At 36.1% G+C, this 121896-nt stretch overlaps 1 protein-coding gene and 1 non-coding gene across 4 annotated transcripts; both read left to right on the top strand.

The window, feature by feature from the left end:
- Window positions 1–25019: 25019 nt before the first annotated feature.
- Window positions 25020–101426, top strand: Slc30a9 (solute carrier family 30 member 9). 3 transcript variants are annotated; one of them, XR_002396704.2, is made up of 19 exons: window positions 25020–25291; window positions 34244–34411; window positions 43221–43280; window positions 46586–46685; window positions 48529–48621; window positions 49100–49182; window positions 56300–56358; window positions 61495–61562; window positions 62958–63060; window positions 72301–72356; window positions 74214–74349; window positions 77102–77141; window positions 78220–78291; window positions 78749–78856; window positions 82106–82271; window positions 88801–88930; window positions 89284–89399; window positions 92169–92282; window positions 99897–101305. XR_002396704.2 is itself a non-coding variant. In XM_004849796.4 (18 exons), exons 1-18 carry the CDS (start codon window positions 25180–25182, stop codon window positions 99939–99941), a joined length of 1713 nt encoding a protein of 570 aa, XP_004849853.1. In that variant the 5' UTR covers window positions 25020–25179; the 3' UTR covers window positions 99942–101426. The 3 variants fall into 3 exon arrangements, 2 of the variants coding, with proteins under 2 accessions (XP_004849853.1, XP_012929446.1); XM_004849796.4 differs by lacking the exon at window positions 89284–89399 and having other exon boundaries at window positions 99897–101426; XM_013073992.3 differs by lacking the exons at window positions 43221–43280; window positions 89284–89399 and having other exon boundaries at window positions 99897–101426.
- Window positions 52491–52607, top strand: LOC147825125 (U11 spliceosomal RNA). Its single transcript, XR_015441417.1, has one exon. It is a non-coding gene; the product is annotated as a U11 spliceosomal RNA (small nuclear RNA).
- Window positions 101427–121896: the final 20470 nt, after the last annotated feature.

Consider the following 121896-nt stretch of genomic DNA (forward strand, 5'->3'; position numbering starts at 1 on the left):
CTTTCTAGGGTGAGATGGAATCTATGTTGTTTTCATCTGGGTCTCTCGAATTACCAGTGATGTTGAACATTTTTTCATATGTTTATTTGCTGCTTTTCTTTGTCTGAGAAATGTCTATTCATTTCAGATGCCCATTTTTTAATTGGGTCCTTATATTTGGGAGGTCTGATTTTGTGAGTTCTTTATATCTTCTAGATAGTAGACCTTTGTCTGAGGAACAGCTGCTGAATATTTTTTCCCACATTGTAGGTTGTCTTTTAGCTCTGTTGGTGGTTTCTCTTGCAGTGCAGTAGCTTTTTAATAGGATGAGGTCCCAGTTGTTGATTCTTTGGGCTAGTTCACATGCTACTGAGGTTTTGTTCATAAAGTCCTTCCCTATGCCAATGTCTTCAAGAGTTCTACCTAACTTATCTTCCAGCAAGTTTAGTGTTTATATTTTAATATTTATATCTTTAATTCACTTTGATTTTAGTTTAGTGCATGGTGAAAGATAGGGGTCTAGTTTTAATCTTTGGCAAGTTGAAATCCAGTTTTTCCAACACCGTTTATTAAAGAGGCTATCTTTCCTCCAGTGAGGGTGGTTGGCTCTTTTGTCAAAGATGAGGTAGCTGAGTATATCTGGAGTTGTTTCTGCATCTTCTAATCTATTCTACTGATCCTCGGGTCTATTTCTTTGCCAGTACCATACTGTTTTTATCACAGTGGCTTTATAATATAATTGCAAATTGGAAATTGTGATACCCCCTGCCATGACTCTGTTGCCTAGAATTGCTTTTGTTATTCTAGGTCTCTTCTGGTTCTAGATGAACTTTTGGATTGTTTTCTCTAGTTCTGTGAAATATGCTGTTGGGATTTCAATCGGGATTTTATTGAATCTGTATAGCAGTTTTGGAAGTATGGCCATTTTACTATATTGGTTCTTCCTACCCAGGAACAAGGGATGTCTTTCCATTTTCTAATATCCTCTTCGATCTCTTTTTTTCAGAGTGCTGTAGTTCTCAATGTAGAGGTCTTTTGTTTCCTTCGTTAGATTGATTCCTAAATATTTCATTTTTTGGATGCTATTGTGAAAGGGATTGTTTCCCTAATTTCTTTGTTAGTGAGTCTGTTATTTGTGTACAAGAAGGCTATTGATTTTTGAGTGTTGACCTTGTATCCTGCTACTCTACTGAGTCTGTCAATTAAGTCTAGAAGTCTCTTGGCAGAGTTTTTTGGGTCTTCTATGTAGAGTATTATATCATTAGCAAATAATGACACTTTAACTTCTTCTTTTCCTATCTTTATTCCTTTTATTTCTTTCTCTTGTCTAATTGCTATGGCTAATGTTTCCAAAACTATATTGAACAGGAGGGGTGATGATGGACATCCTTGTCTTGTTCCTGATTTTAGTGTGAAGGTTTTCAGTTTTTGACCATTTAGTATGATGTTGGTTGTTGGTTTTTCATAGATAGCTTTTATCAAGTTGAGATAAAGACATTCCCATCTTTTGCAGGGTTTTTATCATGAATGGGTGTTGAATTTTATAGAATGTTTTTTCTGCATCTATTGATATAATCGTATGGTTTTTGTCCTTTATTAATTTAGTGTATTACATTTATTGATTTATATATGTTGAACCATCCTTGCATCCCTGGGATAAATCTGACTTGATCAGGGTCTATGATCTTCTTGATGACCCTATGTATTCTGTTTGCCAGTATCTTATTGAGGATTTTTGCATTTATATTCATTAGGGAGATTGGCCTGTTGTTCTCTTTTTTGGCTGGGTCTTTCTCTGGTTTTGGAATCAAAGTAATACTTGCTTCCAGGAATGAATTTGGAAGTATTGCTTCCCTTTCAATTTCATTGAAGTGTTTAAAGAGTAGTGGCAATAGTTCTTCTCTAAATGTTTTGTACAATTCAGCAGTGAAGCCATCAGGACCTGGGCTTTTCTTTGTTGGTAGATTTTTAATTATGTTTTCAATTTCACTAATTGTAATTGGGCTGTTTAGAAATTTTATATCTTTTACATTCAACTTTGGTAATTGATATGTATCTAGAAATCTCCATTTCTTTTGTGTTTTCCATTTCATTAGAATACAGGTTCTCAAAGTAGGTATTGATGATCCTCTGAATTTCTCCTGGATCTGTTGTGACTTCACCTTTTTCATTCCTAATTGCATGAATTAGAGCCTTTTTTTTCCTTTTTTTTAATAAGGTTGGCTAAGGGCTTATTGATTTTATTTATTCTTTCAAAAAACCAACTCTGATTCATTGATTTTTTTGTATCGTTGTCTTAGTCTCCATTGCATTGATTTCTGCTCTGTTCTTTATAATTTCCTCCCTTGTGGGAGCTTTGAGTTTGTCTTGTTCTTCTTTTTCTAGAAGCTTACAATTCAGCATTAGGTTGTTTACTTGAGCTCGCTCTGTTTTCCTAGTGTGGGCATTCACTGCTATGAATTTTCCTCCTAGAATCGCTTTCACTGTGTCAAATAGATTCCTGTATGTTGTATTGGCATTATCATTTGTTTGTAGAAACTGTATAATTTCTTCTTTAATTTCCTCTGTGACCCATTGGTTGTTTAGGAGAGTTATTCAATTTCCATGTGTTTGTGAAGTTTTTGTGGTTTCTTATGCTATTGATCTCTAGTTTTATTTCACTGTGGTCCTATAATATACACAGGATAACTTCAGTTCCTTTGCATGTACATAAACATGTTCTATGAGTTGTATGTTGTCTATTTTGGAGAATGACCCATTTGCAGCTGTAAAGAATATATATTCTGGTTTTGTGAGGTGGAACACTCTGTACATGTCTATTAAGTCTATTTGTTCAAAAGCTTGGTTCAGTTTTAGTATTTTGTGGTTGATTTTTTGTCTAGATGATCTGTCTTATTTGTGACAGTGGGGTATTTAGGTCCCTTGTTACAATTGTATTAGTGCTTATTTGGTTTTTCATGTCCCCTAATACTTGTTTTGTATATTTAGGGGGATTTGTATTTGGTGCATATATATTTATGATTGTCATCTCTTCCTCTTGGAATGTTCCCTTCACAAAGATGTAGTGACCATCTTTGTCTCTCTTAATTAGTTTTGTTGAATTCTATTCTATCTGCAAATAAGATTGCTGGCCCTGATTTTTTCCAGGTTCTTGTCACATGGAGAACTGTTTTTCATCCTTTTACTTTCAGTCTATGAGTTTCTTTTTGGACTAGGTGCATTTCTTGTATACAGCATATTGTTGGATTTTGCTTCTGAATCCATTCTGCCAGTCTATTTCTTTTGATTGGTGAATTGAGGCCATTAACATTGATGGTTATAACTGATATGTACTGACGTAGCATTCTGGTTTTTTTGTTTTGTTGTTTTTTGGTACCGGGGATCGAACTCAGGTCCTTGTGCTTGCGCAGCAGGTGGCGAAACTACTGAGCTAAATCCCCGGCCCTAAGAATACAAACCCATATGGAACAACACTTTTTTTTTTTTTTGGTACCAGGGATTGAACTCGGTTTCCTGAGCTTTTGAGACAGGCGGCATAACCACTGAGCTAAATCCTGGGCCCTGTACTGATAGCATTGTCATGTTATTGTCCTGTTGTTGGTTCTTTTTTATTTTTCTCCCTCTTCCTTTAATTTCTTGCCTTGCCTGATGAATTTGCTCTGTTGGGCCTCATGGAGTTGTGACCTTCATTGTCTTTTTCTAGGATATTGTTTAGAATTGTTTGGAGTGCTGGTTTGGTATTCATGAAGTTTCTCAGGTGTTCTTTGTCGTGGAAGTATTGTATTTCCCCATCAATTTTGAAAGATAGTTTTGCAGGATACATCAGTCTAGGTTGGAAGTTGTCTTCTTTTAGGGCTTGAAATACCTCACTCCTGGCTCTCCTTGACTTGAGGGTTTGTGTTGAAAAGTCTGCTGTGATTCTGATGGGCTTTCCTTTCCATGTGATTTGTTTCTTTTCTCTAACTGCTTGTAGTATTTTGTTCTTCTGTTGGGTTTCTGGTATCTTGATTATTATGTGAAGGTGTAGATTTTTTTTGATCATGGCTAGTTGGAGTCAGTCCTATATGCGTCACTTATCTGTATGTCAAATTCTTTCGCTCTGTTTGGGAAGTTTTCTGTCATTAATTCTGTGAACTTTTTTTTATGTCATTTGTACTTTCTCCTGCTTTTTCTTGGACTCCTATCAGTCTTATATTATTCTTCTTTGTGTCATCTAGGAGCTGTTGGATTGATTTTTCATGGTCCCTTACTATTTTTAAGAGATCTCTCTTTTCATGGTCACTGACCGCCATCCTGTCTTCTATATCTGATATTCTGTCTTCAGACTGGCTTAGTCTGCTGTGTATGCTTTCAATGGTGTGTGTGTGTGTGTCTCTGTGTGTGTGTTTGGTACTGGGGATCGAACTTGGGAACTTGTGCTTGCGTGGCAAGCTGCAGAAACACTGAGCTGAATCTCCAGCCCTTCAATAGAATATTTAATCTCCTGGATATATGTTTGAATCTGCTTCATGGATTCCATTTCTTTCCTATGTTGGGCATTCATGGTTTCCATCATGGTCCTGAGCTCATCTATGTTTTTTAATCTGTTTCTGTTCTAGAGTCTCTAATCATGCCTTTCATTCTGCTCACCATTTCTGTAGTTATCTGGGAGATTATTTCTGTTTTGAATTTTTCTAGAGACTCATTCATCTGTTTTGTTACTTCCTGTGCTATCAGTTCAGGATGTCCAGGTGGTCGATTATCAGATTTTTCCACCTCATTTCCCCCAGAATTTGCCTTGGGTGGGCTGTAAGTCTGGGTTTGTGCCTTGCTTAAATGTCTTCTCTTTTCTATTTTTGTTGTTGGTACTGTCCTTGGTTTAATTCCTGGGTTGACATTTCAATATTGCTTATTGTACGTATCTTTGTTGTGTGTATTTAGAACCCTTATGGCATGATTGCTTCTCAGAAGTGTCTTCCAGGTATAGCTGGTCTTTAAGTTTTGAATCTCTAATGGCTCTGAAGCTATCTTATTTTCATTATACCAGGAAAGGCAACTGATTAGATCAATCATAACACCTTAGCCCAAGTGATACAATCAGCAACTCAAGAGGATAAAGCACAGCCTAGAAAATAAAAATTTGTGGTATTCATTAATCTATCACCTTTAACTGTGTGAATTAAATCAAGATCGAGGACCAGCACAAAATGTGTTTATAGTGAATAAACTCTTCAATATAGCAACTTTACCCTTCAGGATGGGGAGTTAGAAGGAGTTGGGGAGGGAGGGATAGATAGGTAGAAGTATAGGGAAAGGTCAATAGGCCAGAGGATGGAGGAAGTTCATGTAAACTCTAGGAAACTGTTGAAGACAAGAGGAAAAGACAGAATGAAAGAACAAAGATGATAATAGAACAACCTAACAGCAATAGGGAGGCTAGAAACTGTACTTACTTTCCTTTAAAACTAATGACAATCGAGAGAAGGAAAAAGAGAAGAAAAGAAAAAGAAGAAATCCAAATTCAGGCCAGAACAGGAACAAAAACGGAGATGAAGAATGTGGGAGAGCAAGAGAGCCAGAGAGAAAGAAAAAAAGAAAGAAAGAAAAAGAAGAAAGGAGGGGGGAGAAAAATTTTAAAAGAGTAGAAAGAAATTTAAAATAAGAGAAAAAAATAATTTTGAGAATAAATAAAGAATAAAAATGAAGGGTCTCCTTCAGGGTATATCTTTGCTGTCACAATAGACAATGTGGACAGCAGTGTATAGATATAAGTCAATTAGTCCCAGCAAGCCAGTAGTAGACTTGTGAGATTCAGACTGATTTCTGATTTCAAGTCCCAAGTTGAGCTCCCTACCCTCCTGCAGGGTTGAACTCTGCAAGGTTCTACTGCAGTTTCCAGCTGCCCTTCCCCTGAAGATAGTTCAGGTTCCGGTGGGAAGTGATGATTCCTCCAACTTTACCACCTATGGTGGTCTTGTGTGCTTTTATTGAAGAGATTCTCTTCACTTTTCCAGTGGGCTTCAATTTTCATCAAAGAGCCTGAGAGAGGCCCTCTTTCTGTTGTTCACTTCTGCTTTATCTTCTGGAGCTCAGGACAATGGCCTTTATGACCCCCTGTGCCTCTGCAGTGTGGAACCAGGTACCAACGCAGCTAGGAGGCCAGAGGCAGGTGGGTGGGTGGGGGCGCAGCAGCCCCAGCTCTGCACGACTGGAGTCCTCACCTGTCTGCTTGCTCCTGTAAGACTGTTTTTTTAAGTGTTGTTAAATTATGTATATAAATGGAAACCTCCAAATTTTAAAATTGGAAGCCATAATGTGGAAATGAGTGCAATGAGAATTGAATATATGTAATTGTTATATTAATGTAAATATGAAGAGATCAAGATATATTAACTTTTCACAAATCTGCCACTAGAGACTATGCTTTAAAGAAATGTGTCTGGTTATTAAGTTGACCAGGGGTGGATTGTGTTGGATTGATTAATGGACAACTTGTAATCCCCAGCTGAACTGAATCAGCATGGTCTCGGCATGGAGGATCCATCCACCTGAGGATTGTTACCAGTAGCCATAAAAAGAGAACTGGAGGGCCAGAGATTCAGCTCAGTGGTGCTGCCACCTGTCTTGCAAGCACAAGGCCCCAAGTTTGATCCCCAGTACAAAAAAAAAAGAGAGAGAGAGAGAGAGAGAACTGGAGAGAAAGATCTTGGCCTGTTGATTTTCTAGGAGAAGCTTGCTGCAGATGGTTTTCCTGATGAGAACTAAGCTGTTCTCAGAGGAGGAGCTCAGGGCCTCACTGTCACTGGGAATGGTTGCTGTTTTCATCAGGGGAGCTCTGATCTTGTGAGCATCACTTTCTGGCTTCAGTGTGGATCCCTCAGCTTGGTGGCACAAATCCTTCATCTCACAGGCATAGGTTTTTCTGACTTCCATCACTGACCTTTGGGCCTTCCAGGTGCAGATCCTCAATACAGCCAAGCATGAGACATTGCCATGAGCTCTAGGCTACTGGCTGGGCTCATGGAGGACACTGCCTTGAACGCTAAGCCTTTAGCTGGACTTGTGTGGGAAATTGCTGGGATCCAGGCCCTCAGCTGGATTCTTTGGGCCTCTAATGTGTGGTTAATCTCTCTTGCACTCCTTTGCATTTGACTTTTTGGGTAATTATCATAAAATAATCCTATAAATTATGTGTCCTTTAATGTATTCCCTTGCCAAATCCTGCTGACTTCAACACCACGTAGCACATAGCATCATATATTTATTTATTTTTATAATCTCTCCCCCACCAGAGTGTAAACTGTATTAGGATGAGGATCATTTTGTTTTGTTTGTTGCTAACAGCCAGTTCTGGAACACAGTAGATACTAAATACATGCTGAATGTTTGACACACACACACTCCAAACAGAAAAGGAATTTGTTACAGTTTAATATAACCCACCCCTGCCCAACAAAGTGTCACGTTCAGAAATGGGACTTCCACAAGGTGATTGTCTTGGGACACAATATCATCAGTGAAGTAATCCATTGATGAGTTCATAGCTGAATATGCTGTTAGGGGGTGGAGTCTGGTTGGAGGACATGTCACTGGGACATTACCTGGGAGGATGTGTTCTTGTCCCTGCCCCGCCACCGCCCCCCCCTCCCCCCACCGACACTCTCTTGGTCTTCTTCCTATCTCTGAAAACTGGATATATTTTGCCTAACATCTCTCCCTCCACCAGAATATAATCCATGAGATGCCTTGCTTTTCTAGTTACTTTCAAAGTGAAGCCTCTCACGGATGTTTTTATGGTTCATTGGAGCCTTTGTCACATACATGGGCCCCAGATATAAAGGAACCTGGGAAGCAAGTTCTACCCTTCTACCCTTGGGAAGATAGATTCACAATGTAGAAAATTCCCCAGATATTGAACATATCTTCAAAATAATGCTAGGCAGGTGGAAAATATGATACATATCCTTCATTGGCACTGACTTCTATCATTTTTAAAAATTCCAGCACAGGAGACCTGAATGTAAATACTTTTAACATTCAGAATTTGTTTTCAATCTGCTTTTCTTAATTTTCTTTTTCAATATTTTTTTGAGACAGGGTCATGCTATGTTGCCCATGTAGGCCTCCAACTCCTGGGGTCAAGTGATCTACCTCAGCCTCCCCTCTCCCCCTGAGACTTTTTCTTTTTCTTTTTGTTGGATTCTCCCCATTTACATTTAATTTCTTGTCATTCCTGATGGGTTCATTCTGCTGGGCTTTTTGGGGTTGTGATCCTCATTGTCTTTTCCTAGGATATTGTGTAAAATTTTTTGGAGTGTTGGTTTGGTATTCATGAAGTTCCTAAGGTTCTCTTTATCATGAAAGTATCTTATTTCTCCATCAAATTTGAAAGATAGTTTTGCAGGGTACATCAATCTGGGTTGGAAGCTGTTTTCCTTTAAGCCTTGAAATACATCACTCCAAGCTCTTCTTGCCTTTAGGGTTTGCGTTGAGAAGTCTGCTGTGATTCTGATGGGCTTTCCTTTGTATGTGATTTGTTTCTTTTCTCTCACTGCTTGTAGAATTTTGTACCTCTGTTGGGTTTCTGGAATCCTAACAATTATATGCCTATGTGTAGAATTTTTTTTATCAAGGCTAGTTGGAGTCCTATATGCCTCACTTATCTGTATGTCAAGTTCTTTTCCCCTCCTTGGGAAGTTTTCTGCCATCACTTCTGTGAATAGTTTTTTTATGTCATCTGCACTCTCTCCTGTTTCTTCATTGACTCCAATCAGTCTTATGTTATTCTTCTTTGCATCATCTAGCAGCTGCTGGGTTGCTTTCTTGTGGTCCCTTACAATTTTAAAGCAATTTTTCTTTTCCTGGTCAGTAATTACAATCTTATCTTCTATATCTGAAATTCTGTCCTCACATGCACTCATTCTACTGTGTAGACTTTCAATGGAGATTTTAATCTCCTGGAAATCTGTTTGCATCTGTTTTATGGATTCCATTTATTTCCTATGTTGGGATTCCATCATGTTCCTCAGATCCTCTATTTTTTTATCTGTGTCCTCTCTAGATTTATTAATCATGTCTTGCACTATGAGCACAATCTTTGCTGTTATTTGAGAAATTATTTCTGATTTCATTTTTTCCAGCTCCTCTTTTGTTGCCAGTTCAGAGAGTCCAGGTGGTTGAGTATCAGATTGTTCCATCTCTTTTCCCTTTGGGGTTGCTGTAGGTGATCTGGAAGTCTGTTTTTGAGGCTTGTTTATGTGTCTTCTCATTTCCTCGGTGGGGGGGGGGATGCTGCTTGCGCCCGCATGGCTCACCTCCTCTGCCCTAGGAGCAAGTGATGGAATGGTGGCAGGCAGCCTCCTCCTGGGTGCTGGGATTGGTTCACCTCCTCTGCCCTAGGAGTGAGCCGAGGAATCATGGCGGGGAGCCTCCTCCTGTTTGCTGAGATTGGCTCACCTCCTCTGCCCTAGGAGCGAGTGGTGGAATGGTGGTGGGGAACCTCCTCCTGGGCCGTAAAGTGGTTTGTCAAGAGGCCCAGAAGCTATCTTTTTACCTTCCTACCCCAACTTGTGCAGTAGTATCTCTGTCCTCTACCCACACAGTGCTGGTAGCATTCAGTAGTGACAACCAAAAGCATCTCCAGACATTCCCAAGAGTTGTGCCTGGTTGAGAATCATTGGACAAAGGCATTGGCAGGGGAAATACAAGGCTCCAAGCAGGGGCAAGAAGGCTGGGAAGGACTCAGGGGCAGAATTGTGAAGGTACCTATGGAGAAATGGAAGGAGATAGAAGATGAGGGAAAGTTAAGTGGAACATTGGGGATAGACAGAGCATGCAGACTCCCTAAGAGAAGGAAAGGATCTTAGAGTTTGAGAGTGTTTTAGGAATGTCGGTCAAAAGTCATCGGTATTTAAGGGGAAAGCCTTATTTTTCTTTATATGTTTATTGAGCAGGAGAAAGAGTTGATTAGAAAAAGAAGTAGAAGTGCATCAGAATTCTCTCAGGTGGAAATTGGATAGATGTCACAGAAATAACCTTAAACCCTTATCCCTCTCAATGAAGGAGTCTTAAAAAGAGAACTAAAATAGCTTCATAGTTCTTAATTTCATTCAATCAAGATCCTATGTCCCAAGCACTATAACATACATTAGATACTATGGATAAAAAGATGATGAAGAAATAATCCTGGTCTAAAGATGTTCACAATATATTAGGTAAAACAAAGATTAGTGATCAGCTTGAGAATTCCAAGCATTAGCATAAAAACCTCTTACTTTGTACATTTGGTACTTTTTAAAACTTCTGTAGACAGCAACTTTCCTAGGAAGTAGAACTTTCATTCTACATATTGAAATTTAGTTTTTCTCATTTAAAACAATCTCGTGTTTAGTTCATAAACGTACACCCTCCACGGCAAACTAGATCTGTGTCCTAACTCAGCACACACATCTCTCTCTTTCACATGCCCCCTCTTCTAAGGGTGGGCTCAGGAGGCTCAAAAGGAAAACAAGCGATACCTTTCAGTGCCTGACTGTGGTGAGGTTGGTGTCTTCTTTCTATGGGTCTTTGTGGCTTATAGAGCTCAATGTTTATTTTTTCAATTTTTATTTTTTATTAGTACATGTTTCTAATACAGAATGATGACATTCCTTGTGGGGAATTGGTACATGTACATGATAAATCTTAATTCTTTTAAAAATTCCTTCCCATCCCTTCTCCTCCCTTCATGTTTAATCCCCTTTCCATATCAGAAAGATCTATCTCCCTGTTTGGTATTATCTAACTTTTATTTTTCTATTTATTTATATTTTGGGTTTCTCATATAAGAGAAACCCTGTAATATTTAACCTTGTGTGGATGATTTATTTCACTTAATAAGGTGCATCCATTTTCCTACAAATGGCAGAAGTTTATCCTTCCTTATGGTAGAGTAGTACTCCATTATGTATAAATAACATTTTCTTTATTCATCTGTTGATGGACATATAGGACACTTCCAAGATTTAGCTATTATGAATTGTGCTGCTATAAACATGGGTATGTATGTATCATTGCAATATGAAACCTTTAACTCTTTCAGAAAGATACCTAGAAGGAGAATAGCTGGGTCAAATGGAATTTCTAGTTTTAGATTTTAGAGGACTCTCCATACTAATTTTCATAGTGGGTGTACTAGTTTACATTTCCACTAATAATGTAGAAGGGTTCCTTTCCCCCTGCAGCCTTGCAAACATTTGTTATTATTTGATTTCTTGATGACAGCCATTCTCTCTGGGATAAGATGAAATCTCGATGTTACCTTAATTTGCATTACTCTAATGGCATGATGTTTAACATTCTTCATGTATTTATTGGCTATCTGTACTTCCTCTGAGAAGTGTCTATTCATTTCACTTGCCCATTTTTTGATTGAGTCTTTAATTTGGAGGAGTCTAATTTTTTTTTAGTGCTTTATATATTCTAGATATTAGTCCTCTCTACAAGGAATAGCTGCCAAAAACTTTTCCCATTCTATAGGTTGTCTTTTCACTTTGTTGGTTGTCTATGCTGTGCAGAAACTTTAAAATTTGATATGATCCTATTTGTTGATTCTTGGTACTATTTCCTGTGCCACTGGGGATCTGTTCAGAAAGTCTTTACCTACATCTATGACTTTGTTTTACCTATTTTATGTTCTATCATGTTAAGTATTTCTGTTTTCACATTTAGATCCTTGTTCCATTTTGATTTTAGTTTCGTATATGGTGAGAGATATGGGTCTAGTGTCACCCTTCTGCATGTGAATAGCCAGATTTCCCAGCATAGATTATTAAAGAGCCTATCTTTCCTCCAGTGTATGTTTTTAGCTCCTTTGTCAAAGATCAGGTAACTGAACATGACTGAAGTTGTTTTTGCATCCTCTATTCTTTTTTTTTTTTTTTTTTGGTATCGGGGATCGAACTCGGGTCCTTCCACTTGCAAGGTAGGCGGTGGAACCACTGAGCTAAATCCCTGGCTGCATCCTCTATTCTTTCCATTGATCTTTGTGTCTATTTTTGTGCCACTACCATGCTGTTTTTAGTAACTGTAGCTTTGTAATATAACTTCAAGTCCAGGATTGTGATGCCTCCCACTTTGCTTTTGTTACCCAAGATTGATTTTGCTATTCTGCGTCTCTTCTGGTTCCATATGAATTTTAGGATTGTTTTCCCCTGGTCTGTGAAGAATGCTGTTGGTATTTCTTTTTTTTTTTTTTTTTTTTTTTTTGTACCAGGGATCCAACTCAGGACCTTGTGCTTGCGAGGCAGGCGTGGTGCCATTGAGCTAAATCCCTGGCAGTTTTGGAAGTATGGCCATTTTGACAATATTGGTTCTGCCTATCCAGGAATGCAGATATCTTTCCATTTTTTTGTTTCCTTTTTTGAGGGTACTAAAGTTTTTCATTGTAGAAGTCTTTCGTTTCCTTAGTTAGGTTAATTCCTAAGTATCTAATTTTTCTTGGTGTTGTTGTGAATGGTATTTTTTCCTAATTTCTTCTCAGTGGGTTCTTTATTAGTGTATAAGAATGCTATTTTTTTTTGTATTGATTTTGCATCCTGCTACCTTGCTGAATTTGGTTATTAATTCTAGGAGTCTTTTGGTGGAAATTTTGGGTCTTTTATGTAGAGGATCATGACATCTGAAAATAATGATAATTTGACTTCTTCCTTTCCTATACATATTCCTTGTGACAGTTAACTGATTCTGTCAACTTGAGTAAGAAAGGCCCAACTAAATTGGATCAGCATAGTTCTGAGTGTGGCTGAGGGGATTTTCTGACAACAGAAGACTCACTCTAGGGTGACTTGTCGCTGGAGTAGTATAAAGGGGAAACAAAGAAGGAAGCCTTGTTTCTGATTCTTCAGAGGAGCTCCAGTCTTCACTTTCACCTTGGATGTCATTTCCTGGCTTCCAGCGAAGACCTTGCAGCCTTCCATCACAGATCTTAGGCCTCCTGTTATAGACTCCCATGGACACTACACTGAGCTCAAATCCTTTGACTGGATCCTTTAGCTCCGTAGTGCACAGACAGACCTTTTGCACTTTTCCAGGCCTGATTCTGTGGGTGGCCATTGTAAGTCAATCTTGTAATTTAGTTGTGTGTCTTTCATTAAGTCTGCTTCTTTAGTAAGTACTGACTGATACATCCATTTTATTTATTTTTTTCTGGACTCATTGCTCTTGCTAATGTTTCAAGTACTATGTTTAACAGGAATGGTGATAGTAGATATCCTTATCTCATTTCTGATTTTAGAGGGAATGCTTTCAATTTTGCCACATTTAGTATGATGTTTGCTACAGGTTGTCACAAATGGCTTTTAACAGACTGAGATAAGTTTCCTCTGTACTTATTTTCTTCAATTTCTTTTATCATGAATGCATGCTGAATTTTGTCAAAGGCTTTTTATGCATCTACTAACATAAAATCATCCTGTGATTTTTGTCCTTTCTTCTGTTTATGTGATGTATTACATTTATTGATTTGCATATGCTGAATTATCTTGCAGCCCTAGGATAAATTCTATTTGGTCCTGATGTATGATCTTTTTTTTTTTTCATTAAGTTTATTGGTACATTTTAGGTACACAATATAACATTCATAATTGGGAATTTGCACCTTTACATGATATATCTTGGTTCTTGTATTTTTCCCCATTCCCCTGCCCTCCCATCAACCCTTCCACCCCTCCCTATTTACAAGGACTTTGTTTTCATTTCTCATATTTTTTTTCTTTCCCTTCTTTCCTTTCCCCTACTCCTCCCATTTCCTTCTCCCCTTTAGATCTTTTCTTCCTGTTTCACATTATCTGTTATACATTTTGATTCTTATTTACACTTTCAGTTTCTCACACCACAGCAACTTTTTGGTATTTACACGTGTGTCCTATTTATTTCACTTAAGAGGATGGCCTCCGGGCCAGGATTTAGCTCAGTGGCACTGCACGTGCCTCCCAAGTACAAAGTCCTGAGTTCAATCCCTGGTATAAAAAAAAAGTATAGCCTCAATGTGCATCCATTTAGCTAGAAATGACTCTAGTTTTTCATTCTTTATGGCTGAGTAGTACTCCATTTTATATTTTAAAAAACCTACATCTTCTTTATCCAGTCCCCAGTTGATGGGCAATTGGGCTGCTTCCAAATTTTGGCTATTACAAACTGCCACTATAAACATGGGTGAGCATATATCGCTGTGGTATGACTCTTTTAATTCTTTGGGGAAGATACCCAGCAGGGGAATAGCTGGGTCAAATGGGACCTCTAATCCTAGTTTTTTGAGGTATCTCCATATTGATTTCCACAGTGGTTGCACCAGTCTGCACTCCCACTGACAATGGAGAAGGGTTCCTCTTTCCCCACATCCCCGCCAGCATTTGTTATTGGTTGATTTCATGAGAGCAGCCATTCTTTTTGGAGTGAGATGAAATCTCAGTGTTGTTTTCATCTGCATCTCTCGAATGACTAGTGATGTTGAACATTTTTTCATGTGTTTATTTGCTGCTTTTACTTCTTTGTCTGATACATGTCTGTTCATTTCAGATGCCCATTTTTGGATTGGGTCTTTAAACTTGGAGAGTATGATTTTTTAAAGTTCTTTATATATTCTAGATAGCAGTCCTTTGAGGAATAGCTAGTAAAATTTTTTCCCACATTGTAGGTTGTCTCTTAATTCTGTTGGTGGTTTCTCTTGCAGTTCAGAAGGTTCTAATAGGATGAGATCCCAGTTGTTGATTCTCTGTGCTACTTCCTATGCTACTGAGGTTTTATTCATAAAGTCTTCTCCTATTCCAATGTCTTCAAGAGTTCTACCTAACTTATCTTCCAGCAATTTTAGTGTTTCTGTTTTAATATTTAGGTTTTTGATCCACCTCCTTTTTAGTTTAGTGCATGGTGAAAGACATGGGTCTAGTTTTTAACTTTGGCAGGTTGAAATCCAGTTTTTCCAGCACCATTTATTAAAGAGGCTATCTTTCCTCCAGTGAGGGTGGTTGGCTCCTTTGTCAAAGATGAGGTAGCTGAGTATGTCTGGAGTTGTTTCTGCATCTTCTAATCTATTCCACTGATCCTGGGGTCTATTTCTTTGCCAATACCATGCTGTTTTTATCACATGGCTTTGTAGTAGTTTCATGTTGTGGATTGTGATACCTCTTGTCTTGTCTTTATTGCCTAGAATTGCTTTTGCTATTCAAGGTCTCTTCTGGTTCCAAATGAATTTTTGGATTGTTTTCTCTAGTTCTGTGAAATATACTGTTGGGATTTCAATTGGGATTGCATTGAATCTACATAGCAGTATGTATGATCTTTTCAATCATTTGTTGCATTGTTTGTCAGTATCTTATTGAGGATTTGTGCACTTATGTTCACTGGAGCGATTGTCCTGTAGTTGCCTTTTTTGGTTGGGTCCTTGTCTGCTTTTGGAATCAGGGTAATGTAGCTTCTAGGACTGACTTCAGAAGTACTCTTTCACTTTCAATTTCTTTTTTTTGGTACCGGGATCGAACTCGGGTCCTTGCGCTTGTGCAGCAGGTGGCAAAACCACTGAGCTAAATCCCCAGCCCAAATTTTTTGTTTTGTTTTTTGGTACCGGGGATCAAACTCGGGTCTTTGTGCTTGCCAGGCAGTCCGCAGAACTACTGAGCTAAATCCCCGGACCCTCCCTTTCAGTTTCTAAAGAGCTTCAGGAATATTGCTGTTGAATCTTCCCTGAAATTCTTGTAGAATTCAGCAATGAATTTGTCTGGGTTTTTCCCTTTTGGTAGTTTTTGTTTTTTTTTTAATTACTCCTTCAATTTTATTGCCTGTTACTTGATTATTCAGGCGTCTTATATTGTCTTGGTTCAGTTTTGGTAATTTATATGACTCTAGAAATCTGTACCTTTCTTCTGAATTTACCAATTTATTGGCATCCAGATTTGCAGAGTAGTTGCTATAATAGTCTGAATTTTTACAATGTTCATTATGATTTAATCTTTTTCATTTCTAATTGCATTCATTTGGGTCTTTCCTTTTTTTTTCCTTAGGTAAGATTGGCTAAGGCTGTATCTACTTTGTTTATTCTTTTGAAGAACCACCTCTTCAATTCACCGATTCTTTGTATTGTTTTTTAGTCTCAATTTCATTTATTTCTGCTCTGATTTTTTTTTTTTTTTCGTAGTGGGGATCGAACTTAGGACCTTGAGCTTGCAAGGCAAGCGCAGTGCTGCTGAGCTAAATCCCCACCTCTGCTCTGATCTTTATAATTTCCTTCCATTGGGCCAGGGATTTAGCTTAGTGGTTCCAGCGCCTGCCTTGCAAGTGCAAGGTCCTGAGTTCGATCCCCAGTACCCGGCCCCCCCAAAAAGAAAAAGATATAATTTCCTTCCTTTTACTACCTTTGGAATTAGATTGTTCTTGCACTTACCATGTAAGAATTAGGTTATTTGGACTCAGTCTTTTTTTTAATATGGGCATTTATTTCCCTTGTAGGACTGCTTTTATTGTGTCCCATAAGTTCTAGTATGTTGTACTGGCATTATCATTTAATTCTAGGAATGATCATTTCTTCTTTAATTTCTTCTGTAACTACTGATTGATCAAGAGTTTGGTTCAATTTCCATGTGTTTGCACATTTTTTGTGGTTTCTTTTGCCATTAATTTCTAGTTTCATTGTGCAATAATTATCTAGGTCATTGTTAATAAGGATCCCAACAGGCTCCACTGAGGACAAACTCAACCTCAAATATCCCTTACACTTTATAGCCCTTGTAAGACTTGTATCTTGCCAGTTTACTCCAGCTGGAAAGAGTGAAATGCTATATTCTTCTGATACATACACACCTCTGGGTTTGTTTCATAGCGAGACTACAGGCCTCAATTTCATTTTTTCACTCTGATCCCAACTGACCTCTGCAGGATCATATTGCATGTATAATATATATAACCCAGGAATTCTGTATCCCATCTCTCCCCAGTGCTCAAAAAATTCATAGTGTAGGGGCAGACCAACAAGCTTAATGGCTAAGCAAGTATCTAAGTGTAGGATGGAGATATCAATCTTCTTTTCTTGAAGATATCCCCAAACTGTACTAGTGCCATATAACAGATAAAACTTGCCTAAACAGATCAGAAAAGATAATTAACACTAATAAAACAAACTAATAATTTAACATTAAGAACTTCTTTTCAGGGCTGGGGATTTAGCTCAGTGGTTTTGCCACCTGCTGCGCAAGTGCAAGGATCTGAGTTCGATCCCTGGTACCAAAAAAAAAAAAAAGAACTTCTTTTCATCAATACTATCCAAAGAAAGAGAAAATATTTCTAATCCATATGTCCAACAGTTCATACAAATAAACAAGAAAACATATAAAAGAGCAATAGACAAGAATCTTGAATAGGATATAAAGAGGTCTTTTTGAAAAGGTATCTAGTTTCATTTATTGTCAAGGAAATGTAAATTAAAAATCATAATGACCTACAACTCCATAATCACCATAATGATCAAAATAAAAAGTGTGGGCTGGGGATTTAGCTCAGTGGTTTTGCCGCCTGCTGTGCAAGCGGAAGGGCCTGAGTTTGATCCCTGGTACCAATAAATAAATAAATAAATAAAAAGTGTGTCAAATGATGATGCAATTGTGAACAAACAGAGCTTTCGAGCAGTGTTGCTAGAAGTGTGTATTGGTAGAAGCACTTTGGAAAACTGCCAATAACTACTGAAGTTGGAACTTTGCATACCTTGTAATTTCAGTCCTAGGGCTCTATCCATCAGAAATACATACATATGTCCAATATAATCTATTTATATTAATAAATACAAATAGTCCAAAAGTGGAAACCACCCAAATGTTTATCAACAGTAAAATGGATAAACTGTGGGATGTTCACATAGTAGAGTTCTATTTAGCAATAAGAACACAACCAATGTAGATGAATTTCACAAATGCAATGTTTTGTTCAATAAGCAACCAGAAGAGTACGTAGCATACAATCAAACATATAAATTTACCAGTCAAAATTAATCTATGTTATTAGAAGCAGGATGAAAGTGTGATAGCTGAAAGGGTGGCCAAAAGGGAGGGGCACACATATGTTCAAGCAAGCTTTATTGGGGTGGCAGTCTGCAGCCTGCCGGGACTGACTCACAAAATGGAGACCAGCCATCGCATGAGCTGAGCTGGAGGCTTATATGGGGTTTTTGCATGTGGGAGAGCACGTAGTCCTTTGATGGGGGTGGGTGATTGCGGTTAGGGCATATAGCAACAAATTCTGGTTGGGGGACAGAGAAAACAGGCCCCAGGAAGTCCCTATCTCATGGGAGTATCTGGTGGGATGGAATGACAAGTTCAAGGAAGTCCCTGTCTTAAGGGAACATTTGGTCAAAAAACCGGTGGGGCAGAAAAGCCCCTAACTCCATAGGAGGTCATTAACTAGGAGGGGTCAAGCCTTAGTTAGGTAGAAAGTCCCTGTTCTTTAGGGAGGAGGACAGGGAGAATGGGGAGGGAGCTTGTTCTGTGGGGGATTTGGAATACCTAACAATAGCCAACCTGACTTAACTTGTGTAAAGTCCAGTGATTCCTGGTGGTCACCTCCCCCTCCCCTCTTGGGAGTCCCCTCAGTTAATGCATGACAGACTGTCACATCCTACAGTCTGCAACTATGTTATCTTTATACCTTCCCATTACAACTTGTAAACAGGATACTCCACACCTGTGATATTTTAGTTCAACTAAACTGTGTGAAACTTTCCCTGACCCCTACTGACTTAGCAAAGTTCTGCTCCTGTGAAATTCCACTTGCGCTCCCCCTCTCCCTGAGCCCTCCCCAATTATAAGAGCTCCACAAGCAGCGTTTTTTTTTTGATACTGGGGACCTTGCACTTGCGAGGGAGGCACTGGAACCACTGAGCTAAATCCTGACCCCCAGCTTTTCTTGGTTGAGAGTTTTTCAAGTGCAAGCTTGCTCTTGACTGCCGCAAGCTGACAATAGAAAGGACTCAAAATTTGGCTCAGACTGTGGTGATTCTCTATAATCTCTCTTGATTAAATATAACAAAAGGAACATTTTCAGGATAGGAAAGCGTGATTAAAGAGAAGAGGCTTCAAGGAAGTTAATGCTGGGTACTGGTTTGAGTTTTGTTCACTAGTGAAGTTGAAATTGTGGCCTTAAAGAGTTTTGTTGTCTTCTGTGCATATTTCAACAAAAAACCAAATCTTAAAGAATTTCTCTTGATGTCTCCACCTGGGGCTCTGGGGAGGGAACTGATTTTACAAATGCCACACTTTCTAAAACTACCAGATCTCCATGTTGTATCCCCAGCTTGTTTCTCTTAAGGATAAATGTTACCTAACAGTTCAGTTTCTCTTGTTTCCAGTAGTGTTTAATAACTCCATTTTCCCAAAGTAATAAATGTAATACCAATGTCTCCCAATCTTATTCACTAAGCCCTGAAGGAAGTGTGTGTGTGTGTGTGTTTGTGCGTGTTAGGGAAAAATACGAATACTTGCATATAAAATATTCACCTTACTGGGTGAATTGCAGAAGGGTGGTGCAATGGTTTAGATATAAAATGTATCCTCAAAGTCTTATGTGTTTGAAAGATAATTGGATCATGGGGCACTGCATTCATCAGTGGATCCATCCATTGATGAGTTCAGTAGCTGAATGTGGTGTTAGGAAGTGGGGCCTGGCTAGAAGTGGGTTACTGGGAGGTAGCCTGGAAAAGTGTATTCTCCCTAGCGCCCCTCTTCTCTCTCTGCTTCATGGCTGTTATGCATCAAACACCTTTGTTCCACCAAGGCCTTTCACCATGCTATTTCTCTGTTGGAGTCAATCAACCATAGACTGAAACTGTAAGTCAAAATAAACCTCTCTTCCTTTAAGTTGTGGGTGCCATTAGTGGGAAAGCGACTAAGATAGGAAGGAAGTGCCTACAAAGTTGGGGCCCTGGAGAGTATAGGTGCTGCAAAGATTAGCATTAAAAAGAAGCCAAGTACTTTGCATCAGAACAATAGGAAAGATGGCTTGAAGGCATCTCAGAAATCACCAAGACCCCACCCTTCCATAGGCTCAAGGGGGCAAAACTGTAAAGGTTTCATTAGAGAACAGTCTCCGGGATCCTTGTTCAAAAGGGCTGCCTAGGGAATTGGTTCCCTGGGATTTGTTTCACAGTGTCCAGCCATCCAATCACTAGAGGTCTCTTCATCTGTGTTTCAAGGGAGCCTGGCTACTACTCAAGCTGGCAGCAGACTTTGATGTCATCTGTGCGGTGCTGGTTTTACAGGCATGCAGAATGCAAAAGTTATGGGGTCTTTGAGGCTTCCACCCAGATTTCAGAAGGCCTGCGAGGCCCAGGCAGTGCGCCCCTGAGACGGTACTGCATGAAGCTGTGAGAATGAAGCAAAAGGTGGAGACCCCAGGAAATTGGAGATTGCAGGAATGTGGATCATCTGCTGAGGAAAGCCATAGGCACTTGAACTGAGGAACCAGGAGAGATCATGAGGGCTGTGTAGGGACAGAGACCCCTCCCCTCAAGGAGTTCAGATAGCTGGCAGAACAGCCTTAACCACCCGTTAAAAGTCTGCAGTTGCACCTCCTCTTCACACTGTACCCTGCAAACCTTGGTTTGCTAAGATCAAGGAAAAAGAACCTTGGCCCTAAGATGTAAAAGGCCCCCCAAAAAGACCCTTCCATGTTGTCCCTAGTAATGAGCTAAGTTAATCATTAACCAATCAAGTAGGGGCTCCCTCAGCCCAGAGGCAAGATAGGCCCCAACTACTATAAAACCAGCATCTTGTGCCCTTCAACGGTGGCTCCATTTCGGGCACCCCTGCCTGTCTCTCTGAGAGAACGCAGCTGTACTCTTGCATGCTTGCTGACTAAAAGTACAGCTTTGCGTCTACACTTTCAATCTATTTGATTCTTCCACAACCTTCTGCGTCCTTGTGGGGAGAGTCAGGCCCAGGACTGCTGGGACTCTCCACTTGTCTCCGCCCACAGCAGCTGCAATCAGCAATACTGTAGGGGCAGAGCCACCCAACCCCTTTGGAGTTCATATCTTGCCACAACCTGCTGGACATGGAGCTACAAGATTTAATGTCTGGCCTCCTGGGTTTGTCTTGCTTTGGTCCCATTCCATTCTACCCTTGTATTTCTCCTTTTTGGAATGGGAGTGTTTATCCTGTGCCATTGTATGTTGGCAGTATTTCACTACGCCGTTTCTGCCTTGTAGCCAGCCAACCACGGACTAAAACTGAGAGCCAAAGTGAACTTTTCTTCCTTTAAGTTGTGGGTGTCAAGTATTTTGTCCCAGCAATGGGAAAGTGACTAAGTCAACTGGAATAGCTTAGAAGAGCTGAGTAAGAAAGCTAGAGCCCAGGAATATGGTCATTGTTGGAGAAATCATCCTGCTTTTATTTCTTGGATGAAAATGACAAAGAGTAAAATTTATTGATAGTGGAGTATTATTATATTGTTATTTCACATAATAGCATGACCAAGAAAACCCTCAAGCAACTTCATAGACTAATATTTGGGTGAAAACACCTAAGAATAACCTACCTTGTCTCTTTCTTTTAGAACACTCTCTTAAACATATATAGAAATTTGGAGTCAGAGCACCTGTGTCTGATTCCATGTTCTATCACATTTCAATAAAGGAAATGGGGGAAAAAAAATCTCAACTTTTCTGAAAAATGGTGAGGAATAGTAACCAGTCTGAAACCATAACAAATCCCCATTCCACTTCTTCTGCTTATGCAGGAGTTTGCCTGTATCTGCAAAACATGTCTGTGCACATCTTTACTTCTGACTTTGCTTGTACAACAGTGTAACAACCTTGGTTGTGACCAGATGACTCTCTTTTTATTTAAACCCATCTTTAAGCTATTTCTTTTTAAAGTGTTCAGGTGGGCAAGTTCTGTCCTTCCCTGATCCTGCAGACAAAAAGAACATCACAACAACAAATAAGTTCAAAAAATTTTTTAAACTAAATTACTTTTGGTTGTGGTACTGTGGGCAGTGTGTGTGTAGGGGGGAGGTAGGCTGAACCCACAGTGTTCACACTGAGCTACATCCCTAGCTCTTTTATAATTTTTTATTTTGAGACAGATGCCCAGGCTGGGCTCATACTTGCAGTCTTCTTGATTCAGATTATGGGTACATGTCCCCATGCTTCGTTTGTGTTCACAAACTTGTGTTCTTGGGAAGCTTCAGGACAGAGCCACTTGGTTTATTTCATATCTGAGTCAGTTTTCCAGATAATCTGCCAAATCTAATGCTTAGAATCATTTTCCCAAAGCTATACACAGTCAAGGAGTAGTTGGCTCAATTTTAGAAGGAAGTTTCTGAAAAGTGTTAGAATTTCAGAATTAATGGAAACCTGCAGGATTTATGATATATGGGACTCATCAAATGATGCCTCACTTCTCTCCTACTTCTATTTCTATCTGACTTCATATTTCCTATATTTAGGTATCTGCATCACAAATTCTCATGAAATTCAAACAATCTAAAATCATGTTGATCACACATAAAATGGTATAAAAATGTGGGGAAATGCTCACCCACATTCCAGAAAACAGTAAGAGACTACATTATCATTCAAATCTTTTGAAAAATTTACACCGCCCCAGAGTACCCATTGACTTAGAAAATAAATAGTGATGCATAAGAGCAAGATCTTCATGCCTTAGTTTTTTCATCTAGAACTCGTTACCGTGTTATGAATGACGCAATGCCCACAGAGGGCCATGCAATCAGTAAATGATCAATATTACTATTCCTACATGACATTATCTATGTTTATCTTTAAATTTCTGTTTCTTCCAACAGAAAAAAGCTCTATGATCTCTATGGCACTGAAATCTTATCTGTTTAGTACACAGACAGCTATTGAATATGTCTCTATGGGAGCACAAAAGTAAAATCTCTTAGAATGAGATTTCTCTCAAAAACCCTGAGCCAAAGGAAATTCATGTAACCAATTCCCAAATTTTCACCACTTCAGGAAATTTTGAAAACTATCCAACCAAGACAAGTGTATAATAACAAGTAGATGTAAACAAGACAACCACAAATGTATTTTAATTGAAGCCTGTTGAGACTTTATTATGTGATAAATATTGTAGAGGGTTAAATAAGGTAACATAGCATTTTATTCTTCAAACTTACTTGAAAAATAAAGGTTATTGGAAATTTTGAAAAATTAAGTGTCTAAATCAAGTTACATCCCAACTAGTCCAAGAAAAAAGAGGGTAGGAATTACTATGCACTAGCACTATGTTATTAAAATGACTGTTATTAAAATTAAGAACCCTGCACAAAATATATTTGAAAAAAATGTTTCTGACTACAAAAGATGTATATTTCTCTAGGATAAGAAAATAGATTAAAAAGATAGTTGAAACCAGAGCCACTTAAAGAATCCAAAGCATTAGGTTAGTTTTGTTTAGAAATAACTGTTCATAAAGATTAAAAGATAATACATACATTTACTAGAATACTAAGAGTTAAGCCTTTATGTATATCACAAAGATGCATTTGTTAAATCTGCTTACCATTTTTGTGATAATTTGTTCACTCATCTGATTATATTTATCTTAGTATAAAAGACTGTTGATTCTCTTAAAATAGAAACATACTGCATGGCATTGTGGTACACGCCTGTAATCTCAGGACTCAGGAGGCTGAGGCAGGAGGATCACTGCAAGTTTGAGGCCAGCCTGAGCTACACAGTGAGTTCAAAGCTAGCCTGGAATATACAGCAAGACCCTGTCTCAAAAACAAAGCAAAACAACAGGGGCTGGAGATTTAGCTCAGTGGTTCCGCTGTCTGCCTCACCAGCACAAGGACCTGAGTTTGATCCCCCGTGGCAAAAATTAAAACAAAAAAAGCAAAACAAACCACAAACATATTAATTAATTTCCCCCTGAAATAGCAATCTTGTAGTAATAGTTAACCACTTCTGATCAACTTTAAAACCACCATTCATTGCATTCAATTAATTCGTGTTAAGGCATTGTTTTAGCCCGCTGGATACAGCAATATAAAAATAGATTCCAACATCATGATGCTTATTTTCTACTATAGGAGACAATAAATAATAAATACATAATTTCAAATAATGGTAAGCGTTTTGAAAATAAGTACACATAGCAACGAGATAAGTAACAACCACACCAATTACAGTTAGGAGAGTCAAAAAAGGACTCTCCTGAGCAGAGACTTGAAAGAGCTTGTCACCTTGTGGTGAACACTATCCCGGTTTCTTTTTCCTTGGGACCAGACTATTTCAAAATCGCTACACCTCCATTTACCCTCAACGTACCACGAACATTAAAACATTTCTTTTTTTTTTAGATCACTTTTTTGTTTTATTTTTGGTGGTACTGAAGATTGAACTCAGAGTCCTGGCACTGGGCCATCTCCCCAGTCCTTTTTTTCTTTTAAAAGGAGGAAAGGTTTATTTAGCTCACAGTTTATAGAGGTTTCAGTCCATAATCTGCTGGATCCAAGGCTGGGTGGCACACGGCAGAGGGGCAACAGTTCACAGAGGTGGAAGAGAGGAAAAGCAACAAGAGCCATTAAAACATTTCTAATTTTAACATATTACAAACGAGAAGCTGAGATCCAGAATTCAGGCAATTAGGAGATTCCGAAGTGTGTCCCTGCCTCGATGGTACTGGCTTCACAATGGTATTAAAAGGAGAACGTGGGTTCGGAAAGTTTTGAGCCCATGTTAGCCTACGCTTGGGGTTGAGGAAACCGGCTAAGATCTGCGTTCTTCCCTTCCACCCTTCTTCCCATTTCCAGTACCGTAGCCCACGCTTTGAGTCTAGAAAAAAGAAAGTAGCAGACAAGCACCTCCAGCTCGCTTCTCCGAGGAATCTACTGGCTGCTAAGATCCAATCTGCAAAACAATTTCCAGGAAAGAGCAAAACTATAGTTGTGAAAGAACAGGACAGACACCAAGCTACATCAGAAGTCACGCCCTGCGACGCGGGCGGGGTTGGTTCAGGAAGGCTCAGGATTCGCGCTTATCTTTTACGTCACTTCCGCCACTCCAAGCTAGGCGTCTCTAAGTGACGTCGCAGTTTCAGGGTCGCTGAGGCCGCCGCTGGCGGCGCAAACCTCGGTGTTTTCTAGTGTCCAGTCTATGGAGTCAGTTGGTGCCGCCGGCGGTGCGGAGGCAGGTGGCGGTGTCCGAGTGGGGGCGTCTGCCTCGCAAGGATGTTACCGGGCTTGGCCGCCGCCTCTGCGGCCCACAGATGTAGCTGCTCTTTTCTGTGCCGGCTCCGTTTGAGCTGTAAGGCAGCGCCCCGCGGCTCCAGCGACCGCCAGGGTGAGTGTCTACGCCGGCCGCTGGTTCCCCGGAAGCCGAACGGCCCAGGTCGGGCTTGGCGCCGTTCATCAGCTTCCCTTTCCCAAGGCCACAGTCTTCCTTTACGTTCTCCGCTATTAAGGTCCGCCCACCCATCTCTCGAGGGTCTTGACTGGCACGTCTGATCTTGGCCCTGCCTGTAGCCGTAGCACAGCACCCCTGGGAATTTGTGGGCAGCTGGGGCCGGGGTTCCACCTCTGAAGCCGACCACTTTGTACCAGACAAAACGTTACGTGCGTGTCCTGGTGTCCGTGATGATCTTCGGAAATGGCGGATCCCGCAAAGTTTCAGGGTATTCTGAGCTCACTGACACACCTTCATTTAGCACTTTTGGCTGAGACATTCGTTTTCTGTTCATGTTTTCGTACTTTGGACTTTTTTTTTAAATTTCCTAAAAGAAAAGCGGGGGTTGTCGCACAACATAAAGGATTTTTTCTTAAGAAGTTGAGAGCATCTCACAGTCATTGAATGAACCCAATTTTGGACCGCAAAACAGTCCACTGAGCAGTCTTTTTTGGTGAAGAAGTGTCTCCTTGAACTGTAACCCAGAAAAGAGGTGATTGATGAGAAATTTGATCCCTCCTAAAACACTGTTTTCTGACAAGTTTAAATTGTTCGAAAGGTTCCCAAATAACATTGAACCTGAATATTCTAATTAGGTTTACCTTCATCTTGGCTGTAGCCCGGTACCGAGAATGGATAGGAACCTTGAAGGAGAAGACAACACTAACCCCTCAAATTCTTGGGAATGCAGAATTTATAGAAACATTCCTCCAAAATTCATGATTGAAAAACCTTTAGCATGTTTGTGACCCCCCAGTAGAAGTTGGAAGTTGCAGTTATTCAAGTTTTTACGTTCTTAACATTTCAAGTGGGTTTATTTTAACATCACTGTTCTTGGGGCTTTTGGGTAATGACAGAAAAGTGTAATTGAGTGTTCACGTATTGGTAGTATACCGGTTCTCTTACGAACAGAATGAATCACCTGCTTATCTGCTGGACTCCGAAATACCCAAGTACAGTTTCTAATATAATTGCTTCTATGAACCAAGCAATTTTGGCTTTTAACACTGAAAGTACATATAGTATCTGTTAAATTTAAATTGTCCTTTAAATGTGGGTAAAAGAAATTGAAGGTGTAATTTGTAATCTCTCTTCTGTGTAGCTGTCATTATTTCAAAATTATATGCTTTTTTTTTTTTTTTTTTCTCTTGAGCCAGGGTCCCTAGCTATTACTTTAGGCTGGTCTTGAACTCACTAGCCCAGGCTGGCCTCAAACTTACAGGAATCCTCCTGCCTCAGCCTCCTAAGTGTTAGGATTACAGGAATGCACCACCATGCCTGGCAGTTGTATGCTTTTTGTCTTGTCTCTCTGAAATACAGGTAGTAATTATTTGTCTCACCAGTCAGGATGACATTGCAAAGTTATTGGGAATGTTTATTACCACAAAAAATTAAAATGTGCTTTCCCATTTATAAGATTAAAAAATAATTTTGTGGAAATTTTATTTCAATAATACTGAAACATTTTTTGAAAGGCAACTATGATTTTGGTAAAATCTAAAAACTGGAGAAAGAGAAGTACTTCAATTGAATGCATGTGAAGAGAAAAGAACTGTTGGCGAAAACAAGTCCCAAAACACATTTTTCTTTGAAAAAAATAGAATTTTGTTTTTTACTCCTGAAATGCCTGTGTGGCTGGGAAAGGCTTCTATGGGAAACACTTGGCTTTAGTTGAATACTTAAAGATGAAAAACAGCTTTAAAGGCAAGAGCCTGGGTGTGCCCGGTGCACCTGTAATCCCAGGACTCTGGGAGGCTTAGCAGGAGAATTGCAAATTTGAGCAAGCCTGGGCAATTCAGAAACTTAGTGAGATCCTGTCTGTAGGATAGGGGGATAGGATAGAATAGGACAGGATAGGATAAGGTAAGCTAGAAAAATAGGTTGTGTGAAGTCTCTGGGTTCAATCCCCAGTACTGAACAAAGAAGGAAATAGTATGCAAGAATAGTGCTGTCCAAAAGAAATATGAGGAAAGTAAGTCACATATATAATTTTGAGTTGTCTGGCAGTCATTTTAAAAAGTAAAAATAGCAGGGCAGTGTGGCTCAGGCCTATAAGTCCAGCTGTGTGGGAGGTTGATGGCAGGAGCAACACATATTCAAGCCTACCCTGGACAGCTTAGTGAGAGACTGTCTCAAAAAAATAAAAAAGGGCTTGGGGTGTAGCTCAGGCCTTCACTGTGGTACCCAGGTTCAGTCTCCAGTATTGGAGGAAAGAAAGTAAAAGTAGATTAAATTAATTTGAATATGTTTTACCCAATATATTAAAAATATTTCAACATACAATCATTATAAAAATTGAGCTATTGTGCCTTCCATTTTTGTATTAAGCCTTCAAAATTCAAAATCCAGTATGTATTTTACACTTGTAGTATACTCAGTTTGGACTAACCACATTTCAAGTGCTCACTACATAATGACTAATATCCCTAATTTGTAAAGAAATTTTACAGGCCAGTGTGCATTCCAGTAGGAATATGGCAAAGGAAATTAAAAAGGAGTCTGTAAAGAAGTTCCAGTGGCCAATAGAAATGCAAAAAATGTGTACTCACAAAGAGTTTGGACATACACATTTAAAGGATTTTATTACTGCCCATCCTGTATTGGCTAAAGTTTTATAATGATGATACCCACATTGAGGGTGCAGGAAAACAGGAGCACTCTACTGATTGGGAACATATAGTTCAACAGTGTTTTGAGAAGTTAGTTTTTCTATAAAAAGAACTTTTTAAAGTTTATGTCCTTTGATCTAATAATTCCATTTCAAAGGATTTTAAATAATCAGATACATATTAAAATTGTACTTCAGTTCATTTATATAGTAATCTGGTAGCTTAGTTATAGTTAAGAGTTAGAAACTGAAATATTAGTGATTTATTAGCGGCTGGTAATATATGCAGTTTTTTAAAAAAATCATAAATTAGAGAATGACATGGGAAATTTTGCTCTATTATTATATAAAACTAGAAAATACAGTAAATACTGTGATATTAATGGTGAGTTTCTCTAACATATCTTTCATTTGCTGTATTTTTTGAGCAATCTACAAAGAACATGTATTTCTAAATATAAAAATATTAGTTTCCATAGTGAACATATCTTTTTAAAAAAATTTCTTCCACATTACATAAAGCACACATCTGTTTTTTCATGTATTTATCCTTTGCCTCATTTGACAAAAATTTGAAATGAGGTGTATGCCAGATTGACAGATAACATGGTTTTGCTTGAATCTGAATTTAGAAAAAGTGCGATTTTAAAATAAGAAATAGGAATTAAACCTTTTCATATTATTCTGATGTCTAATCTAGCATTTATTATCACAAGTAGAATGAGAATTTAACTTTTATCCCCAGCAGAGGTCACTTGTCCTCAATCTCTTTTAATAACTGAGAATATTTACAGTTATAAAAGCATTTTGACAGACTGATGACGTGATTCTATGTACACTAAGTTCATGATGCAATTTAACTATAGTATATGTCTGATAAGGATTTTGTGAGTGAGGATCGTTCAGCAAAGAGATCCCGGGCACTGTTGTGGTAGTGTAGTGCTGAGTGAGACAGAGTTTCCACCTTTATTACACAGGTACCCAGAATAAGAAAATATATCTAAAGTGCTATAAAAGAAAGAAGCAATGATGGGTTAGAAAGAAGCCGAGAAGGGTTATTTTATTAGATGGCCTGGCCTGGAACTTCAGCTTTTTGGGGATGAGTGTTAGATATGATGACTGTGTCAAGGCAAAGGAGATGCAAGTCAGGTGAAGAAGATGTAGGGGGAAGGAGCAATCCTGGCAGAGCAGAGGAAAGGACCCATGAATAGTGTTCTGGAGCAGAAAGGAATCTGCAGCGGTTGGGGTAAAGTGTAGAAGGATGGAATGAAGTTTGCGAGTTGTTAGAGCCAGAGGCTGTAGGTTTAAAAACAAAAGACAAGTTTTAAAAATCCACAGTGACTTGAAGGGAAAGGAATAAATATGAGAAAAGGAAAAAAAAAATCCACTGTGACTATTGTCTGGAGAATGGGTTTGAAGGTAGAGTGTGGATAAGGAGATCATAGGGGATTATTACAGTTATCGAGCCCAACACAGTTGTTTTAAGGCCATGATAGCAGTGGAGTTTGAGAAAAATAGATGGATTTGAGATATGTTTTGGAGTATAAGAACAACAGTATTTAAAAGCACAATGTCTGGTACTTGTTAAATCCTCATGTTTGATGTTTTCTTTGTTTTCCTTTTTCTAAGCCAGTGTTGAAAAAGAATTAAGCAAGACAGTAGAAATGTATGCCAGGATGCAGTGCAAGAAATTGTCAGTATCTCGTATTGTTCCCTATTCAAAGAAAGAGAATGACCTGTTCCTTACTCAGCTATAGTTTTCTAGGCTGAGTCACACTTTTGCTGGCTAGATGAGTAGGCTGGATTTCCTGCGATTTTGGCTGGCTGAAAGGGTGAAAGTAAACTACAGATAGCCAATGTGTTAATATCACATAGACTGTATCACCAATTATGATGAAGTTCTGGATAACTTAGCAATTTAGTTTCTTTTTCTTGTAGACATTTAAAAATATAGAAGAGTATAAGAAATAAAAGTTATATATAATCTAGATATTTCGTTAGTCATATAGTTGAATTCATTGCATTAGTCTTCTGCCCTCTCCACCCCCCATGTAGCTTTGTGAGTGTTCCATCTTCCTAGCTCCCCACCCACCCTCCTGCCTAGGGAGCAAACCTGTAGCCCATGAGCTATAACTGAGCTACATCCCCAGCCAATTTCCTTTTCATTAAAAGTTTAGTTTTTAATAAATACATAATGAAAATGCAGGACCCTTCAATAACTTAATCATTCTTCTCTTAGGGAATATTTGTTTCTGTTTTTTTCTGTGGTAAGTCATGCCATGAAGAATAGTTTTTGTGTTCTATATGATTTTGTATTTTAAAGTCACACTTTGTAAGTGTTTTAAAACCATGTACTGTATAGTGATTATTAGTTTTTATATGTCAGTGCTTTAGAAATTTGGGGACGGGCTTCCTGAAATAGTCTCTTGGGTGAGAAGACATCATCTGGAAGACAGGATGCAAGTTTGACTTTGGTCTTGAAATTAGCCAGAAATAAACTCAAACCACAAGGAATCTTTTTGTTTTTAGTTATTGTTGTTGCAGAAGCAACACATGTAATAGATTGAATTGTAAATTTGTATGGAATTTCTTTTTGTTGTTTTTTCTAGTCTCAATATGAATGCCAGATTTTCTTTGAAAACTAGAGTAAGTTGTAGATGACAAACCAGATTGGAGAGAGAGAATTAGTGATCAGTAGCAGTGGTTATTAGAAGATACAGAGGTGAAAGCAGTATAATAAAAGCAGAGACATGTTTTGACTACACTGATGATTGTTGTGACTAGACTGATACGAATAGCTCAGTGATCTTGATAAAAAATATCTTTGAAATATATAGCACAAGTCTTTGTCCAGTACAGTAGAATAGTAAGTGTCAAACTAAAGATTAATATTCTCTAGGCACCTTGTTTTATACATTACTTTGAAGAAAGGGTATTAATATTGAGTAATATATTTTCTATATTCTACCTACTAGAATTAATAAATTCAGTAATTCAGCCAATGGTTGTTTGTACTGCTATGTGGTATGAAGTGTGGTATTTGTTTTATTCAGTCAGATGTGGTCCTACATAGTTTTTAGGATGTAAGCAGTTTTCAGCTTTGTGTTAATGCCAGTATATTTTAAAGTTGCTAATAACTGAAATTCTACAAGTTAAAAATTAAGGACTTTTCAAAACAGCAAGGAGGCAATCCAAGATTGATAGGACAGAAAGATTTGAAGAGACCCCTACTGGTTAAACATGGGACAATTTAAGCATTACTTGGGATAATGACCAAAATGGATTGAAATACTATAGCAAATAATGTTTAAATCTATGAAATTGTGAGGATTTTTTCCCCCAATCCTGGGGATTCAATTTAGGACCTCGTGCATGCTCTGCCATTGAGCTATATCCCCAGCCCGAAATTGTAATGATATACACACAAACCAAAACTGTGTCACCAGTGTAGGATAGTAGGTAATGAATAAACTTTCTATTTTGAGAACTGATCAGTAAAGGGGAAGAATGAAAACATTTATTGTTATATAAGCCATACTGTTGGGTAGCTAAATAAGAGAGGAGTTGTCTCTTTGAAGAGATATTCTGACTAATAGATGAAGACATGACAAAATTAGGATGACACAGTTTTATATCCACCTAATGAATACATGGTTCTAGGCATTGAACAGCACTAGACACTCCATCATCACAAAGTAACAACCAGCATTTTTTTTTTCTTTTTGTGGTGTTAGTGATCAAACCCAGGGCCTGAAGAGTGCTAGTCAATTGCTCTGCCTCTGAACTACATTTCCAGCCCATATTGTGAGATTCTCATCACCACTTAAAAGGTGTTGTCCTCATAAACTTGAATTCAGAAGAAGCCTTTACACCCATCTACTTATAGAACATATAGAAAAATAGGTTGAGAGCCATGAAATTCTATCAGCAAAATTTAGTCTAGGACAAAAGTTCAGTGCAAACAACCTGGTTCATTCAACACTAAAAATGCAGTGGAAGGGGGGCTGGGGATTTAGCTCAGTGGTTTCGCCGCCTGTTGTGCAAGTGCAAGGACCCAAGTTCAATCCCCGGTACCAAAAAAAAAAAAATGCAGTGAAAAAAAAAAAAAAAGACATTCTGGGGAACAGTGGTAGGGTGCTTACCTAACATGTGTGAAGGAAGCCTTGGGTTTGATCCCCAGCAATGAAAAGGAAAAAAAAAAGACATTCTGTAGTTTAAAAGACATCTCAATCACAATTATGTGTACCATTTTGGATCTGTTCACATAAAACTCGAAAAGTTATAACATTTGTTACAACTGGAAATTTGAAATTGAATATATATGATGTTGAAGGACTTTTTAAAAAATTGTAATGGTGGTGTGATTTTTGTTAAAGTCTCTTGGACATACATATTGAAATATCTATGAATGAAATTATGTTTAAAATTTGCTTCAAATTATACTGATGTGAAGATACTGGTGAAAGTAGAGATAAGACAAGATTGACCAAGAGTTGGTAATTGCTGAAAGCAGAAAAGGAGTATGTGGATGTTTATGTACTGTTTTTTCCACCTTTGAATATGTTTTTCTTTAATCATGCATTTTAAAAACTAATGAGAACCTTGAAAAAACCTAATAGCATAAAGTTATAGAAAAAAGTCATTTTATGAAGATTTTTAGACAGGAGTGATTCCTCTTTAAACACCTTAGCACAAACTGCAAACATGTCTCATCAATAGGTTAAAAAAAAAGTGTTGGTGGCATGTTGTCCTTCTTAGGTAATAATTACAAAAGATATTTTTAATAGGGTTGAAAAGTGAACACTAGCTACCATATTGAAGCATATGCTTTTCTGGCATATTAGTTTCTTAGGAGAATTGCCTTTGCCTCCATTTCACTAATTTTGCTAGCAGTTTACATATCTTAGAGTGCAGGAATCTTCCATTCTTATATTATACAGCCTTTAAGAAATAGATTCATGGGCTGGGGATTTAGCTCAGTGGTTCCACTGCCTGCCTTCCAAGCGTAAGGTCCCGAGTTCAATTCCCAGTATCAAAAAAAATAGATTGATTTGGGAGGCTGACCCAGAAGGCTTGCCACAAGTTTGAGGCAAGCTTGAACTACATAGTGAGATGCTGTCTCAAAAAAAAAAAAAAAAAAAAAAGATGCAAATGACTAAAACCATACTGAGCCTTGAATAATTTTCAAAAAAATGTGAAAGAGTAAATTGATGTCAGGAAATTTTCCAAAATAAGTTCTAAGCCTAAAACTTGAGTGACTACTTGTTGTCTGATTTCCTTCGTGGTCTTCAGATTATCTTCAGCATTCACAATAACTTATGTTCCCGATGAATCCTCTGAACCATTAAAAAGTGATTTTTCTTTGTTTCAGAAGATGTATATCTGCATATGAGCACACATGAATCAAAAGTTTTAGATCATTATTAAGCCCTTAGAAAAATGTCAGCTCCTAAATGCTCAGTCTTCCATTCTATAATGATATGATCTCATTATTATATCTTAAAAAGTTTTTGAGTTCTTTCCAAAAGAGGGATTCTAAGTACTCACCATAAAAAACAAAAGAGAAAGAGGGTCACAGGAGAGTAGAGACAGGTTTACTTTTCTATCACTTTGGTAAAATTGTGGAAAATATTTTCCTTTTGTGTTGCAGCCCTACAAAGCCTATAGTTAACCCAGATGCAGTGGCTGACGTGCTTCATAATTAATCTTCTATTCTTTGCTCAGTTAGAATGTCCACATATGGAGACATCTTACCAAATGACAATATGAATGACTAATGAATATAATTAACTTACTGATTGTGAGGTGAAAGAGGACTAGATCTTCAGCTAGTAGAAAGAGGATATGGGATAATTTTTGAGTAGGAAAGCCTCTTTGCCCTCCCCAACCCAAGTCTTTTATTCTGAAAAATACATTATGCCAAAAATAATTTTAGCATGTCACTAGCATTCAAAATAAAGACTATATTATATCCTAGACACTTTTCAGAATAGCTGAATAATATGAATGTTTTATTTGATATCATACATGTAGGGAAATAGCCTCAGAGAAGAAGGTGACTTGTTTTTTTTGTTTTGTTTTGTTTTTGTTTTTGTTTTTGGTACTGGGAATTGAACTCGGGTCCTTGAGCTTGCGCAGCAGGCAGTGAAACCACTGAGCTAATAAGTCCCTGGCCCCAGGTGACTTGTTAATTGTGCAGCTGAGAGTTGTTTGAAGTAAAAATAATAATTTTTTTCTTTTAGAATGGCAGAATTTAGTGACATTTGGAAACTTTGCATACATGCTTCCCTATCATCACCCACATATTTGTACACTGAGCCAAGTGAAGTTGTACTCTACAAATATCCAGAAAGAAGGACAAAGATCACAAACTCTCAGAGTAGAAAAATTACCATCTTTTGGTGAAACAGGTATGTATAAATTCTTTTAAAATCTTTATTATATATATATGTACTTGAATGTTTTATGTAAAAATTACTTGTTCCTTGAATATTTGATGAAGTTAGACTGATGTTTTCTTTGTAGGAGCTATTGAATTGCTGATTTAGTTTCTTTAATTCCACTTCTTTTTTATTCATTTTTGGTGAGCTGTTTTTTTCTAGGGATTTATTCACTTAAAATTTTGGTATATTGGTATAAAGTTCATCATACTGTTTACAATTGCATGTGTAGTTATGTCCTTTTTTGCTTTAAGATTTTTTTTGTATTCCATTATTCCTTCTCCCCCATACACATTAACACAAATACACTTGTTTGGAATTTGTTTGTTCTCTGACTATACTTCGGAGTCTAAAACTGATGTTTAGTTTCCTTTTGAAAACTACAAAGAACTTAGAATTCTTTAGCTCTGATCACTCCCTCAACTTACATGTTATCTGTTGGCTAGTATTTTGTATCTGTTCTGTTCTTTTCCTTTCTATATAGTGTACTATTATATAGTATATTATTAATTGTTTTGATTTATCTAAAATCTTTGTTAACCACTTTTTTTATTATTATTTCTGTGATCTTTCTGTCTTATGTAATCCTATAGAAGTTTCTTTAGGTGATGATCTTTTGTGGCAAAGGCACATTTAATATGTTATTCCAGTGTATTTTGGCTTCCACTATTATATTCTGCCTTTGTTGTTACCTTTTCTGTTTTAAAAATTTCATTGCCTTTGTTTTAAAAAATTTGTGTGTGTATAAATGACAGTTTTATTTATTTAGAAATAAATATTTGTAAATATATTTTATATTATATTTATATATTTATATTATATTATAAATATTTATTTCTAAATAAATATATTTATATATTTCTATATATTTCTTTGTATTTTTCCTCCTTGAGATTTGTTGGGATTCTTGGATCTGAGGATTGGTATTTTGTATATTTCTGGAATTCTACAGTTCTCTGCCATCATTTCTTCAGATATGCTTTTTGCTTCCCTATTATCTTTCTCCGGAACTCCAATTAGGAATATGTTAGCTCTTCTCTGTTTCCCATGTCTCTAAACTAAACCACTCTGTCTTATTTTCTGTTTTTCTTAATCTTTTTGGTTTGTCTTTTAGGTTATTTCCTCAGGTTTACCTAGATCACTAATTTCTTCTAATCTGCTGACTGGTTGTATATTTTTAATTTCATTATATATTTCATTTCAAGAAAAAATTTGTATCTTTCCTTGGTTTCTAATTCTTTGCTTATTTGTTCAAATTTTTATTCAAAATTTTTGTATTTTGTGACTGGAATTCTTTTTGGTTCTCACTATATATCTTTTTCTTCCCTTTCTTGCTCCCATTAATGATGCCATACCTGTGTTTTGTAACTGAGTTGGTTATTTTCCATGCAGTTTTTCTATCTTGAAACTGTTTGATGTTTATCTGAATTGAATATGTATTTTTGCATAAGGATTTGCTTTTTGCATCTGTTACCTGATAGGGACACAACTTGGGACCACATGAAATCAAATTCTCTGCTTTAGATATTTTAGACCACATTGTTGGCCCAAATTCACATTGCACACTTCTGTAAAGATTGACTTATCCTTAGGATTTTCAGGGGAGTGTTTTATTTCTTCCTTGCTACTTATCACCAAAATGGAAGCAGGCCTATTTCCTTACTCTTCTCTTCTGTGATTATTATTTATTTCCACTTCACAGTTACACCTTGTGTGTGGGTTTATTATCTGGATATCTCCTGTGTCTGTCCCCATCTTGAGTAGAAGCTAGCCTAATTCTCTGGTTGCCCATATCCTTTTCAGCTATGGAGGTAGAAGCTCAAAACATACAAGCTTCAACAGAAATCATTAGAGGAAAAGCTGGCTTTGTTGTGCTCTTAGTTTGTAGAGGTTCTACTTTTACTTTGTTTGTGTCCTCTTTGAATTCTTTTTTTCCCCTGGATTAGTGATGCATTTAAAAAGGTTGTGTTCAAGGTATCTAGTCTGTAATGCAGCATTAAAAGGAAGCCCTTCATTCACTTATTCATTAATTTAATATGGCAATAAGTGAGAATGACTGAGTTTATAGTCTCCATTACTAAAATGGAAAATCAAACAAAAAATATTTTATGGTAAGTACTGGGATGAGGAAATTCAGATTGCAAGGCTTGAACTTGCAGTCTGCCTGCTTCAGCTTCCTAGTGTGCTAGGATTATAGGTGTGAGCCACTTTGCCTAGCTAACATTTAGTTTAAATGTTGTTTGCACAGAGGTGTTTTTAAATCCTCAAACTAAAGTAGCCCCCCAATCTTTAATATTACAGTAATTATCTGCATAGGTAACACTCCTGAGCGATATTTTTAGTATTTCATTTATTTCTTCATCTTATGCTTGTTGCAAGCCTCAAGACAGCAGGAACTTGAGTGCTTAGAGCAGTGGTTTGCACATAGTAAGGGCTTAATAAATATTTGTAAATGAGGGAGTACATGGAATTTTAACCTGAACGTAAAGATTAAAGAGGTTTTAGCTACACACAGATGGTTACTAAAGCCATGAGTTTGTTTAAGATAGTGTAGGGAGAGTGGTTAGGAGGAAGAGATAAGATCTTTAGTACAAAATCACCCAAGTGGGTAAAGTAAAAAGTTGGTGCATTCTGCAAAGCAGACTTGAGAAGGAATGGCTGGTGAAAAACCAAGGAGTATATAGTATCAGATTAGTGTTTGAAGAATAAACATCCCCAAACTAGCTTTCTTGTAGTTGGATGGCTCACAGAAGAGGGTCTTATTATTCCTGAGAAACTTTATTCATGTTAATGAGGTCAATTTTCCATTCTTTTTCCTAAGCCCAACCCACTGTGGGTTTAACTGTGGACTTTTAGCCAGTTTCTTCTCCATCTCTTGTTATGATGGCAAACTACTGCGATAAATATTAAGAGTTGGATATTATAGGAAGAAGGAATGGAGAGTGTATTGAGTTTCTAAGTTGTAGACTTAAGCATGTTTATTAGAGCACAGTGATGACAAAGCAGATGATGAAATAATATAATTAATGGTAAAATATATTAATATATTATTTAATATATAATGTAAAATATATTCTTAAATGATTATACACTCAGGCAAGCATGAATGTTGGTTCCACTATACGGAACCTTTAAAGTTGACACTCAGTAGGACTCTTTTTTCTTCATTGGCTGGAATAAAAATGTTAGTTTATTTTTGTATATTAGAAATATATTGTTTATTGACAGTTTTATTTTGAGCTCTGTTTTTCAAGATTTGCTTAGGCCAGATTAGATCTTATTAGCCATCAGATAGACACCAGGTAATTGCTTGATTGAAAGATAATTTGTATACTTAAGGGTTTGAGATTGACTTTTGAATAATTCAAATCACATGCTAAAGTCAGGAACAGCTCATTAAGAAGCAGACTTGCCAAGGCGTCCTTAAATTTTTAAGAAGCATTCAGATGTTTCAAATTTTAGTAAAATTAGTTTTAATTTTCCTAATGACAGCAGATGTGTGGCAAACAGCCAGGATTTGAGCTTAAAACAAATGTCTAGAGATACTGGGTAGAATATTCTACTCCAGTGATGCAGTGTGACTTATAGATGGTGGTGTGCAAAATAAGTATTCATACGTGTGTTTGAGCCATTTGCTAACATTCTTGTTTGTGCTTCATACCATTATATATTTAGTAACATCTAGACAGCTTGTAGTGAGAAGAATATTCAGTATCCATCTTAGAGAAACTTGTTTGATGTGATTTGGTTGAGTGATCATTGTAGAAAGAAGTGGTAGTTTCTGAAACTTTTGACAGTAAAATTTTCAGTTGTTCAGACACTAGCAAGTGTCCAAAACTTACTACTCCACTCCTTTCCCTTCCCTTTGTTCTGCTCTGCTGTTTCCCAAAGCAAAATTTTTAAAAAATTGATATATAAATTCTGTAGATAAAAATGCGTAAAATTGTCTACCCTTGTAGCACTAATAATAATCAAAATAATTATTTAACTCATTAATTTCTACTATTATAGCCTATAGTTACTAATAAAATGGAAGTGTTTTTAAAAAGTTTAATTACCCAGTACACCACCATAACCTTCTTAGGATTTGGTTCATAGTTAAAGTTTTAGATTTTCTGTACATGCTTTAGTAATTGCACCATAATATACTGTATACAGGAATTTTTCCCAGCGGTTTTTACTGAAAAATAATTGCCAAGAAATATGCTAAATATTATGTGTAAAGTTTTTGTTTCTATTTCAAAGAGAGTTTGGCCTTTGTTGCTTAGTCTGTTAGCATTCAATTCCTTCTTATAAGTCTTGAAAGGTTAGTAAGTGGATAGGTGAAACTTCTGATCAAGTTGGGATTGTGAGTGCATACTTTGAGGTTCCCACTCTACTTTGCACACATAGGAGTGATGGGTAAATGTAAATTTAAAAAATTGAACTCATAGCTGGGCTAAAACAAAGAAAACCCTCATACTTTATCTGAAAAATAGAACGGAAACATCTGGGCTCTGTAAGCAGGCAGTGGCAGCTAGGTATTTGGTTTGTTTGGGGTGATAGGTTTGCATGCTACATCAATAGCTAGGTATCGAGGTTGAGCTCACCTGTTGAACTTATCCATTCATCCCTGTACAAGAGGCTGTTCCACTTGCTACTCAAGGCAGTGTCTTATAGGAAGGTTTCGGTCTAGGGAGGCAAGAAGACTAGCAACTAAAATCTCTTGTTTGCTTGCTTAGAGACTAGATTGAGGGATGGGACTTTTAAATTTTTTGTGTGTGCTGGGCATTAAAGCTGGGGTGTCATTAATATTAGATAAGTATTCTTCCACTGAACTGTATTCCTAGTCTAAGCTACACCCCCCAATCTAGGGGTAGAAATTTCAAGTTGTCAGTATGAGATCTGGTTCTGGAGAGAGGGATCCATTTGAGCTCTTGAGTATGACAGTGTGAAGAGGCGAGTGAAGAAATATCCTGTTCACTATGAGACTTATTAGTGTATGTTTGTGATACTTAATAGTTACATTAATTTTGGAGGAAATTTTATGTATAATAAAATTTTCAGTTCCCTACTTTTTACCCTCTCTCTTTCCTCCCCCTTCATCTGGTCTCATCCTTCTCCAAAAAGTCTCCCTCCCTGTTTCCTACCATCTCTCCTTTTTTTTTTTACTCTTTAATTTGTATTTTGGGTTTCATATAAGAGAAATCATGCAATATTTAACATTCTGTGTGAGTTATTTCATTTAACATGATGGTCTCAAGAGTCATCTGTTCTCCTGCAAATGACATTATTTCTTTCTTTATGACTGAAAATAGTCCATTGTGTATATACACCACATTTTCTTTGTCCATTTGTCTACTGATTGGTATCTAGGCTGTTCCAGAGTTTAGCTGTTGTGAATTGCACTGCTATAAACAAGGGTATGCATGTATCACGATAGTATGACATCATTAACTCTTTTAGTAATATATCCAGGAGAGCTGTAGCTGGGTCAAATGATATATCTATTTTTAGTTTGCAAGCTCCAAAACTTAAAAAATATGAGAAACCCTACTGCTAAGAAAGCCAACAGAATCAAGAGATACTAACTCCAGATCAAATAATGGCCTGAATTGTATTAAAATAACCTCAGTATAAGTGGACTGATGTCCATTAAGAAGTATAAGAAGTTTTGAAGCACAAACTAGTGGAAATAAAGCCAGAACAAATAAATATGAAAAAGAGACAACTAGAAATCTTAGAATTGAAAGTGCGTCACTAAAATAAAAATTTAGTAGATTAAATAGATATAGCCTTTAGGAGAATTAGTAAATTGAAATTCACTTTGAAGGTGCATAGGAATCCTCCAAAAAGTGCCTTTTGAATATTAAGCCAAATAAGTAAAAAGAAATGTGCCCCAGATACCTGAAACCACAGATTCAACAAAGAACCCAATCTAAAAGTTAGCAAACAGAAAAGTCATAATGTTGAGTCCATTTGTTGCTCTTTTGAAATAGATGTTATAGGTGCAGCGATATGCAGAAAACAAAAGAGGGAGTGTTTTGTAGTAATAACCATGAAAGAGTAAAGGAAAAGTAAATGTTACCCTAGAATTTTATGCTAATCAAAATAATCATTCTAGAGTAAAGGCAAAATAAACATGTTAGCACACTTGTAAAGATGAATGTCACTAGCCAACCCACCTACAAGATGCAGAATAAATTCAGGGGAAAGAAGAGATGAAATATAAAACAATGAAGAACAAGAAATGGATGAAAGAAAGATGTTAGTAAAATTAAGTATTGATAATAGAAATAATAAACACTTTCAATATTTAATACTAGACATTTTAATCAAGAGTAGTAAGATGAAAGAAGTTTTCAGTAGTTAAAATTTTTTTCTTATTCCAGAGGAAGATAGAGATGGATGCCAAATAATTTTATAGATGTTTAGAAAGATTTACAAGAGTATGTATGCACAATTAAACAATAGAAATATAATCTTAAAAATTCTAAACCAGCAGTTGGGGGTTAGAGTAAGAGGAGGATATTGAAAATTTTGAACAATGTAACAGATGGTGAGAGGTGAAGAAAATGAAAGATGGTAAAGTGAAATAGACATTAAGATGGCAGTTGTCCAAATGTACCACAAAAAAGTGATCAGATTTAATGTGTTCTGTGTAATTTAAATGCATTCATATTGTAAATATGTGGAAACAGTTAATTTTTATTTAATTACATTTCAGAGATTACATTAATTACATTTCATTCTTGTATACAATAATCTGGATTCCATGCTGTCTCATCTGCTCGAGGACTTTGCTTTTTGATTATCCTCTTAATCTGTTACACCAATTTTTTCTTCAGTGCATCATTCTTATGTTTTCTGTATGAAATACAGTCAACCTTTCCATGATTACATTTACCTCTTCCAAGTCCAAATGCTTCTCCCACTTCATCTCCCATTGTCTCTTCAACCTACTTCATGTCAACTATTTTGGGAAAACTGCTCTTGTCAGAAGCTTCAGTGAATTAAACGAGTTGGTACATAGAGTAGGGTTTGACATACAGTCGGGCATCAAAGAGTAAAAAGAAAGATTGTTTGTCATTATTCACAGCTATATGAAATGAAATGAATATAACATGATTTGTCTATTTTGCTGATGGGCATTTGGATTGATTCTAGATTGTAACAAAACATTGTAAAACACAGTGTTGCTCTGTTCATGAACCTCTCTTGTGCCCTGGTGCAAGGTTTTTTTTGAAGCCTAATATATTGACCTAGAAGAATTGCAGGGTCAGCTGTATTGCTTATGTTCTAACATATTAGATAATGCCAACTTTTTTACCAAGGTAACTGTGCCTGTTTATATATTGACCAGTAGTGTGGTATGTGTTTCCATGCTTTATACCTGTGCTGAATTAGGTGTTGTCGTATTTTCATTTTTCCTAATCCATTGGTAGTAAAATAGCTTTTTGTAGTTTCACTTGCATCCCATTAATAATGAACTAATCACCTTTTATATATTTATTAGTTTATATTTCTTTATCCATGTAAGTTTGTTCTCACTTTTTATGATTGATCTGGAAGAATTGTTAAAATATTCTTTTTTCTTTTCCTTGGTACCGGGGATAGAACTCGGGTTCTTGCGCTTGCGCAGCAGGTGGCGAAACCAGTGAGCTAAATCCCCAGCCCTTACGCAAGGACCCGAGTTCGATCTCCGGTACCAAAAAAAAAAAAAAAGAAAGAAATGGCTGTTTAAAAAAAAATATATTCTTGATACTAGTTCTTTATTGATTCCATTTATTGAAATTAGCTCCCATTTTGAGATTTTTTTTTCCTTTCTTTTTTACATGGGGTTTTCTGATAAACAAATATTCTGAATTTTAATATAGCATAATTTTTTAAAAACCTTTCTTGACCATGAAAATATTTTGTATTGTCTATTATGAGGCATATACATATAGATTAAGTAATTAATCTATCTGAAATTTATTGTAGGTGGAAATTTATTTTAGGAGGTAGAATTGAGTTTCTTTAGTTTTGTTGTTTTTTCCCCTTTTTTATTAACATATGTTTGTGATACAAAATGATACAAAATTCATCATGGGGAATTGGGAATTGGTACATGTACGTTATCACATCTTGATTCTTTTCATTTCCTTTTATCTATATTTAGATTTTATCTATTTATTGTGATTAAGCAATAAGAACTGCAACTCTATTTATTTATTTATTCCAGGGATTGAATTCAGGACCTTGAGCTTGAGAGACAGGCAATGGCACCACTGAGCTAAATCCCCGACCCCTGCAACGATATTTATTTATTGTGGATGGAGGATTGTACAGTTGTCTCAAACCATTTATTAGTCATCCTTTTTTCACTGAGTAGTATCTCTAAGACAGTCTTAAGTGGAAGAATTTTGTATATCCTGTTTTGTTTTTTCCTGTGCAGAAATCCACCTAAACTTGAATACAATATTTATTACAGATTTGTTTTATCCTTTGAAGAAATCCCTTTGTGTCCTAAGTTTTTGAAAGGGTTTGACATTTGCATGGCTGTTTTATTTTATTAAATGGTTTTTCTCTATAGCTCCTGAAATGATTCTGTAGTTTTTCTCCTTTAATCTGTTAGTCAGGGGAATAAATTGCTCTTGTAATGTTTAACTACTCTTACACTCACAGGATAAATCCAACATGAACTGTGATATATTATCTTTTTTATACAGTTATAGATTAAATTGGCTAATATTAATTAAGCTCATGGGTTAGTATGAAAGCAGCCCTTAATGTAAATTTGTTTTAATAAACTTTACAGCAGAAAACATAGGTGCAGAACTCAAAGCTCCGCTAAAGCAAGAACCTCTCCAAGTAAGGGGTAAATATATTTTGTTCTATTTTTTTATTATACTAGTATTTTGAATTAAATATATAAGATTTGTTAGTATGGATGTCTTTATAGTTACATTCTAAAGATACAGTGCTATTTTGCTTTTATTTAAATAGACTGTCCATAAGAATTTATTGTTTATAAGCTCTTTTTCTACTGAAGTTTATTTTGCATTTTGGTCATAACTATTTTAAAAGCCTAAAGAAGCGAAACTATTGCCTTATCAATTTTAGAATAGTAATCTGATATATATATATTTTTTTTTGTCTGATTTTTTTAAAGGAATAATTGAATACTGAAGTAATTTCTGTTTGCAGCTCTGTTCTATGTAACATGCTGTTATTCTCATCTGCAAAACAGCTTTTTTGTGGAGACAGCAACTGTATGTGGCTAGAAGCACGGTGGCTTTGGTGTCGTACAAAACTGATGCAATTTGTGGCTCCTGAGCTTACCATCTGTCTGGCCTTGGGCTGTGTATTTGAGCTGAGTCTTGGTTGTCTCCCCTGTAAGATTGTACTAAAAATGAGGCCTGTTTTCTAGGATAACTGGCTATCCTGGATAGCAGATATCCTAGATATTTAGGATAGCAGATAGTCACAATTAAGAATAATGGATATTGGGATAACAGTTAACACCATCATAATCATCATCAATAATCTGGGCCAGGATAGGCAAACAGAAATTTCTAGCTATTTTGAAGGAAAAAATATTAACTATTTTATTTTATTTTTAAATAACTAATCTTTTAAAAGAAGATGTAATTCTCTTAGTTCTAGAAGAGCTCACCTGGATTTTGGGTTTTAGGTTACTGGAGTAAGGCAGCCTAGGGACCTGAAATCATGCTAAAAGAAATCTGAACTGCCATATACTTTTCTCAGATAAGGCTTTGGTTTTTATATTGAACTTTATTTTTGAAATATTCTAATTGAGTGTATATGTACATCTTATTTTTGTAGCTAATATGTTATTAAAGGATTATTTTTATCCACTAAAATGATAGATAGTTTTAGGCTTAATTTTGTTCTTTTAACTTGGAAGTAAAACAAAACTAGGAATTAACATATAGGAACATAGAACATGAAGTAAATGCCAATTTGAAACCAAACACAGTTTTTGTTGTTTTGCTCTTATTCTTCAGATGTGTGCTTGTCTATATCACATGACCAAAAGCCTCACATCATAATGATTTATTAACATTGAACAGTGTGTAATTTATAACTCACAGACTGTAAATAATGCCAATTTGGTACCTTGTTATTGGTGTCTCTGGCAGTCCTTACTTTTTTTTTTTTTAAAATAAGGTCTCACTATGTAGCCCAGGCTGGTTTCAAACTGTCTGCAGTCCTTTTGCCTCAGTTTCCCAGTGCTGAGATTACAGGTGTGTACCTTGACTGACGCCTAGGCATCTTCAGCCTACCTTTTTTGGTTTTGGTGGTACTAGCAATTGAACCCAGGGCCTATGTACTACATTCCCAGTCCTCAGTCTTTTTTTCTTTTCTTTTCTTTTTTTGGACTAGGAATTGAACCTAGAGCCTTTGTACTGAGCTATCGCCCCAGCAATTTTAAAATTTTGAGACAGAGTCTCACTAAGTCACTAAATTGCCCAGGCTAGGTTCAAACTTGTAACCCTCCTGCCTCAGTCTCCCAGAAGGTTGGGATATCAGGTGTGTGCCATCATGTCTAACGTGCCAGTCTTTATTTTTTATGAGCAAATGTGGTTTTGTTTCTTTGGTTGTTTTTTGGTTTTTTGTTTTTTGGTTTTATTTTATGTATACCCAGGGATGCTGTACCACTGACTTATATCCTCAGCCCTTTTTATTTTTTATTTTGAGACAGAGTCTTGTGAAATTGACTGGCCTGAAACTTATGATCTTCCTGCCTCATCCACCTGAGTAGCTGGGATTATAGGCATGAGCCAAGATTTTTTTTTTCCTAGTGTTAGGTATTAAACCTGGGCCTTGCACATCCTAGACCAGTCTACCACTGGGCTATATTCCCAGACCCTTATGAATAGTTTGAAACTTAAAAATAGGAAAATAATTTATTAGAAGGCCATATTTATTTATAACCTGTAAGCTTTGTGAAATTTTTTGATTGATAAAATTTCTTAGTTAACTTCAGTTTTGTTATATTACATGAAATAGTCCAGTGGCTTTAAACTTTTTTGACTGTAATCCACAAAAAATACTAGTTAACGACCCAGAAAGTATAGATTATTATATATAACTGAATCAAAAATTTTCACAAAAAATATTTATTCTTAATTTCTTTGATTGCTTTCTCTTTTGACTTTTTAATAAAATGCTGGTTTCACCTCACCTTTGAGAAAAACTGAATTAGCCTGTAATTTTTAAAAAATTATTTTACTACTTTTTTTAAACAAACGACCCCAGGGATAGGAGACCCAGGGGGGCGGGGGAGGAGTGGAAATGTGCCTCAAGCCCCACCACCCCTCCCCACCTGCCCCTTTCCCCCTTGTATATTTATAGTCTATATACAAGCCTGGGGGGAAGGGACTCCCTCAGCGGGGTGGGGGCAATCCAGGTCCCTTGTCCCCTCGGGACCCAGGCCCCTCTGCCCTTTGGGAAGGCCCATCTCGAGAGGGTGGGCCTGTCCGCTTCCAAGTCTTCGGCATCCAGCACAGGGCATCCGGTGGGGAGGCGTACTGGTAGAGGTCCATGTGCTGGGTGCAAATACCCCGCTGTAGGTGGCAGGTGGGGCCTCGAGACAGGAACTGAGACTAGGGAAGGACTTTCCAGTTGAGGGAATACTCGATGACCCCGATCCCCCAAGCTTGCTGCTCAGCCTTCTGTAATCCTAGAACTAAACCTGTAATTTTTTATTGAAACTTTGTTTTCATTTAGGTCCTAAGTAATTTAAATTATTTTAATGATTTAAAGAGTACTACCACACAAGGTGTTCGTTAGACAAAAGTTGGTCATTTTAGCATTAGTTATAGGTGAGTTTATGCAGATAAAAGCTAGATGGCTATAAATGAAGTTCCATCCTGTTCTGCACTTGGGTTTTTTGGGGGCTTTTTTGAGACAGGATCTCACTATGTAGTTCTTAGCAATCCATCCTTCTCCCTCAGCCTCCTAGTGCTGGGATTACAGGAAATGTGCCACCATGCCCCAGCAGAGCTTTTTTTTTTTTAAATATCATTTTATACATCAAGAGGAAAGATCACCTTCCTGTGGAATTCACAAGTGAACTCACTTAAATGTCAACATATATTCATTTTCAGATATGACTTTTCATGTGCATACTTACGTGTTTCTTGTGTTTTGCTTTAGTCAAAGCAGTTCTTAAGAAAAGGGAGTATGGATCAAAATACACTCAGAATAATTTCATCACTGGAGTCAGAGCAATAAATGAGTTCTGCCTCAAATCCAGGTACAGTACTTTCTAAAAAATGCGGTGATATGCCTTATTTAAATAATCTAGGTTTTTGTTGTTGTTGTTGTTGTTGTTTTTTGAGAAAAGATCTCACTGTGTAGTTCAGGCTGGTCTTGAACTCACTGTGTGGCCCAGGCTGGCCTTGAATTCATGGCAATCCTCCTGCCTTGGCCTCCCAAGTACTGGGATTATAGCACCATACCCTGGGCCTAGTCATTTGTTTCTTACCTGTTACCATCTATATGTAGACATTTTCCCACTGCCTTCTTCCTAAATTGGAGAGATGTTTTTATTCAATCAAAAGTGTTAAAATTGTTAGCTTATTAAACTGAATTCTGCTCAAGCATGAACAATTTCAGTCTTTTTCAGCTTTTTAAATCCACAAAATAAATTTAAAAAAAATCCTCTCTATCACACAGAATTCTTAGGAGTTCTGCTATTATAGTTACATGTGGTACATAGTAAAGTTATTTCTGTGTTTGACGTTATACATTTTGCTGTTGTTGTTTTTCGTAAGTTATATTTAATGATCATACTTGTAATTGTGTTTTCTGTTAAGTATAACTAAATTTTCCTTTTTCTGATATCTTTTGTTGTTAATTTTCTCATAATCATAGAGATCTATTGTAATTGTGTTTGTCACAGATTTAAAACTTTTCTTCATCCTTTCTGATCCATTTAAGAGAAACCATATAATCTATGTTTTTTTCCCTCTTCCCTCATAGTCCAAGAAATAAATATTCCTATAGTTGCATGACTGCTGTTTCCACGTTATAGGCCAGGAAAAAACAATAAAACATGTTAATGATTTGACCTAGCTCATGTAGAGAGGAATCAGTGACATGGAGGGAATTAGAATATATATCTTTTAGTATCTGGCCCAAACTTTTTTAGTAATATGTAATGGCTGGTGATTTTTTAAAATCTAGATTTAATTTATAGAACTTAATGTCATTCCATTGTCACTAATTTTTATTTATAGGTCTCTTCATGGCTGTTAAAAATTCCATTAGGTGGCTCAGTGGTTCCGCCACCTGTCTTGCAAGCGCAAGGTCCCAAGTTCGATGCCTGGTACCAAAAAAAAAAAATTCCATTAGGAAGATACAAATGTTTAACTAACAGTGACCTGATGAATATATAAACCTTTTAGAATTTAGATACCTTTTTTTTTTTTTTTTTTTTGTGGAACCGGGCATTGAACTCAGGACCATATGCTTGCCAGGCGGGCACTGGCACCACTGAGCTAAACCTCCAGCCCATTCTTTTAGAATTTGGAGAAAAAAAAAAGTACAGTCTAATTGACATACAACCTTTATGACTTGATATACATCTAGATATGAACAAATGACTTGTAAATTTTTTAATTTAAATCCTTTTCTATGAAGATGATATTCCAATTTATAGTGTTTCACTTAAGCCTTTTTTTTTTTCATGTATTAAAGATAGTGGTGGTTTGCCTTTAGCAGATAAAAATACAAGCACTGATGAGGGAGTTGAATGCACACAGCATTACATTGTTGAGCATCAAGAAGAATTCTTGTGGCAGGAAGATTGCCGCGAGTTCAAGGCCAGCCTGGGCTACATAGTGAGTTCAAGACCAGCCTGGATTACACACCAAGACCCTGTTTCAAAAAAAAAAAAAAAAAAAAGAATAATTCTTTTTTCACTGTCTCTATGCCATTTTCATATACAGAAATGCCATCTTTAAACTGATCTTTAAAAGCTGTATAGGTATATTCTTTTAAAATGAAGATGAGTTGTTTTTACCTGCCCTTAATAATTCTTTCAATTGATAAACTGTATGTACTTTGAATAAATGCAACATGCTTTTTTTCTTCAGTGATCTGGAACAGCTTCGAAAAATCAGACGACGCAGTCCCCACGAAGATACTGAGTCCTTTACTGTATATTTGAGATCAGACGTGGAGGCAAAGTAAGAACATAGTTCTTTTAGAGAAAAACTACAAGCTAAATTTGAGATTAATAAAAAGACATTCGAGACAGATTAAGAATTCTTTTTTTTTTTTTTGGTACCAGGGATTGAACTTGGGTCCTTGCACTTGTACAGCAGACGATGAAACCACTAAGCCAAATCCCCTGCCCCTGATTAAGAATTCTTAAAATGACATAATTTAAAGACAATATTTTTGTATCTGCAAATTTGTAATAGTAACAAATTTATCTATATACTAATTGTACTAATTAAATATATGCTATAACTTACGAGAAAATTTTTACTTACTGTTTATATTTACTTTAGTGAAATTCCTTTAGTGCTTTATATATCTCTGTAAGAAAGACCTTGTGCTTTTTTATAAGATTCTGTTGAGTTATAATAGATCGTTTAGATTTAAATATAATTACTATAAAGTCATTAAAATTGTTCATTGGTGGTATATGTGTATGCACAGATCTTTGGAAGTTTGGGGAAGCCCTGAAGCTCTTGCTAGAGAGAAAAAGCTACGTAAGGAGGCAGAAATAGAATACAGAGAACGTAAGTATGTTCAAGTTAAAAAGTAACTTGCGGATAAGAACAGTGCCTGCAATAACTGTACGCTGTGCTTGCATGCCTCAGGGCTTTGGCCGTGTTGGTTCTAGCAACTACCAGTTTCCATTTTGGGATTTAATTATTTGATAAAAGATAAGATCTACATTTTTGATTTTTTTTTTGATAGCTTTTTGAATGTGAGAAGAAGCGAAGCCATAGTTTGTGGTTTCTGTAAGACATACAACTACCAAGACGTAGGATGTGATTTAAAGATTGTACTTGTTATAGAATAGAAGTAGTTTCTTGCAGAATGGGCTCTTCCTGTCCTTTTATTTTTGGTACTGGGAATCAAAGTCAGGATCTTGTGCTTGCAAGGCAGGCACAGTACCACTGAGCTAAAACATCCTTGGCCCACATGTCAGTCTTAATAGTCCTCTCATTTGTCCTGCATTTGAAAGTCTAAGATGTTTCCTATAGTTTTATTTCTGGCAAAGAAAGTGAATGACCTGCTGCTGCTTCCTTTTCTTGAAAAATTGAAAGCTCTTATATGTTGTTTCAGCCAGACCAGTTAGGATTAATAACGAATATATTTTGAGATTTTTGTGGCCTAGAATTTATAATCTTCCCTTATCTATGTATTGAATAAATATAGATTTCCTTACAAAATCCAAGTCCTTTAAATAGTGTGTTTATTTTGAAAAGTATGTAGGAGTCAGTGAATCCTAGTTTTAATGAGTTTTGGCCTCTCAGAAGGAGCGAACAATTATTGATGATACATAGATAATGCTAAAGAGGGTGGCACTTACATTCACGAAAGTGAAATACTTTCAATAGATGAAGTACCTATTGGGGTCAAGTAGCCTTAAAAATTTTGATATACTGTTTAGTTATTCAGTTTATAGGTGATACTGGTGCTAGCATGGAATATAATCAGATGTTTTAATAGGGCATATTCTACAAGGGAAATAGGTACTTTCATTGCAGTTAAAGTTCTCTTACCCTGGGGAACTTATGTAGGTAGGCCTTCAGTGGAGATGAGGGTGCTTATGTTTATGGAGAATGTACACACATTTTTCTTTGGTAATCAAGTTTACTGTATTTTTATCTGTTAATGATTAACAGATGTGACTGAGCATCCTTGGGTTTCCCAGAAGAGTATCATATCTGTGATTTCCTTTTTCAGTTTGGTAGGATATTCTGTTGTGTTCATATTCCTTATAATAAGGACAGTAATTTTTATCAGTTATTAGAAAGGAGCTAGACATGCTTAGGATTTGAGAAGTTAATAAATTTTGGCTTATTTGATTATTGAAAGCCCTTATTTCTTAATTGTGTAATTTTAGTGATAAATATTTCTTCCTTCCATCTTAATTTACGGTTTCTCAGAATGCAACTTCAGTTCTAAAATTACTTTTACATTCTGTGTTTTTGTTTATAGTTTTTGAATCTTAGTCTAGTTAATTTTAATAAGAGGAGTCTTTCTGGATAGCTAGTAACAACCTGTGTCCTTGGTTCTTAATAAACTTATTGATGCTGTGGAATTTGTTTTCAATAGGTCAACTTGGAAAACTATGGCCTGCTGCCTGGTTTGTGTAATCTACATGCCAAGAATGGTTTTTATATTTTTAATGATTGACCAAAAAAACCCCAGACATAACACATGGAATTTAAATTTTAGTCTACATATAAAAAAAATTTTGAAACATAGCCATGCTCATTTATTTACGTACTGCTACCAACATCAGAGATGAGGAATTCCATCAGAGACTATCTGGTATTCCTGTCACTTTGTCCTGTTGCTCAGTGTGCCAGAAAAGTTAAAGTATTTAAAGTGAAATATCACTGTAGTAGAATTTTTCCCAAAGATAAAAAGCTAAAGTGAGGCATGGTGGAACATGCCTTGTAATCCCAGCACTTGGGAGCCTGAGGCAAAGAATTGTGAGCCCTGGTCAGCCTGGACTACATAGTATGTTCAAAACTGGCCTAGACTACATATATGGTAGCAAGATGATAGACAGATAGATAGATAGGTAAGTAGATAGATAGATAGATAGATAGAGGCTCATTTGTTTGCCAAGCAAGGAAAGCTGTTTTCAATGGTGGGTTAATTAAATCATGCTTAAGTAGACTTTTTGAGGAAATGTGGCTAAGACTGGCAGTCTTTAGAGGAGACCGGTTGAAGAGTTGAGACATTGGGCGCAACATCAGTAGTTTATTTAAAATGAACCAAGTAAATTATTTTGAGTGTTTTTTTTTTTTTTGGCTCCTGGTAAGTTGACAGATGTTGCAGGTACTTAAGCTTTGTTACTTGAGGAGTCAATGTTAAGTTAAGTGCAGCTGAAGAATCGTTTAGTGACAGTCTGTGTGGGACTACAGGCAATAATATTTTCCGGGACTACAGGCAATAATATTTTCCAAGAAGATGTGAGAATACTAATTTAGTAAACCTGAAGTAGAATCTCCTAAGATGTATACAGTTAATATTAGTAAAAACACGTGTGAAGCAGAAAAAGCGTTAGACAACTACAAAGTTGTGAGAATATAAAGATGTTTAAAGCCTATTTATCAGTAGATACTTTGCATAAAATATTAGTTATCATTAGTTACTTTACAGAAAATATCTAAATCTGACATTTGTAATTTAACCAGCAGTTGTCAACAGTGAATTTAATTCACTTTTATAGTCTTAATCATTGTCACTATTCTGTGAACTTTATGTTGGAAATAGAAGCTTATTATTCTGACTTATCCTTCTACACAGCATGTCAGTGGTTTAGTAGATTAGCTGAAATTTTTTGAGCTCTGGATTTAAAAATTCAAGATTGAAATTTTCTGAATAAGAAAATTCACCCATCAACCACTAGTATCAAACACTGAATGGCTTTGAAAATTACCTTTTGCTGCAGTCTTGATATTTCTTAATGTATTCATTCAGTGTAAAATTACAAGGCAAAACAGTGCTTAAATATGAAACTTACTCTGTGGTAAAGTTACTTCACAGCAGATTTATTTGAATCATAAGTAATGTCAGTCTATTTTATGCATCTTCTATACTGTTAAAAATTAAATAGAAGAAATTTCTGAGCCCAACCTGTAGTTCCAGAAGTGTTTTTTAGTTTTTATTGCAAGTACAGAGGAAATTTTCATATTTAAGAATCTACTGAATTCTGTGTATGAGAAGCTTCCATGTAACCTTTAATTGGAAAAATCGTTCTACTGAATGACATGTCAAGAAGGAAGTATCAAAGAAGGTAATTGTACAAGTATAAGTGTTCTGAAAGCATTGCATAAGCTCATTTAAAGTCATATGCTTTAAAAAGGGCTTCTGTTGTGAGTGACACATGTATGCCAACTCATTTGTTCTGTATAGACTCGACACCAAGAGATTTTTAAAGCATAATTTTTTTGGTAGTTGGGCAGCTAGTGTTCATTGGTTAAAAAGTACTAATAATTAAAATTGTATTTTATTTACAATTTGGCAGTACCTATCATGTTTCCCCAAAAATAAGACCTAGCTAGAAAACAAGTTCTAGCATAGAAATAGGATATGTGTATGAGAAAATTTCAAATACGAAACAGTAAAATCTCAGATCATCATTAACACTTGTTGATGATAGGGTACACTAACTTTTTTTTCTTTGTGTGGTGCTGGGAGTAGAACCCAGGGCTTTGTACGTGTTCAGCATATGTTCTGCTGAGCTACACACCCAGCCGCAGGAACACTAACTTTGTTTTGTTTTGGTTTTTGGTTTTTTGGTACTGAGGATCGAAGTCGGGACCTCGAGTTTGAGAGGCAGGCGGCAGAACTGCTGAGCTAAATCCCCAGCCCCAGGAACACTAACTTTGAATCCTAGTTAAGGAAACTGTTATTTCACCCTTCATCTTATTAATAGACCTTGTATTACAAAGAATTATAGTCACTTTATTATATTTTAAATTTTGTGAAAATTTTTTGTGGAAATTTGTTTTGTCTTGTTATATAAATATCTTAATACTATCTTTATGTTTCCTTTTGGCCTCCAGAGCATAAATGTTTGCTTATAGCCCTTAACAGAAAAGTTTGCCAACCCCATTTAGTGTTTCATTAGTATTCCAGTCTACTTTGTTTTTGTACTTTTGAAGGACTGGCTAGTAATGTTATGAAAGGATATAAAACTGGAAGTCCTGACATGTATTTAGGATGATTCTGAATTCTTTGACAATATTTCTGAGTTTTGCAGAGGACAAAGACTTAAAAATGACCACATTTCCTCCCCAGCATAAGCTGGCAGGATTTCTAAGAAGAAATTTTGAAACAGTTATGATCAATAATACCAGAAGAAAAGAGGTAGAGGAAGTTTCTGAAAAGTGTGGGAGTTTATTGTCAAGAAGGGGAACAGTGGGATTGGAAGGAGAGGAAGGAAAAAGCAGACACACAAAGAAAAACAAAGACAGAGTAATGGTGCTTAGACTGTCCTGTTGTTGGCCAGTGGAAATGCCTCAGGTTGGCTGTGAGTCCTTTTGTCATGACTCTTGTACCGTGGCATCCTCACTTTCAGGTACAATAAGATATTTTAGGCTCATCTTGCATATTTCCTGCTATAGGTTGGGAATCACCCATTTCTAAGAGAAGCTACTTTGCCATTTATTGGAGAGTAAAATTGAAGTTTTTTATTTATTGGAAAATAAAACTTAGGCAGTAGAGATACTCAATAGGTTGGAATATATTTAGGTTTTCTCAGTGAACAGCACTAGGTTTTTTTGTTTGAAAGAGAAAATGTGTAAGCTGTACCGACAAATGTACTTGTATTTTTTCTTTTGGTTGGTATATCTTTTCTCTTGTATCTTTCTTTAAAAAATTTTTTTTTGGTACTAGCCCTGTGAATTCTATTTCTCAATTTATTAACACAAATTATATATTTTCTATAACCTGTATACACATAGACAATACAATATAGTTTCAAAGTAATAGTATTAATATTTATATCTTGGCAATTTAAGATTTCTTAGCATTTCTTTTTGTCATTAGTATATAACCCACTAGGAGGGGCCAGGGATTTAGCTCAGTGGCTCAGCATCTGCTTTGCGAGCACAAGTTCCTGAGTTCAATCCCTAAAAAGAAAAAAAAGTATATGACCCACTAGGGATGTGTAGTTCAATTTCTGGGTTTTAACGTCACTTGAACTTTCTCTCTACATGCATATGCTATCAAACAGATGTGTAGTTATGATGACTTACTTTATTTTGGTTTTAAAATAATTTTTTTCTATAATTGTGCAAAACATTTATTTGATTGAGTCAAATCTACAAAAAAAATATTTTGGAGAAATCATGCTTTATCCCTGTCCTGTCCATCTTCCTGTTGTATAAATAACTTTTAAAAATTAATTTTTGGTTAATTTCATTTTTTAAAATAAAAAATATATATTCGTATTAAACCTATCCCTCTCCCACACACACACATCTAAAGCATACTATACATTTTAATGCTTTTGCTTTTTTAACTTGAGAATATGTCCTGGAGAGTATCCCATAGCAATAGACATCTTTTACATATTTTCTTTTTAGATGTATTATCTCTCATAGGTTATTTCTTGCTTTTTGCTATTAAAATAATACCATGAATAGCCTATATGTGTTCAAGGATATAAAATACAAAACATTGAGAAAATACAATAATACAAGAATATTTTTTCTTTAATTATTTATTTATTTTGGGGGTACTGGGGAACTCAGGACCTTGGACTTGGGAGGCAGGCAGTGGAACCACTGAGCTAAATCCCTGGCCTTTTTTTTGAATTTTTAAATGTTGAGATAAAATTGAAGAACTTGTTTTAACATTGGGCTTTAAATAACTCATTTTTTCAAGTAATATTGAGATCCTTATCAAACTGCCTTCATCTTATTGCAAATTCAGAGACTTCATAACCTCCCTTTTTTTTATTGTGGTTAATAAACACCACATAACATAAAAGTTATCACCTTAACTCTTCTTAAATGTCCAGTTCAGAAGAATATATTGAATATGTTTACACTGTTTTGAAATATCTCCAGAACTTTTTATCTTGCAAAACTGAAACTCTGCACTCATTAAACAACTACCCCATAAACTCTCCCCAACCCCCTGACAGCCATCATTCTACTTTCTGTGTTTATGAATTTGACTGGATACCTCACATAAATGGAAAATATAGTATTTTGCCCTTTTGTGGCTGGTTTATTTCACTTTGCATAATGTTCTTAAAGTTCATTCATTTTGTAGCATGTGACATTTACTTCCTTTTTTAACACTAGCTAATAACCCACTGTATGTATGTATATGCCACATATTCTTGATCCATTCATCCATCCATGAATAGATGGGTTGCTTCTCCTTTGGACAGCTGTGAGTAGTATACCGTTTTGAACATAGGTGTGCAAATAACTTTTTGAGGCCCTACTTAATATTCTTTTGGATGTGGGATTGCTGGATTATATGATAATTTTATTTTTAATTTTTTGAGGAAATTTTATGTTTTCCAGAACAGTTTCACTGTTTTACATTCCTACCAATAATATATAAGGGCTCCAGTTTCTTGTTCTTGCCTGTACTTGTTATTTTTTGGTTTGCTTACTCCAACTCTTCCCCTTCCTTCCCCTGCCTTCTTAATGAATATGAGATAATATCTCATTGTGGTTTTCATTTGTGTTTTTCTGATGATCAGTGATATTCACTATCTTTCTTTCTTTTTTTTTTGTTTTTGGTACTGGGGATCAAACTCAGGTCCTTGCACTTTTGGGGCAGGTGATGAAACCACTGAGCTAAATCCCTGGCCCCTCACTATCTTTTATATACTATTGGCTGTTTGCATACATCTTTGGAGAAATGTCTACTGACATTTTTTACCCAATTTTTGTGTGTGGTTTATTTTTTTGGTACTGGGGATTGAACTCGGGACCTTGCACTTGTGAGGCAGGCGCCAGAACCACTGAGCTAAATCCCCAGCCCTTTTCACCCAGTTTTTAATCAGGTTGTAAATCTCAATTTCTTATAACTTGATATTTTTGCTAGTAGCTAGTAAAGTATATTTTACATAAAGAGAATAGTTGTGTTAATCTAAACTGAAGAATATGTTGACTTAACTTTATTTTCTAATTCTTATAGGGCTGTTTAGAAACCAAAAAATATTGAGAGAATATAGAGATTTCTTGGGAAACACCAAGGTAAGGATATCTTTCTAATAGAGTCTATGTTGCACAGCAAAATCCTAATACCAGTCCATAGCATAATTCTAACATGTTTGTGATAATAATGCAAGATTTTACTGAGTACATTGTAATATACTGATTTACTATCAATTTTTTTCTGACTTTCTTGAAATTAAAAAAAAATTTTAAATTTAACATTTTTAAGCATGTAGATATAGACAAAAATGACTATTTTCTTAAGTTTTAAGATTTCTATCTCTCACATACACTCTTACTTTCTTTTGTCTTCTCTCCTACTCCTAACCTTCAGACTTTTGCTCCAGAAGTTCAGCCTTTGGAGGAGAAAATTACCCAGCCAGTTTGATTGTTCTTCCTTTATTCTTTGTGCAAAATCAGTGTACACTGAGTGTCATTTGACAGTCTTACCTTCCCACTATGTGGAATAACTATTGTATATACTTCTCTTCTCAAACTTCATACTCTCTCACTCTTTACTCTTTAGTTGTTGACCTTATATCTCCTCTTCTATTGAAAAAAATAAATGTATCAATGATCTCTGGCTTGAAATTGGATTTACAGTTTATTGACTTTATGATGGTACATTGACCATTGCTTTTTCAGTGTAGTATTAAGTGAGATATTCAACACTTCATTATAAAATAGGCTTAGATAATTTTGTCCAACTGATAAAAATATTCTGAATACATTTAAGGTAAGCTAGGCCTAGCTGTGATGTTCAGTAGATTAGGTATTCTAATCATATTTTTGACTTAATGATATTTTAAACTTTTTGTGAGTTTATCAGGCCCTAGCCCCATCATAAATCAAAGAACATCCTGTAATTTGATAAAAGTACTCCTTTTTCTCATCACCAAATTTAATGACTTATCTACACATGTGCCAAAATACTATGCTGTGTAACCTAAGAGAAGGAATTAATATGCTGGGACAGATAGAGAAAGTTTGCCTTTATAATCCTATATCCTCTTCTCTCCTGAACCAAATCCACTTGGACTTTAATCCCGCCACATCACCAAAATGGCTGATAGCAAGTGACCAACATCTGCAAGATACCAAGAAGTTTGTGTCTAGAATTGACCTTTTATTTAAACTTAGCCAAGAAAGATCTCATACCAAGAAGGTAATTCCGAAACTGAGGAAAAGGCTACATATGTACCTAATTGTCCTCTCTCTGAGTGTCGTTTGAGACACTGTTCTCTTTTTGCAAAGTTTAGAATTTGGCAACAAGGAGAACTTCATTAAATCTTATTCGATATGCTTTTCTTCCCTCTTTTCTTAATTCAAAGCCTGTTTATTTCTGTTTCCCCTTTAAGCCCTGTCTTTCTGGCATTCCAGTGCTGCACTGAAAGTATGAACTTTCTTCAGTGGTAGAGCCTTCATATAGCTTGTGAGCCTACATTGCCACTCTTGTGCTATAAAGGCTTCTGCCACTGCTTCTCTTTTGTGGAATAACTTAGGCCGGTGACCCCTGCCCCTTGTGAAGTGACGCCTTATCCTTACATCTGTTAAGCATGGACAATCATCCTCAGATTTTTTAGAAGTGCCTGTTAACTTCTGAAGTCTGTCACTAGAGGCCTTTTGAAGACTTTGTACAGCTTTTGAATATTCCAGGTTTTGAATAGAATTTCTGTTATCCCTCCCTTCTGTGTAATAATTGGGTAAAATTAGTATTTCATTTTCCACTGCTATTCCTCTGTTCACTTTAGGTATACTTTTACACTGAAGGTGGTCGCTTTCCTTCTCTAAAATATACAAGGGCTAGTGCCATTTGCTGGAATTAAATGCTTTACGTTTTCTTATTTCTGAACCAGACACTTTTTCCATTGTGTTCTGTGTCATAGGCTCTTCAGTAGTGAGATATATGAAGTCACAATGTCTTGACTCTGCCAAAAGCATTCTGTCTTCAGAGGAATAGTTAACCTTCAATAATCTCCTTTTAATACATTTTCCCTTCAATATATTCTAGTTTCTTGTATCTTCCCTTAGGATTGTCCCTCAGAACACTGAAGGATCTTTGTCTACACTTAATATACTAATAGTCTCACCTTGAAATGAACCAACAGTGCTGTGTGTAATTGATGCTGCTTTTTCTGGTAGTCCTCCCTAAAATCTGTCCTAATTTTCTTTATGTATGCCAATATGAAAGAAACTTGTGAAAATTTTCACATGTATACAGAAATATAAAGCATACAGGAATATCCAGTTTTAGTAATCACCAGCGTTTTTGTCTTCAAGAGTTCTACCTATTCTGTCTTCCAGCAGACTTAGTATTTGTTTTAATATTTAGATCTTTGATTCATTTCTATTCTAGTTTAGTGCATGGTGAGAGATATGGGTCTTGGTTTAATCTTCAGTACATGGAAAGCCAGTTTTCCCAGCACCATTTATTAAAGAGGCTGTCTTTCTTCCAGTGAGTGTTGGCCCCTATGTCAAAATAAGGTGGCTCACAACTCAAATGCCCATCATCAACCAATGGAAAAAAAAAAATAAGGTGGCTAAGTGTGTTTGGAGTTGTTTCTGTGTCTTCTAATATGTTCCATTGATCCTTGGGTCTGTTTTGTTGTTGTTTTGCCAGTACCATGCTTTGTAGTATAATTTCAAGTTAGGGATTGTGATGCCTCCTGCCTTGCCTTTGTTGCCCAGAATTGCTTTTCCTATTCTTCTAGTTCCAAATGAATTTTAGAATTGTTTTCTCTAATTCTGTGAGGTATGCTATTGGTAATTTGATCGGGATTGCATTAAATCTGTATAACAACTTTGGAAGTATGGCCATTTTCATTATATTGGTTCTTCCTACCCAAGAAACAAGGGATAGCTTTCCATTTTCTGATATCCTCTTCCATCTCCTTTTTCAGAGGACTGTAGTTTTCTATATGAGATCTTTTACTTCTTTAGATTGATTTCCTAGGAATTTCATTTTTTTGGATGCTATTGTGAAAGATGTGGTTTCCTTAATTTCTCGGTGAGTTTGTTATTTGTGTACAGACTTCATTTTTTCTGACAGGGTCTTGCCAAACTGCCCATGCTGGCCTCAAATTCATGATTCTCTTGCCTCAGCCCCCTGAGTTGGCTGGGGTTACAAATATATGCACTTGGCTGGGGTTACAAATATATGCACCACTCTGATTTGTATTCATTTTTTACAGTTCCCTTCTCTTTTTAACCAAAAGATATAGTATATTCTCATTAAAATAAAACACACTTGGCTCTGTATTTGTCAGTGAACAGTAAAAGTCAGAAATCTAGACCTTGCTTAGTTTGTGGCTTACAAATCTAACTACAAGTTGAAACTATATAGACAAGATTTGTTCTTGGGTAATTTCTTCTCTTAGCCCTGAAGGCACTTCACTAGAGAACTGGGGGCACCTGACTTCACACTACTTTTCAAAACATGGCCTTTAAAGCTAAAAGTTCACTTTTTGCTTTGTTGTCCATAGGGAATTGATAAATTATTCTTTAAAACCCTGACTTGCAGAGCTGGCTGAAAATCACTGTTGAAGCACCGCCCCCCCCCCCCAAGGCTAAAAGAATCTATTTTGCTTTCTTAATGCGAGAAATGGAATCTCACCTCAGCTTTCTGTGCAGTATCAGGTCAAGTTGGATCTATAGAATTGGGGTTTAAGTTAAGCTCGTCTAAAGGGCCCCTACTTTCATTGAGGTTCATTCCTGCTGTTCAAGACCTAACATGGCCTGCCTACAGGAACAGAGTTGACATGAGCTGTGTTAACTTAGCAATAACCAAGTCTTTATCATTTCCTGTGTGGAATAGCCTACTTAATCTCACTACCTTTTGCTTTTTCTGCATGTCATAAACTGTATCTTTTTTACATAAATAAGACTATGTCAAGGCTCTTCTTAAAATTACCCAATGGCTTCTTTTTTGCCATCACAATAAAAATTTAAAATGTTTATTATGGTCTGCAAGATCCTGTGGAATATACCCGTTGCCTGTCTGCCTGGGTTCAACTCCTGTCAGTTTCCTTGTTCTCTACTTTAACCACACTGGCCTTACTTTTGCCCTTTGTATAAACCAAGCTTATTTTTGTTCCAGAGTCTTTGAACTTGCTCCATACTCTGTCTCAAATATTTTTCTTCTAGATCTTTTCACGATTACCTGCTTTTCATCATTGAACCTCTTTTATAACTACAGTAGCTAAAATAACTCTTCCCATCCCCACCACTACCCCTCCTCTCATTTTTCTCTCATACTCTGTTCTTTTATTTTCTTTATTATATTCATCACTGTCTGATGTTAGGCATTTGTCTATGGATTTATTCTGTCCTACTGGACTAGAATATGAGATCTCTGAAGGGAATGACTCCATCTTACTTACTATCATACTCTAGCATCCTCTACTATACCAGGCATGTAGTAGTTGCATAATAAGTATTTCCTGGATAAATGACATGACAGAATCATTTGACAACAGAGTATTTATTTCTGTGTAGGTGATCAGGGAAGGCTTTCTATAGAAAGGTGACACTAAGTCAGATATGGGAGAGAATGGTTAAAACTTAGATTGTGGTGGAAGTTGATAGAATTCCAGTAGAGGAAAAAGTATCAGAAAAATAGGAAATATACAAAAGAAGATTTAGCTCAGGAAAATATTTCCCCTGAATGTTTCTTTACTTGCTCTGTTCCCTTTGTTTTGGTCTGTATTGCAATTAAACACGATACTTTCACTTGAGGTCTTCTGTCTTGAGAGAACACTCAAGAGGTAAGTTCAAGCAGTAAATTTGTTGGCTTTGGCTGTTCCTTTTTTAAAAGAAAGAAGTTGCTCAAGAAATGGAAAGTGTTTACCATATATGGATCTCAGGTCAATATATTTGCATTAGTTTATTACGAGTTTCTCTGTAGACTGGGATTGTTTCTGGAAGTAGGCAGGACATGAATTAAAAGGAAAAAAAATAAACAAGATCCTGGAGAAGTACCCTGATTCATTTACAATGTCAGTTTGTTTACTTTTTTAAGAACCTCCTGGAGAAAAAGAATTAATAAGTAAGCCTACTTATTCAGAGATTTTGATAGAGGAGAAATTTTCTGGTGTGTTAGAGGCACTAATCACAGTACTTCTCTGAGAGAATTTACAGGTTTTTTGTTTTGTTTTGTTTTTTGTTTTGTTTTTGCAGCCACGCTCCAGAACAGCAACAGTGTTCTTCAAGGGACCAGGAAAAGTGGTGATGGTTGCCATTTGCATGTAAGTACTAAAAAATAGGCTTTTAAAAATAGAAATATATTCTTTTAAATTTATATATCCAAATATATAAATTTACTACTTAGTAGCTAGCTATTGGAAAGTCTGTATTATTGTCAGTAACGTGATAGGAGAAGGGTCCAAGTGGATACAGACACTTATCCTTGTGCCTTTTTTTTTTTCGTACCTGGGATCGATCTTGGGACCTTGTGCTTGTGAGGCAGGTGGCGGAACCACTGAGCTAAATCCCCGAACCCCTTGTGCTCTGTTTTTGATGTAGTTAATATTGAATTTACTACCTGAAAATCCTCTCTTACTTTCATTGGAGTGGTAAAACTCTTTTTTATATTTATTTGTTTATTTCTTTTTCCAGGCTTGAACACAGGCCCTCTCACATGCTAAGCACAGGCTCTATCACTGACCAGCCCAATAGAAGTCCTTTTTTTCAGGGGAAATGGTACTGTGGATTGAACCCAGGGTCTTTGCACTGACCTATACCCCATTTTTAGTTTGAGACAGGGTCTGGCTAAATTCCTTAGTCTGAGCTTGAAGTTGCCGTCCATCTTACTCAGTCTCGCAGTGTGTTGGAATTACAGGCCTTATGGCACCATGCCTGGAAATGTTAACAAGAATTTAATAACAAAGCATAGTTGGTGGTAGTGATAAGAAGTCTAATAGAGTATTGAAGGCAGAAGGTGTTTAATGGATAGAAGAGTTAGTACCAAGTGAAGAAAACTGAGAGTACTAGAATAGATATAATTTTTTAAGGAATTACTGCATTTGGAGAGCTATAATAGCATAGTTTCTTTATCCATAGAAGGGGTGTTAATATTAGATGAGAGAGCTACACTATAACATGGCAAGTGACCAGCATAGCACAGGGGATCCGTCATGCTGGTCAGCACTGGATCTAAGCAGACAGCTTTCTCTGAGCCAACCAGATTTATTTTAGTCTTTGGGTAAGACTATGAACCTGTTTGGTCTAGGTTTGCCCTCACCTCTGGCATCTGGCTGGTTAAGCAGACAAATACGCACTGAAGTCTGCCTTTGACACCCCTGTACTGGACAGTGGCAAGATCCTCTTTCACCTACTTAAATTTCAGATTTTTCTTTTAAATCATCATATCCAAATGTAGAAAACCCTCTTTTCTTACCCTTTTTCAAAGTATACTTAACTAATTTGCTTGCACATAGCATGCCTCTTTGTTTAAGTACTTCATGGTATTATAATATGTATTTTCCAAATTTGTACTCTTGTTACCTGAACAGTATTAAGTTCTTTTTAATTTGCCTTTAATAGAATAGAATAGAATTTGGTTAGCAGTGTATAAAATCAGTTAAGTTTTTGGTGGAAATTTTAGTCCAAACATATGCTAAATTATTCTTTTTCTTTCACAGCAATGGTTTAAACTGCTTCTTTAAATTTCTTGCATGGATTTATACGGGTTCAGCAAGTATGTTTTCAGAAGCTATACACTCATTATCTGATACTTGCAATCAGGTGAGAAGTTAAAGCTTTTAAAAATAATTTTAAAGTAATTCTTTTAGGCTTTAGTTTAAAAGTTGGTCTATTTAAAAAGTAAATAAAAACTAGATGTGTTGTCACCCAGCACTTGAGAAGCTGAAGGACTGAGCCACATAGCAAGATCCTGTCTTTAAACAACAAAAAACTAAATGAATTTGGCTTATGGAAGAAAATGTAAGTTGTTTTACTTTGAGTAATTGAATACAGTTGACCTTCCATATCTGTGGGTTCCATATTTATGAGTTCAGCATCCTCAGATTTCACAAATTATGTATTGAAAATATTCAGAAAATTGTGTCTACTGGACACGTATAGACTTTTCCTTGTTATTATTCTCTAAATAATATACCTTAACAGCTATATACATAGCATTTACATGTATTAGCCATGATAAGTAATGTAGAGATGATTTAAAATATAAAAGGATGTTTGTAACTTATGCAAATACTATACTTTATATAAGGAACTTGAACATCCAAGGATTTTAATATTCTCTAGGAGTCCTGGAATTAATTCCCCAGTGATGCTGAGGGATCTTAGTATTTTAAAACAGGTTGTTATGCTTTAAGAGCTTGCAGTGATGGCATGTGAAGTGTAAGCTTATCAGTTACTAAGTGTTTACTTGTAAGATTTTTGGACAAGATACTTAAATTGAGTAGAAATTTGATATCTATGTTTAAATTCCTAAAGACTGTAAGACCCAATAAATTAAAGTTTTTAAAAAAATAAAGATGAAATAATAATGTGATTGTTTGAAATGCCTTCATGTTAGACTAGATGAATTATTTTCCTTGAGTTTGCAAATGAAAAAAGTTTCTTCAAAATTAAAATATATTTTAAACTACCTTTAGTCCAAATTGTAAATACTATAAACCCAAGCCTTTTAACAGAATACTTATATATCATTTCTTTTTTTTTTTTTTTTTGGGTACCGGTGATCAAACTCGGGACCATAGCTCAGTGGTAGAGTGCTGGCCTAGCATGCAGAAATCCTTACCCTTGATTTCCAGGACTGCCAATTAAAAAATTAAAAAATATTTAAGACGAGGTTCAATAAAATTATAAGGAGCAAGGAGAATAACTCGTGCAAGTCTTTGTCAAATGGATTAAAGCCCTTTGTAAAAGTAAGATGATAAGCATTTGCCATTAGTACTAAGAATATTTACCTTGAATTTAATTTTTATACTTAACAATACTTAATAACTATCTCTATAACATTTTGGCAGCCAGTCATGGTATGAGGTAGGAGGAGAGGGAGTGAGGAGAGACACATCAACATAATAATTTTCTCAACAGCTTATCCAAAGATAGGAAAATTGACATGCAGAAGTATTTGTACATGTGGCTGAGGAAAGGTATATAAGGTTACTAGTTTAAACGTTGTTATTTAAAACATTGAAGAGTGATTTTTAAGTTTCCATTCTCTGAAATATTATTCATACATTTAAAAGAATGTGGTACATAGCCATAAACTAGAATAATAACCATGATAAATTGAATAAAAAGTCAGGTTCTTATTCTTTCAGTCATGATAGACTGGATTTAGGTTTTTCCTGTGTAAAAACAGTAAAATATCTAGATGGACTTTATAAAATAACGTTTCAAGCACTAAATGACAGCAGCATAAGACCATGATCCCTGAAAGATGGGAAATAACATATTTGATGTCTATGGTCTCTCTGGCCTATTGCTTGGAGACACATTTGGAGTAGTGGAGCCAGATGAGAGCTAATAGTCTCATTTGGTTGAAAAGACAGATCACAGTTCAGATAGTCTGAAAGTGGCTAAAAATTTCCAGGCAGCATTCCATAGAGGAAGGAGCTACATAGATAAAAACCTGGAAGTCTATGTAGGGATTCCCTTGAGTTGAGTCTTTGTCGAATGCTGAATTACACATGTGCAAGGTATGGATATTAGTTTAGGCAGAGAACTACCAGGGAGCAATAAGCCGACTGATTTTTAGAGCTCACACAGACAGAGCTGGAGTACATTCAGGTTCTGACCAAATGAGATAAGAGAGTATTCACTGATACTCAAGTCAACAAAGGGTTAATATCTTAGTAGTAGAGCTAAATTGTCTTAACATAAAGACTATTCTAGAACCCTTCCTAATAGACCTCTCTTTAAGCTCCAAAAGATCAAGCTGATATGCAAGTAATTTACATTCCAGAAGAAAACTCTGTATTCTTTAAAGAAGACAAAATCCAAACACTCTGTACAGTCACAGTGTTTATCATACAATAAAATAAAACAAACAAAAAACTTGTAAACAATCCAGAACACCACCCCACGCTTTTTAAGGAAGACAGTGAAAACTAAACATTCAATTCAACATTCATAATGTTTGTTATCCAATTTAAAAAAATGGTACTAGACAGTCGAAGGAGCAGGAAAATTTGACTCAACCAGGAGAAAGATCAGTCAATAAAACACAACTGACAGATGATAGAATTATCAAATAAGGGTATCACAGCTACATTTTTGCATTGAAATGAAACAACATAATGAGGACTTCCGGACTTAAAAATTTATATTCGGATGATGAGGTATAAGAATTGATAAAGACTAGGGGCTGGGGATTTAGCTCAGTGGTGCCACCACCTACCTCGAAAGTGGAAGGTCCTGAGTTGGATCCCCAGTACCAAAAAAAAAAATGATAAAGACAAATGGAACAGAGAAGAAGAGCTATCATATGGAAAAATTGGGAGCATTGATCCTCACCTCACACTGTATACAAATTTGTAGTGGCTCGTAGGCCCAAATGTGAAAAATAAAATTATGAAGATTCTAAATGAAAATGTAGGAATATACCTTTTAGATCCTTGGGTAGAAACATTTTGTGAATAAGAAACAGAAAAACACAAAGTTTCCAAATTAAACTTCATCAAAATTTGAAACTTTTGCTTATTAAAAGATAACCTTCACTCTGGGAAGCTGAGGCTGGAGGATTCAAAGTTTGAACCTAGCGTGGGCAACTTAACAAATTAATGAGATCCTGTCTAAAAAAGGCACCCTTAAGAAAATAGAGGCAAGGAGAAAATAATCACAAGGCATATATCTGACAAAGGGTGGTGTACAAAATAACGATTACAACTCCGTAATAAAAAGACAACTCAGGTTTTTGGGTTTTTTTAGGTTAAAGATTTTAGCAGGTATTTCACAAGTAAGCAAACATGAATGGTGACCACTGGGTGCATGAAAAATGTTAACACTGATAGTTATGAGGAGGAAATATATATTAAAACTCAAGAAATCTCTATACATCTTCTATAGCAACTAAAGCCTGAAAGCCAAATGTTGGTGAAGATGGGAAGCCACCAGATCTCTTAGACATGGTGGGCACAGGGTAAAATGGTCCATTCTTTGAAAATATTTGTCAAACATGCTTCTTCTGTGACCTAGCAGTTTTACTCCTAAGTATTTACTCAAGAAATGCAATGAATGTCAACAAAAAAAGAATATTTATAGCGACTTTATTTACAGTGTCCAGAAAAGTAGAATAAACCCAGTGCCCATCAACAGTGAAATGAATAAACACGTTATGATATAATCATTCAGTGGAATCTTATCTGACATAAAGAAATTAACTACTTACCCAGTTAGTAACATATATGCATCTTTAGAAATATACTGAAGGAAGGTGAACACAAAAAAATACTTGTGTTATAATTTCAACTTTAATCTTTGATTGAAAGAAAATCAGTAAAATGATTGCTTCTGATAAAAGTAATTGAAAAAAGGCACAAAGGAACTTTTTGGGTTGATGGAAACCTTCTGTCTTGATAGGAATATGTTATGGGATGCATGCATTTGTAAAACTCAAAGATCTGTATATTTGGTGCCAGGTGTGGTAGCGCATACCTGTAATACCAGAGCTCTGGGCAGCTGAAGCAGGAGAATCACAAGTTCAAGTCCAGCCTGGGCAACTTACCAGTTTAGTGAGATGTTGTCTCAAAATTTTAGAAAAGATTAGGGGATATGGCTCAATGGGAAGGTTCTGAGTTCAATCCCCAATACTGCAAAACAACAACAACAAACTGTATATTTAGAATTGGTGCATTTCATTGTATGTAAATTTTACCTAAAAAATAAAAATTTTCTGTGTGGAACTGTCCATTACTGATTTGATATTAATACTAGGATTGATATTGATATTTTAGTAGTATGAAAATAATCTTGTGACTTTATTTTCTGGAAGGCTTAGTTTTTTTAAGATTTAAAGTTGAAACCGTAGCATGTTTGGAATTTACTTCAAAATACATATGAAGGTCTAGAGATGGCTTGGATAAAGGAGATTTGGTCATGTATTTATAAATGTTGAAGTTCAGTGATAGATGAGTTGAGTTTATTGAAAAGTCCTATAAGGTTTTTGAACTGCTCTGTCTATTCATCTGTCTGTATGTCAGAAAATTCCAATAAAATAAAGTACAAAAAGACATTATGTAGATTGTGATCATTGTTTTTTATTAAGTTCTTTTATTGGTACATTTTAGGTATACAGTTCATTTACATTTATCACTGGGTGTTTGTACCTGTACATGATGTATCTTGCTTCTCATTTTTTCCCCATTCCTGGCCCTCCCTTCACCCCCTCCACCCTTCCCTATTTACAAATAATTTGTTTCCATTTTTTTCCTTCTGTCATGTCTTTTCTTTTCCCTTCTTTACTTTCCCCATCCCTCCCATTTTCCCTATTCCTTTAGACCTTTTCTTCCTATTTCAAAATATCAATTATACATTTTATCCTTATTTACACTTTTAGTTTTTCACACCAGAGAAACTATTTGGTATTTACACATGTATATCCTATTTATTTCACTTAAGAGTATGGCCTCAATGTGAATTCACTTAGCTATAAATGTCTCTAGTTTCTTGTTCTTTATGGCTGAGTAGTACTCCATTTTATTAAAAAACCACATCTTTATCCAGTCTCCAGTTGATGGGCAATTGGGCTGTTTCCAAGTTTTAGCTATTACAAACTGTGTGCCGCTATAAAAATGGTTGAGCATATATCACTGTGGTATGATTCTTTTAATTCTTTGGGGAAGATACCCAGCAGGTAATTAGCTGGGTCAAATGAGACTTCTAATCCTAGTTGTTTGAGGTATCTCCATACGGATTTCCACAGTGATTGCACCAGTCTACACACCCACTAACAATGAAGAAGGGTTCCTTTCTCCCAACAACCCCGTCAGCATTTGTTATTGGTTGATTTCTTGATAACAGCCACTCTTTCTGGGATGAGGTGGAATCTCAGTGTTGTTTTCATCTGCATCTCTCAAATGACCAGTGATGTTGAACATTTTTTCATATGTTTATTTGCTGCTTTTACTTCTTTGTCTGAGAAATGTCTGTTTATTTCAGATGCCCATTTTTGAATTGGGTCTTTATATTTGGGGGGCTGATTTTTTGAGTTCTTTATCTTCTAGATAGTAGACTTTTGTCTGAGGAACAGCTGGTAAAATTTTTTTCCCACATTGTAGGTTATCTTTTAGCTCCATTGGTGGTTTCTTTTGCAGTGCAGAAGCTTTTTAATAAGGTGAGGTCCCAGTTGATTCTTTCTGCTAGTTCCCGTGCTACCAAGGATTTGTTCATAAAGTCTTTTCCTATGCCAGTGTCTTTGAGAGTTTTACCTAACTTCGAGCAAGTTTAGTGTTTCTGTTTTAATATTTAGATCTTTAATCTACTTGGATTTTAGTTTAGTGCATGGTGAAAGATAGGGGTCTAGTTTTAATCTTTGGCAAGTTGAAATCCAGTTTTTCCAACACCATTTATTAAAGAGGCTATCTTTCCTACAGTGAGGATGGTTGGCTCCTTTGTCAAAGATGAGGTAGCTGAGTATGTCTGGAATTGTGTCTGCATCTTCTAGTCTATTCCACTGATCCTCGGGTCTATTTCTTTGCCAGTACCATGCTGTTTTTATCACAGTGGCTTTGTAGTACAGTTGCAAGTTGGGAATTGTGATATCCCCTGCCATGACTCTGTTGCCTAGAATTGCTTTTGCTATTCTAGGTCTCTTCTGGTTCTAGATGAACTTTTGGATTGTTTTCTCTAGTTCTGTGAAATATATTGTTGGGATTTTAATCAGGATTGGATTGAATCTGTATAGCAGTTTTAGAAGTATGGCCATTTTCACTATATTGGTTCTTCCTACCCAGGAACAGGGGATGTCTTTCCATTTTCTTATATCCTGTTCAATCTCTTTTTTTCAGAGTGCTGTAGTTCTCAATGTAGAGTTCTTTTGCTTCCTTCATTAGATTGATTCCTAAATATTTCATTTTTTGGATGCTATTGTGAAAGGGATTGTTTCCCTAATTTCTCTGTCAGTGAGTTTGTTATTTGTGTACAAGAAGGCTATTGATTTTTGAGTGTTGACCTTGTATCCAGCTACTCTACTGAGTCTGTCAATTAAGTCTAGAAGTCTCTTGGCAGAGTTTTTTGGGTCTTCTATGTAGAGTATCATATAATCAGCAAATAATGACAGTTTAACTTCTTCCTTCCCTATTTTATTCTTTTTATTTCTTTCTCTTGTCTAATTGGTGTGGCTGTAATCATATTTTTAAGCATGCACACCCACTTTCTGAAATCTGGCACAAACATGCTCAAAAAGTAACATTAAAAACTGTATGAAGATGGTCTGCATATACTCTGTGTTCTTGAATTGTCCACTTTCCATACCACTTAAATTTCTTTACAATTTTCTGTTAATTTTATAACAATGAATTTTTATAAAGAATTTAACATAACACAAGAGGTAAATAAAAGCTTGAGACTAGTATCAGGAGCTTTGAGACCTTTTTTTGTTTTCATACTAGGGATTGAACCCAGGGCCTTTGCCCTGAGTTTATCCCCAACCCTATTGCTTTTTAACTTTTTTTTTTAAATACATGTTTACCATACATGAAGTTTACATTCATCTTAGGGAGTGGGTACATGTATGTAACATCTTTTTTTTTTTTTGGTACTGGGAATCAAACTCGGGACCTTGCGCTTGTGAGCAGGCGGTGGAACCACTGAGCTAAATCGCGGCCCCTATAACATCTTGATTCTTGATTTTATATTTTATTGTGAGATGATGTATTGCTGAGTTGCCCAGCCTGGGCTCAGACTTGCTATCCTCCTGCTTCAACCTCTCAGGGTGCTGGAATAATAGGCATCCCACCACACCAAGCTGCTTTGAGAATTCTTGAATGAAGAATATGTCTTAGAGTTTTCAAAAAGGCTTTGATGAAGATTTTAACTGGGTCTCATTAAGTAGATGGAAATTGTACTAGTGTCATTTTGAAAACTTTCTTTTAAAATCTATAATATTTAATATTGACTCATGAATTTATTGTGCACCTGAGTTTGTGATGTTTTGAGTGTTTGAAGACCCAGTCCTTTCAGTGTCTTGTAAGCAGGTCCTACACACATGAAATAACTAGTAAGATCTGCGGAGGCTGCATTTAAACAGCTGTGTGACAGTATGGTGCAAAAGGAATTCCAGGAAAGGGAAGGTTTGATCATGGAGCAGGGAGCACTGATAATGCTTCTTAGCCATTATACCATTATATAGTAAATTGTCATTACTTTACAAACCAAATAGATGTTGTATAGGTTAAATATGAATTACCTGTGTGTGTGTATTATAACTGCAGGAAAGAGTGGCAGGATGCATATCAAACATGATTTGATTCTCCCCTGTCTCTTTGGGAGAACAAAATAAAGAATGAGCAGTGATGTCTGATTTTTATAAGAATTAATAAATGTATTTGTGTTCAATTTATAAAACAGTTGATGTTATTCCAGACTTTATTATACACCAAACCCGAATATTATGGATTTTAGAAATAATTGAATACTCATTGAATAGTTCATAAATACTATGAACATATATATAAGTATATATATAAGTATATATATATGCACACATAATGTGAGTTAATGACTTTTAGTGTATAGACTTACAACAATGATATATGTTCCTTTAATTTACTCTTATTCTCTTGGTTTAATTTACTGAAAAGTTATCATCTATGCTTTAGGTAGTTTATCCCCTTTGTAGTCCAATACAAAAACAAAATTTTGTCATAGTGCACATATTTAGCATCAGATATCTATCCAGAAGCATTATTTCTCTGATTATTTGGTACCATGATGAATAAACGGAAAAGCTCCTGATTAATAAAATCACATAGGGAATTCATTCAGAGCCTTTGTAGTCTTGCTAGTTTTTAAAAATAGCTTTCTACATTAGGATAGCAAGGATTTATTAGGAGCAGGCATACTAATATTGAGAGGTTATAGTGGATAACTCTTTAACAAAGGTTATAAACTTTAGAAATTAAAAGATGAAGGCAAGTGAGAAAAAAAAGAAGGTGTGGGAATCTGATAATTCCGAATATGCATGTTAGCAATTTGCTGTATTTATGTTAGATTTTTTAAAAGAAATACAATCTTTTTGGGAAGGCAGGGAGTGTGCTGGCAATCATTCCTAGATCCTTACACATGCTGTGCAAGCATTATACCACTGAACTACATCCCCAACCAAGAGATAAAATCTTAGTTATGACAAGTTTTTCTTTGTTCACTTCCTTCCACTTCATACATAATCACTGCAATGTATACATTGATTTATGGTTTTACAGTTTTATTAGAAATGTATGTGTCCATGTATAACACATACTGTTTAAACTTTTTACTGTTTGTACAGCTATACAGGTTACTCTTCTCATGAAACATCAGATAATACAGACTACCCTAATCAAACTTCTTTCCTCAGAGTTATAAATATAAACTTGTGTTCTTTCAGAACTTTATATTATAGTTTGCAAAAACTACAAAATGTAAGTTGTTCTATACTGTATGTATAGTCCCTATCTTGGTTTTCTGCCCCATCCCATCTAATTGTACATCCAGGAACTTTTTCCATGTAAGTACAGAAAGCTCTAATCTCATTCTTTTAAATTACTGTAGAAATAATGTATGGTTTATCATTTTTTTGGCTCTTCCCAACTAATGGATTTTTAGATTACTTTCACGTGTTTCATCTTCATAAACAGTGTTTCTTTGAACCCCCTTGAGTCCATCTTTATTTTTCTAAGAACTGGAAACCAGAATTGCTGGGCCTTTGGACATGCATCTGTTATTATTAGCTTGCACCCTCTAAATGGGCTTAATCGTATTATACCCTTTATACTACTAATGAATATTTATCTTTTTCCTTTCTCTCCATAGGGTTTACTAGCATTGGGCATCAGTAAATCTGTTCAAACACCAGATCCTACTCATCCGTAAGGATATTATTGCTTTTATTTTTGTTTGTTTTAGCAATGAGTCATTGAAGTAAAAGCAACTGAATTTCGGAAATCTGCAATTTTTATATTGCAGTTTGTGAAAGACTTGGTCATTTATTTTTACTGTAGTATGTAATATGCAGGACTCACTACTGTGTCAAAGTAAATTCAATATATTATTCGAAAATGGAGTTTAAATTACTTTTATGCTTTGTACACAGCATAGAGATCTTGTCTTATCCATATTGGATAATTAATAACAAAGCACATATTTTGATCTTAGAGTTTTTATTTTGGTCCAGGGAAACATGTTTCAGGTTTAGACTAATAAGCTATCAAATCTAAAATTTTGGTGATAATTTTTATTAAATATATACTTATTTTAAATCTTTTTATTGTGATTTAGAAATAATATTCTATTTATATTTCAAAATATGTATTTGTAAAATGAATATACTTTTTAGAATATATCACTCTGAATCTAGTCAATGATTTGAAAGGAGTTTTTTCTTTAGCTTCTACTAATAGCCATCTAAAATGTTTGAATTTACATGCATCATTATTTAACTAGCTTCATTAAAAGAATTTGATCAATTGTAAGGTGAAAAAGTGCATTTTTATTTCTGTGAAGGTGTTCATCTCTCTGTTTTATAAATACCTTTCTTCTTTTTTTTTTGGTACCGGGCATTGAACTCGGGTCCTTGAGCTTGTGAGGCAGGCAGCGGAACCACTGAGCTAAATCCCTGGCCCTATAAATACCTTTCTTGATAGGAAGGTTCTCTTGCTATAAAAAATAAAAATATATTTTGAGTGACTTGTCATTATCAGTAAGCTTGTATTATAGGAAATACTTAGTTCTCTAGTTTGGTAATTATACATCATTATAGTGTTTTAATATTACTAGAGGAAAAATGATTTTCCTGACCAGTTTTATCTACCAAGAATTTTAAGATAGAGGCTAAAATTTTAAAATTTTAGGTTGTAAAGGTTTTTCTCTTAAGGCATTTTCAATAGTCTACTTAAGTACTGCCCAAGAGAATTTTCTTCAATAATGAAAATATTTTATTTTTGTCCAGTATGTTATATATGTATGGCCAATTGGCTACATGTGGCTGTTGAATACTGGAAATATGGCTAGTGTGACTAAATTTTAAACTATACTTAGTTTTCATTAATTTAAATTGCTAAATATGGTTAGTGACTTAGCAGTGTACAGATCTACATGATAAAATCTTTAAGAACCTGAAAATTTCTTTCTTTTTTTTTTTTTTTTTTATTGTTGTTTTTTTGGTACCAGGGATCGAACTCAGGTCCTTGTGCTTGCAAGGCAGGCAGCGGAGCCACTGAGCTAAATCCCCAGTCCAGAACCTGAAAATTTCTTGAAAATATGTGAAATGAAAGTAATAACATTTAATTGGATCTTAATTTACTTTTAAGTTATTAATTTGTGTAAACTTTAGCAGAAAGTAAAATTTTCTAAATCAAACTGATAAAAACATTGTCATATCTATAAATTGGAAATTCTCTATGCTGAAATTACAACTTTGCAAAAAAAAAAATTCAAAGAGCAGTTTTGATTAAGCATTCTTATTTGAATTTGCATCTGTGCCAGACAGGTGCAATAGAGTTTGGGAGTAAATTTCTCAAGAATTATATTTATGAATGAGTGTTTTTTTTCTCTTATTGTATGTCATATTTTTAACTCCCTTAAATAATATTATATTGGTACTTAAAATAATAGAAATTAGAAAATACCTGAATTAAATAATACTTGCTTTTCATAGACCTATTAAGCACATACTTTGAAAGGAAATTATTTTTATTTTTATAAATTGTAATTTTTTAATTTTTTAGGTATGGATTTTCAAATATGCGGTATATTTCTTCACTAATTAGCGGTGTTGGTATTTTTATGATGGGTGCAGGACTCTCTTGGTACCATGGAATTATGGGATTGCTTCATCCTGAGCCAATGGAATCTCTTCTATGGGTAATCCTTTTTTTTCTATCCTTTCCCTCAGCTTGGAAGTAGTATGACATAGTGATTGAGCACTATAGAATGCCTTTCTCATAATAGTATTGTGTTAGTCATCTTTTTATTAATGGGACAAAATTCCTGACATACACAAATTAAAGGAGGAGGGATATATTTTAGCTCATGGTTTCAGAGGTCTCAGTCAATGGTCAGCTGGTTTTAAGATAGACATATCATGGCAGAAAGGCCTTACAAGGAAAGCAGAGAGGCAGCCGTTAAGCAGAGAGAGAAAGGAGGAGTCAGAGAGAGGGAAAGGGGCTGGGGACAGGATATACTTTTCAGAGGCCTGCCCTGAGTGACATTCTCCAACTGGGCCCTACCTCTTATAGCCTATTCAACTATAAACTCATCAGTGATTGATCCATTTATGATATGAACCCCCTGATGAACCAGTTATCTTCCAAAAGATAACTGTGGACACATGAGGTTTTTTTTGGTCCTGGGGATTGAACTCAGGACCTTGCTCTTGCAAGGCAGGCGCCGTGCCACACGTGAGATTTTGATGAGATCCTTTTAAATTTAAAACAAAATGTGAATTAAAGAAGGGGAATGACAAACCTTCTTGACTATACACTCTAGGGTATGTGTCTTGTGCTTTTTAGAACATGAGTGGACATGATCTCTAAATCCGTATGTTTGGTGATATTGAAGAAAGATCTGGAGATATTAAGCCCAACCCCCTTGATTAAACCTTGGGCAATTCCATTAAGTTCTTTAGATACTGCTGAAGAAAAAGAACCCTATTTCATTTAGTTCCAAGAATAGTCTCATATCAGTAATTAAAATACAGTATCCAGTTGCTTGTTACTATTTATAAGTTGGAGGTCTATTTAAATGTAAAGCATTTGCTTTAAGATCTGAAGCCTCCTTCAGGTTGGTATATGTGCTGCCGAAGTGAGCACGAGCCTCCTTCAGGTTGGAAGTCTGGTGGAAATGAGGTGAGGAAGATCACCTTCTGTGTTGCCCTAGCTGAGGCTTCTGTCCTCCTCTTCTATCTTAAGGTAGTGCCCAATATTGGGTCGGGAGCAAAAAAGTACTAGCACAGCAGTCTTATTTTGTATTGGTTTCTCCTCTGTCCTTTATAGATGTTTAAAGCGGTCTTTTCCTTCTTTGGGCACTTCTTGGAGATTACACTCCTTGGCCACCCTGACTAGCTCCCTTGACAAGCACAAACTGGTCCCATAGCACTCACCTGCAGCTTCTGCAACTCATGGTATAATTCTAGACATATTTGACATTGCCCTGTTTTGGCCTCCTTACTTCCAGCTCTTCTAAAATGGTTTGCTGGATATAGAGCCAGGGTGCAGTGTAGTGGGTAGAGGCCTAGGCTGGGACAAAGCCTGAATATGTGCTCTAATACTTCATTTTGGAATGTGGGAGTAACTGAAACCTATTCTGGGTCATGGAGCAGGACAGAATCAAGTCTTGTTTTTAACACCCTACTATATCATACAAACCTACATGAGAACAGGGCTATTACATTTGCTGTTGACCAGTTTTCTACAGTTTTTATTGGTGAGTTTCTTACTATAATATATTTAATATAACTAAATTGAATAAACCTGTATTCCTTCATTCTGAAAAGGTTTGGCTACTTTGTAAATCCAGTACCATAACTTTATGGAGGCAGAGTAATCTCTGAAGTTAGAGATTAAATTTTCAGTTGTGTGTAAGTTTAATAGTTTTTGTTTTTCTGAGTGAGGGAATAAGGTTCTGTTAGACCCTGGCCCTTTGTTAAATAAATAATGGATTCAACACACCATAAACCAATTTATGTTTTTTACGTATTATTTTAGAATCCTTGGCTATAATATGTGCTTTCTCCTTTTATTGGATAATAAGTGTGTCTTAAATCAGGCATGAAGTAGAAGGATATGTAGAGTTACTGGGAAGTTTAGCTACTATTTTAATTATATTAGCAGTTATTAATTTCAGGTTGGTCGTAAGATTCAGTGGAAAGAACCCAGAATGGAAATGGAAAGCCTGCTTCTAGTCTCATTTCCGTGTACTCAGGCACATCACTTAACCTTGGAGACTTCAGTTTCTAGAACAGAATTATGAGAGTGTTAGGTTAGGTTTGAAATTTTCAAACTTGTTTCAGGAAAACCTCAGTTTTCAAAAAGGTATGTTGAAAATTCTACAGATGTTTGATTTGAGTTTCATTGAAATTTTTAATAATTTTGTGTCTGTAAGTTAACTCTTTTATATATCTTGAACTAAAACTTCTTTTGCCATCTTTAAAGAGTGTCCTGGGACTGGAAGGAAGTGGTGATACCAAAAGAAATAATTTATTACTGTTTATAACTACATAGCACTTTGAGTCAGGATTCTCTTCAAACTGAGAATTCAAACAAAATCCAGAAATTACATGGGTATGGTTATGGATCTTTTTTTTTTTTTTTGGTACCAGGGGTTGAACTCGGGTCCTTGCTGCTTGCGCAGCAGGCAGCGAAACCATTGAGCTAAATCCCCGGCCCTGGGTATGGTTATGGAACTTTACTGCATCTGGTGTCCACAGCCCAGATTTCAAATATTTGTGCTCATATCTCATTGTCCTCTTTTGAATTGTTTCCCATCAAGATCCTTATAGTATAGCTTGAGTTTTATTTTGTTTCTGTTTTTAGATACTAGAAAATTTATACATGGATAATAATGATTCTTTAGTGAAATAATCAACTTATTCTGTATTTTAATATTTATTTTCTAGGCATATTGTATTTTAGCAGGATCATTGGTATCTGAAGGAGGTACGTAGTATCTCAAAGTACTTCTTGTTCTCAGTTTAGTGATATATATTGAGCAGTCCATTATTATAGTTTTACTAAGTTCTATTTAATGAAATCATGAGATAGGAATCTAAGCTTTGTCTGCTTTTAGTAAGAAAAGTTTTGTATAATGTACTACGGTTGTCCTGTAATGGATGAAGGAAGGAGAAAAATGTTTTATTCTGAGTATCATATAATGCTGAGTACATCAGAAATGAAGCTTACATACATAACTATACGGAGTTTTTAAAAATCAGGTTTTAGTAATGTTAATGAGAGAAGGCTATCTTATTTTGCCATAAGACCATTTCACAATTTCTGAAATACTTAGCTTTGGCACTCTCATGACAATATCAAATGAAAATGCTTAATTCACTGTTGTACTCATACTATATTTACCCCTTAAACATTGTAATTTCCTATGACTGTTTCGTCCTTCACCTATTTTTAAAATTAATATGATTTTAATTGACAGATCATAATTGTATATGTATGCCCTTCATCTTTGATAGACTGTAAAATAGTGATAATACCACTTGCCTCAAAAGGTTGGGAGAATCAAAAATGATTGTGCTGAGTATGGTGACTTCCAGATAGTGGCTGTTCAATAAGTTAGTATTATCATCATAGTAATTTTATTTAATGACTATGGCTTCGAAATACGAGATTCAGGGGACGGGGATTTAGCTCAGTGGTTTCGCTACCTGCTGCGCAAGCGCAAGAACCTGAGTTCGATCCCCGGTACCAAAAAAAAAAAAAAAAGAAAGAAATATGGGATTCATTTTATTTATTTATTTATTTTTGTTTGTTTGTTTTTTGGTACCTGGGATTGAACTTGGGACCTTGCGCTTGTGAGGCAGGCACCAGAACCACTGAGCTAAATTCTCTGCCCGGGATTCATTTTATTATTTTGATTAATTGGAGTCTTGATAATGACTAGAATTTTTCCTTATTGCCAACATGGCATTAAAGTATTATGTGTATTTATCTTTTGAGATTCCATTTTAAAGTTTGGAAGTATGAAATTTCTTTCCTGCTGATATGAATACTTTTCTTTCAGCAACACTTCTTGTTGCTGTAAATGAACTTCGTAGGAGTGCTCGGGCCAAAGGAATGTCTTTTTATAAGTATGGTATGTATTTTAGAAGCCAGATTGATTCTCTTATTTATTAAAAAACACTTTACATTGTTGCTCTGTTCCTAATAGATGGATGCAAAAATATGTATCTCAGTGTCTTCCCTGTGTGTATATTATGAATAAAACAGCACTTTTAAAAAGAGAAATATAAAATAAATAAATAAAAATAAATAAGAGAAATGTAATGCAATCCGAGTATATGGATCCTATTTGGATTTGACTTAAGTGGACTACTGTATTTCTGTGTATGATTATAGAACTTGAAAAAGTAATTTGACATTTAAGCCAAGAAATTATGTTTATCTTGAACAGTGTTTTAAAAATTATGATCTGTCCTACATTTTAATCTAAATTTGTAGTTTAAATTGGATAATTACTTAAATGTCCTGTGATAATATCAAGTTAACATTTCAGAAATTTTCCGTTTTTTTCCTTTTCTCCTATGATTAAGTAATGGAAAGTCGTGATCCTAGTACCAATGTTATATTATTGGAGGATACTGCAGCAGTCTTGGGAGTGACAATAGCAGCCACTTGCATGAGCCTTACTTCTATAACAGGTAAATTTTTTTAAAATTATAGGTGATTTATTGTGCTACGTAATTTTCTAATATATAGGAATTTTGTTCTTATATCATTGAATAATTTTAAACCAATAGATTAAATATTAATTCCATAGTAATCATTTATTTGTGTGAAATATTTGGTTAGTAAAAGTGTTAGATTTTCCCTGAACTGAAAATTTCTATATATTAGAGCTGGGTATGGTGACACATGCCTGTAATTCTGGCACTCAGGAGGCTGAGGCAAGAGAATTGCCAGAAGTTTGAGGCCAGTGTAGGCTATATAGTGAGTTCAAGGCCAGCCTAGAACACATGGCAAGACCTTGTCTCAAAATCCAAAAACAAGGCCGGGCATTTAGCTCAGTGGTGCTGCTGCCTGCCTGCCTTGCAAGTGCAAGGTCCCAAGTTTGATCCCCTGTGCCAAAAAAAAAAAAAAAAAAAAAAAATTAAAAAAACCCAACCCGGCCAAAAGAAAGAAAAGAAAAAAATTTCTCTACATTAGAAATAAGTAAAAGTATTAGTAGAAGATTTGGGGTGGAGGGTGGTTACTGGGAATCTAACTCAGGGCCTTGTCCTTGCCAGGTAGGCACTGTACCATTAAGCCATATTCCCTGCCCAGGAGATTTCTGTAATACTGTAAACCTTTCTAGCTGTGTCTTCAATTTTGCAATCACTCTGATCTTTAAACTCTTTTCATGTTATAGGTATAGTAACTTTTTATAGGTATAGTAACCAAACTTTTATTCAAACTTTTATAGGTATAGTAACCTCAGAAATTAAGATGAGAAAACTTTTAATAAACTCAAGTTCCCAAATATATATTGTGACTCTTATTCATTTGTCTTTTTTTGCTCCTAGTGCTAATAATTGTTGTTGCCACTGTATTTATTTAACTGAGTTGGTTCCATCCTCATTTTTGTAGCTATTTAAATCTTTTGAGGGCCACTACAATACAGGTAAGTGAGAAGGCAGAAAAAATATTTTATTTTCTGAAACAAAAGAACCATTTGGAAAAGTCTCAATTTATGAAGTTAGAATTCTTTTTTTTTTGTATATCTTTTTATTGGTACATTTTAGGTGTACAACATAATGACATTCATCATTGGAGATATACACCAGAAGTTAGAATTCTTTTGGAACAGAACTATATTGTACTTCCATTATTCTCCATTTGTTTTTGCATATTTAAAATAATTTCAGGTAATGAGCTTCCACAGTTCTGCAATGTTTCTTCAAATAGTCTGAACTACAAATGGTTCTTTCTCATCTTGAATGTACATTTTAAGACTAAAGCAGCATTCTCCAGTGTATTCTGTGATCTGAAATAGTTCTAAAAGTATTGATTGTTTTTCTGCTTTACCTTACCGTTTTAGACCTCTTTTTGGACACGAATTCTTCATTTAATTTGGCTCTCTAAAGAGCAGTATTTATTTTGAATTGCAAACCTAGTAATGGATTAGGCTTACCAGTGGATCAGATAATAGAGATAGTGAGTTTACTTTTTAGTGGTATTTTTTTGTTTTTGTAGTAATGGGTTTGAACACAAGGCCTTCACCCTGATCTATGTCCCTGGCCTTTAAAAATTTTTTTGAGACAGGGTCTTGCTAAGTTGCTGTTACCCAGGCTGAGCTCTAGCTTGTGATTGTCTTGCCTCAGCCTCCCAGAGTACTGAGATTATACGTGTGTCACCATGCCTGACTTAGTGTTATATTGTGAGTATGCATTAATAAAATTGACATATAAATTGAGATTTTTAGTAAAATAAATATTTTATCAAGCATTAAAATAGTTAATGTAATATGGATGACATTTCATTTTTGAAATAAGATTTTTCATAAAAGCCATGTGTATAAAGCTTATAAAGTATAACATTCATTAATATCTGTAGTATAAATATTACCTGTACCCTCATAGGCAGTAAATTAGGCTTCATCATAAGTTCTGAGAAAGAATTAAGCTGTATCAACCTCAGGCAGATTTTAAACAGAATCTCCTAGAAGACTTGATGAAACACTTAGTAGTGAGCCTCACCTTCAGAATTTCTTTTTTTTTAAATTAATTTTATTGGTACATTTTAGGTATACAATATAATGATATTCATCATTGGAGATTTGTACCTTTACATAATCTGTCTTGGTTCTTATTTTTAAGAATTTCTGATTCAGAAATTCTGAGATGGAGCCTGAGAATTTGTGTTGCTCCCACATTCTCAAGTGATACTGATGCTCCTGGTCCTGGAACCACATTTATGAACCTCAGGCATTTGTTTCATGTAATGAATTAACTTCTCTGCATTCTGGACCAGGGATTTAGCCCAGTGGCGCTGCGCCTGCCTCACAAGCACAATGTCCTAGTTCAATCTGCAGTATGGGGAGGGCGGGGGGATCTTCTCTGCTTTGTATCTAGAATTGCTAATTAATTAGATATCATAATTGATCAAGTGAGAAAAGTCAGCCATATCATTTTCTGTAGGGTTTAATTCTCTTACAGGATGTTGGTAATAATAAGACACAAAAAATGTTATTTCTTAAAGCTTGATTTCATGGTTATTTTGCCAATCTGGGATAGGAAAGCACACTACTGATATATCTAAAATAAATTGATTATTTTATATATATATGTATGTGTGTGTATGTGTGTGTGTGTGTGTGTGTGTGTGTATATATATATATATATATATATATATATGAAAAGGATATCTATAATCTGAAAATTCTCTATGAGTCCTCACCTATGTCATGACCAGATGCAAGAAACAGATATTAAATAATTAAGTTACATAATACTCTCATGTAATATATAGGCATTATACCTATTCTTGTTTTGAAGTATAGTAAAACTTGTAGGAGTCATGAAAGGAGGTAACTCAAGGAATTTGGAATGAATACTAAATCTCTGCCTCAGTCCATTAAATAAATAATCCCAAGAAGATTAAAGACTTAAGGATTAAAAAAGAATGTAAAACTTTTAGGGCCAAGAATTTAGCTCAGTGGCACTGTGCCAGCCTCGCCAAGTGCAAGGTCCTGAGTTCGATCTCCGGTACCAAAAAGAAAAAAAGAAATATATATAAATTACATTCACTTTGGTAATCATTTCTCCATGAAGAACATTTAAAAAACTTTTAATATATTCAATTTGCAATTGAATTTTGAGTCCCCTTGACTAATTCTGGTTATTTGCTTTCTAAGGCAGTTTTTATTGAAATAATAACTGTTAATTTGCTGCTTTCCCATGTACTTTATTTAGGCAATCCATTGTATGACAGCCTCGGTTCTTTGGGTGTGGGCACCTTATTAGGTGTGGTCTCAGCATTCCTGATCTACACTAACACAGAAGCACTCTTAGGACGATCCATCCAACCAGAGCAAGTACAACGGCTTACTGAACTCCTGGAAAGTGACCCATCAGTAAGGTCAGCCTTACTCTGGTGATATTGTTAAGGCTTACAAAAACATGAAAAACAAACATGTGGGGTTTGTGTTTTCAGAGGTAGTATTGGATTCCTAGCTTCTGGAACTTTAAAAATCTATTACTTTTCAGAATTATCATCTTGGAAGGAAGCAGGTACATTTAGGAAACTTCTTATATGCTTCCTTTTAAATTTGGTATTCCTTAACTTTTAGAATAAGGCATAATCAAGTGATAAAATGAGAATAGCAGTGTATAAAGTAATTAGCTCCTTAATGTGAAACCACTTAATATTAAATCATTACATTTATACTTGCCCTATATTTGTATTGCAATTTCAAATTGTCAAAGATAGGTGGCCGAGTATGTTTGGAGTTGTTTCTGCATCTTCCAATCTGTTCCATTGATCCTCAGGTCTGTTTTTTTGCCAGTACCATGCTGTTTTTATCATAGTAGCTTTGTAGTATAATTTTAAATCAGGGTTTATGATGCTCCCTGCCTTGCCTTTGTTGCCCAGAATTGCCTTTGCCTATTCTAGGTCTCTTCTGGTTCCAAATGCAGTTTAGGATTATTTTTTCTAATTCTGTGAGGTATGCTGTTGGGATTTTGATCAGAATTGCCTTAAATCTGTATAACAGTTTTGGAAGTATGACCATTTTCACTATATTGGTTCTTCTTACCCAAGAACAAGGGATATCTTTCCATTTTCTGATATCCTCTTCAGTCTCTTTTTTGAGTACTGTAGTTTTCTATATGAGGTCTTAATTACTTCCTTCATTAGATTGATTACTAGGTACTTTTATTTATTTATTTATTTTTTTGGTACTGGGGATCGAACTTGGGTCCTTGCACTTGCGAAGCAGGCAGTGAAACCACTGAGCTAAATCCCCGGCCCTTGGCTCTCAGTCTTGGTATACCAGGAAGAACTGATTAGCACAGTTGTGTCACTTTGGTTAAAGTAGTACAATCAGCAATAATAGTAGCATCAAATACAGCCTAGTTAACTGTGGTAACTATTAACTTGCCACCTTTAATTGTATGAACTAGATTTGTGGTTATGTAACAGATTGTACGATGAACCAGAAAATTACATGCAATAAATAAGCCCTTAGTATGGCAATTTTATTTTAGTGGAGAAGATTTAAAAGGGGTGTGGTGAGGGGAAATAGAGAAATAGAAGAAGAGGAAGAGATTAGAAGCAAGGCTAGAGGACAAATGAAGATTGTACAAACTTTGGGAAATTGGTGAAAAAAAACAGGAGGAAAAGAGAAAGAATGAAATAAAAACCAGACCAGAACAGAACAGATCAACAACGAAAAAGCTAGAAACCATGTTCAAACAGTCAAGAAAAAACAAAACAAGAACAAGAACCAGAAAAGAGGAAAAAAGAGAAGGAGAAATAAAGTCCAATTCAAGGTGTGTCTTTGCTGGCACTGGTAGATAATCCGAGTAAACAGAGTCCAGAGCCAAATTGATTAATCCCAGCAAGCCAGCTGTAGCCTTACCGTGGAGTAGTAGATATTCCCAGCCAGCCTGCAGCTGTAGTTCCACTAAAGTTCAAGCTGGTTTCTGGCTCTGAGGCTGGAACTATATTTTTTGAGCCTGTAATATTCCATGTGCCTCCTGCCAGCTTGAACTCCACTCCCTGACCTCCTGCTGACTTGAACGCAGCATTCCCACCAAGACACCGGGAGCCTGAGTTCTTAGCCCAGTTAGCCCCTCTCCAAGATGGCTATTGGCCAGTCGCCCTCTCCTAGGTGACATCTGGACTTGAATAACTTATCAGCCCCTGCAGTCCACTGCATCCACTGCTCTGTTCCACTAGTGTGTTGCTTCGTGGAGGCCTATGAGGTTTCCAGTAGTCACCCTGCATCTGCAGGCTTGATTCACAGTTCCCACGCCTAGAGTTCATGCTCTGGGAGAAAGAGTGCTTGCTATCTTCCTCCTCTTCATTAAAGCCTCTCTCTTTGCTCTCCCTGAGGACTTCAATTCTTGCTTCAGATCCTTCCTGGGTAGTCCTACTTTCCTCCATCTCTTTACACTGCAATATTCCGATGTCAGTACACCAAGTCTCTGCTGCTCACCGCCCCACCATCATCCTGGAAGTCTATATATTTCTTTTGAAATAGACTTCTAGTTTATTTAAAAATTTTTTCTTTGTTCCCCCTCCCCCCTGTTCAGATTGTCTATTTGTTGCGAGTCAGTTTTGGTAGCTTGTTTCTTTCTAGGAACTTGCCCATTCTAAATTATCTAGTATTTCTTTGAAATCCTTTTTGTTTATTTAGACTTGGTTATAGTGTCTCATCTTCTGTTTCTGATTATATTAATTTGAGTCTTTTGGCCATTTAAAAAGATTAAAGATTGTCAGTTTTGTTGTCAAAGAACCAGTGTTTGGTTTAATCAATTTTCTGTGTTGTTTTTCTATTTTTTTTCCATTGATTTCTGCATTATTCTTTATTATTTTCTTTCTTCTGGTTGCTTTAGCTTTAGTTTGCTCTTCTTTTTCCAATGTCTTAAGATAGTAGGTCAAGTTTTATTGTTGTTTTTGTTTTCATTTTTTGAGATGAGTTTCACCATTTGCCCAGGCTGGTCTCATTTGGGCTCAAGTGATTGTCCTGCCTCAGCCACCCAAGTAGCTGGGAATACAGAGTTTTTAATTTAATATAGACATTTACAAATAAATTTTCCTTTAAGTACTGCTTTCTCTGCATCCCAGAAATTTTGATATATTAGATCATATTCCTTCATCTCAAAATATTTTCTAATTCCTTTTTAAATTTAATTTTTCATATATGCATTTTTATTTTTAGTTGTGAATAATACTTATACATATGAAATATAGCATGGTATTTCATTACATCTATACAATATGTAATGATTAGATCAGGGTAATTGGCATATCCATCACCTCAAACATTTGTTTCTTTGGATTGGAAACACTCCTTTCTACTAGTCATTTTGAAGTATATAATTGTGGGGAACCATAGATATATCTACATGCAACTGATACCCATTAACCATCCTCTTTCTATCCTTTTCCTCCCTTTCCTCTTGCTTAGGCTTTAGTAATCAATATTATACAGTACTCTACTTTAATAGGATCAACTTTTTAAACTTCCACATGACATGCAGTATTTGTCTTTATGTGTCTAACTTATTTAACATAGTGTTTTCCAGGCTCATTCATGTTGCCACAGATGTTAGGCTTTCATTTTTTATGACTAATATTTTGTCATACATATAGACATGGAAAACTACAGTGGATGTTTTAATTTAAAAAATTATTACAGTAAAAGACACATTGCCCTCTATTCCCCTCAAAGTACTACCCTTCACTTTGAACACACTTATCCCATTGTTCTCACTACTTTCTGAAACCCTCCTCGAAGTCTATTTGTGTTTTTATACAATGTGATAAAAATATGGAAAATGCTGCTGCCAAGTACCATCCAATGGAAAAACAGGCTCGTGTAAAAATATTACAATGTGAGGGGCCAGGGATTTAGCTCAGTAGTTTTGCCACCTGCTGTGCAAGCACAAGGACCTGAGTTTGATCCCCGGTACCAAAAAAAAAAAAAATATTACAGTGTGTGTCCTCCTCCACTTATTCACCAGATATGACACTGTAACTCCTGGTTGTTCCCCAAAGTCAAAATGACCATGAAAGGTAAACATTTTGAATTGATACAGGGCACCAAGGCAGGTGTGAGAGAGCAACCACAGACACAGAGGACTTCCAGAACTGCTTCAGAAAGTGGCAAGAGACAGGAGGATCACTGGTAGTTCAAAGTCAGCCTGGGCTACACAGTGAGCTCAGGGCCAGCCTGCAATACACAGCAAGACCCTGTCTCTAAAAATAATCAAACAAAACTCAAAAAACTCAAACTAAAAGAAAGTGGCAAGAACAAACAATAGGATAGCTGTGTTCAGAACAAGAGGGAATGCTTTCAGGGAGGTTAATGGTAGTGTTTGTTTTACTGTTATAAATGTTTTGAATTTAAACATTCATCATGTTTTTCTGTCATACCCTGTATACCAACCTTTCTTTCTTTTTTTGGTACTGGGGATCAAACTTGGGACCTTGTGTTTGTGAGGCAGGTAGCAGAACCACTGAGCTAAATCCCCGGCCCTATACCACCCTTTATCCATTCATCCAGTGATAGTGATAGGTAGGAGGTAGAGGAGGGGAAGAGGAAGTAAAAAGGGTCAAGATGTGATATGTGTATTTACCAGTTCCCCATGATAAATGTATTTATTATGTTTTGCATACATATACTAATAAAATAGAGAAAAAAGAAAAGAAAATATCTTCTGTTGTGTGGAGTGTTCTATAGATGTTTATTAGGATAAGTTTTAATGTTTAAGACTTCAGTTTTCCTGTTGATATTTTTGCCTTGTTATTCTGCCCATTATTGGATGTAGAGTATTGTCATCTCCACCCATTGCTTATTAAAGTCTAAAAAAGAGCTAAACTGAAAAAGATCAGCAACTCTAAACTTTTTTGCAACAATGAAGATCTGTGAATTAAATTGTTGGAAAAAATTAAGTGCTAGTCGTCTAGAAAGTTCATGGCAATTTTTTAAGTAGTATATTACTTATGTATTGCTGTGTGACAAATTGGCCCCAAACTTACTGTTTTTAAACAGTACTTATGTAACAGCTCCTGTGAGTCAGGAATCTAGGCACTAGTTATGTGAGTTCTCTATGTCAGGCTTTCTCATAGACTGGTATGAAGTTTTTGGCCGCGACAGTAGTATATAGTTGTGTCTTAAGGAAGAAAGAGCTGCTTCTAGAATTATGCAGTTGTTAGCAGGATTAAATTCTTCACCATGTGGCCTCTTTGAGATGGCAGCTTAATCAAAACATGCCAGGTGATAAGATAATAGCGATTGAATGTGAACAAGAAAAAAAAAATCACACACTAGTCATGTGCTGTTGGAAATGATATCATATCACTTAGTCATATTCTGTAGGTTAAAAGTAAGGAACTAGTAGTCTAGCCAACATTCAAGGAGAGGAGCCTACAGAGGATATAGATCAATCATTTCCAGCATCTCATAAGCTGCTTGTTCTCAAATAGTTTTCTCTCTGCAGTTATGTATAAGAGTATCAGAAGATACTTATTAGCTGCTACCTGTTAGTCAAATAATGAAATATATTAATACTTTGTGATGACTGAAGTAGATAAGTCTTTTTTTAAAAAATACACATAATTTCTTGCCAGTCTGAACAAGTTTTAAGTTGAGCATATAACTTTATAAGTATTCAGTCATTTATTCATATTTCACCCTCTAGTGATATATACAGCTTCTTTATTTGGCTGTTTGGACTTAAGTAATTTGCTCAAGAGCACTCAAACCTTTTTTTTTTTGGTACCAGGGATCAAACTCGGGTCCTTGCACTCTGAGCTAAATCCCCAGCCCACAAACCTTTTAACAGTACTTGGAATGTCGCTGAAGCTTATTCTTCTAGTAGACTCTGTTTTCAGGATTCAGAATGTTTTGGTATTTCTTACATACTCTTTAAAGAAAAGATATTATAGTGGTCACTTTTGAAAGAAGAGGATTTATCAGTTATTTAGCAGGGAAGATTTGATTCCTGAGGGTTAGGATAGAAGGGTTGAAAAGTGGTTGTAGTTTAGCATCTGCCTTCCTTCCTGAGAGTCAGAAAGGTGTGACAGAAAGGCTGGGTTTTGTTGTCTGAAGAGCTGCAGTGTGGAGGAGTTTTGGTTTACTTTTCACTAATTGGACTATCTTGACCAAATCACCATGCCTCTCTGAGACTGTTTTATCATCTGTAAAGATACCACTTTATAGGGGCCGGGGATTTAGCTCAGTGGTTCCATCACCTGCCTTGCAAGCACAAGGTCCCAAGTTTGATCCCCGGTACCAAAAAAAAAAAAAAGATACCACTTTATTTATTTTAGAAAAGCTATTCATTAAATGCTTGCCTTATAGCTGGTACCATATTAAGCATTTTATATATTATCTTATTAGTTCTCTCATCAATCCTATATGGTATCCCATTCTTGTAATACTTCACCAAGTTGTTTGAAGACCATTAGAAACCTTGCATTGTATGTCAGGATCCTGGGATTGATCCCCACTACTGCTTTAAAAAAATGATTAATATACTCTAAAACTCTACTATCAACCCAAAACCATTTTGTAAATGGTATTTAGGAAATTGGTAAGTGAATATATGGGGAGAAAGATTTATGAGATAATATGACAGCATTTTAGAAAGGCAATTTAGAGTTGATTTTTTAATACACCAGCTTTGTCACTCATATGTATACAAATTACCATAAGATATTTGATAATTTGCACATTTGTATAGCATTATATATAAAAATTTAACCTCAGAAAATGATAGGTGATGCTTTATGGTAACTACTCCAAAGGCATCTTTGTCTATTTTCATCACTGGTGTAGATAAAACAAGAATTCTGGGCTTTGTACCATTGCACTATGTATGTATATATGTATGTATGTATATATGTTTAAATTTGTATGTATTGTTACTGATTGCAGGGCAATTCATGATGTTAAAGCCACGGATCTGGGATTAGGTAAAGTAAGATTTAAGGCAGAAGTGGATTTTGATGGACGAGTTGTTACAAGATCATATTTGGAGAAACAAGATTTTGACCAAATGCTACAAGTAAGTTTATGTGTTTAAAATTTTCTTATGTAGCTGATGGCAGAAAAGAATATTTTTTAAATAAATGAAAACTTTCTTTCATAGGTCTTAAAGTAACTTCAGCTATCAACTTCTTAGGTTCTAAAATATGACAAAGAACCTTTTTTTTTCTGTAGACTGGGTTGGAGAAGACAGCAGAAGAGCAAACCCAGCAAGCTGTTAGTGCTTGTTATGTGCCAGGCATTTTATTTATTTTATCTGATTTACTCTCAACCCAGTGAGGTAAAATAACATTTTCATTTTAACATGTAGGCAAATTAAGACCCAGATTATGTAACTTGCCTAAAGTTTTATTTACACATCTGTGAATTTAGATACCTCTGACTTCAGAATCTGTGATGGCAGTTCCAGAGCTGGCCATGGTGGCACACATGTATAATTCCTCCTATAATGAGGACCTGGTTACCGATTGTTCAGACTTAGGACTGAGGTATGCTGTTTGGACTTACAACCTGTCTTTTTAAATTTTTTTTGTACAGTTCTGTACATTTTGTTTATGGAACCTCAATGTCTTTTTTTTGTGCAGTATACCTTGTGTAACTCTTGGTTGTACTGTACAGCACAGTACTGTATTTATACAAATAAAAGCAAAGTCATCAAGTTAGAGTTCTTCGTTCTGAATATTGTAGTGTATATACTATATACAGTTCCCCATTTAGCAACCAATTCACTCAACGCCTTAGTTGTGGGACTGGAACTCTCATTAAGTGAGGAATGTCTGTATCAGCACTGTAGAAGGCAGAGGCAGGAGTATCATAAGTTCATATCCAGCCTGGGTAACTTGGTGACTTGGCAAGATCTGGTCTCAAGAAAGAAAATGACTGAGGATGTAACTCATTGTGAAAGCTATGGGTTCAATCCCCAATATTCCAAAAGAAAACAAAAAATTAAAATAAGAATATGGCAGTTGCCTTCATCTCATTCAGTTTTACTTTTCATGGTTTTAGTTAATCACAGTCAACCTCAGTCCAGAAATAATAAATGGAAAATTCCAGAAATAGTTGATAAGCTTTAAATTACCATTCTGAATAGTGTGATGAAATCTTGTGCTATTTTCCCCAGGACATGAATTATCCCTCTGTCCTGCATGTACACTACATGTTGTATATGCTACCCGCCCTGTGGCAGTTGAGAGAGACAGAGATGACACAGAACTTTTATCACAGTACATAGCTGTAATTGTTTTATTATTGTTAATCTCTTACTGTGCCTAATTTATAAATTTAACATAGGCATAGGAAAAAACATAGGCTACATAAGGTTCTGTACTGTCTGTGGTTTTTGGCACCCACTGGGGTCTTGTAACATATCCCCACAGACAAGGGACACTGCTGTAGTTTGAAAGAGAATTACAGGAGATGATATAACAAACAGCACAGATAGGCCACTTGCCTTTGTCAGATCTTAACATTGTATTTGTATATATATATTGATATTGAGTATTCCTTATATGAAATGCTTCAGGGCCAGAAATGTTTCAGATTTCAGAGTTTGAGTGTCAAATCAGTGCCTAGAAAGTTGTGAATTGCAGAGCATTTTGGATTTTCTGATTAGAGGTGCTTAACCTGTATTTGTTTGCTTAAGATCTTAAAAAATAAAAAATCATGACAAATACAATTGAAGTTCCCATTTTCTCTAATTCTATTCTCCTTCTATTCCTAGAATTAGCTTCATGGTGAATTTGGTATTGTCATTTCTATTCAGCTCTTTTATTTTTCAGGATTTTAAGCATGATATAACATTTTAAAATTTGAAAAATTGGGTGTAAATGGTTTCATACTTTATGCATCTGTATAATTTGCTTGTTCTTGACATTCTTTCATGTTAAATTAATTTATATATCTCTAGATAATTTATTGTTTTGTTATAAAACATTCCATCCTATGAATATGTTGCAATTTATGTGGTTTGTCTCCAATTGATGAACATTTATATTGTTTTCAGTGTTAAACTATTAGAAACAACTTTGATGGCATTCTCAATTCATGCTTCCTCCTGCACATGGGCAAATGTTTCTTCAGGGTAGTGTATAGATAGCTAGATTTAAAATAGGTAAAGGCCATTGAGAATACATTCTTAGCTGTAGCTTCTGTAGATACTATCAAATTATTCTCCAAAATATATTTAACTTCTGCCATCAGTGTATCAAAGTTTTTGTTACTTCATATTCTTTGGTTTTTGGGGTTTTTTTTGGTATCTGGGATTGAACTCGGGACCTTGCACTTGCAAGGCAGGCAGCAGGACTACTGAGCTAAATCTCCGGCCCATATTCTTACTGGATTATACTGATAGTTTTCAAATTTTTCCTGATGAAGTAATATCTTGTAATTTATATTTCTTGGAGTAATGAGGTTAATAAACATTGAAATTTGGACTGGGAATTTAGCTCAGTGGTTCTGCCTCCTGCCTTGCAAGCTCAAAGGCCCGAGTTCGATCCCCATTACCAAAACAAACAAACATTGAAATTCATTGACCATTGGGCTTTCCTCTACTTTGCTTCTTGTTTTGTTTTTAGTTAGTTTGTATTATTCTGACAGGTGTTTTGGTAAACATTTCATTTCCAATGTGCTAGATACTAAGACTTTCTCAGTTGTATATGTGCAATATCATTTTTCAGTTGTATGGAAAATTTAATATGGTTTATAATTTTAATGTCAAATTTGTACTCTTCCTCAGTACTTTTTATCTTATGCAAAAAAAATCCTTGCTTAACCCATTGTCACAAAAATATCATTTTTTCTTCTAAAAGTTTTATATTCTTTTTTTGGGGGGGGTACCAGGGATCAAATTCAGGACCTTGTGCTTGCAAGGCAAGTTGCGGTACCACTGAGCTAAATCCCCAGCCCTAAAAGTTTTATATTCTTTTTTAACCCTTGAATCTTTAATATTCTTGGGATTATTTATTTAATGGACTGAGGTAGAGATTTAGTATTTTTTCTTTACAGGAAAATAATTGTCCCAACACTATTTCATTAATATTCTTTTGCCACTGATTTTGTAGTTCTTCCTCTGTATAAAATTGTACTGGATTGTCCTGAACTGATTTTTTTTGGGAAATAGGTGGTCTGTTGCCTATGATCTAGAGTTTTTAAATTTTTCATTAAACTTTATGGTGTTTCATTATAAATTTTCAAAGGAATTGTCAGTGTACCACTAAGAGTTTTGAAAAATTTAGTTTTCCTGCTTCTCTTCTTTATAGGAAATTCAAGAAGTGAAAACTCCTGAAGAATTAGAGACCTTTATGCTTAAACATGGAGAAAATATTATCGACACTTTAGGAGCTGAAGTAGATAGGCTGGAGAAGGAACTGAAAGTAAGATATATTCATAAAATAATGCAATGATAGTGACAACTCTGTTTTGAGTACTTGCTCTGCATCAGACACTATGCTAAGTATATCATATGCATATTCTTAACACTCTGAGTAACTCTGTAACAGGTAAATGCATACAGGGCAGAATCCAGTAAAGTTCCAAATGTGGAACAAAAGTGGTATTCTCCTCATGGAGTTGTGGATAGCATTACTCTTCTGATAGTGAAGTGTGTCACTTGTCTTGAGTATTGGTTACCCATTGAATCTCATCTGAGATTTGATGTCTTGAGATTTCACTGGAGCAGTGGGGTTGACTACAAGAGGCTGACCTTTTATCTGCAGCCCCTCCTGATGTAGAACAGATACTATGTGACCTAAAGCTCCCCTCATAAGTCTCATTAGACTGCATGGTGGTCAACACTCCCAGATAAACAAAGGCATTCTTAAGGAGATTTTCAAGAGCCTAGAAACCACCATCTAGTAACTCAGGGCAAAGTTTAGACCTTTCTTTGGGTAAGATTAATTCTCTACTATGCATTGTTATATTAAAATCCATTAGTCTGTTTTTGTGCTCTGAATGGGTTTTTTACCTGTGATTCTATATAATATAAATTGATATTTTGGAAAATATTAATTCACTGAGTTATGCACATCTTTCAAATAGTGTTCTGATAAGAAAGCAATCTTTTCAGCTCACAGAGCAAGCAATCAAAGGGACACTTTCTTTGTGCCATCATATGTCAGTATGAAGCAGAGGTGGTCTGTCACGGTATCTTACAAAGTGTACTCAAGGGTTAAGGTTTAACTAAATTGATACATTTTACTACTTTATAAAGGATATTTTGAAGTAAAACCAGCTTTTTAAAGCAGTTGAGTATGTTGCAGTAAAGGAACAAATGACCAGTAGTATAGTTTGGTTCCATTTGCTTAATTGTGAAAAGGTGCCAGCATGGCTTTTAGGCCATTATAGGATATGTTATAGTGACAAAGGCAAAAAACATCATAGTTATTCACTATTTACTATGAAAATAGCTGTGATTTTAAAGTGCCCTTGCAAAGGTTTCAGGATGTCCACAGTCCTTGGACCTTGAGAACCACTGTTTTATATAGAATGTAAAATGATGGTTATTTTTGAGTAGGGTAACACAGGAAGAATGAACTTTATTCTATTAGATTTTAGTTCCCTGGTAAGAAAACTAATGAACTAAATCTGTGTACTTTAATAGAAACAGGAAGTCAGAAGTCACATTTAAGAATAATTGATTGCCAGGGATTTAGTTCAGTGGTTTCGCCACCTGCTGCGCGAGCGCAAGGACCTGAGTTCGATCCCCGGTACCAAAAAAATCCCAAAAAACAAAAAAACAATACTTTAAGAATAATTGATCATTCTCAACTGTATTTCCTCTTATCACAATCAGAGAAGTTTGTTGTTTTTACTTAACTAAATTTGTAGTTTAGATACTATTAAGTCATTGGTAGTGTTTTTGAATTACACAAATTTTTCAAAGCACAAAGCTAAGTTTAACTCACATAGGCAAGTGGAAACATCTTTGGCTAATGTAATAAAGCATGTTTAATCTTAAAGGAAAATTATTCATAGTTGAAGTACCAAACCAGAAGGGAATACATGAACATAATTTTTTCTAGTCATGAAAATAAGCTGATTTTCTTTTGGAAACTGAAATTTTGTACACAAGCTATTCCCTCATTTTTAATATCTCATGGTTGCTTTCTAAATAATGTTATTGAGGGGCAGTGCAGGTGAGCCAATCCCAGCGCCCAGGAGGAGGCTCCCAGGCAGCCATTCTACCTCTCCCAGGGTAGAAGAGGTTAGCCAATCCCAGTGCCCAGGAGGAGGCTCCGAAGCCACCATTCCACCTCTCCCAGGGCAGAGGAGGTGAGCCAATCACAGCGCCCAGGAGGAGGCTCCCAGTCCGCCTTTCCACTGTTCTCAGGGCAGAGGAGGTGAGCCACATGGGCACCAGCAGCACCACCCCCCCTCCCCGCCCGTGGAAATGAGAAGACATGTAAACAAGCCTCAAAAACAGACTTTTCCAGATCACCTACACCAACCTCAAAGGGAAACGAGATGGAACAATCTGATACTCAACCACCTGGACTCCCTGAACTGGCAACAAAAGAGGATCCAGAAAAAATGAAATCAGAAATAATTTCTCACATAACAGCAGGGATTGTGCCCATAGTGCAAGACATGATTAATAAATCTAGAGGGCACAGATAAAAAAAATAGAGCTGAGGAACATGATGGAATCCCAACACAGGAAACAAATGGAATCCATAAAACAGACACAAACAGATTTCCAGGAGATTAAAAACTCCATTGAAAGTCTACACAGAAGAATGAACCAGTGTGAGGACAGAATTTCACATGTAGAAGATAAGATTGCAATTACTGACCAGGAAAAGAAAAAAAAATTGCTTTAAAATTGTAAGGGAACACGAGAAATCAATCCAGCAGCTGCTAGATGATGCAAAGAAGAATAACATAAGACTGATTGGAGTCAATGAAGAAACAGATGACATAAAAAAGAGAGTCCAGATGACATAAAAAAACTCTTCACAGAAGTGATGGCAGAAAACTTCCCAAGCAGGGGAAAAGAACTTGACATACAGATAACTGAGGCATATAGGATTCCAACTAGCCTTGATAAAAAAAAAAAAATCCACACATAGGCATATAATAGGATTCCAGAAACCCAACAGAAGAACAAAATTCTACAAGAAGTGAGAGAAAAGAAACAAATTCACATACAAAGGAAAGCCCATCAGAATCACAGCAGACTTCTCAATGCAAAACCTCAAGGCAAGAAGAGCTTGGAGTGACGTATTCCAAGCCCTAAAGGAAAACAGCCTCCAACCCAGATTGATGTACCTTACAAAACTATCTTTCAGAATTGATGGAGAAATAAGATACTTTGATGATAAAGAGCACCTTAGGAACTTCATGAATACCAAACCAGCACTCCAAAAAATTTTAGACAATATCCTTGGAAAAGACAACAAGGATCACAACCCCAGGAAGCTCAGCAGAATGAATCTGTTGGGCGTGACAAATTAAATGCAAAGGGGGAGAATCCAACAAAAAGAAAAGCTTCATAACAAGGCTTTTAAAACTTTTAACTTCATCTCCCTAATGAGTGTATAATTCAATCTTGATATTGTACTGATTAGTATTTTTCTGATTCTAGTGTTGCACACCTTTGCTTGTGCTGCACTGGCTATTTATCATCTTCTTGTGTCTCCTTTTTAATTGGGTTGTCTATTAATGAGCTGTAAGAGTTCTTTATATATTCTGGTCATAAGTTATGCATTGTAAATATGGTCTGTTTAAGGACTACTTTTCATTTTAACGATGTCATTTAAAGTTCTGAATTTTGCTGGAATCTCATTTATCAGTTTTTTTCTTCATCATGTCTTTTGTATCCTGGGAAGTTCTTGCCTACTCTAAATTCAAAAACATTTTCCCTTATAATTTCTTCTTAAAGTTCTATAGTTTTAGTCTTTCATATTTAGGTTCATAGATCCTTTCAAGTTATTTTTACATATGCAAATAAAGGGTTGAGGTTAATTTTTTATATATGGATACCAGGTGTTCTAGTGCCATTTGTTGAAAACACCATCTTTTCCTCTGCTCTTGAATTGAGTTTATGTTCTATAAAATGTTAATGTTAAATAATCTTTCAAAACTCAGTGGACCATATATGTGTGGTTCTATTTCTAGATTCTCTGTTTTATTCCAATGATCTATGTATCTTTCCTTATACCAACACTGCCTTGATTACTGTAGGTTTAGAGGAAGTCTTAAAATTAGGTACTAAATGTCTTCCAGCACTGATTTTTTTTTTCTTTTTACTTTTCTAGGTCCTTTGTACTCCTACATAACTTTTAAATTTCAATATCCAATTCTCCATTTATAGCAGGTATACATAGGCCTGAATTTTTATATATACCTTGTGTTTTCTAATCCTGCTAAATTGAAATACAAGTTCTAGGGGCTCCTAGAGATTTCTTAGTATTTTCTCTGTAGATGATCATTTCATCTACATATAAAAATTTTGCTTCTACCTTGCCAATCCTATCCTAATTGTGTCATTTTATTGCCAGACTATTTTGGTTTAGACCTATGTTTCAAAGTCTAATGGACAGATGAAAAGTAACCATATCTGCCCTTGTTCCCCACCTTAGGGAGAAAGCATTGTATGTTTTCCATTCATATAAGGCGTTTTTGCTGGAAATATGGAGTACATGTCTTTGACCTGTTGAGAAGGTTCTGTTCTACTTCTAGTCTTCTGATAGCTTTTATCATGAACAGCTGTAGAATTTAGTCCAATACTTTTTCTCCAACAAGTGACAGGATCATATGGCTTTTTCCTTTCCTCTGTTAAAATGATGACTTTTGGGAGTGGATCTTCCAATGCTGAACCAACACTGCTATCCCTATAATAAAACCACTTTCTATATATTGCTAGATCTGTCTTCTAATAATGTGTTTTGTTAAACATATTTTTATCTATGTTCATACTTTTTTCTTCTATTATCTTTATACAGTTTTAGTATTAGCACAATGTTGATTTCTTAAAATGAGGGGAGAAATGTTCCTTTTTTTCTGCTTTAAATGTTTGATATAATTTATCAGTTAAAACGTATATGAACCTGTTGTTGTCATATAGGTAGGTTTTCAAGCTAGGAATACACTTTCTTTAATAGGTGCTATTCAAATTTTATATTTCCTCCAGAGTTAGTGTCATTAATTTGTCTTCCAAGGTGCTTCTTAGAAGTTGTCAAATTTATTTCAAAAAGATTTTTGTAATATGCTTTCTGTATCCTTTTAAATTCTGTAAAATCTGTAGTAATGTCTCCTAGATCTTGATATTGTAATTTTTAAAATGTATAATTGATATTGTCCAATAGGAAGAAAAGGTCTAAAGGACCAGGGGAAGTGGGAGGGATAGGGGAAAGAAAAAAAGGGAAAAAAAAATATGAGAAAAGGAAAAAAATGGAAACAAAGTCTTTGCAAATAGGGAAGGGTGGAGGGGGTGAAGGGAGGGCAGGGGAAGGGGAAAAAAATAAGAACCAAGATACACATGTAATTGTACAAGATCCCAATGATGAATGAATGAATGAATTTTATACCTAAAATATACCAGTAAACTTCATGGGGGAAAAAAAATAATGTTATTGAAAAACATAGTAATTGGCATTGAATGACTTTCTGTCCATGGGGAGGGGACAGCTGAAGTTCCATGTGTGACTTTCCTGTATAAATGTATCTATATCATTATAGCCATTAGACATCTCCGTGGAGTAATGCTGGTGCATATTTCAATAGGTCATATTTTTGGCTTAAGACTCTAGAATTTGCGTAGTTCTGTGTGAAGGTACTGAAAAATAATAGGTTTATTCATAAATTCTGATATATAAAATAGTTTCAAAATTATAAAATACATCTTATTGCTTTAAAAATATTTGAACTGTTAACTTTTTTATCCTACTTCTTATATATAGACCCTTCTCCTATCCCCCCTTTGAAGCTTTTTGTGTTTGAGAAGAAATAATTCTTCTGGAAATTAATTCAGTAGGAGGCTGCCATAACATTAGCAAATTGCTTATAATGTTCTGCCTTTTATTTTATCTTTGCTTCTCTAGTTGCATCCACCTAATAGCATTTTCTTGAGTCTTCAGCATTGCAAAATAAATCACATAATTTGGTTTTTGACTCTGCATGAATGTTGGAATAAAATCTCTCTGTACTGGGCAAAATAGTTCAGCTTACATTAATTAGTGCATGGGACATAGTAAATGTAAAAGTATGTGTTGAATAAATAAATAAAAATTATAAATTAGTACAAGTTATTGATTTTTCAGTTCTGCGTAACAAATGCCTGTTATATCCGTAATCTTGTTAAAGCTGTAAACATTGTATTTTAAGAAATTTAAATCCTGTTTGTTTTATTCATTCAGCAAATGTGTATGTGCTTTGTATTGTGCACATTCTATAAACTGTTAGATTTCTTTTTTTTTTTTGGTACTGGGGATTGAACTCAGGACCTTGCGCTTTCAAGGCAGGCGCCGTGCCACTGAGCTAAACCCCTAGCTCAACTCTGTTAGATTTCTCTTAGAAAGGTTGATTTTAAGAATATGGTAAATGAACTTTAGATTGAGATGTTTTTATTAGTATAATTTACTATACAATGCTTTTTTGGTAAAACAATGCCAGATTTCTTGTGAACAGCTAAATATTTCAAGTCCTATTCGGATAGGGTTTTATTTCTGTTTGGAGAAAAATTTTTTCCATATTGAATTTATGAAGTTCTAGAGACAAGGAATGGTTTCAGATAAACTTGAGAATAATAGTGTGCTTGGGGGTTCCTGGCCGTGCACACTGGGACCCCAAAGAAAAGGACTCCTAGGGACACTCAAACGGCCCTGGGTATAAGAAAAATCCCTTTGTTCACTCAGAGAATGCTGTAGTCAAGCAAAACTCCAGTCTTATACCAGATTTTTGTTTTTAGAAATGAATTCCTCTAATACAAGTAATATGCACATGGTCCTAAGATATTATTTTTAAGCTAGAAGGTATTAGTCCTGATTAATTTCAGAATTACGACAGCTTTTCTCTTGTTGATTTAGTTTTTTAATTTTTAAGCAACTCATACACAAAATATATATATATTTTTTTCTTTATTAAATTCTTTTATTGGTACATTGTAGATATACAACACAATTACATTTCTCATTGGGAATTGTACCTTCACATAATGTATCTTGGTTCTTATTTTTTCCCCATTCCTAGCCCTCCCTTCACCCGCTCCACCCTTCCCTATTTACAAAGACTTTATTTCCATTTCTCATCATTTTTCCTTTCCCTTTATACACAAAATATATTAAGTCAAACAACTTTAAGCTTGTAACTGACCTCATTCTAGTCCCTAATTCTACCTCTCATAGATAACTCTTTTTAATACTTTTAGCATTTTTTAATTTCATGCCATATTTTTGTTTTATATTGCTTCTCATTTAATATTATTTGCTCTTTACTAAGTGTAGATTTATGCACTTTTGTGCACTGCTGTCTATCCTCCACTCTCACAATATTCTATAATATTTTTAATTCCCCTCAAGTTAACCATTCTTCTTTTGTATATCTACAGGAAAGAGAAGCCGAAAACTGTTACTTTGCTCCATAGCAGCAGACTTTTGTAATTGCTTGCTTACTTACCTGTGTCTCCTTCTCACTTACTGTAAGTCCATTGAAGGGAGATACTGTTTGTTGCTGCTGAGTTGAAGTTCCTTAAACTAGCATATAAGATTTTTAACAACCTGATTTTGGCCTGTCCTTCCAGCCTCCTTACTAAGATTGCTCTTTTTGCAGCTTCTGTGCTGACTGTACCTATGAACAGAGCCAGTGCTGTGCCACAGGGCTTTTTGGGCTCTCTCCTTTGTTTGCACCTGCTGTTTTTTCTGTCTAATCATCCATCTCCATCTATCTAGAAGACTCACCATGTTCAAATCTAGCTTAGATGTATCAGTAATAAAAGTAATAAAAAGAAACACGATTTTCTTTGCTATGAATAATGTGATTTTTCTTTCCAGAAACGCAATCCTGAAGTTCGGCATGTAGATTTGGAGATACTCTAAACTTGATGGAGTGAGTCATCTTGGCAGAGCATTGGAAACAAGTTTGTTGTCTCTCTACAAAGCACGCCGTCTCCTTTTCAACCTGAAGGAGGAAGTGCCATTTGGAAGCCATTTTTCAAGATGGAACAAATATTTTATGTAAAGAGCAACTGAACAGGCCACAGAACTAAAGCTACTTTCTTCTAATTATGTTTTTATGCTTTGATAGGGAACATTTTTGTTATTTAAATTGTTCAGAATTTCTCATTGTAGCCTATCAATATGTATTGTACATTGCAATCATGTTTCTTTTCTTCACATTGGTAAGGGGCATCCATGGGATTATAACTTTCAATTTTGTTTCTACTAAATACTTCTTCAATATGTCAATCTTGAATATTCTGGCTGAATTTTGCTGTGTGGTTTTTAAATGGTCACTCTGTTTCAAAGTCTGTCTTTCTTCATATAATTTGGAAATTATTTCTGTATACTTTGTGATTTTGACCTGAGCATTGAGAGTTGTACTCTCCTAACCTTGTCATCTACAAATGTTCATTCCAGAAATGACTTAGTTACTGAATTGAATGAAGACTTTTCAGTACTGTCCTTTAGATCATAGTTACTGTTTTCTATAATGTATTTCTCTTTCACTTTTTTTTCCTTGTTTCAGTTTTTCTGATGTTAAGAGATAAATAATCCTGGACATTTCCATGAGCTGGTGTGATGACTTTTCTTTTCTTTAATTTTTTTTTTTTTTTTGTAAACTGGCTTTAGTGCCATAATGTCTATTTACTGGGAGATAATGCATTTATAAGCATTTTAACATTCTGTAAAATGGACTTGAAATATTTATAATTTTATAGACAGGTCAGCATTTTATTTTTAATTTATTTAAAAGGAGACACTGATGTAAATCTGAACTATGGGATTTTTTTTTTTTGAGAGAGAAGTAAATCTCTTACACTGAAACTTGTGTCATGATTTTGTGTAATATCATAGTCAATAGCGTGTCTATTAGTTTCCTGGAGTTACAAACGGGCATTTAGTGTAACATACTGGCTATAACATATGTAAGTGAATAGCTTTCTGATGACTGTATGGTAGCAAGGTGAAAAAACATACAATTCAGTAATTGAAAAATCTAGTGAAAAACTACAGCTTTCTCCACAATACAGTTCTACCCTTTGAAATATCCAGGTAGCAGTGAGCACTGTTCATGTGAAAGTGTGGCTGCTGCTCTTTACTGGATGCGTGCTTCACGTGGACCTAACTACCTATGCGAAGTCATGTCTTCAAACTTACTGAGGTGGAAGTTCATGAATTATAACAGATTGTCATATTGGAAACAAAAAATAAATCTTTGATTAAAGGGTTTGTTCTGGTAATTTTTGATCTAGAAGTGTCATTTGCTGGAAAATTATGAGAGTGTATATTGTACTTTTGTTGTAACCATTAGCATCTCACATGTACATTTTAAATAAAGTAACATTCCAGTTTTGCTTTTAAGATATAAAATTGTTGGGCTGGGGATGTAGCTGAGAGGTGGAGCACTTAGCATGTATTTTATATATATATATATATATATATATTCAAATTCCTCGTATGTACTCTTTTTTTAAACCTTTGTTCTTTATGTGTTATAATTCACTATTCTTTCTCTTCTTCCTCCTTCCCTTTTCCCACCTGCCATTTGTTCCATGTTATTGCCACATGTCAACATTCCAAATTTCACTCAGAGTACTCTGAAAAATTTTACATAGTGAGACAAGAATAACTACTTGTTTTAAAAAAAGATGCTCAAAGTTGATGTTTAAAAGCTATTCTAGGGCCAGGGATTTAGCTCAGTGGTTTCTAAAAAAAGCCAGTTCCTAATACTTCTTTGAATTTTCATATCAGATTTTTGGTTGAGATTAAGAAAACATACTGCTCTCTTTTCATTCTAATTCTTTTCTACAGTGGTATTTTAAAGGTTATGTAAACATGACATGAAGGAGGGCAATGTATCCAGAAATTTGAACATTTTTGTGGATTCTTTTTTTTTTTTCCCCTTGTAACTAGAGTCAAATTTGAATGTTAAAACCAGGGAGTTTGGGCCTCTTTAAAACTAGCTGGATGGGCCGGGGATTTAGCTCAGTGGTGCTACCGCCACCTGCCTGGCAAGCACAAGGTCCTGAGTTCAATCCCCAGTACAGGAAAAAAAAAAAAAAAAAAAACTAGCCAGGCATGGTGGTACATGCTTGTAATCCCAGCACTTGGGAGGCAGAGGCAGGAAAATTGCCTGGGCTACATAGTGAGTTTAAGGCCAGCCTAAACCATATAGCAAGACCTTGTCTCACAAAGCAAAAACAAAACTAAGTAATAGCCAGGGATGTAGCTCAGCAGCGCCACGCCTGCCTGGCAAGCACAAGGTCCTGAGTTTGATCCCCGGTACCAAAAAAAGGTCAAAGCATCTAGTTTTACATTTTCTTGTTTTTGTTCTTTCTAAATTAATGTTTCTTACTTTAGGTTTTGCTCTGTGGCATACATAGTATTTGAGTATTCAAGCATATAAGTTGTAATATTGTCAAGAAAAATAGTCTTTGTTGGAAAACAATCACAAAAGTTGTGTTGGACAAAAAGGAAGCAGTTAGGACCTGTGGCCCCCACTTTCCCCAGGCTAAAATCTGGGACCTATCAAAGGTGTAGAATACTTACTTGACTGAGAATGGATCTCTAGTCAACTGTGAGTATAAAGTGGCACATTTTTATACTATGGCAGTGGGAGGATGAGAAGTGGAGACCTGTTTTTAAATGGAACATCTTGGTGCCCAGCAGCAGCCAGTTTCAAAGAGGTGGGCTCTTGATGAGGAACCTGTGAGTTAAAATGAGACTGAAAATTTTTCTAAATTTTCTAAATCCTTGTACTCCCCACACAACCTCCCACCCCAAGCACATACACATACTCAGCCCAAATAATAGTATGTAAGACTTGAGTTTTTGGTATAAAGTTTTCAGTGTTACGTTAATCTCAATTTGAGTAATGCTTTTGCAAATTACACCATGTAAAGGCTTAAATTTTAAATCTGATAACTTTTTGAGGTAGAATTCTGGGAACTACAGAAAACTGTCCAGGCATTAGGAATTTACATTACCTTCTTAGATTGCATTTACAAGCTTTGGCAGCATTTCTTTTAAATGTGATGACCCCCAATTTGCCAAACTGTCAGAAGTCAGTGAAGCAAAGAATTGAAGGTAAAATGTTGATTCAAAGATGTCTTCCCTAAATCCCTTATCCCTGCCTCTGAAATAAAATTTTGGAAGGTATTTATATAGACGATTGATCTGGCAGCCTCTATATTTGCATTTTTTACTTGTATCCCTAGTGTTGGTCTTATGGAGAAAGAAAATTTTTATTTCTGTTACATTATATTTCATCTATCTGATTTCACTGTCAGATTATGATGATCTGGGTTCCTCAGTATGCTTAGTGTGTTTTTCTCTTAGTAAACATGTAAATAAGAGCAACTCATTTAATTTGGGGTTTTTCCCCCCTGATGAATGAATGTTGAATCAGTGTGTGTGGTTCAGCTCATGACAACAAAATATGCTTTCTTTATCTCATGTGCTAACAGCAAAACTCTTACATGATATATTTTACTTTAAAAATCATGCTTGTATTTTTTGAACAGAATTTGTTAGTATGCTTGTTAGTTTGTAAGGTTTTCCAAAACCAAACTATAAATATTAGTATACTATTAGGATATCTTATGTTTGGTAAACACCAATCCAAAAAGGTATATCCCTTATTGATACATGTTATTATATAATTTGATAAAATTAGAATTTTAAAATAATTATGTGTGTGTGCATGAGTGTGTGGTGTGGTATGCTGAGGATTGAACCTCAGGCCTCATGCATGCTAAGCATATGCTCTGCCACTGAGCCCACAAAGCTATTCTTTTTTATATGTGTGTATATGTGTATGTATTTCTTTATTTATTTTTTGTATCAGGGATGGAACTCAGGACCTTCACTTTTGAGGCAAGTGGTGGAACCACTGAGTTAAATCTCTGGCCCAATATGTCTTTATAATATATTTACATAAAAATACCAAAAGCTACAATCGAGAGCCAACCTCCAGTCAATTCAAGTTGAATTCTATACTAATTCTGTAGGAACTCCAACTTCTTTTATTTTTTTGGTACCGGGGATCGAACTTGGGACCTTGTGCTTTTGAGGCAGGCGCCAGAACCACTGAGCTAAATCCCTGGCTCCAAATTTTTTTTTTTAACGAGAAACTAAACCAAAATATTCAAAATAATTTGTTATTTTGGGAGACTCTAGCTCTCTCTCCAACTTAAAAACCTACAGAAATAGGATCACCATAGTTTGCAGTTTACATAGCCAAATAAAAATCATTTGTGTATCTTAAAGGGCTTATAGAAGTTTTAAAACAAAAGCATAGTTTGTATCATCATAGGTATCAACAGGATAATGTGAGTTCTTTATACAGGTACTGTTTTATTTATATTGACACATTTCATCCTCACAAAGAGCCAAGGAAGTAGTTGTTGCTCTTCATACTTTTGTGTGATGAAAATAAGATACAGGATTTTGTGTCTTTGGTCACTTCGCCTGGGTAGGGGCAGATAGAGTGTGGCTGTCACTCAGCAAGTCATCTGAACCAAAATTTAACTGTTGATGGAGAGGAGAGGATAGATAGGGAGTGGAACACTGAGGATTCATGGAAGTTGAGGCCTTGCCTGTCACTTCTGAGATTTACTTTTTTTTTTTTTTTTTGGTACCGGGGATCGAACTTGGGTCCTTGCACATGCACAGCAGGCAGCGAAACCACTGAGCTAAGTCCCCAGCCCTAGATTTACTTATTTAATAGTACTGAGAATTGAAACTGGGGCCTTTGCACTGAGCTACCTCTCTAGCCTTTTTTTTTATTTTGAGGCAGGGTCTTGCTGAATTACTGAGTTGTCCGGACTGGGCTTGAACTTGTGATCCTCTTACCTCAGCCTCCTAGATTACTAGGATTACAGATATGCACCACCATACCTAGCTATATGGTTGTTTTTTGTTTTGTACCTGAGATCAAACTGAGGACTTTGCGCTTTCGAGGCAGGCAGTGGAATCACTGAGCTAAATCCCAGGCCCATCTAGCTATATGTTTAAGCATTACTTACAGGCAAAAGGAAACAACAGAGGCTGTTCTTTTCAGCCTAGATTCCCAGAAGAAACGTGAAGTAGACAACCCATGTACAATGCAGTTTGAACATCAGTACAATTTGGCAGATCATTTATATGTCAAATTTAACATATCCAAAAGCAAAACTTGCAATTTCCTCACTTCCTCTTGCAGTATTTTCCCTCTATTAAATGGCATTTTCATCCTTTCATTTGCCCAAAATCTTGGATTTATGCTTGGCTTCTCTCTCATTCAATGGACATTCAACACCTTAGCAAAATTCACTAGCTCTACCTCCAAAGTATATTCAGAATCCATTTCTCATTTCTGTTATCTTGATATGAGTCATAATTTCTTGCCTGAATTATCAAAATACTCTCTTAGCTGTTTTCTACCATAATCCTAACCACACATTCTGTTTTAAGCACGGCAGATCATGAATTTTTTTTCTCTGGTACCGAGGATTGAACTCAGGACCATGTGCTTGCGAAGCAGGCATGGTGCCACTGAGCTACATCCCTGGCCGATGATCTTTTTGAAAACATGTCCAATCATGGGATTTCTCACATGCTTCCTGTGGCTTCTGATCTCAGAATAACAAAGTACCAGCAAGGCTCACAAGGCCTCCATGAGTCCTCTCACTGTCTCTCTGACCATTTTCTACTCCCCTCTGTGTTCCAGCCAGACTGTTTTTCAGTGTTTTTCCTTGTTTTTCAAGCATCTAAGCAAGCTCTAGAACAGGCAGGCCCTTTGAACTCCCTGAAATACTCTTCCCTCAGGTAACTGCACAGAATGCTTCAAATACCTGTTCTGATGTCACCGAACCAGTGAGGCCTTTTCTCATCACCTGTAAGAAACAGCAAACTTCATCCCCAACCCCATAATCTCTCCTTGCTTCACTTGTGACCATAGTATTTATTGCCTGGTGTTTATAATTTTACTTTTATTTTCTCTCTCCAATAAAATGTATGTTTCCTCAGAGCTGGCTGTCCAGGAACAAGACATAACAGGCATCTAATAAAAACCTCCTGAATGAGTGAGTGGATGTTTCATGCACGAGACTGTAGAAATAGACTAAGCCTACTGTACCACCACAGTCCAGTTAGTTGACTGGAGCCCATAAGAATGATTATGATTCAGTATAGTAATGTATTTATGAAATTATTTACATGGATTAACAATTGTCATAGTAAAACCAGATTTGTGAGATGGGCACTCTGATATGCTGCTAACAGAAGTGAAATGGAGCCATCTACCTGAAAAGTATTTCTGCAGTAGATATTAACAGTGTGGACCATATAGTCCTACCTTTTGACATGGTCATTCCACTTGTAGAAACACAGGCTAAGACAGTTACTTTGGTATGAAAAATGTAAGAGAAGTGTAAAATGCACACCTGTAATCCCAGCACCTGGATGGCCGAGGCAGGAAGATCTCAAGGTTGAGCTCAGCCTAGGCAATTTAGGGAGACCTTGTCTCAAAATTTTTTTTTTTTTGATACTAGGGATCAAACTCAGGACCTTGCACTTGCAAGGCAGGCATGGCGCCACTGAGCTAAATCCTCAGCCCTCAAAAACTTTTAAAAGGGGTGGGCATGCAGCTCATAGTGAAGGTCCTGGGTTCAATCCCCAGTACCAATAATGATCATAATTTTTCAGTTGAAATATTAATAACATTAGAGTGTCAAAAAACTGAGGTGTGAAAAGTCCTTAAATTAGAGCTTTAAGTTTCACCTCCTTTCACATGGAGGTGAAAACCAAAAGTTTTAAAGGAAAAAGACTGAAGAACAAATTTCTTTGCATTATTTTAAAACTTGTCTTTACTCCATTAGACTGACTCCCATAGCACTTTTCAGTCCAGTAATAGGAGCATATGTTTTTGGAACTCAGCAGGTCATTTATTTACCTCTCTATATAATCTGACATGATCTTGGATCTCACTGTGAATCATCATAAAAGAGGATGAGGCAGGAAGATGACAAGTTTGAGCCCAGCCTGGGCAACTTAGTGACTTAGCAAGACTGTCTCAAAAGGAAGAAAGAGAAGGAGAGGGAGAGGAAAGGAAGAAACAGAAGGAAAGAAAAAAAAGAGAAAAGGGCTGATAGTGTGGTTTAGTGTGAAAGCCCTGTGTCCAATCCCCAGTACTGCAAAAACAAAAGAACAGCACCTGTTTGTCAGAGAAGACTATGCAATTACAAAACTGAAAAAATTTAAAAACAACCTAAGTTATTGAACTCACCAGACAGTACTAGACACAGAACTGCATCCTGACTACTTAGGCATTAGGGGCAGGAAAGCCGCTGTAAAGAAATGCGCTTTTCCAGGCAAGATGCAGAGAAGGGGGCCAGGGTGAAGTGTTCAAAGCAGTAAGGGCAGTGTATGTACAAAAATACGGCCACTGATTTTCAGTTGGTAATGTCTAATTAGGGTAATATTCAAACAGGAGTGTCAAAGTACATTTTCATATTTTCTTTCTCATGGTGTTGAATAAAACAAATTGCCTCCAGCCTTCCATGTCAAATTAATTCCACTCTGCTACACTTCTGCTTGATCTGAAGAATCACAATGGTGATGGCTCATGCCCACTTTGAAAAGGTATGCATAGATGCATAGGTGCTCTGATGGCTCAGTCTTTCTAACCTGCTTCTTCCAAGCCTGCTGTGGTGGGATGTACCTGTAATCTCAGCTCTCTAGTAGGCTGAGGCAGGAGGATCTTGAGTTCAAACTTAGACTGGGCAATTTAGCAAAGTAAAATAAATAAATAAATAAATAAATAATAAATTTAAAAAGTCTCAGTAAAAAAAGAAAAGAAAAAAGAGAGTAGTGGATGGATCAGATGTAATGAAGGCCCTGGATTCAGTCCTCAGTGCTGGGGGGAAAAACCATGTTTCCTTCCTAAATGTGGCTTCAAAATATTGTTTCTTGCTGGAGTTCTGAAATGTGATTTATCCATTCTCAGTAGAAATATTAAATCAGAAAACTCTAAAACCCATTTTTATTGTAATTTTTCTTATTGAATTTTAGATGTGGCTTTGAGATGATTTGGTAAGAGATGAAAGAAAAGGTGGCTGTTAGATTGAAGCAATTTAAAATGTATAGGCAGTTATATTTGACATAGAATTTCCCAGTTATTCTAGAGTGAAAAAGTTTGGACTTCCAGAAGGAAGGAAATAGATGGCACAGGTATTTCCTACCTTATTTTTCCCACAGGACCCCCTTATTGCCTCAAGCCTGCAAAGTTTCCCTGGGGTCTCCAGGCCTTTCACTGCTCTGAGGCCCTGGGGCTTGCTATGCCCTATAGAGAGCTGCAGTGGGAGCACCAGTCAGGGCTTGGCAGTGTCTTTGGATTAGAGTTGTTTATTTAATTTCTTCTCAGAATAAAAAATTACAAAGGGTTGGGGGTGTAGCTCAGCGCAAAGGCCCTGGGTTCAGTCCCCAACACTGCAAAATTAAGTAAATAAAATTTTAAACCCCAAAATCAAAAAAAGTTGCTATTTTTAGAATGTGACTAGAACAACTTGCTTTAGTTATCTGGGGATCTTTTTCTTTTAAGATGCTCGATGACATGGAGATAGCTTCATCTTGTGAAGATAAATTTGACTTTTGGCAGCAGACAAAACTGGTCAGCTCCAAGACTGATGAATATGGTAGGTAGGTACATGGGCTATTAATAGGTAACACAATAATAACATTTGTTTGTGGTTCACCAATTTATTTTGTAGAAAATCGCTAAACATTCTATAAACATTATTAAAATAAGTTTGTGCTCTTTCAAGGTAATTATTTTTAAGAATAATACCCAAAGATAGAAATTCTGGTGTGTTGGTTAAAGAAACCAGTCTTAATATCTTATAATCTTGGCTTGTTTTAAATAGTCACACATAATAAAAACAAGCACCATATTTGACGTCATAATAGCTAGTGCTTTGAGGTACATTTTGTTTTGAATTCTGCTGTGCTACTATTTGACCTTAGGCAAGTTGTTTTACATCAATGTACTGTAGCTGGCTTATCTATTTTATTTTTTGCCTGCTTAACATAGTTTTTTTTCCCCCTTTCCCTTTCCCTTTTTATTTATTAGCATCTGTTTGTACTACATAAGGATTGTGTTCCTTGAGGGGAGTTGGTACATGTACATACCACATCTCAATTCTTTTTTGAGTCTCCTTTTCCTCCCCTTCCTCATTCTCTGTGTCTCTTTTGGTCTCCCTACTTCCTATCATCTATCTTTTATTTTGCTTTTTATTTGTATTTTGAGTTTCTCATATAAGAGAAACCATGTGATATTTAAACTTGTGTGTCTTGATTTATTTGATGGTCTCAAGGTGCATCCATTTTCCTACATACGACTCAAGTTTATCCTTTATGGCAGAGTAGTACTCCATTGTGTATAAATACCACATTTTCTTTATTCATCTCTTGGTGGACATACAGGACACTTCCAAGATTTAGCTATTTTGAATTGTGCTGCTATACACGAGTATGGATGTATCACTGTAATATGGATGTATCATGTAATATGTAATTTTTTAACTCTTTTGGGAAGATACCTAGAAGGGGAATAACTGGGTCAGATGGAATTTCTAGTTTTAGTTTTTTGAAGAATCTCCATACTGATTTCCATAGTAGTTGTACTAGTTTACATTCCCACCAGCAGTGTAGAAGGATTCCTTTTTCCCTGCAGCCTCATCAGTATTTATTATTTGATTTCCTGATGATAGTTATTGTTTCTGGGGTAAGACGGAATCTCAGTGTTGTTTTCATTTGTATTTTTCTAATGGCCAGGGAAGCTGAACATTTTTTTAAATGTATTTATCGGTCATTTGTAGTTCTTCTAAGAAGTGTCTGTTCCTTTCAGTTTTCCATTTTTTGATTGGATCTTTTATTGGGGGGGGTTAATTTTTATTTTTGAGTACTTGGTTGTTTTGCTGTGCAGAAGCTTTTCAATTTGCTATCACCCCGCCGGAGACTTAGCTCAGTGGTGCCACCGCCTGCCTCACAAATGCAAGGTCCTGAGTTTGATCCCCAATACCCCCCCAAAAATGCATCCAATTTGCTATCATCCCATTTGTTGACTCTTGGCATTATTTCTTGTGCCTTTGGGGTTTTGTTCAGAGAAAGTTTTTGCCTATGCCTATGACTTTTAAGAGTTGTCTTAGTTACTTTAATTGTTGCTGGGACAAAATACTCGAGATAAGTTAAAGGATAAAAGGTTTATTTTGGCTTACAGTTTGTAGAGGTTTCAGTCCATGATCAGCTGGTTCAAAGGCAGGGCAGCATGGCAGAGGGCATCATAGTGGAGAAACTGTTCATGGCAAACCAGGCAAGAGGCAGCAAACAGCCTGCCTTTCCCATCCAGGCTACCAGCATTTTGGGTGGTACCACCCAAAACTATGCTGATTCCAATCAGTGGACTAATTTAGAACCATACATCCCTAATCCCAGTATCACACACCCTAGATCCAGCCAGCTCTGAAAAATGCCACCTGTGAGTGCATGAGGCTTTGGGGACACACCTAGATACAAAGCACAAGAGTTTTACCTATTTTATCTTCCAGCAGATTGTTTTAACATTTCAATCTTTCATCCATTTTGTTTTTAAGGTAGTACATGGTAAGAGATATGGGTCTAGATTCAATCTTCTACATGTGGATAGCCAGTTTTCTTTGTTAAGGAGGCTATCTTTCCTCCAATGTGTGTTTTTAGTTTCCTTGTCAAAGGTCAGGTAGCTGAATGTGCTTTGAGTTGTTTCTGCATCCTCTGTTCTGTTCCATTGATCCACATGTCTGGGTTTTTTTTGCTAGTACCATGCTGTTTTTATCACTGTAGATTTGTATTGTAACTTGAAGTCTGGGACTGTGATGCCTTCTTCTTTGCTCTTGTTATTCAGGATTGCTTTTGCAGTTCTAGGGCTCTTCTGGTTCCATATGAATTTTAGGATTGTTTTCTGTAGTTCTATGAGGAATATTATTGGTATTTTGATTGAGATTGTATTAAATCTATATATCAGTTTTGGAAGTATGGCCATTTTGACTATACTAGTTCAGCCTATCCAGGAACAGGGGATATCTTTCTGTTTTCTGATGTCTTCATCCATCTCCTTTTTCAGAGTAGCTTATTTTTCATTGTAGAAATCTTTCACTTCATGGGTAGGTTAATTCCTAAGTATTTAATTTTTCTTGATGCTGTTTTGAACATTAATTTCTTCTCAGTGAGTTTATTATGGTGTATAAGAACATTATTGATTTTTTGTGTTTTGATTTTGTATCCTGCTACACTACCAAATTTGGTTTGGGGTTTTTCTTTGTTGGTGTGTTTTTTTGAGACAAGGTTTTGCTATGTAGTTCAGCATGGCCTTGAACTCATTATGCAGCCTAGACTGGCCTCAAACTGGTGGCAATCCTCCTGTCTCAGCCTCCCTAGTGCTGGGATTACAGGCATGCACCATCATGCCTGGCTCCCATAATTGGTTATTAATTCCAGGAATCCTGGTGGAATTTTGTAGGTCTTCTATTTAGAGGATCATATTAACTGCAAATAATGATAATTTGACTTCTTCCATTCCTATACATATCCCTTTATTACTTTCTCTTGCCTGATTACTCTGGTTAATGTTTCAGGAACTATACTGAACAGGAGTGGTGAAAGTGGTCAAGCTTTTCTTATTTCTGATTTTAGAGGGAAATCTTTCAGCTCTTCCCCCATTTAATATGATGTTGGCCATTGGTTTCTCATAAATGTCTTTTATCAGATTGAAATAAGTTTCTTCTGTACCTATTTCCTTCAGAGTTTTTGTCATGGCTTTTATCATAGGCTTTTATTGAGTCAATTAAGATAATCGTGATTTTTGTCCTTGCTTCTGTTTATATGATGTATTACAATGATTGATTTGTGTATATCGAATCATCCTTGCATTCTTGGGGTGAATCTGTAGATTTTTTTTCTATTAAATGGAGAAAATAGCATTACCCAGTATCATGTGGAGTAAATATATCATATCATATGAAAAATAGTATGCCATTTGATACATGGTGTTATATTGTGGATCTAATGTCCCCCCAAAGGAGCTATTGAAGGCTTGATCCCCAGCTGGTGGCATTGTGAAGAGGTATTAGAAACTTTACGAAGTGGGCCCTAGTTGCCTAGTTGGAAAAGGTGAGTCAGTGGGGGTGTACCCTTGAAGGGGATACTTTGTCCCTGGAGAATTCTCATATCTCTGTCTGTGTGTGTGTCTTTCTCTCCCTCTCTCCCTCCCTCCTGTTCTTCTCTCCCCTCCCATCTCTGTCTCTCCGTGACAGGATGTTCTGCAGGCCCACAGGCCCACAAAGAACAGAGCCAAGTGACTACTGACTGTAGCTTCTAAAATCATTAAGTTGTTTGCCTTAGGTGTTTGGTTATAGAAACATAAATCTAATACATACAATGAGAACCTAATAAATCTTAGCTGATGTTATTATTGTCATTGAAGGTATTTAAAATCATTGATTCATATAATCACTTATGTCCCTTCACATTCTAGGCTTTCTGCATACTATTTTAATCTTTATAATTCTATTTCCATTCACGAAAGAGTAATGTCTATGGGAATTGTCTTCTACTGCAAACTACAAAACCAGACAAACTATATGAAACACTGTTTCAGACATTGAACACAAGGAAATAGAAGATCCCTCAGAGAAGAGGGAAAAAAGAGGTGGTCTTGACTATTGTCCCCATTTACTGCTGGAAGCATTTTCTAGGATGCAGCATAGAGACAGGTAACCCATACAGAACCTGGAGATTTTGCTTAGTTGAGATGAAAATAGAGGTCAAGAAAGAATTTGTCAAGTATAAGAAAGGAAGGCAATAAAAAGACAGAAAAGGATCTACATGTTTGTAGAGAGATTCCCTTGAGTCTTTGGTTGAATCCTGATCTGCAAATGCGTGGAGTGAAACTCCTCAAAACTGGGGAAACATTAATTGGATATGAGTAAACATAGCAATTTCCACAGTTCACACAAATCTGAGAATAGTGTGTTTTCCCACCAACCAGAAAGAAGCAATGTTATGATACTCAGGATGTAGAAGGGTCATGACTTAATGAGGTTAAATTAACCTTAAAAGCCTGGAGTGGTGGCACCCACCTATAATCCTAGCACTCAAGATGCTGAGGCAGGAGGATCACTGAGTTTGAGACCAGCCTGGGCTACATAGTTCAAGACCAAGCTGAACTACATAGTGAGACTCTGTTTCAAACAAACAAACAAAAATCAGCCTTAGAGTAAAGCCTTCTTTGGCCCTACCTCACATAACACAAGCATCAAAAGAAGTAACTGACCTTTAAGTACCATAACTGCATGCCAGAACAAAATGCAATACCTTATAAAGGATTATAACCAATCAAGTACCCAACATAAAATGCACAGTGTATAGGATCCAATCATTAATTCCCAGCAAGAAAAGATAATCCATAACTAAGACAACGAGCCATCAATGTAAACAGATCCAGAAATAACACACCTGAAGGAACTGGTAGACAAAGATTCTAAAATGGCTAGTAATATAAATTTACTTAAAAAACTAGGTGTGGTGGTGGATGCTTATAATCCTAGCACTCAGGAAGCTGAGAGAAGAGGATCTTAAATCCAAGCCAAACCTGGGCAACTTGCAGACTTAGCAAGATCCTATCTTGAAGTAAAAAATTGAAAAGCCCTGTGGATGTAGCTCAGTGTGAAGGTCCTGGGTTCAATTCCCAGTACCAAAATAATTTTTCTTTTGCTCAAGAATATAAATGAAAACATGAACATAATGAAAACAGGTGTGAAGATAGATAATTACTGACACTTAAAAGAATTTTTTAAAAATCTGAAAAGAAAAATACATCAGATAGAATTAATAACAAATTAGCCACTACAAAAATACAAAGGCAGTGAGCTTGAAGCAGTATACATTAACCCAAATAAAGCACATTCAGAAAAGAAAAGCAGAATCTATGTGACCTGTGGGAAAACAGGTAACTGTTAGTTTGCTATGGCTACCATGAAAAGAACAAATGTAGTGCCCTGAATCAACAGAAATTTACTCTCTTAGTTTTATATATTTTTATTTGATACTCGGGATCAAACTCAGAACCTTGCGATTGCCAGGCAGATGTGGCACCACCAAGCCAAATCCTCACCCCTACTCTCTTAGTTTTGTAAGAAGTCCAACTAAGGTTTCACCGGTGTCACGAGGGCACAATCTGTTTCCTTGGTTTCTTCAGCTTCTAGAGGCTGCCTGCATTCCTGTTTGTGGTGTCTTCACTCCATCTTAAAAAAAATCCCCAGTCTAGTCCTCAGCTTGCATCACTCTGATCTTCTTTTTTGCTTCACTCTTCCACTTTTAAGGACCCTTGTGATTTACACTGGACCCAGCCAGATAATCGAGGAATCTAGGATAATCTTAGTGTGTGTGTATGCATGTGTATGTGTGTGTGTGTGCATGTGGCATTTTAGTGAAAAGTTCCTAAATTTGTTTTTGTCTAAGACAAGGTCTTGTTACGTAGCCCAAGCTGGCCTCAAACTCACCATCCTTCTCCCTCAGCCTCCAGAGTGCTGGGATTAAGGTGTGTGCCATCATGCCTGACTTCCTAATCTTGTTTATTCTTGGTACTATTACCACAGTTTATGGTCAACATATTTGATGTAATGAAAACAAAACAAAACAAAAAGCTACAATAGATGGAATACTTCAGGGATGTACATGTATTTGACACTACATTGTATTAATCAGTAGCTGCACTTTTTGCAAACTGTCTGACAGTAATAGAATGGCTTCCTGTTAAAGCTGCAGTAACTTTCTGACTATGGATCACTGCTCCTTCAATAGCCAGTTTTTATAGCCCCTCTAACACCTGGAACAACTATCACTAAGAAACCTGCAGCTTTCCCGACAACTTCTTGCTTTCCCTCTTGCTAAGAACTATAGCCCTTTTCTGGGTTTAAAGCCTTCTGCCATATCCACCATTTCCAGATCCATCACACCACCATAATCTTCCAGTTTTAAGGTCCCTTTTGCCCTGTAACAGATCCTCAAGTTCTGAGGATTTAGTTGCAGACGTTTTGAGGGAACCATTATTCCACCTTCCAATTCTGTGACTGGAATGCCAAAAGGAGAGGAGAAAAACAGGAGGGCAGAAAATATATTTGAGAGCCAGATATAGTGGAGCACACCTGTAATCCCAGCACTCAGGCTAAAGCAAGAGGATGACCATGAGTTCAAGGCCAACCTGGGCTACACAGTGAGTTCAAGGCCAGCTTGAACTACATAAGAACCTGTGCAAAGCCCAGGGATTTAGCTCAGTGGTTTCGCCGCCTGCTGTGCAAGTGCAAGGACCTGAGTTCAATCCCCGGTACCAAAAAAGAATCTGTTTAAAAAAAAAAAAATCATACACTTGAAAAAACAAAGAAAATTTGAAGCAGAAGAAAAAAGAATACATGTACAGAAATACTGTTATGGCTTGTGTCTAGATGTTCCCCCAAAGCCTTATGCAGTCATAGTGGGGCTTTTTCAGAGCTGGCTGGATCTAGAGTGTGTGATGACTCATGGTGCAGTGCTAGGATTATGGGTGGGTAATTGGTAAATCAGTCCACTGACTGGTTTGGCACAGCCCTAATCCCAGTAGACTAGATAGAATATGAAAGGGGCAGAAAACTTCTGAATGGTTTCTCCTCTGTGATACCCCTCTGCCGTGCCACCCTCTGCCAGAGAGCCAGCCAACTGTGGATCTCTACAACCTGAGCCAAATAGCCTTTCCCTCTTTTAACTCTGGGTGTCAGGTATTTTGGCTCAGTAATGAGAAAAGTAGCAAAGACAGATACTTAGATAAGAAACAGAAGCACAGGAAAGTTTATGTATTAGGGTTCTTGAGAGAGGCAGAACTAATAGGAGATAGATAAATGTTAGACGATAAAAGACAGATGATAGACAGGTATAGATACACAGGTAAAAGGTGGGTTTTTTAAGGGAAACTGACAAGTTTTGGGGCTGAGAACTCTCACAACATGCTGTTTGCAAGCTGGAGTTTCTGGGATGCTGGTAGCATGGCTCAGTCCAAGTCTTGAGCGCCTCAGAACCAGGGAAGCCGGTGGTGTAACCCTCAGCCTGTGGCCAAAGGTCTGTGAACTTGGGGCAGGGGGGCAGGAAGCAGATCCCAGAGTCCAGAGGACAGAGAGCCTGGAATTGTGGTATCCTAGGTCAGGAGAAGTGTGTCCCCAGCTCCAGGAAAGCGGGGAGAATTTGCCCTTTCTCTGTGTTTTGTTCAATCTGGCCCCTACCTGATTGGCCCCACCCACACTGAGGTCAGATCTTCCCCATTTAGTCCACAGAATCACAAGCCAGTGTGCTCTGGAAGCACCACCACAAGGCACACTGGGAATAACATTTACCAGCTCTCTAGCTATTCACATTGTTGCCTAAAACCATCCACACCAGAAACTATGCAAGCCAGAAGAAAATGGAATGGCATCTTTAAAATGCTGAAAGAAGGGCTGGGGATTTAGTTCAGTGGTTGTGCCACTTGCCTCAAAAGCGCAAGGACCTGTGTTGGATCCTTGGAACCAAAAAAAAAAACATGCTGAAAGAAAAATTCTCCACTGAGAATCTATATTCAAAAATGAAGGTGAAATAAAGAATTTTTTTGACACAGAAAGCTGGAGAAATTCATCACCAGCAGATATGTACTACAAAAAATTTTTAAGCACTTAAAAAAATGTACTAGAGAAAAACTAAGGCCTTCAGCTGGAGGAAGATGAAACCATATGGAAATCTGGATCTAAACAAAGGAATGAAAAGCACTGAAATATGTGATTAAATATAAAAATATTTTATTTTAAAATTACTTGCAAACTAAAAATCATGTATGATGGGGTGTATATCCAATACAAAAATAAAATGTGACAACAACAGCACCAATATTACCACAGAGAAATAGTATACTGAGGTTCTTACACCTAGAGTGGTGTGACATTCCTTGAAGTCAGACTGGTAAGTTGAAAATATATACTGTAAACCTATAAACTCTATAAACCAACCACTAAAAAAGAAAGGCATATCTAACAAGCCCTCAAGGGACATAAAATGGTAAAACACACACACACATGCATGCACAAATATAATCCAAAAAAAGGCAGACAAGAGGAAACGGAAGGGATGAGACAGAGAGAAAGCCAAGAGCAATGTGGTAGATTGAAACTAAGGTAGTGTATTAGCTGGGCCTAGTGGCCCACACCTGTAATTCCTGCACTCTGGGAGGCTGAGGCAAGAGGATCATAAGTTTGAGCCCAGCCTGGGCAACTTTGTGAGACCCTCACTAAGAAAAAAATAAGAAATTAAAAAGGGCTAGGAATGTAGTCAGTGTGAAGGCCCTGGGGTTCAATCCTCAGCACTGCAATAAATAAATAGAACTATATTAATAATTATATTAAATATGAATGGATGAATGGTCTAAACACGTGAAAACAGATAGATCAGGTAAAAAAAAAAAGACCTCACTATGCAATGCCTATAACAAAATCCATTGTAATTATAAAGATACACATAGTTTAACAGTTATAAGATAGCCAGGTGGGTTGGCACACACCTGTAATTCCAGCACTTAGGGAGACTGAGGCAGGCAGATCACATTGAGTCTTGCTTGGGGAACTTAGTGAAACTCAGTCTTAAAATTAAAAAACATAAAAATAAAATGATCAGAAATGAATCTCAGTGGTAGGAGTGAGTCTCAGTACTGGGGGAAGAATAGGATAGAAGAACTAATCCCATTTCAACACCAATCAAAGGAAAGCTAGAATGAATATATTGTTATACAAAGTACATTTTAAAAAAATTGCCAGGGAAAAGGGTATTTCATAATAAAGGGATTAATTCTTCAAGAGGTCATAATATTCCTATTTATCTTCTAAATACAGAGCTTCAAAATATATGAAGCAAAAAGTAATAGAACTAGGGCCGGGAATTTAGCTCACTGGCACCGCCCCTGCCTCGAAAGCACAGGGTCCTGAGTTCGATCACCGGTACCCCCCAAAAAAGTAATAGATCTAAGAAAATAGATAAACCCACACAACATCTCCTTTCACAATAACTAATAGAATAAGTAGGGAGAAAAATCAGTAAGTATATGTGGTATGATTGAAACATATGATGAATATTGAAATTTTTCAAAAATTTATTGCAGTAAAATACATTGCCATTAATTCCCCTCAAAATACTTTAACACACTTGTCCCATCATTCTTGCCACTTTCTGGAGCAGTTGTGGAAGTCCTCTTTTGAGTCTTTAGTCGCTCTGTTGTGGCGGCCTCGATGTCCTGATCTGTTCAAATCATTCAGCTTTCTTGGTCATTTTGACTTCGGGGAAGAGCCAGAAGTTTCACAGTGCCAGATCTGGTAAATAAGGTGGATAAGAACCCACTGTAATGTTTTCACAAGTGTACCTTTCTGTTGGATGGCACTTTGCAGCAACATTTACTGTATTTATCACACCTCATAAAAACACAAAAGTGGACTTCCATAATGGTACCATCCTATCAGCTTGTAGCTTGGATGAAACAAAAGGGAAAGAAAGTGCAAGGTGGGATGTGCTTGAAAAGCTCCATTCTGTTTGAGTGGGCAGAACTTTTGTTACTGTAATTGCCTGTGGAGAACCACACTCCAGTTTCTTCAGCCTTTCAATGCAGATTTATACCAGTGACTCAAGGGCCTCTTCATGCCTTCAGTCTCCAACTGGCACTGACTGTTGATCCTTCTTATTCTGTGGCTTCCAGCTTCTTGGGCTGAGCAACTCCTGGATCCTCCAGCTCTCCGGGCACAGCCAACCATTGCAGACTCTCCCACCTCTGGTTTCGTAAGCCTGCTTCATATATTAAAAAAAAAAAATATATATATAGATATTATTGATTCTGTTCCTCTAGAAAACCCTAACCCCAAAACAATATAAAAGATATGAATAATACTATCAACTAATTTCACCTAGTTGACATTTATAGTGGCTTCCATCCCAAATCAGCAAAATGTACACTCTTTTGAAGGACACATGGATATTTACCAATAAAGTCCATCTGCTTGGCCATGAAATAAGTCTTAATAATGTTAACAGGATTTAACTGCAAGGCAAGTGAATTCACAAACCTGTAACATAGAAAACTGAAATAAATGGTAACAGTAGCACAAAAGATAGGAAGGGGGAAAATGGAGGGGCATTGTTATAAGATTGTCACAGTATACATAAAGCGGTATGACTTTATGTCAAGATAGACTAGACTGGGCTGGGGATTTAGCCCAGTGGTTCCACTACCTGCCTCGCAAGTGCAAGGTCCTGAGTTCAATCCCCGGGACAAAAAAAAAAAAAAAAGACTCCAATAAGTTGAAGATGCATACTGTAAATATTAGAACAACTAAACCACAAACACAAAGTATAGCTAATAAAGCCAACAACAGAGATAAAAAGAAATAATAATAAATAATGAATTATTCTAAAGTCAATAGGGGAAAAAAGAACATAAATGATGAGACAAAAAACAAATAAGGTGTTTGTTTTAATTCTCATATTAATTTGAAAATATAGAAATTATTTTATAGATAAAAAAACAGACTTCAGAGAGCTTTAAATAATTTTCCTAAAATGATATACCTAGTAGGTAGTGAGGCTGGGATTTGAATTCAGATTTCATGTCTTCCAAGGTCTACACACTTTATTTAAAGCAAAAGTATTCTATTGTGTATAGTATGTGAGTGCATATGTGTGGGCTGACATCTACATTTCCATATGTTAGGCAGGCATAGTGGTCGACAACTGTATTCCTAGCATTCTGAGGCAAGAGGATTGAAAGTCTGAGCCCAGCCTGGGTAACTTGGCGAAGTGATGAGACACTGTCTCAAAAAAACTTAAAAAGGGGCCAGGGAGGTAGCTCCGTGCAAAGGCTGAGTCCAGTCCCTAGTAAAATACATACATATATACATACATACATACATAATTGTAAGCACTGTGAAAGAAACAGAATATCACCATAGAAATGAGATGACCTATCTGGAACAACACAAGAAATTGGAATCCCCCATACTAAACATACACTTGAGAGAATTGTTACCATAACTGAGTTACCTGTTTTCCTTTCAGATTTCCAGAATGTTCTTGAGGCTGTTCACTGTGACCCACATATTCAATGGAAATAGCCATTTCTTCTTTCATCAAGCACACAGAAGGCTCAAACTGTCACAAAGCCATCAAGCCAGAAGTTGACAATATTAAATACAGTTTAGTTAAAAAGTTCTTTAAATTTTAGCATGCTTGGGCTCAACTCATTATTTATTCATCAATTTTATTCCTTAGAGCAGTTTTAAGTTCAGAGCAAAATTGAGAGAAAAATGTAGAACTTTCCTACAAATCTCTTCCCCTCTACCACCGCTTATATAGCCTAACCATCATCAATATATTCCACCATAGTAGTCCATTTGTTACAACTGACAAACCCACATTGCCGTATTATTTTTATCTAATGACCACAGTTTGCATTAGGAACCACTCTTGGGATTGTACATGTTAAATGTTTAGACAAATTTATAATCACATATCCAGCATTGCAGTTTCATACAGAGCATAATCTCAGTGCCCTAAAAACCCTCTCTGCTTCACCTCTTCATCCGCCACACATACAACCCTGGCAGTCAATGACCCTTTTCTATCTCCAACGTTTTGCCTTTTCTGGAATGTCACATGGTCGGAATCATACAGCCTTTTAAGATTATTTTCATGGTTTGACAGCTCACTTTTTAAAACACTGAATCTGGTTGTATGGCTATTTCTTATCTATTCACCTCCTGAAGGACACCTTGGTTACTTCCAAATTTGGGCAATTAAGAATAAAGCTGCCAAGCTGGGGATTTTGCTCAGTGGTTTTGCTGCCTGCTGCGCAAGTGCAAGGACCCGAGTTTGATCCCTGGTACCAAAAAAAAAAAAAAAAAGAATAAAGCTGCCAAAGCTAGATGTAGTGGTGCACTCTGGGAGGCTGAGGCAGGAGGATCACAGGTTTGAGGTCAGGCTGGGCAATTTAGCAAGATTTTGTCTCAAAAAGTAAAAAGAGCTAGAGATATAGCTCAGTGGCGGAGTGCTTGCCTAGCTTATGCTAAGTCCTGGATTTCATCTCCAGTACCAAAAATAATTCTTTTTTCTGTGCAGGTTGTTGTGTGGACGGACAATTTCAGCTCATCTGGGCATTGGGGTAAATACTTAAAAAACATGGTTGCTGGATATGGTAAGATTATGCTTACTTTTGTAAGAAACTACCAAACTGTCTTCTAAAGTGGCACTACTTCACATTCTCTTCAGCAATGAATTTGATCATCCATGGTTCTACACCCTCACCAGCATGTGGTGTCTTAGGTGTCCTGGATGTTGCCCACTCTAATGCTGTAGTGATAACTTACTGCTGTTTAGTTTGCGTTTCCCTACTGACCTATGATGGGGAACATTTTTTTCATACACTTATCATATGTGTATCTTTGGTGAGGCATCTGTTAGTCTTTGGCTCATTTTCTTATGGTTTTCAGAGTTTTTTGTGTATTCTGTATTTTTCCCAGTACTTTCTCTCAACCTGTGGCTTGTGTTATTATTCTCTTAAGTGTCTTTCACAGAGCATAAGTTTTTAATTTCAACAAAGTTCAGTTTATCAATTCTTTCATGAATCATGCCTTTGGTGTCAGGTCTAAAAAGTCATTGCTGAGCCTGGGATTTAGCTCAGTGGTTCTGCTGCCTGCCTTGCAAGCACAAGGTCCTGAGTTTGATTCCCGGT

This window comes from Heterocephalus glaber, unplaced genomic scaffold (assembly GCF_053883595.1).
Source record: "Heterocephalus glaber isolate CG9 unplaced genomic scaffold, H.glaber_assembly_v1.0 deba00001509, whole genome shotgun sequence".
Lineage (NCBI taxonomy): Eukaryota > Metazoa > Chordata > Mammalia > Rodentia > Bathyergidae > Heterocephalus > Heterocephalus glaber.

What these genes read in the sequence shown, in the direction of transcription:
- Slc30a9 (XM_004849796.4), top strand. Translation starts at nt 25,180, where the DNA reads ATGTTACCGGGCTTGGCCGCCGCCTCTGCGGCCCACAGATGTAGCTGC. An exon ending in ACCATCTTTTGGTGAAACAG is followed by an intron (nt 34,412 to 43,220) that starts GTATGTATAAAT and finishes TAAACTTTACAG; the next exon opens with CAGAAAACATAGGTGCAGAA. An exon ending in ACACCAGATCCTACTCATCC is followed by an intron (nt 72,357 to 74,213) that starts GTAAGGATATTA and finishes TTAATTTTTTAG; the next exon opens with GTATGGATTTTCAAATATGC.